This window comes from Diceros bicornis, chromosome 32, assembly GCF_020826845.1.
Source record: "Diceros bicornis minor isolate mBicDic1 chromosome 32, mDicBic1.mat.cur, whole genome shotgun sequence".
NCBI classification, from domain to species: Eukaryota; Metazoa; Chordata; class Mammalia; order Perissodactyla; family Rhinocerotidae; genus Diceros; species Diceros bicornis.
In genome coordinates this window covers 37,513,730-37,633,714 of record NC_080771.1, presented here as the reverse complement: position 1 = coordinate 37,633,714, position 119,985 = coordinate 37,513,730, and the positions used below count along the sequence as shown (strand labels likewise).

The 119,985-nt window shown below is 55.3% G+C and overlaps 2 protein-coding genes across 5 annotated transcripts; both read right to left on the bottom strand.

Moving 5' to 3' along the window:
* Nucleotides 1-11,557: 11,557 nt before the first annotated feature.
* On the bottom strand, nt 11,558-33,010 carry CDH15 (cadherin 15). The gene is made up of 14 exons (XM_058528486.1): nt 32,967-33,010; nt 24,975-25,133; nt 24,652-24,807; nt 23,193-23,337; nt 18,728-18,888; nt 17,614-17,742; nt 16,907-17,092; nt 15,665-15,918; nt 14,895-15,037; nt 14,486-14,722; nt 13,982-14,221; nt 13,726-13,862; nt 13,169-13,330; nt 11,558-12,178 (listed from the first exon to the last, which is right to left on the bottom strand). The coding sequence occupies exons 1-14, from the start codon at nt 33,006-33,008 to the stop codon at nt 11,978-11,980; spliced, it is 2,352 nt and encodes a 783-aa protein (XP_058384469.1). The 5' UTR covers nt 33,009-33,010; the 3' UTR covers nt 11,558-11,977.
* A 15,491-nt stretch (nt 33,011-48,501) lies between these two features.
* Nucleotides 48,502-119,561, bottom strand: ACSF3 (acyl-CoA synthetase family member 3). Of its 4 annotated transcripts, none has more exons than XM_058528484.1 (10): nt 119,382-119,460; nt 112,100-112,805; nt 110,698-110,853; nt 95,661-95,815; nt 93,707-93,852; nt 87,040-87,152; nt 71,804-71,930; nt 56,957-57,091; nt 55,577-55,688; nt 48,502-49,529 (listed from the first exon to the last, which is right to left on the bottom strand). In XM_058528484.1, the coding sequence occupies exons 2-10, from the start codon at nt 112,778-112,780 to the stop codon at nt 49,400-49,402; spliced, it is 1,755 nt and encodes a 584-aa protein (XP_058384467.1). In that variant the 5' UTR covers nt 112,781-112,805; nt 119,382-119,460; the 3' UTR covers nt 48,502-49,399. The 4 variants fall into 4 exon arrangements, with proteins under 4 accessions (XP_058384467.1, XP_058384466.1, XP_058384465.1 ...); XM_058528483.1 differs by lacking the exons at nt 48,502-49,529; nt 119,382-119,460 and adding exons at nt 49,536-50,789; nt 119,501-119,561; XM_058528482.1 differs by lacking the exon at nt 48,502-49,529 and adding an exon at nt 49,536-50,789 and having other exon boundaries at nt 119,382-119,459.
* Nucleotides 119,562-119,985: the final 424 nt, after the last annotated feature.

The following is a 119,985-nucleotide window of genomic DNA, read 5'->3' as shown; positions in this document are numbered from 1 at the left end:
GGGAGATATAGTTCTACACAAATAGTTAGAAACTTCAATTCTCTAGTTTCATAATGGATTGAACAACTAGAAAGGAAAAGGAAATAGAGGACTTGAACACTATAATCTAACTAGATCTAACAGACATACGTACATACACTTCACCCAACCATAGCAGAATAAACATTCTTCTCAAGTGCACCTCAAGGATAGACCGTTTGTTGGGCCTCAAAACAAGTCCCAATAAAGTTGAAAAGACTGAAACAATACAAAGAATCCTCTCTGACCACAATGGAATGAAGCTAGAAGTCAGCAACAGAAAGCAAAGTGGAAAATTCCAAACATGTGGAAATTAAAAGAACACACTCTTAAACAGCCAATGCATCAAAGAAGAAATCACAAGGGAAACTGTGAAAATACTTGGAGACTATAAAAAATGAAAAAACTTATAGGATGCAGTGAATGCAGTGCTCCGAGGGAAATTTATAGCTGTAAATGCCTGCTACATAAAAAAAATTCAAATCAACAACCTAACTTTCCACCTTCAGGAACAAGAAGAAGAGCACACTAAGCCCGAAGCCAGTCAATGTGAGGAAATAACAAAGATTAGAGTGCAGATAAATGAAATAAAGAACAGAAACACAACAGAATCAATACAACAAGCTGGTTCTTTGAAAAGATCAATAAAATAGACAATTCTTTAGGTAGACTAAGAAAAAGCAAGAGAAGACTCAAATTACTAAAATCAGAAGTAAACAAGGGGACATTACTACAGATTTCAGAGAAATATAAAAGGATTATAATACTATGAATAATTACATGCCAGCATATTAGAAAACCTAGATGAATTGGACAAATACTCAGAAAACAGATGAACTACCAAAACTGACCCAAGAAGAAATAGAAAATCTGAATAGACCTATAACAAGTAAAAAGATTGAGTCAGTAATCAAAAACATCCCAAGAAAGGAAAGCCCAGGACCAGATGGCTTCTAGTGAGTGAATTCTACCAAATGTTAAAGAATTAACACCAATCCATCCCAAACTCTTCCAAAAAACAGAAGAGGAGGGAACACCTCCTAACTCGCCCAATGAGGCCAGCACAACCCTGCTACCACAGTCAGACAAAGACATTGCAAGAAGGACTACAGACCCATATCCATGAACACAGATGCAATATGCTCCAGACAACACTAGCAAGCTGAATCCAGCAACATATTAAATGATTATGCACCATGATCATGTGGGGCTCGTCCCAGAAATACAAGAGTGGTTCAACACACAAAAATCAATCGATGTCATGCACCACATTAATAGAAGGAAGGGAAAAACCACATGATCATCTCAATTAATGCAGAAAAAGCACTTGACAAAATTCAACATCATTTCATGGTAAAAATAAAAGGAGAATACCTCAACATAATAAAGGGCATTTTGGAAAAACCCAAAGCTAGTATCATAACCAGTGGTGAAAGACCAAAAACTCTCCAAAGATCAGAAACAAGACAAGGATGCCCATTTTCACCACTTCTATTCAATAATATATGAGAAGTTCTAGCTAGAGCAATAAGGCAGAGAAAGAAAAAAAAGGAGGCATCCACATTAGATAGGAAGAAGTAAAACTGTCTCTATTCACAGATGACATGATCTTATATGTAGAAGACCCAACAGAAACCACACACACACAACATTCGAGCTAATGAGGTTCAGCAGAGTTGTAGAAGACAAGATCCCTGTATGTCTATACTCTAGCAATGAACAATCTGAAAAGAAAATTTATAAAATAATTCCTTAAACATTAAACCTTAAACCACACAACATTCCTGAAGAAATTACAGATGACCTAAATAAGTGGAAAGACACCTTATGTTCAAGGACTGGGAGACTTCACATTGTTAAGATGGCAATCCAAAGTGATCTACAGATTCAATGCAATCCTTACCAAAATCCCAATGGCTTTTTTGCAGAAATAGAAAAAGTGATCCTAAAATTCATGTGGAGTTGCTAGTGACCCCAACTAATCAAAACAATCTTGAAAAAGAACAGAGTTGGAGGACTCACATTTCCGAATTTCAAAATGCAGCACAAAGCTAGTTATCAAGACTGTGTGGCACTAGTGTAGGATGGACAAACAGACCAGTGGGACAAAACTGAGAGTCCATATAGTAGCCATACAATTGGTTTCATCAAGGGCGCCAACATGATGCAATGGGGAGAGGACAGGTCTTCCAACAAATGGTGCTGGGAAATCTGGACATTCACACGCAAAACAATGAAGTTGAACCCTTATCACGTACTATATACAAAAATTAACTCAAATTGGATCAAAGGACTAAATCTAAGAGCTGAAACTATAAAATGCTCAGAAGGAAACCCAGGTGTAAATCTTCTTGATGTGGGCTTTGGTAATGGTTTCTTACATTTGACACCAAAAGCAGGAGCATAAACGGAAAAATCAATTGAACCTCATCAACATTAGAAACTTCTGTGCATCAAAGGACACCATCAAGAAAGTGAAGGCGACGGCCCAGTGGCCTAGTGATTAAGTTCACCTGCTCTGCTTCAGTGGTCCAGGGTTCGCAGGTTTGGATCCCGGGTGCAGACCTACACACCACTCGTCAAGCCATGCTGTGGTGGCGTCCCACATACAAAATGGAGGAAGATGGGCACAGATGTTAGCTTAGGGTCAATCTTCCACACCAAAAAAAAAAAAAAAAAAAAAAAAAAGAAAGAAAGTGAAAAGACAACTACAGGATGGGAGAAAATATTTGCAAGTCATTTATCTGTTAAAGCCTACTATCCAGAATACGTAGGGAACTCTTACAACTGAACAACAAAAGCCATGCAACTCAAGTGAAAAATGGGCAAAGGATTTGAACAGTTATTTCTCCAAAGATATACACATGGCCAACGAGCATGTGAAAAGGCGCTCAACATCACCAGCTGTTAGGGAAACGCAAATCCACAAGGAGATAGGGGCTGGGCCGGCGGCGCAAGCGGTTGGGTGTGTGCGCTCCGCTGCAGCGGCCCGGGGTTGGCTGGTTCAGATCCCCGGCGTGCACTGAAGCACCGCTTGTCAAGCCATGCTGTGGCGTCGTCCCATATAAAGTGGAGGAAGACGGGCATGGATGTTAGCCTAGGACCAGTCTTCCTCAGCAAAAAGAGGAGGAATGGCAGATGTTAGCTCAGGGCCGATCTTCCTCACACACACACACACACACAAACCACAAGGAGATACTTCACCTCCACTAGGTGGGTATAGTTCTGTGGGTTTTTTTTTTGTGTATGTGTGAGGAAGATCAGCCCTGAGCTAATATCCATGCCAATCCTCCTCCTTTTTTTCCTCAAAGCCCCAGTAGATAGCTGTGTGTCATAGCTGCACATCCTTCTAGTTGCTGTATGTGGGACGCGGCCTCAGCACGGCTGGAGAAGTGATGCGTCGGTGCACGCCCGGGATCCAACCCGGGCTGCCAGCAGCAGAGTGCGTGCACTTAACCACTAAGCCACGGGGCCGGCCCAGTGTTTTTTTTTTAAAGAAGACAACAAGTGTTGGCAAAAAGGTGGAGAAACTGGAACCCTTATATTGCTAGTGGGGATGTAAAATAGGCAGCTGCTGTGGAAAATTGTTTGGTGGTTCCTCAAAAACTTAAACCTAGAGTCACCGTATAAGCTAGCAAGTCGACTCCTAGATAGAGCCCAAAACAACTGAAAATAGGGGCTCAAACAAATCCCTGTACACAAATGCTCACAGCAGCACATCACAACAGGCGAGAAGTGCAAACTACCCAAACGTCCATCCACAGAAGAATGGATGACACAACGGGACATCACCACACGATGGAACGTTGTGCAGCATACAAAAGGATGAAGTCCTGATACCAGCTGCAGTGTAGGTGAACCTTGAAAATGTTCTTCTAAGTGAAAGAACCAGCCCCCAAAGGCCACATACTGTGCTGTTGGTGATTACTAGGGGGCTGCAGGAGGAGGAAGAGGGAGTGTTACTTAATGGGGACCACGTTTTCTTTTGCTGTGATGAAAATATTTTGGAACTTGATAAAAGTGTTGTTCCACAAAATGGTTAGCTTTATGTTATGTGAATTTCACCTCAAAAATTTTTTAAAAGCCAGTAACATTCTTAAATGCAAAAAATCGCCAGTTGGGAAAGAAAATACAATGCAAATCCAGAGTCCCTTCACAAAGCAAAAAGAAAGTAAATTACTTAAGAACACTGTTCTTGAGGCGGTCGGCCCCGCAGCATAGCGGTTAAGTGTGCGCGCTCTGCTACTGGCGGCCCAGGTTTGGATCCCGGGCACGCACCGACGCACCGCTTCAGCGTCCCACATGCAGCAACTAGAAGGATGCGCAACGATGACATACAACTATCTACTGGGGCTTTGGGGAGAAAAAGGAGGATTGGCAATAGATGTTAGCTCAGAGCCGGTCTTCCTCAGCAAAAAGAGGAGGATTAGCACGGATGTTAGCTCAGGGCTGATCTTCCTCACAAAAGAAAAGAAAACTGTTCTTGATAGTGCAGTGGATTCTGACTCCTAGCACCCTGTGTAGGGGGCGGGGTCCCAGGTAAGAGCCGAGTCTTCCCACGCCAACCTCTAACCTTCCTGCCTCTATCAGACATGCTCCCTGCTATTAACGGGGTTTTGAGGACCAGTTTTTTTCCAGAAGTGGGTGGCCAGGTCCTCCGTCCTAGTCTGTCTTAGTTTGGAAGCTCCGTTGACACCTGTCCACCGGTGACCTGCTGGTATGTGGAATACTGAAGGCAGAGCTTTCAGTATCACAGCCACATGCAGCCACCACAGTGTGACAATGACAGATGGTGGTGTGGTCCCCTGATCCGGACAAGGACCCGGCCTGAATCCTGACCCCCAGCGCTAGACCCCCAGAGCTGACTCAGGAAAACCCAGTCATCATCTCCAGGACCTGCTGTAATTTCCTCCCTGCGAAGAATAAAAGTTGGAAACAAAGGCGACCCACCTTGTTCCCGGGGAGAGCCCGCAAGGTGGGGCGACGGGTCTCTCCTAACCACGGACGCGCGCCGCTCCGGACAGTCCCCTGCCGACTGGGGCGGGTCAGCATCCCTCGAGATCGACTCGAGACTAATCCACGACGACCCTCAGACCCCAGAGAACCAGACGCCGCCCGCACACTCCGCCCGGCTGTAGCGCGGGGGGACAAACGACGGTCCGAGCGGGACACCGGAGCTGGACACCCTGAGCTGGACGGTCCCAGCCGGACAGCCGAGCCGCTCCCTCCCACGGCTGCAGCGCCGCATCCTGCCGCCAGGGGCCAGTGGCGGACCGCGCTCGGCAGGCCCAGCCCAAGGCCGGCGCGGGATCCAGTGCTCTTCCGGCCCGCGACCCCCGCCCGCCCCCGGCCTGTGGGGCCCACGCCGAGACCCCGACGCCCCCGACCGCCTGAGGGACCGTATGCCCGGGGTCCGCGGGAAAACCCCCTGCGCAGCCAGCTGCCCTGACGCCACCGGACCACGCGCGCAGCTCTGCGCCCCGCGACCACGCCCCGACCACGACCCTCGTGAGCTCCAGGCCACAGCCCTGCCGGCCACGCCCCGCGGCCGAGGACCCAGTGACTTGCTCTGCCCTCTCGGGCTCCGCCCCCCCTAAGGCCCCGCCCTCCGGCCCCCGCCCCGACGCCCCTCCAAGCCCCGCCCCTCTAGGCCAGCCCGAGCGCAGAGCCCGCGGGTGGAGCCGGAGGCGTAGATGCTGCGCCGGGGCGGTTTCGTGCGGCCCGACGCTTGCTGACCGGCGCCGCGTGGCTGCCGTGCGTGGCGCTGGGGGTGGCGCGGGGCTCGGAGCCGCTGCTCGCCGCGCTCTGGCGCGCCACTGCCGGCCCGACCCCGCGCTGAGCGCCCCGAGCCCGGCCCGACGGCACGTGGGCACGTGGCCCTGCACGCGCGGCTGGCGCTACGCGCTGCCCCGTCACCCAGATGCGCGCGCCCAGCCAGCCCGAGGACGGCCTGGGGTGTTCTGCACCCTGCCTCTCTGCCCCCTCCTCTGCGCGGGACCTCCGCCCTCCTCTGTTCCCCCGTCCTCCCCTTTCTCCTTCCCCGTTACTCCGTCTTCCCCTTCCCTCTGTCCCCCATCTCCTCTATCCTCTCTCCTCCGTCCTGCCCACTTCCTCCGTCGCTTCCTTCTCCGTTCCCCCTCCTCTGTCCCCCTCATTCTTCTGCCCTTGGTCTACTGGGGCTTTCAGTACTGGGGCTCTCATCTGGGGGGTCAGCCCCCTCCTGTCGGATGGCGCAGCAGATGCACAAGTAGGCAGGGTGCCAGGCCTAATGGCAGAGTCTGAGGACCGAGGGCTGCCCAAGTAGGGGGGCAGCCTGGGGGTGCTGGGGGCGGGGGGAGTTAAGCTGAAGGTATGAGCAGGTAGGCACCAGGTGGTCAGCACAGCCTGGAGTCCACTTCAGTGCCACAGACATTTTGACCAACCTGTGGCTTTGGGCTGTGTGGGTATGGACATGGGTTCCCAGGACAGGAGGCTTTGAGTCAAGGGAGGAATCGGGTGGGCCTCCCACCTGTGAGGGATGTGCAGGCTGGACTAGAGACAGTGCGCGAAGGCCCACTCGAGAGTCTGCGTGGGAAGAGATGGGGAGGGGCAGCTGGGACCTGCCATCCCCGCCTCCCTCTGGACAGCCTCTGCCTCGCAGCCCCACCCCCACCCCCACCCCGGGAGGGTCGGCCCTAGCGTGGAAACTGGAACAGGGTTGCCACATGCCTGCCAGGCCTGGGTGGGGCCCTGGGACCTCTGGGCTTCTGTCCTCCACCACACCCATTCCTCCTCACATCCGCCCTCCTGTTTGGTGTATTGATGGATCAGCACCCCACCAGCTTCCACAAATGGTTGGATTTTTTTTAAATTTTATTATTATTTTTTTTTGCTGAGGGAGATTCACCCTGAGCTAACATCTGCTGCCAGTCTTCCTCTGTTTCTATGTGAGCCACCGCCACAGCATGGCCACCGACAAGTGAGTGGTGTAGATCTGCGCCCCAGAACCGAACCCTGGCCTCTGAAGCAGAGTGCACAGAACTACGCACTAGGCCCCCTGTGCCGGCCCTAACAAACCTTCGGATTTCAAAACAAAAACTCTGATATAGGGTGACCCCAAACGGTACATTCAGCTTGGAGAGAAGGCACAGAAACCTGGAAGAGGAGGTGGGGGGTCAAGGGCCCTTGACTGGGAACAGCGAGAGAGCACAGCCTGCAGCCTGTTCCGTTCCAGAGTCACTCCTCAGATGAGCAAGGAAGCAAGGGCGAGGCCCTTGGGTCGTGGGCACAGCAGGTGGAAACTAGGGGCAGCCAGGGGCCGGTGTGGCAGGAGAATGATAACCAGAGAGAGGCGGGTGACACCCAGTCCAGAGAAAAACAGAAACAGACGTGGGGCTCCGTGTGGGTATCCTGGGGACCCCGTCATTACCCCCTGGGGGGCTCAGACCAGGAATTGTTCTAGTTCCATGCGAAGACCACCAGAGTCAGTAGACCACACTTTGTGACCTTGAGCAAATCTGTCACCCTCTCTGTGCCTCAGTTTCCCCTTCTCTCCAGGAAGGAATTGGAGCAGGACACCTAGAGCCCCCTTCCAGCCTGACTTTCTGGGAACCCCAGCAAGGAGGAGGGGGAGGGCCCTCGCTGGCCGACAGGTGGCTGGTCTCCCCCAGGTGGAACCTTGTGTGTGAGGACAGCTGGATGGTGCCTCTGGAGCAGACCAGCCACCTCCTGGGCTGGCTGCTGAGCTGTGTCCCCTTGGGCACAGCCGTGGCCAGTGAGGCGCTGCCCCTTTCCTTCTGCCCCGGCAGGTCTCCCCTCAGGCCCCCTCAGGGTCCGCCTAGACCCCTGAGCTGTCCTGACCTGCCTCCACGTGTGTCCCCTGCTGCCCACCAAGTGTGGCCTCCCTGTTCTGTTCACGGGCCTGGGGCCAGCAGGGCCCTTGCTGCAAGCTTTCCTGCCCTGCCCTGCCCTGCGGCTGCTTCATGGGGGGCATCCCTCATCCTCTATATGGCTTGTGAGTACCGTGGGGGGCTGCTGGGGGGTGCCCACTCAGGCCAGGCCTCCTACCCCACTGGAGGGGGACATCGGGTGGCATGGGGGGGCCTCGCCAGCACCCCTGTTGGGGGGCCCTTCCCGAGAAGGCGGGAGGGACACTGCTCCTTGTGAGCTCTGCTGTCTGTGGGCAGACCCCCAAGGTGGAGCAGCCAGCGAGTTGGCCACAGATGTCCAGCCCTGGGGCAGGTCATTGACTGGTCCCCACAGGCCTCGACAGAGCGGGCCTCCTGAGAGGCCTTGGCCTCAGGCCATGTGTGTCAGCTCAGGCCTGGAGCTGTGCGACCCCCCGCAGCACCTGGCTTCTCCCCCGGGGCCAGCCTCTTGTCCATGGTGGGCACTCTGCTGCTCACGCGGGACTCGCACCTTCTGCAGGGGATTCCTGCTGCTCTTTGGGGGTAAATGTGGCGGGAGACTGGGCAGTGGCCACTGTGTTGGCCACATGTGTCACTTCCCTCTGCACCTCCATGCAGCACCAGGCACGTGGCATGGGACAGGGACACAAAGCCACACAGTGTCTTGCCACCCTGGGTCCAGGGAGGGGGCGTTGACCCCTGCCATCATGGCGGGGAGGACCCACGAGCATCCTCACCCCACCCCTACGGGTTCCCAGCTCTGTTCCCTGGTCTCCCTGCTGGCTGCTGGCCACGGGGCAACTAGCCAAGCCAGGAAGATCCTGTGGGACTTGGTGGAAGCCAGCGGCGTGGACCCTGGGGACAGTCGGAGGAGAGCTCCTGGGCCGTGGGTAACGCACGAGCCAGAGAGAAGGGCAACCTGGGCGCCGGAGGAGGGAGGAAAGGCGTCCCCTGGAGAAATGAACTCCTCCTGGGCTTCGGTGCGTGAGGAGGGGAGGGCGCAGGCGGGCTAGGGGGTCTGTGCCCTCCACCCAGGGGTGGGGGTTTGGTCGCTATTGTCCCTGGCTCAGGCTGCCCTCCCAGGCTGATCAGCAGGGGCCTCAGAGCCAGCTTCCTTGGCAGTCTGTCCCTGCGTGAGCCCGCCTTCTACCAGCCCTAATTCCTGGCTGCCGGCCTGGAGGCAGTGGCCACCGTCTTCCTGCTCCTGAGGTCTGATCACTGGGGGTGCCGCCTAGGCCTTGCTGCTGGGCACCTTGGTCAGGGGCCTGGGTCCCTGCTGCTCCTTGCTACGGTCCAGTGTGAGTGCGGGTGCTGCAGGCTATAGGGTTGTCGTTTTGGGCTGAGGGTCTGCCCGATGCAGGGGGTCCTGGGATCAGCGCCCTCCCAGGGCCGTGCGAGAGAGGCACAGGGCACTGGGTGTTGGCAGGAGGCTGCTGTTCTCTTCACCCTGTCCATCTCCCTGTTGTACACTCAGGGAAACTGAGGCCCAAAGAGTTAAGGGGCCAAAAGGACCCTGTGCTAAGGGGTTGAATGTAAGGGTCTGGTTTGGATGGGGGCAACGTGGAACACCTGACCCCCAGGCACAGAGGGCAGGCGCAGTGGGAATGAGTCGAGGAGGCCAGGCCCCGTGGAACCCTGAGACATGGATGACGGGAGGGAGGGGCCTGGGGCAGCCTGGCGTGGGCAGCCTGGGAGTCCTCTCTTTGTCCCCAGACCTGCAGGGCTGGACTGTGCTGTCCCTCTCTGTCCTGGGACTCCTGGCCTCCCGGGCTGTGTTTGCCCTCAGCAGCCTCTTTGCAGCCAAGGTTTCCCCACAATGACCGGGGGGCTCTGGGCTGTCCTGCCAGCCCAGCACCCAGACCCCCCCCAGCCCACTCAGGGGCGGACAGAAGGGAGGCCCAACCCCCCAGCCCACCCGGCCTTCCTGGCTCCATTCCATCTCTACCTGAGTTCAGATCATCTTCCTGGGGGGTGTGGGGGACATGGTCACAGAAGGGTCTGGACAACAACTCAGGAATGGGGGAAGGGGGAGGAGAGGAGATGGTGGCCTGGGGTGGGGGGGGTGGGGCGACGAGGCAGCCAGCCCCCGGTGAAGGCAGAATTCCAGCAGAAAAATTGTTTTCCAATTTTCTAATGAAAATAACAAAACTTGTTCCAGGGCAGGGAGGAGAAGCTTTTCCACAAAAATTACCAGTTTCGTTTTCCTGGACCCCCACACCTTTGGTTCTGTTAAGGGCCAGCCCCTTCCTGTGTGTCCATGTGTCCATCTGCAGGAGGCCGCCCCCCACCCACATGCATAGTCGGCACGGCTTCCTCCTGCCACACGTGGTGTTCACTGCCTCTGCCCTCCTCGCCTTGCCCCACTTACTCTCTGCTTCTCTGCTGCCACCCCCGCCAGGGCCACCTGCCCCCACCGCCCTGCCACCCCCGGCTGGCCAAACCCCCAGCAACATTGCTCCCTCCTAGTAGCGCCTGCGAGCCAGGATGGGGATGGCAGTCAGGGCCCAGGACACAGCTGGTCCAGGCGAGGTGACCACGCTGGACAGACACACTTCCCTTCAGATGGCCACGTCAGCACAGGCAGAGGCCTCTTGGGAGGAGCCATGGGGACAGCGTGGAGGGGTATCCCCGGCTGGGCCCCTCGGGGCCCCCCACCACGTGTGGAGGACAGAGGCGTCCGTGGAACTTAGTGTCCTTGCTGGGTCTTCCCTCAGGCTGCACCCTGGTGTGGCCACGGGCCCACTGGGACCAGTTCAGCTGACCCCGTCTTATCAACAGAGTAATTAAGAGCAGTTTTTCAGGAACTGAGAGTCCCCCCTCGTCCAGGTCAAGCCAGTTGAGACCACCGACCCATCAACTGGGCCTGCATGAATGCCCAATAGGTGACCTTTTGACATTAGGGGAATGCAAACACCACCCTCAGATCACGCTAGCGCAGGGCCGCCCCCATGGCTTAGCGGTTAAGTGCGCGCGCTCCGCTACTGGTGGCCCGGGTTCAGATCCCGGGCGCTCACCGATGCACCGCTTCTCCGGCCATGCTGAGGCCGCGTCCCACATGCAGCAACTAGAAGGATGTGCAACTATGACATACAACTATCTACTGGGGCTTTGGGGAAAAAAAAGAGGAGGATTGGCAATAGATGTTAGCTCAGAGCCGGTCTTCCTCAGCAAAAAGAGGAGGATTAGCATGGATGTGAGCTCAGGGCTGATCTTCCTCACACAAAAAAAAAGATCACGCTAGCGCCACCAGTTGGTGAACACGCATCCCGTGAAGAGCCATGAGGCTTGTCCAGGTAGGTCATCAGTGACCTCATCTCTCCTCACCTCCAGTCTTCCATACCCACACTTCAGGCCGCCTCGTCCTTCCTCCCATGAATTGTGCCCCAGGCCCTGGATCGGGGAGACAGAGCTGAGAGCTTTTGCCTCCTGTATCCTTGCAGGTCGACCTCGAAATAAAGCCTTTCCTTTTCTCGAGAGTGGTAATTGGCTTCTTATGCATATTGGGCAGAGACCCTCATCTTTGTGTAGTAACCCTGGGGCTGGAGGGGGCTCCTTCTGGTGCCCACCTCCACCCTGTGGGCCCACTACCCTGAGGTCGGGATCTGCAGCCCCCCCTACCCCTGCCCCCTCAGAGGCCCCGCACTGGAGACACAAGCACGTTTTTAATTCATGTTTGCCCAATGATGCTTCCTTTCACACACAGGTGAGGTCCACATGGGTGGGAGACGAGCTGGGCGTGGGCATCTGACCCCCGTGGAGGCGACTGAGAGCAGGCCTGTGGGCCCTCAGTCACCTCCTTCTGGTCACTCCACTGAGGCTCTGTTCCCCCGGACTCCATCTTCCCCTGGGAGAAGCAGGCTGCCCTCTGGCCACCTCTGCAAAGGTCAGCTGGGGCTCCTGGCCATACGGCCAGGTGTTGGTGTGTCTACTGGGGCCCCTGTGGTCAGGCTGCATCCTGGAGGACCCCACCCCCCATGTCCGGGTGGTTGCACCATCAGCAGGGCAGGTGCAGGTCCCAGCAGGAAGCCCCTCTCCTGGCCCACAGCCACCACGTCCCCCCCTCGCTCTGGCCCTCAGGGGGTGCCGTACAAGTCCGCCAGCCGAGCAAAGCGGGGGCCCCAGTCGCGGAGGCAGCTGTAGTCTTGGTCCTCATCACCCAGGCTGGACAGGATGGAGCTCAGTGTCCCTGCCACAGAGCCATCCCCCTCGTAGTCGTAGATGAGAGCCGTGTCATAGGGCGGGACGCTGGGGTCACTGTCCGCAGCCTCCAAGCCCTGCAGAGAGGCCGGGGCTCAGGATCCTGCACTCACCAGCCCGCATCACAGCAGGGCGAGGTCAGTGCAAGGCATGGCAGAAGGGGAGGCCCGAACGGGCAGGAGGGCTGAGAGGTGCCTGGGGGTCCTTGGAGCCCCAGGATGCGGCTTTGAGAAGAGAAGGTTCCCTCAGGGCAGCCCTCCTTCCTTGGGGTTAGAGCCCCCCAGCCACTCCCGCTGTGGGCACTGCTGGAGGCTTCCGACCCCCATCGACACCAGCAGGTCCTGCCTTCCCAAGGTTTTCTGAACAGTTCTGCAGCCTCCACCCTGTCCTGCCACCTTGTCCGTGCACATGTCACCTCCTGCAGGGTTGCACACCCTCTTAACCGAGACCTGCACCTGGGCCTGCCCCTCACTGGGCGTCGGTTGGGGGCTTTCTCTGAGCCAGGGCGCTATGTGTGCAGGCAGGCATGTCACCTGGCAGGCTAGTGAGAGATTACGCGTGTGCCCCTGATGCCACCCAGTGGTCCTGCCCGTGTCCCAGGCACCTCCTGTGTTGGCTGCAGGAAGTCACTGATGCTGGGTCCAGAGGAACTAGTATGGACTCCCGGGTTCAGCTGATGGCTGCACTCCCACCGCAGGGGACACTAAGTTTTCTCCTCCAGCGCCCCGTGGAAAGAGTTGCAGGGAAGACTCCAACCAACCCCAGCTCAACCAGGCCCACGTGACCCTGGGCAGGCAGTCGCCAGCCTCCTCTTCCCCAGATTTGTGCCTGTGGCCCCCTGTCCACCTCACTCAGCTCCCAGCTCCTCAGGGCTGTCCCAGGAGCTCGGCCAGGTCCCCAGCAGTGAGGCCTCTCCCCACGACGGTTCACATACAGGGAGAGGCACATGTATGGGGGCACGTGGGGGCACACAGGGCACATTGGGTACATGGGGTATAGGGGACGCACACGTATGTGGATGGGCACGCGTGCACGAGTGCATGTGCCTCCGCCCCCAGAGCACCTACATCATTGATGAAATTGGCGATGTCGGCAGGGCTGGTGGGCAGCACGCGGGGCAGCGGGGGACGCACTCGGCCGAATGGGGCATCGCGGCGCAGTGGCGGGCGTCCCAGAGGGACGCTCAGGGCCCCTGTCGGGTGACGCAGCTGGTTGATGTCGTAGGCATCCTGTGAGCGGAGCGTGTGGAATTCAGCCCTGGGTGATCATGGTGGGGTTTCCATCCCAGGCACCTTCCTGGAAGATCCAATGGGGCTCTCCTCGCGGAGCCCAGGGTGCTGGGACGAGGCCTGCACCCTGGGCTCCTCGGGACCCTTCCCACCAATCCGCACTTCTACACTGCCGTGCCCCCCACCACCTGGTCATCCTCCTTGTCCCCGTCACCTGGTCCTCCTCCCCCTCTTTCCCCCCTCATCTGGTCCTCCCCCACCCCCTTCCCCCCTCATCTGGTCCTCCCCCCTCACCTGGTCTTCCTCCTTGTCCCCCAGCCCCCCTCACCTGGTCCTCCTCCCTCTCTTCCCCCCCTCATCTGGTCCTCCCCTCACCTGGTCCTCACCCCCCTCACCTGGTCCTCCTCCCCACCCCCCTGCTCGTCGTAGTTGAGGATGTTGTCCCGGAGGTCGTCCTGCAGCCCCGGCAGAAGCCCCTTGTCCCACGACTGCTGCCGGGATCGTGCAACGAGGGCCACAGGCAGAGCGACCACTGGGCGGGTGGACGGGGCGAGGTCGGTGAGGGGCATGGGGTGTGGGGTGGGGGGGCTGCGAGGGGGGCATGGGGGGCAGGGTCTCTGAGGCCAGGGGTCCCAGGGCAGGGGCACTCACGCAGCAGGAGGATGACGCTGGCTAGCATGATGACCAGCGCGCCCAGGCTGAGGCCCGCACCCCCCGCCTGCAGCGCACTGGCCCCGGGCAGGCAGGCGCCGTCCTGGCTGCAGCGGCACACGGTCACATTCAAGGGCTGTTCGCGCTGCTGGGGTGGCTGCCCCGAGTCCCGGAGCAGCAGGCTGAGGCGGTGCAGTCCCTCCTGGACCTGGTGCCGCAGCCGCAGGCGGGTGTGGCTCACTGCGGAGGGCGCCAGCGGTCAGCAGGGCCCACAGCCTGTCCCACCTCCCATGTCCCTTTGTGCCCCCGTGCTGCGGGCAGAGCGGCCTGGTGGGTGGGGATCCCGAGATGCTGGGCCTCAGTCTCCCCATCTGCCCACTGGACATGATAATTAATGCCTGCCTTGCCTGAAGACGCACTGTGGTGGGAGCAGTGAGACCACGGTGTTGAGTGCGCCCCAGGTCCCAGGCTCTGGACTCCCGAGGTGGGGGTGGGGGGGCTCACCGTTAACCTGGCTGAGGCTCCAGTTCCGGGCCAGCTCTGGGACCCTGGGACTCAGCTGGAAGTGGAAGGGGGGCCCGTGGGGGGGCAGGTCCTCATCCACGGCACCCAAGAGAAGGCCAGAGCCCTGGTCTGGCTCGCTGCACAGGCTGCCAGATGGTGAGGACAGCTCAGGGGCGTGGTCGTTGACCTCCAGGATCTCAATGGACAGGGTCCCGGTGGCTGTGCAGGGTGGGGAGGCTGCAGGCAGGAGAGGCCTGGTGGGCTCCTTGCCCCGGCTGGAGACCACCACCCACCCTAAGAGTTCGCTCAGTGGAGTGCACACCGTCCGCTCGTGGGCAGCAGCAGGGACGCCCAGCCTGGGTTAGGGAGCCCGGGAGCCCAGGAGCCCAGGCGCGGGTTTGGTGCTCACCATCATCGTGGGCCAGGATGATGGCCCTGTACCAGCCGTCCTTGAGGAAGGGCGACGCTGGGCTGAGCACACGCTGGGTCTGGACGCGGCCCGTGGCTCCATCCACCTGCAGCCAGTCCTCAGGGTCATAGTCCTTGGAGTAGCTGTTGGCCGAGGAGAGGAGGGGACAGGGTGACCCTGAGCCTACGCAGGACCCCCAGAGTGTGTGGTCACATGTAGACATAGACGTGCACACACATGCACACACATATATGTACACCATGCATTCACACGGCCTGCTATACCACACACACACTCACACACTCGCCCTAGGCCCAGTTGACAGATGAGAAACCTGAGGCTCAGGGACAGCAGGTGACCTGCCCGGGTCCCCGGGCCACTGAGTGACACAGTCAGGATCCAGCCCACGGGCACCGTGGCGACAGGGCCAGCGCCAGGGGTAAAACCCAAGATCTTGGCAGCCGGTCCAGGGGAGCAACAGGTACCCTGAATCAACGGGCCAGACACTCAGGCTGGCCGGACAGCCCTGCCCCATGGGACAAGGTCACACCAACACACACACACGTGTGCCTGGGACTTAAGACCCCTTGGACCCTTGGTGACACATACAGACAGATGAGCCCTCCACCCTCTGACCAGGGCCCTGATGGGAACCCTCAGGGTGCAGCGGCCGGGGTACCCTCAGCTGTCTTCTGGCCCTGCTGGGAAACGGTGGAATGGGGCCCTTAGCCCCCTCTGCCTCACCCCCCAGGACCCTCAGGGGCCCCCACCTGAGCGTCTGCAGCTGCTGAGTGTCGGGGTCTTGGGCAGCAAAGGTGGCCACGGGGGTTCCTGGGGCCGCCCCCTCAGCCAGGCTGGTCCGCAGTGGGTTCTCCAGGAACACGGGTGCCTCATTGACATCCCGCACTTGCACGCTGACCCTGGCCTGGCCCCACTCGGCTCGGGGGGCGGCCGCCTGCAGGGGGGCCTCGTTCTGCACCGCCACTTTGAGGTCATACTGCTCACAAATCTCGTAGTCCAGGGGCTGTAGGGGGAGGCAGAGCAGGTGGCCCGCTCAGGACTCCGGGCCCAGCTCACATTTGGGGCGCCCAGAGGTGGCTATGGGGCGGGGAGAGGCCTCCCACGGTGGTACTGTCACCCTTTGGGTCTGTTCTGAGAGCCCCCACTTTCCTTTTTCTCCTTTTTAGCCTTGGGAAAAAAAAATTACGCAGCACAAAAAAGCACCAAGAACAATGTAAAAATGATAAAATAAATACTCGTCACTCAAGGTGACCTTGTTGGCTGCAGTTTGGTCACTTCTGTGTGTCCCTTGGTGGGTGGCCCCCCCCAGCGACTGACACACATACACATCTGGGTGATGCTGAGAAGGTGTTTGGTAGATGTGGTTAAATTAACCCCTATGGTCAGCTGACTTTAAATAAAGACGGTTGTCCTGGATAATCTGGGTGGGCCTCATCCACAGCTGAGAGTCTTGAATAGCAAAATGGAGATTTCCTGAGGAGGGGGGAACTCTGTTCAAGACAGCAGCATCCACGCTTGGGTTTCCTGCCCGTCCTACAGACCACAGACCCGCCCAGCCAGCCCCGAAGTGGCCTGAGCCAATTTCTTGCAATACAGCACTTCGTATATCAATATACAAATCCATCTATATCTGTGTGTGTGTATATGCACGTGTGCGTGTGTGCACGTGTATGTGAGTGTGTGTACTGTTTCTCTGGTTTCACATCTGGCTGGCACAGGTGCAGGCCGCATTTGTACCCACTGGTTACACTCGAAAGTGGGAGAATGCTGTAAATAACACACAGGCCCCTTCCGGCCCTGTTGCCCAGTGGTCAGTGTGGCCCGAGCCTGCAGCCCCAGCCTTCCACGTCCTCTCGGCTCCATCCCTTCCCTCTGCTCTCTCCAGGGGATGCATAGAGGGCTCAAGCAGGGTCCCAAGGGGTGAGATGTGCCCTCCTTGGCATGGTGCCAGCAGCAAGACCTCGGCTGGGGGAGCTGAGCGCCCCGCTCACCTTCACCACGGACAGCACGCCCTCGTTGGTCTTGGGGTCTGTGCGGATAGCGAACTGCCCATCGGGGTCGCCCTCCAGGATGGTGAACCTGGCCGCCCAGTTTAGGGAGCCTGGCAGGTCCAGGTCCTCCACCTGCAGCCGCCCCACGTCCGCTCTGTCGACGGCCTCTGTGGCCTCCAGGAAGAACTGCGGGAGTCCAGCCTCCGTCACCCGCCAGGGTTGTCGGGGGTGGGGAGACGGCGTGGGTGGAGCTCCTGGGTCCACAGGGACCCCAAGGCCCAACCCTCCCCACCTCCCTGGGGGGACACCCCTCGTGCTCCCTCCCGGCTAACTCTGCTGCTCACCCCCGGCCCTCCTCCAGGTTTGTCTGCCTCCTGAGTTGCTGCCTGGCAGGGGCCCCCGGGAGCCCCTCTTAGAGGCTCAGCTGCATGTTGGGCACCCTGTGCCACCTTCTCCTGCTCCCGCCCACACAGCGAGGGCTGGGGAAGACTCACCCCACCGCCCGAGGGCCGCAGAGGGGTCTCCCGGGCCTGCTTCCCCCACAGCCTCTCCCAGCTCCTTCTGACGCGAGTGCCCGCCTCTGCTGACCCCTAACTTGAGTTTCTGCGCCACTCATGCAGGACGCCCAGCCCCCCACCCTCCACGAAGCCCCTTGTCCCCACCAGGAGCCCAGGCAGGGGCCGGTGGGGTGTGGACAGTGGCAGCACCTCATCCCTGGTGAACTCGGGGGCGTTGTCATTGACATCCTCCAGGGTGATGATGGCCGAGGCAGTGGCAGTGAGCCCGTCTCCGGACATGTCCGCCACCTGCAGGGTCAGATTGTACACGGCGACCACCTGTGGGTGGAGTCAGGAGACTCAGCGGGGCTCAGGACCAGGGCTGCTCGGCCACCTCAGGCCTGGGGACGGGGCAGGAAGCAGACCACCCACAGGCTCCGCCCTCACAGGAGAGCCCTGTGGGTGTCAGAGGCCCCGAGGGGTTCCAAGCACCCTGCCCTGCTCCCAAGCTCTGGGGCGGACATGCGGCCTGGCCTCTTAGGTCTGCCGGCCCCATTGTCAACCCAGATTCTGCCCCAGCCTGTCCTGTGTGGACAGCAGGGCAGTGACCACATTGGATCAGCATTTAGGGAGCACTGACTACATGCCAGACGCCGAGGGGCACCAGTGTGTGGGCTCCCTGTCCCAGGGAGCCATGTTCAGGGGCACAGAGCAGGAGAGACAGACGAAGACCGTCTAACGCAGCACGTGACCAGATAGAGCCATGCAGGTGGCCATGGGGAAACCAAGGAGGGCTTCCTGGAGGTGCCACCACCACACAGAAGCCCGACTGCGAGGGGCAGCAGGGGTCCCAACAGAGGAAGAGCGTGAAAAGGATGGACTGGGTGGCTGTTACTCCAGAGCCCAAACGGTCGCTGTGGCCAGAGAGGGGAGGGCCACGCCTGGGCCAGGGAGCCGGCTGCTTTGTAGGCACTGGGCAGGGGAGGTTTTGAGCAGAAAACATGCTGAGGACTCGTCAGGGCCAGGTGCTGCGCTGAGGGCTTTTCACGCCCTCCCTGGACCGAACCCCACACCCACCCACAAGGCAGGTGCGTCCCATGCCGGGTCTGTGCCGGAGCCGGAGCCCCGTGAGCGTCTGCGGTGACCGGGGCTCCTCTGAATGTGGGGGAGGGAGCATCGGGGGTGGGCAAGGCTGGGGCAGAGGGCCCAACGCGAAATAGGCCGTCCCATCTGGCCGAGAGTGCCCACTCGGTGGGCAAAGACGAGCAGACGCGCCCCTGGCCGCCCTGACCCAGGCTTCGCGGCGGAGCAGGGATGACCTCACCTCGCGGTCCAGGCCCACTTGCACCGTGCGAATCTCCCCCGTGTGCTCGTGGATGCTGAAGAGCTGGGGGCTGCCCTGCTCCAGGATGGAGTACCGCAGGGCCGCGTTGTCTGTTTCCGGGTCGTCGGCGTCCGTGGCCTCGGCCCTGGTCACGTAGGTGCCTGGGAAGGACAGGGATGTGTGGGGGCGACGCCCATGAGGGCCAGACCCTAACTCCAGGGTGCGCTCACTGCTCCCCTGCAGCACACCGTGCACTGAGCCAGGGCCAGGCGCCCCCTTGGCCTGTGCAAACTGGAATGTCCAAGCCTTCTGCCTGTCGTTTAGGGGAAGAAGCGGGAATGTCCGGTACACACGTTCCATCAAGAGCTGACACCTGTGTCTCCCACCAGACACCGAGACAGCTGGCAGGGGCACCGGGTCAGACTGGGCGAGCTGGCTGGAGAACTGGGGCTGGCCCTGAGCCCGGGCCCCCAGGAGACAGAGGGTGCGCCGGCATGCTGAGCAGGCGCCATCCTCAGCCCCACCCACAGAGAGAAGCGGCCAGGGCCAGACCTGTGTTCTGGGTCCAACAAGGAGATGGAGGCCAAGTGGGGGGCCTGGCCCCACACTGGACCCCAGACTAAAGCCAAAAAGAAGGCTCTTCGCAGACACCCTTCCACCGGGGTGCGAGCGAGCTCTTCCGGAAGCGCCTGCTGTGCAGTCTGGGGCGAGCAGGTGAGCAACGCAGCAGGGGTGGAGCCAGGGTCCTCACCAACAGAGAAGGGGCCAGAAAGGGCCCTGCGGGGCTGGAGGGGAAGTGGAGATGCCAGTGGGAACTCATGACGTGTAATGATGGCAGAGAGACACAACCATAGGTGTGAATGAATACACACCACACACATACAAGCCTGTGCACATGCACGCTCACACACACACACATCTGTACGTACACAGGCACAACCCAGCTCTGTTGCTAAAAGGGCCTAGACAGCAGCCAGTTTGATGAGCCCCCCATTGGCCAAATCTGGAACAATCTGAGCATCAAAATAATGATTGTAAAGAATTATAACCACCTGAATGAAGTAAGACACTGTGAGTCCACACTAATATAAACAAACAAGATACAGACGTGCGGGGAGAGGTGAACATTCTACCATATAGCAGGAGGCCAACTGATGATGGAGAAGGACGACGCGATTAGAAAACTGCCATTTCACAAGCATCAGAATAATAACTGACTCAGGCAGGAACCATCAGCGGATGCTATAACTGGTGGGTGTAAGCTTGAGGAGTAACAGGATATTTGCACAGCATCAAAGCATCTTCCACAAGATGCCTGTTAATTACAAAGGGAAAAATTAGAAAATCACAGTGGAGAAGGCTGGCAGATACCCCCTCAAGCAGGTGGATCAAAGTCAACATCTCCAGGAACAGGACACATCTGCCTCCTGACATGATGCACCGAGGAGAACACTGCATCATTTCTGTGGACTTCCCACCAAAAGTGCAAAACCCAAATCCAACCACACAAACCCACATTCACAGACAGACGATCTTCAGAATCACTGCTTGAATGTCATTCTGAATGTCAGTGTCAAGACCAAGGAGGTGAAAGACTTGTACAATGAAAACTATAAAGCATTGCTGAGGGCCGGCCCCGTGGCTTAGGGGTTAAGTGCGCATGCTCCGCTAATGGCGGCCCGGGTTCGGATCCCGGGTGCGCACCGACGCACGACTTCTCCCACCATGCTGAGGCCGCGTCCCACATACAGCAACTAGAAGGATGTGCAACTATGACATACAACTATCAGCTGAGGCTTTGGGGAAAAAAAAGGAGGAGGATTGGCAATAGATATTAGCTCAGAGCTGGTCTTCCTCAGCAAAAAAAGAGGAGGATTAGCATAGATGTTAGCTCAGGGCTGATCTTCCTCAAAAATAATATATATAAAGCATTGCTGAAAGACACTGGAGAAGACATAAGTAAATGGAAACACATCCCATGTCCACAGATTGGAAGTCTTAATACATTAGGATGTCAGTACTCCCCAAAGTGATCTACAGATTCAATGCTATCCCCATCAAAATCCCAAGGACATTTTTTTGCCTAAATAGAAAATCCACTCTAAAATTCATATGGAATGTCAAGGGACCCTGAAAAGTCAACCAATTTTGAAAAAGAACAAAGCTGGAGGACTCACATTTCCTGATTTCAAAACTCACTCCGAAGGTACAATAATCAAAACAGTGTGGTACCGCCATAAAGACAGACACACAGACCAATGGAACCGAATAGAGAGCCCAGGAATAAACCCTCCCATATACGGTCAAATGATTTTTGACAAGGGCGCCAAGACCATTCAATGGGGAAAGAACAGTGTTTTCAACAAACGGTGCTGGGAAAGCTAGATCTCCACATGTAAAAGAATGAAGTTGGACCCTTACCTCACACCATCTTCAAAAATTAACTCAAAGTAGATCAAAGACCTAAAACTGTGAAGCTCGTAGAAGAAAACAGAAGGCAAAAGCTTCATGACACTGGATTTGGCAATGATTTCCTGGATATGCACCAAAGGCACAGGCAACAAAAGAAAAAATAGACAAATTGGACTTCATGAACATTTTTAAATGTTGTGCATCAAAAGACATTATCAACAGAGTAAAAAGGGAACCCACAGAGTGGGACAAAGTATTTGCAAATCATGTATCCGATAAGGGATTAATATCCAGGTTATACAGAGAACCCCTGAAACTCAACAACAAAAAAACAAACAACCTGATTCCAAGATGGGCAAAGCACTTGAAGAGACATTTCTCCAAAGAAGACATATGAACGACCAATAAGCACATGAAAAGATGCTCAACATCACTAATTATTAAGGGAATGCAAATCAAAACTATAGGATACAACCTCACACCCATTAGGATCGCTATCAAAAAAACAGAAAATAATAAGTGTCGGCACAGATGTGGAGAACTTGGGACCCTTTGTGCACTGTTGGTGGGAATGTAAAATGGCACAGCTGCGTGGAAAACAGGCTGGCAGTTCCTCAAAAAATTAAAACAAAACCACCACATGATCCAGCAATCCCACTTCTGAGTATATACCAAGAGAACCGAAAACAGGGTCTCAAATAGATATCTGTACACCCATGTTCACAGCAGCATTATTCACAATAGCTAAAACATGGAAGCTTCAACCCAAGTCTCCATTGACAGATGAATGGATAAACAAAAATGTGTTTATTCAGCCTTAAATGAAGTATTATTCAGCTTTGAAAAGGAAGGAAGTCCTGACCCGTGCTACAACATGAGTGAACTTTGAGGGCACTATGCTACGTGAAATAAGCCAGTCATGAAAAGGCAAATAGTGTATTACTCCACTTATATGAGGTCCCTAGGGGAGTCACATCCATAGAAACAGAAAGTAGGATGGTGGTGCCAGGGGCTGGGGGAGGGGGACGGGGACTGAGTATTTAATGGGGACAGAGATTCAGTTTGGGAAGATGACAAAGTTCTGGATATGGATGTGGAAATGGTTGTACAACATTATGAATATGTTTTAATACCACTGAATTGCACACTTTAAAATGGTTAGGATGATAAATTTTATATAATGTGTATTTTACCACTATAAAAAAATTTGGAAAAAAAAACCAGTCACTTCTCTGTGACGGGTGTACAGGAATTCTTTGCAATTTTGCCGTTAAGTCTGAAATTATGTCAAAATAAAAAGTTAAAAGTAAAAAATAAGATTATCATTTTAAGTTTTGAAAAACAAAAACTGGGATGAAATAAAATAAACACGAGTGGCCAAGGAGGGGCACGCCATGAATCGGCGCTCTCCCAGCTCTGAAGTGCAGGCTCGCCTGGGATCTGACCAAAAGCCCTGGGACAGGGTGGGAGGGAGCCGGAGGCCATCGCCAGCGGGAAAGAGTTCCGCCTGCGCTGGGACAGAACGCAGGCGCGTCCACCCTGTAGAGACCCACAGAGGACAGAGGGCTGTGTTTTCTTTGCTCAGAATGTGGAATGAATAAGCAATGAGAGGGAGTGACTGCTCATGGGTTTGGGGTTTCCTCCCGGGGGGATGAAAATGTTCTGGACCTAGAAAGAGGTGTTGGTTGCACAGCATGTGAATGCACTAAATGCTACTGGTGTGGTCATATTAAAATGGTTAATCTTATGTTTTGTGAATTTCATCCCAATTTAGAAGAAGAGGAAGCAGCAGCAGCTGCTGCCACCAGCACTCTGCCATCACAAATCCTCCCGTTGCATTCCGGAAGATACTGAGGTTTGCGATTTATATTGAAATGGGAAGTGGCTGGAGTTGATTTGTGGAAATTCTCAGTCCTGAAGGCTCTTATTTTCAGACTCTTAGATGGACCTCTGAAATTCCTGCTGCAGGGAAATCCTGGACTTCTGACCTACCCGGAGCCCCTCCGCCAGAGCTCCCCTCCCCCCCCGGGGACCCGTGCGGCTCCTGCCTCACCTGGGACTGCACCCTCCAGCACATGGCCAGTGAACACCTCCTGCCGGAAGACGGGCCGGTTGTCGTTCTGATCCACAACCACAATCTCCAGGTCGGTGGGCTCCTCCAAGGTGGATCCTCCCAGGTCCAGAGCAAAGGCCCTTAGCTAGTCAAGCCAAGAGCAAGGGCTGGCACTGTGGTCCCCAAATTTCAGTGGCTCCCATGAGGGCCATGCAAAAGGGACAGCAAGGGCAGACTTTGTGTCCCTCTGGAAACACCAACTTGAACAGTGAGAAACAGCACAGGTGGGGTGTGTGCTGCAGCAGATGGGACCTCCCCAGGAGAGGAGCCTGCTTTCCTTTTTTTTTTTTTTGTGAGGAAGATCAGCCCTGAGCTAACATCCATGCTAATCCTCCTCTTTTTGCTGAGGAAGACCGGCTCTGAGCTAACATCTATTGCCAATCTTCCTCCTTTTTTTCCCCAAAGCCCCAGTAGATAGCTGTGTGTCATAGTTGCACATCCGTCTAGTTGCTGTATGTGGGAGGTGGCCTCAGCATGGCCGGAGAAGCGGTGCGTCGGTGCCCGCCCGGGATATGAACCCGGGCCGCCAGTAGCGGAGCACGCACTTAACCGCTAAGCCAGGGGCCCGGCCCGTGGAGCCTGCTTTCTTGTAGCAGGCAGGGCAGCCACCATTCTTCCCCTCTTGCCTTGGCCACCAGGAAGCTTGCAGCTATGTTTCAGAGTGACTGAAGTAATGGTCTCACTAGTGTTCCTGGTCTCTCTCCCTTTATCTATATGGTTTTGGCTCCTCTTGAAATTTAATTCCTCTGTGCACATGTAAACTTAAATTAAACTGCCTCCTATCCTTTTGGAGAATGGGCACGATATAACTTCCAGGTAAAAACACGCTCTCTAATAACTTTGTGTGTAAAGGAACCACAGGCTGAGGGGCAGATTACTCTGTTTGCAGGGAACTCAGATGAGGGTCTGGCTCTGCTCCTTGGTCTCTGGCTCTTAATCTCCCTCCACTGCCCTCTCTCAGACCTCACAACCCCAAGCCCTCCAAGGGACAGGTCCTGTGGTCCCACCATGAGAATCAAGGGGCAGCGGCTGTGGGATTTGCCAATGCTGGGATTCTTCACAACAGCCTGTCCCCACCCATGCCGCCGGGCTTGGGGAGAACTGGCCACACCAGTGTCCGGTGGTGCTGTCCTGCCGCAGCCTGCCCAGTCCTCCCCGTAGGACCACGCCCCTCCTCCCCCGGCCTCCATTTGCTCCAGCTCCTCTGTTCAATGGGAACGTAACCCTGACCACCTGCCTCCTTGGGTTGCAGGTCCCAGTCCCAAATCCCTGCCCCCCAAGCCCCCCATTAAGGACGCCCGATCTTGCTGGAGAAGCAGTCTGGCCAAATGCCCCCCCACTGGGACGGGAGCCCGGTGGGCGGAGGGGCCCGGCCTCCCCCAGCACCCCCAGGCCCCACCCTGAAGCGGTCTGTCTTCTCTCGGTCCAGCAGGGCGTTCAGGAACACCTTCCCCGTGAACTTGTCGATGGAGAAGACGCCCCGGGGCTCCTCATCCACGCCTGGCCCCTGGATGCTGTAGATGATGCCGCCTAGCTGCTGCTTGTCCGACTTGATCTGCGGAGGAGACGGGCTGGGAGGGTGGCCCAGGGCAGGGCTCCCACCGTCTCCGCAGCCGCGGCCCCTCCCCCAGCCATGGCCCCAGCGTTGTCCAGTCCTAAAGCAAACTCAGCCCCTCCTCTGCCCGGGCCTTCCCTGACCACTCCAGCCCCTCGGCCCCTCACCTGCACCAGGGGATATGGGAGGCGCTTGTGGTTCTCCGAGACACTGATGGGGGGGATGACCCAGGCTCTCCGTGCACGGCCCAGTGCAGGTGCCCGGCGCCAGGGGTACAGAGTGCTGGGCCTCCTCAGTCCGGGGCTCCCCAAAGACAGGCCCAGGCTCTGCAACAAAGACACAAACAGCCATCCCACAGCACGTACCCCAAGGAGCCTGGGAGCCCGGCGGCCTTGGGGGGCGAACCATCCCCTCCCTGGAGGGCCTGGAGGGCACCGTGCCCCCATCAGGGCCTCAGCAGCCCCGCCCCCCAAGCCTGGAGCCCCTAGAGCCTGGCATCTGTCTCCTGCCCTTGCCTGGGAGCCCCGGAGCCCAGGGACCCAGAGTTGTTGCCAGCCCTGGTGAACGTTTGTTGACTGGCTGGCTTGGAACTGAGAATGCTGTGCCCGCATCTATCTCATCTCCCCCCTTATGGCCCAGGGGAGGCTCAGATGCCAGGGATCGGGGGACATGGATGCTCAGGGGGCAGAGGGCAGCTCTTGCTCTCCAGAACCTGGGGCTGGGAGAGGAGGCACGGAGGAGGCGGGGCGATGAGTAAGTGCAGCTGCTGGGAACAAGAGCCAGGCTGGGCAGGGCCCCTCCCCAAGGACCCTTGTGGGTGAAGAGTGTGGATGGGGGTGGGGGTGAGCAGTCCTCGCCCTCCACGTGGCTGATCTGTGTGGGGGCAGCGGGGGGCTCCGGGCTGGGAACGGTTGAGGGAGGGTGATGCACACTCCCTCACAGCTTGAGTTCTCCAGAGTTCCTAGAGGTCGGCCTGGACAACGCTTTTGTCCGCGGAGGCCCAGAAAGGGGAAGGGGCTGCCTCAGGTGTCCGACGCCACCCAGGGCAGGCTTCCCTGTGGACCGGGCTGGGCTGTAGGAGGGTCTACAGGAAGTGTCCGCAGGGGTGGCCCCACGCCGCTTCTCCAGGCTGCTTTGTGGGATGAAGGCCCAGGCCCCCAGACGCCCAGGATGTTAGGAGTGACTGAGAACACCTCAATTCCCCAATTCCCTCTGAATTTGCCACGCAGGCTGACCAAGCTGTGGATCAGTTTGCAAGGTCCCTGGGGGTGAGATGGGATAGCCGGAGCCACGGGCCGCTGAGAAGACACGGCTGGCACGAAGGGGCAGTGTGCAGTCTTCTGGACCCTCCGCAGCAGCCCCGGGAGTGGAAACCATGCCCACCCCCCGGGCCTGTGCTGTTTTTCTCCCAGAACTGTGGAACCAGGTGGGACTGTCACACCAACCTAGTTCCTGGAGCCTGGGGACACTCGCAGGCTCCGCCCTCTCTCTCTGAACACCCAGGGGATGGGGGTGTCCCGGGTGCGACATCCCCCCGAAGTCACAGTGCCCCAAGCCTGTGGGGCTGCAGACAGAGGATGGGGAGCACGTGGCAGCTGGGGTCCCCCCAACTCTACCCTAGGGGCAGGGGGCATGCAGACACACCCAAGGCCCTGCCCTGGGGCCAGGCCGTCACCACCCAGCTGAGCTCTGTGAGGAGCAGGGTGGGAGGGAGGGCACTTGCCAGCTAAAACTCTCCCCAGACCACAGTCATCTCCCCATGTGACAACAGAGAGCCCCTCACCACTCAGAGGGGGAAACTGAGGCCCAGAGAAGGGACTCACCCAGCAAGTCAAGGGCAGAGCTGGCAGCGCCCTGCCAAAAGTCCTGAATCTCCTGGGACAGCCCTGGTTTGAATACGCGGTTTCTGTACTGGCTTCTCGACTGGGTGCTGGCTGGCCTGAGAGTGGGCTCGGGCACTGGGGCCGGCTGGGCACGGAGGTATTGGGGGCCCCCACATTCCCCGAGTCACGAGTGAGGCCGACACTGGTGCATCTCTTGGGGGCACACAGCCTGGGTGGACTTGGACAAGGGCTGTCAGGGCCCAGGGATGGGTGGGCTCGGTCACCTGCTGGGACCCAGCTGGGTTTGGCTGCAGAAGAATGTGAGCAATGACCCCGCCCCCTGCATTCACAGCTGCCCCCTGCCCTGCCCTCCTCCAAGCTCAAGGCAGGGCAGGCTGGCGGGGGCAGGCAGAGGGGACACCTCCTCCCCGTCCCCTTCCAGCTCCGCAGACGGCCCTGGGAGCTGTCTGCCCCCACCCCGGTCTCCAGGCCCCTGGTCCCTCTGGAGGGGGCTCCCTTCCAGCCCAGGTGGATCGGGTGGCTCCCAGGGCCCCTCTGGGTGGGTGGTGCACGCTCCCTGGCTGCCCCTCTCCTCATCACCCCTTCAGCCCCCAAAGTCCTGGTTGCCTAGTCCTTCCCCTATGCTTTCTCTCCCTCTTGGCCATGCAGCCCAGGGAGGACCCCGCACAGGCTGGGATGGGCTGGTGGCCTCAGGTGGGGAGGGAGCCGTGGTGGCGAGTGGGGGTGCTTGGGAGGGGCAGGAGCAGGAAGGAGATGCCAACTCAGCCAGGAGGCTGCTGTCCTACCTGATCCTCTTGCCCTCTCTCACCTCCACCGCCTCCCCCGTTCCGCCGGGGTTCACTCTCTGTGTCCAAGGGGTGCACAGTGGGTCCCCAGGCCCGTGCACAGTGGGTCTTCACACACTTTGTTGACAGAACAGCAGTAAATGACCAAACTAAAGCCAACATCCCTGGCGGTCCCAGTTCTGGAGTCCTCTTCCCGCCACCTCCCCTGAAAGGCCAGGGGCATGTTCCACCGCAGGGCCCGGAGTCCAGGGGGTAGCAATCGTGTTTACAGAAAGGACCAAGTGGCTGGCCAGGCCCCCACGCTCCCCACAGCCCGACAGATGGTAGCGCTGGCCTCCGAGCAGCCTGGGCCACTGGGGCTTCTCCCCAAAAGCACTTGAGCACAAGCCACTTCCAGGTCAGTGTGGTGTTACTGCCAAGTGCAGACCTGCCAGCCTTTGTCACAGTGCCAGGGGACAGCTCTGTTCCTGAGCATGGGGGAGGGAGGGGTGCAGCATGGAGCTCGGCATCCTCCATGGCCCTCCTTCTCTTCCTCCAGCCCCTCTCTCAGCCCTTGCAGCCCCTAGGAATGGGTGGTAATTGCCTCATTTCACAGCTCCTCAGAGTGAGGCTCAGAGAGGCTGAGCATTTATTTGCTCAAGGTCGCATAGCCAGAGAGCGGCAGAGCAGGGAGCCACAGAGAAGCAGGGTCTGAACCTCTGTCTCTGCGAGAAGCCCAGAGACACAGCAGCGCTGCCCTGACCTCAGCGTGGGGGTGGGGGTGGGGTGGAGTGGGCTGGGCGTGGGGTGAGGGACAGTTCCATGGTACTCCTTGTCCTCAGGCTCTTGGACGGACATACTCTGCCTTGTCCAGCTGCTGCCACGCCTGGGCTGGCCCCTACACCCCCCAGCCTGCCACAGAGCCTCTGGCTGCCCCCTCCCTGCCAGTGGCCTGGCCTGGCTGACACTCAGGACGCCCACCAGCCTGGCGCAGGTTGAGGCAGTGTGATTGAGGCAGAGCCTGGGCGTCCCGGGCCCCATCCGTCCACGGTCCAAGTTCACAAATTCAGCAGAAGCCACAGAACCTTGGCAGGGGCCCCTCGCCCAGATCAGAGGCTGCGATGGGCGGGGTGGCCGGGCTGGGCTGCAGCCAACCTCCGGTCTCCAGGGCCCTTCTCAGTTTGTCCTTTGTCCCCCATCACCCCCTTCCCAGAGGACGTGGCCGGGTGGAGGAAGGCCTGGGAGTCGCCTGGGGATCGCAGGACATCTGGTACCCAGACAAAGCCACGTGGGCAAAGCCAGCACAAACGGACCACAGCACACGGGCAGAGGAAAAAGGCACCCTCGAGTGGATGTGTGCTCACATACGCCATTTACCCTTGCTGCCCCCACGCCGAGCCAGAACCAATGGGCATCATGGACCGACTTCCTCCAAGTGGGCGCCCAGCGACAGCCCCACGCTCCTCCTTGGCCCTGTCTGGAGGCCCTGGAGACACCAGGGCCACTGCCCCTCACGGGGGTCCGCCCCAGGCCTGGTGCCCAGCGCCAGGCTTCCCAATAGTAAAGGTCCTCACTGCGGACAGAGCACTGGCTGCGGGCCAGCTGAGTGGTGAGTGCATTACACACACCAGTGCAGAGGCGGGTACGGCGTCGCCCACCGTGAGACCCAGGCGCAAGCATGGGTGGGAGAGTGCGTCCAGCTGCAGGCCACCGCGGCTAGGCCCTGAGTTTGCGAGCAGCTGGCTACCTGCGGCGACGCTTCTCTGGCCTCAGGAAGTTCCCAGCCCCCTGGCTTGGGGATCTGCCTCCTCTCGGGTCAGACCTAACCCGGCAAAGGTCCCACCAGCTGTGCAGGCGACTCCGTGGGGCAGAGGTGCTTCAGTGCTGGCTAGGTGTTCCAAACCTTGACTGATCCCATCACCACGGGAGGGGTTAAAGACAGGGATTCCATGAGTCTACCCCAGACCCACTGAATTAGAATGCCCAGGGGGTTCTGGAGCCCCGATTCTTATCACGAGCCCCCAGGTGACTCTTGGAAGCCACTGGGAAATGGGCAGGCACCGGGCGGAGAGCCGGGACTTCATGGGTCAAACAGCCCTGACTGGGCTCCTGCCCCATAAGAAGTCATTCCACGACTTGGGGCTCTGCCTGTGGGGTGACACCAGGGCCTGCAGGGAGCGCTTGATAAATGCAGCAGCACAGTTTCTGTTCAGAAACAATGGAGAGAAATTGACTGGCCCCTGGAGGGGGCCTGCCAGCGGCCCTTGGCTCCCTCACCCCCTGCAGACATCTGTCCTGCCCGAGGGCCTGAGGGTGGCTGCAGAGCTCTCTGCTTCTCTCCACCAGCCACGGTGGGTTCAGAACAAGGAATTATAAGGCAAGGCTCCATCTCCCAGGAGCCTGGGAAAAAAGCTGGGCACATGACTAGACGCTCACCAACTCTGGGTAGAGCTGCTGGTGACCGGCAGGCCGGGTGGAAAGTGGAGGCCCCATTTCCCCTCCTGGCACTGCCCGCCTCTGGTGGCTCCCTGGTGAGTGGCGGGCAGGGGGCCTGGGTTTGGGCTGGAGGTTTACTGACTGGGGCTCAGCTCGCCCGCTGGAGCCCCGTCCACAGTGTGTGTGTCTTGGTTGAATAAAGGCGAAGCGAGCATTCTCTATTAGCCTGCCTGGTGTTGTCAGGCAAACCTTACAAGACGCAGACACAGCAACGGGCCTGGGGGAGCGGTTCTTGGGCTGACCCTACGTTTGTGTGTAGGGATGTCCCTCCAACATTGCTTCTGGCTCTGGGCTTCTCAGAGTCTAGGAACCAGGCGGAGGGCCTGTCGCCTGGTGGGACGTGGGTGGGGTTTGCTTGGGCAGGGGGAGAGGTCCCTGGTCTGGACACCCCACAATCTTCCCCAGGCCTGAGCCCCTTCCCCTCAGGCTGGAATCCAGGCTGCCCCATTCCTGGATGGCCTGGCAGGCATCAGACACGCCAAGAATGGGCCCAGCTGTCAGCCTGGCCCAGAGCGGCTCCTGTGCTCCCCTCCAGCTGCTGCAGGCTTCAGGGGAGGGACGAGGATGACTGGCAAAGGGAGGTGGAGAGGGGCAGCTGTTTCCTCCGACCTGTCCCTCCTGCTGGGACACCCCTCTGCCTCACCCAAACCACCCTGGGCAGTCCTGCCCAGTCCTGCCCACTTTGGAGAGGACAGTAGTCCAGACTTCCCTGTTCTGCCTCAGTCACTGTCACACTGAGGGGTCTAAGAACCCAGCCCATGCTGGAGGAGGTGGTGTGCGGCTGTGGCGGGTGCTGTCCTGCTCCTGGTACTTTCCCGCATTGCCCCCGGGGGTCTTCACACTTTGCAAAGCCCCCAGGAATGCAGCTGAGGCCCCACTTCCTCCCAGAGACCCTGTGGTTTACCATAGCTGACAGAGGCTTGGGGCCCCTCCCAGCAGGGTGTGGGCCTGCCCTGAAGCATCCCTGCTCTCCATGCCTCCAAGGCTGGGTGGAGTCCCAGGGGCAGGCCAAGCTACTGGGGATGCCATGGGCACAGGGTGAGGGGACAGACAGGGACTAGTTTTGAAGACACACACTCTGAGCCTCCTGGCTGATCTGAGGGGACACAGGCGGGGAGGGGTGCGTGGATCCGTGCAGAGTCCCGTCTCCGGGACCCTCCCCGGGGCTCACCCCAGACAGCCCTGCTGGATCCCAGCGGTCTGCTTTGGGGGCTCACGGGGCTGGAGGAACGAGTGTCCAGAAGGCGGCCACAGGACCCAGGTGGCTGGACAGGAGAGGACGAAAGTCTGAAAGCTGAGCCGGGTGGGGGTGGGCGGGCGGGGTCCTGACACAGACATGCTTTACTTTGGCGGGTCCAGGAGACGCTCCCCTCACACCGGAGCTAATCTGAGCCACACTGAGTGCAGGAACTTGAGCGGCCAGGCCCCGTTGGCTGGTCCACACCACCCCACCCCGCTCCCCCTGCCACCGGACTCCCTGCAGCCTCCAGCTGTCTGGGGGGGGGGTGCATTCTGCAGTAGCCCTGGGGATGGGGAGAGGAATCTGAGAGGATCTACTCCCCTCTCCTGCAGTAGAGTCCCCCTGGGCCCCAGTGAAGGCAGACGTCCCCAGACCCAAACGCGGATCTCCAGGCATGTGCCCGCCTGGTCGGGGTGCCGAGGGAGAAATGTTGTTCCCAGGGCAAGTGGGAGGGGGCATCAAAGGCACGGAGCCTCTGGAGTGGACCCCACGTTGGGGCATCCGGGCCCTGCATGGGGGCCGCCAGCGGAGCCTGGGGGTGTGCAGGGCATGGGCAGCCAGGCTGTGCTGGGCCAAGGGTGACTGCAGGCATGTGGAGCCAGCTGGACTTGGGCAGCTGAGGCCCAGGTGGTGGGGTGCTGTCTCCGAGGGGGGCAGTGGGAGGGCCCAAAGGCAGGGGTGGAGGTGGCTGGAGCCGAGGGGCGGGGTGCCCCCATGGGCCAGCTGCTGGAGGTCTGGCTGGTGGGCACCTGGTCAGCTGCCAGGGGCTGAGACCTGAGCTGGCCAGCCAGAGCTGGGAGGTCTGTGTGAATGAGGGGCGACTCAGAAAGCCCCTGTGGTGGGTGCTGGGAAGCTCAACTCCTCTCACCAGTGTCCAGCGCTGTCTGATTGGCCCGGAACGTAACAGCAACCACCAATTTGGGGTCGTGCTAAGCCCTTCTGCTCATTGCCTGTCAAGTCTAAGAGCCCTGAGGCCATCCATTATGCACAATGTCCCCAGACTGCCCAGCCTTGGCCCTCGCCTCTGGCCTATGACCCTCGCTCAGTTCAGTCCCCTGAAAGCAGGAGCCCGCTGAGGCCACACACTCCACTCCTAGGCCCAGCCTGGCACCTGCCCAGCAGCCTAGAGCATGAGGGAGGAGACGTGGCCTTACCCAGGGGGTGCCCACAGTGGGGAGTGGGGGTGGCCAGAGGCCTGTGCTTCCTTCCACCCATCCTGCTCCGACCGTGGGAGACTGGGTCCAGGGGGCTGGGGACCCACAGGGAGTGTGGAGGGTGGCCGGCTGCATGTGCAGGGACCTGGTTTCCCTGGGCACAGGGCCCTCCCCAGGGAGAGGGGTTCCTGGAGGGCAGAGCCCGTGGCTGCCCCTGCTGGCAGGCCACATGGGAGGGCTCAGACTCCACCCAAGACTGCCAACTTGTCCCTACTCCTGGCTCCTCCTGGGGCTGGGGGTGCTCCTGCTGCTCCCCCTCTGTCCCTGTCCCCCTCAAGGCTCACAACACTCAGACTCTGGCAGGCTGAGGGGCGCACCTCCAGAGGGAGGGGCCGGCCTGCCAGGTGGTCTCCTGGCGGTCCCCAGGCTTGGCTCCATGTCCTGTCCAGGTGGAGACGGTTACACTCGTCTCTGGACATCCGCCCACCGGGCACAGAGCGCCCTGGACAGTGCTGCCCACCCAGGATCCTCCTGGGCCCCTCAGCTCTTGGGCCCCCCCAAGGTGGCGGGGGCCAGTGGTCCCAGGGAGGCCGGGGCGTCCCCGTCTCGGAGCCGTCGCGGCGGTGCAGGGGGCAGGGACCACGCGCAGCGCCGATGTTACCTGGGCCAGCAGCCCGAAGGCGAGCAGGAGCGCGGCGTCCATGGGCCGGCGGCGGGAGGTGGGTGAGTGTCCGGCTCAGGCAGAGCGGCGCCTCCTGCTCCGACAGGACCCGGGATGAGCGACAGCGCAAGTGCTCGGGCAGGCGGGGGCCAGTGAGTGACAGCACGTGTGCGGGGGCGGGTCTGGGGCGGGGCCCGGGGGCTGAGTGACAGCACGTGTGAGCCGAGCCAGGAGCAGGCCAGTGACAACACGTGGGAAAACGAGAGCTGTGGAGCGGGCGGGGTCAGGCAGCTGTCCTGAGATACCGGCTCCCAGGGTCAGGCAGCGGAGCAACATGGAAGTTGGTCAGAAAAGGCAGGGGGGGTTGGGCTGGACTGGGACCAGAGCGGACTCATTCATTCATTCATTCATTCTTCGTTTGGCGGGTCCCTGAGCTCACCAGGCGCCTCTGCCTCTGGGCCTTTGCACTGGCTACTCCCTCTGCCCGCTGTCCTGAGGTTTGTGCTTATCTGAGGTCACCTCCTCGCCCTCCTCGGATATGCCACTCGCCCGGCACAGCGCCGCACAGCTCGGACCACGTTTCTGTGTTTGTTCCCTGTCTGTGCGCTGGGTGGAGCTCCCTGGCTGGGTTGTTCCCCAGGGCTAGTCCCCGGGGCTAGCGGAGGAAGGGCTGTGCCAGTCGTCCCCACCCCAGCCAGAAGCCCTTCCTTTGTCCTCTGGTCCCCTGGTGGCCTCAGTTGTTTGGTTAGCGTGGTACCGCTCTCTGCCTGGAGACCCCGCACTCCCGGTGTGTGTATGCATGCATGTTTGTGCACATAGGTGTGTACGTGTGTGCGCACGTGTATGTGTGTCCCTCACCACCCTCCCAGGGTCAGCGCGCAGTAAGGGGGGTGGAGAGGGAAGGAGGGGAGGCAGGACTCTCTGGCCTGACGTGCTTTCTTCTGAACAGGAGGTGTGGGCAATGGGGCTGCTGACCAACCCCCACCCTGTCCCCGGAGCCCTGGGCCTCTGCTCTTCCCTCCAGATTGCGGGCTGCTGAGCAGGTGCGGCACCATCTGTGCCCTTGGCCTGCCTGGAAGGAGGCCGGGCTGCCTGTGGGAGGCTCGGCAGTGACTGCGCCCTGGCACTCACTGCCCCAAGGTGGGGGGCGGGGAGCCCCTTCCATCTCCAGAATCCGAGGCCCTGGGGCTGGGGAGCAGTCCTTGGGGGCCACCGTCCTGCCTCTGAGGTTAGGGACCCCAAATACGGGTGGGGAGCCCTCTGAATGTGTCAGGTTTCTACCTCTTGGTGCTAGTTTAGGGGTGAGTGCCTGCCTCCCCGCCTCAGAAAGTGGTCTCCCGGTTAACCTCAGGCACCCCAACGGGGCCAGGGGGATGGCCTCTGAGCCCCTCTCCTCCCGCTGCTTTTCCATCCTTCCTCCGCGGTGCTCTTGGCCGCCAGCCTCCCACCCAATGACCGCCCCGGGGTGTACGTCTCCAGGGGGAGGGTAAGCGGGGTCTGGTCATGGGTGAGCCCCAAGTGCAGGGAGGGCCATCGGGGAAGGGGTGTGGTCCCCAGGCTGGTGCAGATGTCCCTGGTGAGCAGTGAGCCCCCATCCTGGGCCGGGGCAGCCCTGGAGGCGGGCCCGCAGGAGTCTGGGGTCCAGTCCCAGCGCTGGGCCCTAGGCAGGTCCTTCTCTCCACTGGCCTCAGTTTCCTCTTGTGTCCAGGGGAGGGGGCTTGGGTTCCATGATCCCGGAGGTGCCATCCAGCACCAGTCCAGCCCAGCCACAAAGGGCCACTTCGCTTTCCTTGTTAACGAGGGACGTGGGGCACCAGATCCTCTATGCCGCCCCCTCCCTTCCCCAACTCCGCAGCCTCCCTCACTGGTTCCAGGCCGTCAACCCGTGGCTCACACGTTACAGTCCCGCCCCATCCCTCCCTCGGGTACCCAGCGGGGAGGGCGCCGCAGACGCGGGGGGCTGCCTGGGAGAAAAGGAGGGACGTGGGCTGGCGCGGAGCTGGCCCGTGGGCGGGGCGCACGAGCGGGCGGGGCTCGAGGAGCCGGGTCACCCCACTCCGCCCCGCGGGGAGACCTGCGCCCTCCTCATCTGTGATCTGCGACCCAGATCCAAGAGGCTGAGCCTTGGGCGGCGCTGGGGGCTCGCGCGGAGCCCAGCCGGGGTCAAGCTGGTGTGGCGAAGCCATCAGTCACCAGAGCTCTCGTGAAGGTCAGGGCCGCTCCCATCCCCCGCTCCCCTGGGTGACCCCTCTTGCTAGTGCCTCCTCTGTCTTGGGCACTGGGTCACCGATTGGGCAGGACCGACCCCGCCGCCCACCAGGGCCTGAGTCTGGCCAGCGCTGACACAGATGGGGTGCAGTGGGTGCCTGCCAGCTCGTCTAGGGGGGTGCACCTGTGAACCAGGAGAAGCAGGGGGCCTGAGGGTGTGCAGAACCTGGAGAGGCCCAGAGGGCAGCCAGCTGGTCCACTGGCCATGGGCAGGGGTCCAGGTGGCCAGGGACCAACCCTGGGGGCTCATCCTCTGTGTTTAGGGATTTCAGCTTTCTCATGATAAAAGGGGGGCACTGAGGGCTCTCAGCATAAAAGTGATGCTATTATAACTTTAGAATAATAATGTACTTATTTACATTAGAATAATATTGTGATTATGCAGTGAAATAAGAATTATTATTGTGTATAAAAGTATGCAGGTTTATATAAAATTGCACACAAATATACACACAGCCCCACCCCAACCCCAACCCAGGGCCAGACGTTTAGTTCCCAGGGGCCTCTCCTGTGAGGCAGGGGCCTCTCTTCATGTGCAGGTAAGGACACTGCAGCTTAGCAGGTGCTGGACAGATGGCCAAAGATGTCCGTGCCCTGAAGCCAGAAGCTGTGAAAAGGTCACCATCCATGGCAAAGGAACCCTGAGGAGGGAGATGATCCTGGATTGTCTGGGCGGCTCTTTCGTATTCACAGGAGCCCTTACAATCAGAGAGCCATCAGCTAGGGTAGAGAGAGGCTGCAAGAGAGAGCCGAGGCGCACGAGGGACCGACCATGTTCTGAGGTGCAGGGGCCACAGGCAGGGGGGCCTCTGGGAGCTAAGGACAGGCCCTGACTGACAGCCAGTGGAAATGGAGACCTCAGTCCTACAGCTGCCATGATCTGGATTCTGCCGAGGACCTGAGTGAGCGTGAAGCAGATTCTCCCCGGAACTCCAGGTGAGAGCGGCGCAGCGGACACTGTGCCTTCGGCCTCGTGTGACCAGGAGCAGAAATCGCGGCCGAGCCCATGCAGACGGCGGGCCTGAGGAAATGGGGAGATAATAAATGTGTGTCTTTTCAGCTGTTGAGTACGCGGGACCTTGTTCTAGCAGCGTTGACTACTTGGCAGTACCAGCTGTGCTGAGTGTCCGCTTTGCTCTGAGCATGGAGACAATCACGTGTCCACACTCCCCAGCCCACTGGGGCTCCTGGGGCCCAGGACCCATTTTTCGATCAAGGGTCAGTTAGGGTCACACGGTAAGGGGACAGCCGGTGTGAACGCAGCTCCTCGGGCTGCACTGAGGGCCCCCGCCCACTGGGGTTCAGGCTGGCGTGTGGGTGATGGGGCCTCGGCATGAGGCTGGACGCAGAGGGGAGAGAGGGAATGCCGGGCGTTCAGGAGGTGCTGGACAGGAAGAAGGTGACCCGGAGGGTAGCCTGGGCGGAGGACAGGTTCCCTGTGACATGAGGTGCCCACGCTCAGGTGGAGGTGCCTGGTGTGCAGTTGTGTGTAACAACAGTAAACGGAGCTCCCGGAGACCCACGCACTTCTCACCACACGTGGCCAGTCCCTCTGGGGCCCTGTTTTAGAGGCAAGGACCTAGTGGCTGGAGGAGGCCAAGGGGATACCGCCAATACAGGTGAGGCCAGGAGCCCAGGCCAACCCACTGCAGGGCCCATGCCCTTTCTATGTCTGAGGCTGGGCTGGAGGTCGGGAGGGAGGCTGGGGGGAGACAGACACACCCTCTCTCTCTCTCCCATCTCCTTCCTTCCCCCTTCCCTTCTCCCCGCCCCCCATTCCCTGGGGCCAGGCCCCTTGCAGGGTCTGGGGCTCCAGCTGAGGAACGTCCTCGTGGGGCTGCCCTCCTTGAGAAGTCAAAGCGCAAGCACCGTCATGTGGTGAAGGGCACCCGGGTCCCCAGGGGCCAGGCACACGTTGAGCAGGTGGGCGCAGAGTGCATGGGGGTGAGGGGGTGGAAGGGTCCTGAACCCCTGCCTGGTCCCTGAGGCCTCGACGGTGCAGTGGGGCCCTGCAGAAGGCTTCCTGAGCCTTAAATGAGTCCCAGGGTCAGAGCGGGCGGGGAGGCCAGGATGGGGGTCTTGGGCCAGCACCCAGCCTAGGAGCGTAGGGAAGTGTCTGCCCGGGCCAGGCAGCGCCTTCCCTCTGGTGGCCACGGGGCGCAGCGCAGGTGGAGGCCTCCTGGGACCGCAAAGGTCCAGGGGCACCCACCAGGTTTGGGGGGCCTTGTCTTTCTTCAGAAGCCCAATGACGCCCCCCCCAACACACGGAGAACAGCTATTCTCAGACTACGTTTTTAAAGTCTTGGGTTCCCAAAAAATATGGATGGACAGATGGACAGACAGACACAGATGGCAGCTAGAAGAGAAACTGAAGGTGCAGGTGGCCCCAAGGGCCTGGGAGCAAGGAGCCTGGAGCTGCGGATGCCGTGCGGTCTTGGTCCTTGTCCCACAGGGGCTGGCCTGGACCATCCGGGGCACAGCTCTGTCCCAGCCTCCCTCCGGGCTGTCCCCGAGCTCCAGGCCCCCGGCTGCTGGCCCTGCCACAGGGAGAGAGAATCACTGGGCCCTGAGTGAGGACTCAGCCAGGGGGCAGGGCTGGTCCGAGGGGCTCCCGCCATGCCCGCCAGCCCCAGCAGAGGGCAGTGTGGCTCCAGGGAGGCCAGTGGGCGGTGGGGGGGAGGCGGCAGCCTGGCTCCCACTTGCTGGCCCCAGGGTCGTCCCTGGCTCTCTGCACAGGGTTCAGCTGGGCTGTGCGGTGGGCCCTTCCCACCCCACCCTGGACACACCTGCCCCCATGATCCTCTGGAATGGGAGTCCCCACCATGACCCAGCACGCCCTCACCCCTCCCAGGCATGGACTCTGGTTCTCCTCCCCCTTCCTGCTCTCCCAGGAGAGATGGTAGGGCTGCCGGCGACAGGGTCAGCACTGACTCCTGCCCACGTGCACCTCTGAGACATCCTCGACCCCAGGCGGGGCGGGGCAGCTCTGCTGAGGTCTTGCCCTGGCCTTGGCCCTGCAGTCAGCCCAGCAAGGTCTCTGGGGGGCATGGCCTCTGCCAAGTGGCACTGTGGTCAGCCGAGCCAGGTCACCCAGAGCCCTGTGTTCCTGTGTTCCTGAGGTCAGCTCAGGACCCTGGCCATGGCGAGGGGTGCTTGAGGGCCCTTGAGGTTCAGGGGAGCAGGCCTGGCCACAGTGACCGGGGGACACGCAGACAGGGCTAGGTGGAGGGCAGGCCAGAGAATAGAGGTCGCTGGGTTCAGAGGGTCAAGTTTTAAAGCAATTTGTAAGTCATAACAGCCATACCCAGAGGTTCGGTTTTGATGGAAAAACCCACTCCAGTAAAAACTCTTGCCAAGACCACAGGGTGGCGTGCAGGTGCCCCCGGCCACCTCACTCAGAGTCTGGGGGTGCCGAGGACCCAGGAGAGGGGACAGTGTGGGCAGCTGCCCTCTGAGCTAGGTAGGAATGGAGGGCAGGGAGGGAGGCACAGACGTTTGGGGGACAAAGGCGGGGTGACCCCTGCAGGGTGTGCACACCAGGCTGGGCCTCCACCACGTCTTCACTCCTGCCGCCTGGCTGGTGGCCTGTGCCAGTGGGCCTGGCAGCGACTGGCCCAGCCTGGCTTCCACATGTGGAACAGCGTGTGGAGGGACCAGGAGGGCGCCTGGACCGGCAGCCTCTGTTCTGATTGAGGGGCTCCTGGAGCCTTAGGACGAGGCCCTTTCCTTGGAGTGGCCTCAGTGCATCTGTTTCCTGCATTGTCACAACACATCTCACAGGCCCTGCGCGCCGGGTCACATATGCACCCTCAGTGTACGGCCCAGGCTGGGGGGGGGGGTCCCTGTCTGGAAGAAGGTCGTGGGACAGGCTCAGGCAAGTGAAGTAGGTCCTTCCTGGCTCGCGGGGAGGGGAGGGGAGGCCGGGGCTGTCCCCTCAACTGCCTCACTGCCTTCCACGCAGCCTGGAGAAGCTGCTAGCACAGCTGTGCGCTGGCACCTTCTCAATCCCAGCGGGTCTGAGTGAGGGCCAGGGAGGGCTGGAGCGGGTGCTGTCAGGGAGGGAGGCGTGTGGGGCTGGGGGTCCCGGAGTCAGCCCAGCGGCTCTGCCCACCCCCAGCCCGCTCCACTCAGCACCAATCCATTGTCTTTCAATCAATATCAAGTGGACTGGTGACAAATTTGGGAGCAAAAAATCCCAAACAGCCGCATAAACCACATTAATGACCATTCAGATGCTGGATCTAACGAGATCAGTTGCTGGAATAGAAGCCCTCTAGGCTGACGACATCGGGGCTGGACTTAACCTCGCTCTCCATCCTCGAGCCGCTGGGGGTGGGGGCTCGTTCACTCGGCAGGACCAGAGGCTCTGCCCAGGGCCCAGAAGGAAGATGCGGGTGGACGGGTCTCAGGGCCAGGGGCAAGGGAGAGGCCTGCACCCAGGTGAGTGCGGAAGCTGGTGGATGATGCAGAAGCAACGCCTGGCCACTCAGCCGCTGGGCAAGAGCGTGGCCTCGCGGGGGCCCAGGCCACAATGGGCAGCGCCCGGCTATCAGCCTCCTGGCCTCTGTGGAGAGAATCGGCTCGTTTCAGCCATTCTCCTTGGTCCTGGCGCCCCTGCTGTCTCCGGATGTGGGAGCCTGTGTGCACACCCGTCTGGGGGCCGGCACCCCTGGCCCCATCTCCTCTCGTCACAAGTCTCTGGTGGACGTCAGGCTGTGCCCAGTGCGTGCAAGCCAAGCCCACCTTCCACTCCTCTCCGCCCCAACGCCCCCGCTGTGTTCTCCATCCAGGCCACGGAGCTGAACCCCGAACCTTCCAGATTCCTCCTCTTCCACCCTCCCTGTTTACTCTGCCTCTCAGAGCTGGTGCCAACCTCCTGGCTCCTCCCTCCTGCCAGTCAGCCATCCTCACGAGTCCTGAGATCTTTCCAGAACCTGCTCTGATCCTGCCCCTGCCCTAGGCCCTCAAGGCTCTGCCTAGGGCACCCTCCCCATTCCAGAGAGGACCCAGATTGCATCGCAGGGCCTCACATCTCCGCCTGCTGGCATGGACCTCCCCAGCCAAGGGGGCATGTGCCCATGGGATCCTGCAGGTGTCCCCACTGAGCCTTGTCCCCCAGAGTGAGGCTCCCCAGGGCAGGACCGTGTATTATCTAGTTAATCCTGGATTGAATGAGTAACTGCATCCAAGAGACATGCACCAGCTCCTGGTGGGTTTGGGCGGGTCTTTCTGCAGACATACAATTAGGACTTTGGCGAAGCACCTGCCCGAGCCCCAGTGACGTTTTCAGTTTCAGAGCGATAGTATAAATGGGGGCTGAACAGCCAGCCCACCACAGCCCCACCCAAGAGCTGCTTCACCTGGAGGAAAGGAGCTGGTGGGACCCACACTGTCCTCGCCTTGCCCCGTCAGCAATCCCATCACTGCCTGGAATGGTGTCTCAGGAGGAGGCCTGAGGCTCTGTGGTTGCAACAGAACCAAGACTCCAAACTCTGTAGAGAGCCTCTCACACGAGCCCGTCCAGCAAGATGAAACCGAACCAACAGAGCAGATCAACACTGACTGTGTCAGATCTGCACACAGCTGATGGGATGCTGAGGGTCCCGTGCACTGTGCGCCCAGAGCGTCCGGCTGCAGGAAGGAGGGATTTTCTTTGGCTGCATTCAGAGGGTGGCACAGCCAAGACTATTATGAAGACGGACTCTGGAGTGAGTGCTTGGCCAAAAACGTAGAGACCAAGGAAGTAAGACGGGACAGCCGAGGACAGAGGTGTGGAGCAGAGCACACCTGGACAGTGGCAGGAGCGCAGGTGCATGAGGTCGGTGGGGAGAGATGGCAGGCCCTGTAAACCATGCTGGGAACATCAGTGATTCCACGAGGGAGAAATCAGGGCTCTTCACACCACACGAGAAAATAAATTTCCAAGGAATTAAGGGCTTAAATGAGAAAAGCTAAGCTCTGTAGCTTTTAGAAGAGAATACAGGAAAATTGCGTTCAAGACCTTAAAGTAGGAAAGGACTTTTGAGACAAGAAAAACTCAAACCATAAAAAGATTCATGCATTTGACACATTAAAATTTTAAAATTCTGCACATCAATAAATATTATTAAAAGGCAAGCCACATAATCAACGCATGATCAAGAAAATCACCAACAACCACACAGAAAATGGGCAAAGGACAGGAACAGGCAATTCACAGAACAAGAAACTTAAACGGCCAGTAAATATATTCAAACCATTCTACCTAACCAGTAATCACGGGAATGCAAATGAAAATAGAGATTCCGTTTCACACCCGGCACAGGGGCAGGAACTGGAAGTCCATCCTCAGTGTCGCCCACAGGTGAGATATGGCGTCTCAAGTCTGTGGGAGGGAGTCTCCATGGGCTGGGCCTCTTTGGAAAGAAAGGGCCACATCTAGTCAGTCGAAGGACCCGCGCCTACCACTCTATAGTTCCACCCAGGGATGTTTCCTGGAGGAATTCTTGCATATGTGCCAAAGGAGGCGGCATGCACAGAGTGCAGCTGTGCGCACAAAGGTGACAGGTGGGAACGGCCTGAATGCCCAGCTGTGGGAAACGGTGGACTTCTCCGCGCGAATCGGAGACCAGGGCTACGTCAGTAACACGCGCCAAAAATCAAGCTGCAGAATAGTGTGACGCCTGTGATAAACTGACGTCAGCTCTGAATCATAAAGCAACACGACCACTCGCGCACCCACACATGGCCAAGCACACTCAGTTCCTGACCGTGGTCACCTCCAGGGAGGGAAGGGTGGGGGACTGAACTCCAGCTGTGTGTTACTTTCTGAAAAAGATCAGAGGCAGATCCGACATGAGGCTGAGACTGTTGGCGCGACACAGTGTTGGTCAGTCTTCTCTTCTGTCCTCAATGTTTAAAATGATTTTAAAAAAGTTCTTACTCCATCGTTAAAAGATTTCACTGTTCTGGGGATGGGAGAAGCTGGGGGTCCACACGCAGGCTCCGTGCAGCGGGAGGTGCTCTGTGGACCTCCCTGATGACCAGGGAGTACAGGGTCCCAGGCTGCAGCCCAGACTTGTGTGGCTGCCGCCGGCTCCCAGCATGTCCCTGAGTGCTCCTCGATCCCGCTCTGGCCGTCACTGGCCACGGGGGCCCAGGGGCAGCTGAGAACTGGTGGGTGGCTTCAGAGCTGACATCTGTGCTGTTTATGGACATTTATGTGCCCATGCATGTGCACGTGCATAGTGTGTGTGGTTATACATGTGTACGTGTGTGCCCACGTGTGCATGTGGCCATGTACATGTACACATATGTGCACGCGTGTATGCGTGCACGCATGCATGTCCATCTCTGTGTGTCATGTGTCTGTGCGCATCTCTGTGTAAATGTGTCTGTATGTCCATGCGCATATGCATGTATCTGTGTGTATGCATGTAGTATGTATACACAGACGTGTATGCCCATGTGTCTGTACGTACCTGTCCGTGTGTGTATACCCGTGATTGTGTCTTTGTCTGTACGTCTGTGTCTGTATGTATGCATGTGCATGTGCATGATGCAGGAGGCAGCCAATTGGGCTGCTGCACGGTGTCGTGGTCTTTCTGACTAAGAAGTGGCTCTTCGCCATCACAGCAGGTGCTAAGGGGATGTCGCTGATGCATTAAGGATGCGGCTGCTTGTTGTTGCTGCTGTTTTAATGGTTTTATTGCGCAGTGGTGGGGAAAGGGCTATAGGCTGGAATGAAGTAGATTGATGACTTAATGGCCGGCAGTCATTACAGAGTAATTGAATGGCTGTGTAGATATGATCAGACTGTCAACGGGCGACGTGCGCTGCAAGCCGATGACGAGGGCCTCCCAGTGGGCACAGCTCAAAAGCTTGGGAGGGGACCCCAGGGTGGGGCAAGACGGGCCGGGTTGTGTGCTGCCACCCTACACACACGACCCTGCAGAGGGAGGTCACGCCCAGAAGCCTGCATGCAAACCCACAGTCGCCTGTACACATGTGTGTGCACACATGCCTGGCCCCACGTGCATCTGTCACTCCTCTTACATGCACAGGTGCAGTGCACCCTACATGTCCACACACTTTACACAACCATGTGAAGCCCCTCACACCAGCAGACGCAGAGGGATGGTGCCTTTGGAAAGGCCCAGGGGAGATGGTCTGGGCTGAGGGTGGAGTGTGCCTGGAGTCAGAGGTCAGAGGCTGGCAGTTCCCCAGCCCATGGAGGTCACAGGTCAGGCAGAGGCCTAGTGGCCACCTGCCCAGTTCCACACTGAGGGGGCTGCACGGCCCCAGAGGAGACGACGGGGAGGCGGCTGGCGTTTAGGGCGGTCAGTCCGGCGGGAGCTGCCCTCCTGGTATCTGCTCTGTGCTCTGAAGCAGCCTCACACTCGGTCCAGGCCTGGCTCCCCAGCCTCTGGGGCCCTGTCCCAGCCCATGCTCCTGTGCTCCCCATTCTGGGGTGGGCCCTGCGGGCCCCGGTCCCCAGGCTCCACGCCTTCCTGCATAGAGAGGACCCTGAAACCCCACCAGTTAGGGTTGAGGACCGAGAAGGAAACCCCCCTATACTGAGCCTGTGGCCTGCACCAGGAGCCAGGGAGGAACCTTCCGGAATGTGATTTCCACTGAATTCTTCTCCTGCCTTCGGGCATGGGCACCCTGTCCCTGTCTTCACAGGAGAGGAAACAGGCTCCTGGAGTGCGGCTGCCAGGGTCCTCGGGCCCTGGCCGCCCACCTCGAGGAACTGTCCCCAAGTTGGGACACTAAAGAAGGAAGCTAAGGTACAGTGGTTGGGAGGAGCTAGCAAGGGGGAGCACAAGGACGGAAGCGGGGCCCCTGCCCTGGCTGAGCGATATGCCCTCAAGGGCATGCAGCCTCCGATGAGCCAGGCTCCCCCGCCTGCCTGGGACCCCTTCCCCAAACCCTCCATTCCTCCCCCCAGACACCTCAGTCTGCTCCTCAGGGCAGAGGTCACGGCGACGGAGGGGCCCTGAGACCCCAGGACACTGGTTGGGAGAGGCCGCCTGGACCGGGTTCAGAGAGAATCCTTCAGTATCCCCTTTTATCTTCCTCTTAGAATGCCAGCCTACAGGAGATTGGTGTCTGGACATAGGGGACAGGAGGATGCTGGGACGATCGCCACACCTGGAGGACAAAACAGTACGCGTGCGTCCTCTCACAGTCGGGGGCGGAAGTCCAGCGCCGTCTCTCGGACCAAAATCAGGTGTCGCAGGGCTGATTCCTCCTGAAGGCTCCAGGGAAGAATCCGTTTCCTCGTCTTTTCGGGCTTCTTGACTCGTGGTCCCTCCCTTCCTCCCTCGTCCAGGCCAGCAATGGCCGGTTGCGTGTCACCCTCATCACTCTGACTCTGACCCTCCCACCTCCCTCCCACTGTTAGGACCCTGTGATGATGTGGGCACCCAGGGATCCAGGATCAGCTCCTGTTTTAAGACCCCTTTGCCTCATGAAGTAACATATTCACAGGCCGGGTCCCAGAGACCAGGACATGGACAACATGGGGGCGCTCACGGTGGTCCTAGCATCCGAAGGCAGCTGGGGGACCTGCAGGGACCCGGCAGAGGCAGGCACAGCTCCCTCTGGGATTGCCCTGCTGTGGTAGCTTCCACAGCCCTTGACCAGCTCTGGGAGGAGCTCCCTGTCCGCTGAGACTGAACCAGACCACCCCAGAGATGGTGCCATTGCCAGCCAGGCTGGGGCCAACTCCCTTCTCCATGACACACCCTGCGCCAGGCTGCTCCCTGCCCACAAAGCACTGCCTCCAGCTTGCGGTCCCCAGGGTTACCCTCCCTGCTCCTGAACTCCTGTTCAGCCTCTTCTCCCAGGTTCCAATACGTGGGATAATCCCAGGGGCTCCTCCAGCTTCATCTGGGCCTGGGCCTGTGCCCTGGGCCGCCAACCTGCCAAGACCAGCGCAAACGCCACTCACTCAGGAGTGCTCCCAAGAGATCCACAAGTGCTCCCACAGGAGAGCCTGCAGCCCCCTCCTGCACCCACGCACTTTGTCATATGATCGTCAGTGGCCCTCGTGTGTGTCTGACCTCACCCCTCAGACCGAGCTGCTGAAGGTGGAAGGCCCAGGGCTTTGAGCCCCGCAGTGCAGAGTCCACCCCAGCCTGCTTCTTCCTGTGACTGTGGGGCAGTCGCTCACTTGCCCGACCCTCAGTTTCCTGGCTGTGTAATGTGCCGGGACACTCCCTGGAGCGCCCATTCCGGCATGGCCCCTGCGGCCAGCATAGCGGCTGGTCCAGCCAGGTCTGCCCTCCTCTCTCTCATTCAGGCAAGGTACAAGGCCCTTCCACCTCTGGGGGAGCTGGGCGCAGGCTCCCCTGGATGAGGCTGGTAGCCCGGCCCCTCCCAGTGGGCATCCATCTCTCAGCTTTATTAATGGCCGCATCAGCGCCACGTGGGATGCCCGTGGCTGTCTGCCGGGATGGATTGCGCAGTGCCTCTGCAGCTATTTATTCTCAGCGACCTTGTCCACCCCATTGCTGCGCGTAAGAGTTATTAATGCGGGACATGATAATTTGATATTGATCTATTTGGCCAGCTGAGGATTTACTGCATCCTCCATGTTTTAACAAAGGTGCACTTTACTCCTGAGCGTAGGATAAAGAAAGGGCTGCTCTGACCTCCGCTCACAGCCTGGTGGGAGGGGGAAGCCAGCCCCAGAGGGCCCGCCAATGCAGGGCACAGGGCGTTCCGGTGGAGTGCAGGCTGCTCTCACTCTGACTCAGGAAGGTTCTAGAAGGGCTACCAAGCAACCATGACACTGCACACAGGACCACAATGACAAAGGTGACCATGAGCAAGTGACCAGAGACACAGAGTCCATAAAGAGAAAGACAGGCCCCACTGTTGCCACGGAGACTGGGGACACGGGCGGGTGGGAACGTGCAAGATGAGGAGGCGGGGATTGCAGAGGGAGGAGACTATGGGGTGATGGGGAGGGAGCTGGGGATGATGGGGGAGGGAACTGTGGGGTGATGGGGGAGGACTGGGGGTGATGGGTGAGGAGACTGTGGGGTGACGGGTGAGGGGACTGGGGATGATGGGGAGGGGACTGTGGGGTGATGGGGAGGGGACTGGGGGTGATGGGGGAGGGGACTGTGGGGTGATGGGTTAGGGGACTGGGGATGATGGGGAGGGGACTGTGGGGTGATGGGGAGGGGACTGGGGGTGATGGGTGAGGAGACTGTGGGGTGACGGGTGAGGGGACTGGGGATGATGGGGAGGGGACTGTGGGGTGATGGGGAGGGGACTGGGGGTGATGGGGGAGGGGACTGTGGGGTGATGGGTTAGGGGACTGGGGATGATGGGGAGGGGACTGGGGGTGATGGGGAGAGGACTGGGGATGATGGGGGAGGGGACTGGGGGTGATGGGGAGGGGACTGTGGGGTGATGGGGAGGGGGCTGGGGGTGATGGGGGAGGGGACTGTGGGGTGATGGGGGAGGGGACTAGAGCTGTAGTTTTCAAATTGACTGTTTAGTGCTGGAAACCTTCAAAAAATTTTTTATGTAGAAACTCAACATAAAACAGCAAGAGCTGGGATTTCAGAGCTTAAGGTGATTCCAGGGCTTTTTGGAAAACTATTTTATAATCCTGGTCCCACTTAGCCCAAGGACTTGGGGAGTGTCACAGGGCACATGTGTGTGCACACGAGCACACGTATGTACACAGGTTGCATGAGCATGTGCGAGCACACGTGTGTATGCAGGTATGTGGACACGTATGTGTGCGTGTGCATATGAGCACACATATGTACACAAGTGCATGTGAGATATATGCACCTGCAGGCACGTGTCTCCTATTTATCGATTGCTGACAGTCACCCAGGTGCTGTACTGTTTTTACGAGGTCATCTCATCTAAAGTGGGCATCATGCTGCAGTTTCCCACGTTTCCCCCAGGACCGTTTCATTTTGTCCTCCCCAAAGATGGCAGCAGGGACTGTCTCCAGTCAGTCAGGGAGCCCAGGCTTGGCGCCCACGACACGGCTCTCGGGCAGCCCTGCCTCGCCGAGCACTGACACCTTTCCTCCTGCAGGGGCTTGGCTGGCCCCTCTTTCTCTGAGCAGGCAGACATGGGTTCCTGCTCCTGGGGCGCTTGGCCTCCCTGCCCTGGGCTGCAGGGCGTCCCAGCCCCACCTGTGTTAGCTGGGGGCCAGGGCAGCAGGCGGTGCTGCTCATGGACACACCTGGAGTCTGATTCCTGGGCCCTCGGGGTGGGGGTGGTCACGACTCACCCAGGACACGAAGGGTGTTTGTGCCGGTCCTGTGGGCCAGCACTGAGGGTTCTGCTCTCGGCCAGGTGTCCGTGCCCACGACATTTCCCAATGCTGCACCCATCTGGAAGGCGCTTGGGAGGGAGGTTCCAGGGAAGCCAGGCCCAGGAGTGGATGTTCTCAGGTCCCAAGTGTGAAGGCGGCAGGGGGAGGGTCCGGGGCACGGAGGGACCACCAGAGGCCTTGGGCTCACTGTGGGTGACCCCTGACCATTGGGAACCTGGTGCTGTTAGTGTGGCAGCAGGGCTGGTGTGGGGATTAGACATAAAGATTCCAGCGGTGGCTGCCACTGGGTGGACATAGAAGTGCCCGGTCAGTGGGTGCTGGTGGCCTGGCCTGTGCTGACCCCCGGCTGCTGGGACTGTACATGCAGCCCACAGAGGAGCCAGGAGGGGTGGGGAGCTCCTGAGTGGGAGGCTGTGCTGGGGTTGCCAGCCCCCACAGATGGCTTCCGAGGGAGCAAAGCCCTCAGTCCTTGGTCAGAGCCAGAAGAGCCCTGAGGAAGCACCAGCCTCAAATCACAGATTAGGGAAACTGAGGCAGAGAGGGTGTGGGCCTTCAGGTGTTGGGGAGGGGCTGGGCAGTTTTGGCCCCGTTTCTGTGTTTGTTTCAAGTCTGCCCCCCCTCAGGGGTCTCTCACCTTGGCCAGCTCTCTGTGTCTGCACAAGCACAATGCTGAACTCCACCTGCATCTGCTGAATAAATGGATGAGGAAACAGAACCCATTTCTCGGACGGGGGCCTCACCCCAGCCACCAATGAGTTTACATCCAAAGGGAGGGATGTGGCAAGACCCAGGGACAGGACGAGCCAGGCATATCCCCTCCACTCTGGGGCCTGAGGGACCCTGGAGGCACAGCCGGCCTTCCCTCTGCTCTGAGGACGTGGCCTGTCTGAGGAGCAGCCCCCCACCAGGCACCCTGGACCCTCCTGGCTGCCTCTCAGTAAGTTCAGACTCCACATGGCCGACGCCTCTCCAGGAGCACTGGCAGAGTGAGGCCACAAGCACGAACGTGTTAACGGAGCTGCAGCAGCCTGCTCCCAGCTTTCACCACACGGGGCTGCCCGATGGTCGTGCCTTCAGGGAGCAGGCGTGCGTGTGTGTGCACATTTCCAGGCAAGGGGGAACTTTCTGGAAGCCTCGCGAACCTCCATCACCTTGACTTAGCCAGGAGGGGTGCAGTGTTCTGACTGTCCTCAGAGGGACGTGTTCTGAGGACAAAGTGCAGTCTTGCTGTTAGTTGAGGACAACCATTATTTTTTGGAAAATATTTCGTATAGATAATAGCATAAAGCAAATAATTATGTAAACATTTTTAGGAATCAAAATTCTCAGTACTGATACAGACACTGTGTCAAATCAGTGAGATTAAGTAAAGATCCTGCAACAGTAAGTCTGCTTTTTCTCAGTAGCACGTGGCTCCCTACTCACCACAGGGCCAGATGTAAGGACAGCCGGGAGCTGGGGCTCGGGGTGTCTGGCCACGGTGTTGTGTGCCATCAAGAGGAGCCGGGCTGTGGGTGCAGCGGCTGAGCCCCTCAGTGGCCCGGCCTGCTTGGTAGGCGGGTGACTGGTGTGCGTGTCGAGGCCTTAGGCAGGAGGGAGGATGGGGGAGACGTTCCTCGGAGCAAATGCCACGTCCAGGGTCAGGCGTTGGGGGAGTCAGAGGCCACATGCAGCTCTGGGGTGGGGAGTGATCTCGGGCCCCCTGCATGCTGCCCTCCCCTCACAGGACTACAGCCTCTCAAGGCCTATTTGTCCCCAAGGCACTGCACCGCCACTGGGGCTGGGGTGGCCCCTCCAGCCTCCAGCTCCCACATTTTGCTGCTCTTTCAGACACAAATTTTGGGAACAGAATGTTCTGGAAAAGTCGAGGTCAGACTCCTGCTGTGCTGTGAGTGCCACTTCCCAGCAGTCTTGGGCAAAGGAGTGGCCCTGGTCTCCAGTAAATGATCCAGAAGCTTCTGGATTCTCCACTTGGTATGTACACACGGGCATCCATGCATCTGAATCAACACAACCAAGAACAGGGAAGAGGGGATGTGGACATGCGTGGTCACTCTCTGCAGGTTAGTGCGCCCCATAGCCCATGGTTGGGGGGCAGAGGACCTGGGGCCGCCTAGAGGGGAGCCCGCGTCAGGGTAGATGTGAATCGGGTGGGAGGGTGGTCTGGGAAGGGGACGTTCAGACAAAGACTAAGAGCAGAGAGCTACTGTGGAGGAAGAAGCATGGGGTGGACGTCAAGGGTCACGGCAGAGCAGCTGTAGGCCATTCACAGTCAGCCTATGGCTACCATGACGAGTCTGGACTCTGTACAGAGTACAGCAGGATTCACGCTACGATGGTGGAGGTAAGTGGCTGCGACATGGACTGCACGCCCACAGAGCCCAAGATACCGACCACCTGGCCCATCCCCAAGTTTGCCAGGTCCTGGTCTGGAAGGTTCCCTTCGCGAGGGCCGAGGGGCTGCTCGCAGCCCCCCAGCAGAGGGTCCAGGCATTCTGCTCCTCGTCTCTGGTCGCTGAGCCACATCCCCATGGCCATCAGCTTGCCCCTGAAGAGGCTGGCCAAGAGCCGCCCAGGGAAATGCCAGGGAAGGACAGAGGAGATGCCCAGGCCTGTCCTCAGGGTCGGCTCCTCAGAGCAGGTGGGTGTCCACCCAGGAGGCTCAGGAGAGGTCGCAGGTCACCTGGGACGGCCACACAGGCATCCCTGATGGCCGGAGATGCCCTGGTCTGTGAGGTGCACAGGTGTGCACTCTTGTGCCTGCAATGACCCACACCAGGCCCCGGGCAGACACACAGCACAGGCGTCTGACTTCTCCATGGAGCCTTTATTGAATTCCCTTTGGAGACCTGCTTCTCTGTGACACGTCTGGACCCTCCCGGGACCTGCCCGGCAGCCTCAGGACACCTGGGGATGGGGGGCCTGCGCATGTGGGGCCACGCACCACGCACAGATGCAGGCATGTCCTGAGGACAGGGCAGAGGTGACACAGGGTCGTCTGGTGATTTGAAATCAGCCTGGGGCTGAGGAGGCCTCGCACTGTGACCTCACTCCAGTCAGACCTCACTGTTCTGCCTGAGTTAGGAGCTGTTGGTCTGAAGGGGACGTTGGCTCACTGGCGCCTGGCCTCGGGGGCGCCCTGGTCGTGTGGGTAGAACTGCCTGATGAGGTCCCTCTTGTTCACCTTCCCCATCTGGTTCCGCGGGATCTCCTCCACCAGCAGGAGCTCTGAGGGCACCGCGTACGGGGCCATGATGCCTCTGCAGAGACAAGCACCGCCTGAGCAGCAGAACTCCAGCATCCTCCCCAGATGGCAGGACAGGGAGCCTGGCCACAGCCTGCACCAGCCCAGGGAGGGCATCCCTGCCGCAGGACACTCAACACGGAGATGCCACAGCGCGTGGTCCAGGTCCTGCTGACTCTCTGCCTCCCGCCCCCCAGGGGAGAGGATGAGACCCTGGCCCGGAGCTGGAAAGGTCCCCCTCTGCGGCCCATTCTCTCCAGCAGGCCTTGGCCAGATGGGCGGAGGAGGCGGGTGGGCAGGGCTGAGGGGCCTGTGGGCACCTCACAGACCCCTAGGTGCTGTGGCCACGTGGGCTGGCGCTGCCCCCCCAACCACAGCCCGGCGCTTAAGCAGTGGGAGGGGCTTGTCTGTCAGTCCTGGAGCTGCCCTGCACCAGGGCAGCACTCCTACGGGGCACCCCGTTAGACGATGTCTTCCCCTGTGAGCGGCCACACAGTGGGGTCCCACCACCCCCAGGCTCCACTCTGGAAAACTACTCCTTAAAAAACTATGCTGGCACTGGTTCTGAGCAGACAAGAGATGCCTGCTCCTCGCTCTCCAACAGCCACACGCGGGGCCACATGCCCTGTTGCAAAGAAATGGCAGAGACCCAGGATGCCGCCTGGAGCGCTGGAGAAGGGGAAACAGACCCACGGCCGTTTCCTGCACCGGGCACACCAGCTCCTGGCCTCCTGGGCCTTGAAGGGTCCGCTCTCTGGGGCTCTGACAAGGAGCTTCAAGTTGGGCCAGAGGGACAGGACATACGGTACCCCAATGTCTGCCCAGGGCCAGCAAGTGTGCGTGGCCCTCCGGTCTGTGAGCTGTGGCAGCAGTCTCAGCCACGGAACATGCAGCACGGTCAGGAGCCAGTGATGGGCGGTGGCAGAGAAACCCCCAATCTCGGCCTTAGCAGCCGGGTGCTTATGAAGAAATATGAGCCTTACTGCCTTTGGGTGCAGTGTCATTGGGGGCGGGTCCTGCCACAAACAGCCTGCTGCCAAAGTTTACCGGAGGCTCCCACACCGGGGGAGCTCAGGGTGCAGGCTGCTGGCTTCTGAGAGGAGAGGGTGCCACTGTCTGTGGCCCTGGCAGCTGCAGGAGATGGCTGGCTGCCCACTAGGGCCAGGAGGACATGTGGGGCCGGGTGGGACTTCGCTAGAACAAAGCACCCAAACTGGCCTGTGACCCTGACAGTGTGCAGGAGTGAACCCCTATGGCCTGACACCCCCACCTGCTCCTGGAACAAAGCCGCCCACGGCCCCCCAGCCCTGCTGCCAAAACTCTGTCTCCAGCGGGGTTCGGCTGGTGCATTGGTGCTGTGTGGCTTTCCCCACGCCCACAGCTTCACCTCCCAGGCGGCCATCCCGCTTCCCCTTTGCTGTGCCAGTGTTGAGCTGGTGGCAGGGCCTGGAGAGAAGAGGGCAGAGGCAGTCTGGGGGTGTGGCCCGAGACGGTGGCAGATCCCTGTGAAACAGTGCAGAGCAGAGGTAGTGGAGGACCGTTTTTCACCAATTAAAGGAAAAATCTGTCAATCTAGAATCCGACATCCAGAGAAAGCATCTTTCAAGAATGAAGGTGAGGGGCCGGCCCGGGGGTGTAGTGGTTGGGTTCGCACGCTCCACTTTGGTGGCCCAGGGTTCGCAGGTTTGGATCCCGGGTGCGGACGTACGCACCGCTTACCAAGCCATGCTGTGGCGGCATCCCACATAAAGTGGAGGAAGATGGGCACAGATGTCAGCTCAGGGTCAATCTCCCTCAGGAAAAACAGGAGGACTGGCAACAGATGTTAGCTCAGGGCTAATCTTCCTCACCAAAAAAAAAAAAAAAAAAAAGAATGAAGTTGAAATTTAAAAAGACCCTTTCAAACACACAGACACTGACAGAGTTCCTCCCCAGCCGACCTGAACCAGAGATGTGAGGGTGTCTGCTGCTGATGGACTCCAGGTCCCAGCCAGGCAGGAAGAGCAGCACGTGGGAAGTGGACGTCATTTCCCTTATTACTGAATTCTCTTTAAGAGATAACTATTGGAACAAAAATATCAAGGACGCAGGGTGGGGTTTACAACAAATAAAAAAGTGTAGCAACAACAGCAGGCGGGTGGGCAGGGCAAGGCAAGGCACACCGTCTGTGTGGAAAGGCGCGACGTCACGGGAAGTTAAAGATGCGCCTTATAAACCCAATTTAGCAACCACTAGAAGAGGAACAGAAGCTGTAACCATGAAAAAGTGATCTAAAAGCGTCACGAAGGACGTGGGTTTAAAGTCTGTGGACCCTGCCATTCCGAGAACACGGGTCTTTTTGGGAAGGAGACCGTCCACCGTGGGAACCAAGGAGTTTGCCCGCGAGTCTGTGCAGAGGACACTAGGTCCTATGTTTAGCAACTGGTCTCATGTGAAACTTTTAGAATAGCTTTGAGGCAAAGCACGGCATTGGCCAGGAATCCAGCAAAGCCAAGCGGTTTGTCAGAGCAAGTTCCCTGTGGACAGGGGGCCTGCTCCAGCTGCTTCCTCTGCTCATCCCCTCGGGAAGGACAGTGGGCACAAAGGTAGGACAGGACTTCCAGCCAACTACTCATCCACGGTCTGATCAGACGTCAAGGCTGTAGGTGATTTTAAGACTGTGGATTCCTGAATTCTTCCCAGTGTGTAAGTCCCACGTGGCCCATTTCAACTGGGCAGTTTGGTGGATGGAAGGGTGGTGGGTCGACCATGTCCCGGACCCTGAAAACGTGGTGTTGTTACCCAGCTTCTGGGCCACACTCAACCCCTGGAGGATATGTACTGCCTGATCCGGGGGGCGGCCAGCTTCCCCCCGACTCCCGCGAAGAGTGCAGCACAGGAAAAGGACAGCCCTGCACTTGGGGACAGAGAGACTGTGAGGCAGCAAGTATCTTCAGAAATGAAAAAAACGGCAGCAAAAGGGAAAACATTATTATTAAGAAAAGCTTTAAAAAACACCCCCAAATGGTAGCGAAGATGGCACAGAAAGAAACCACAGCTTCACTAAGAAGCCAGTGTCCAAAAGAATTGGAGTGAGGTGCCTCTCTCTGGTCCCCCACATGATCTGGGGACATGGACAGTCCCTCATATGCGGAGTTGGCCCTGCCCTTTGAAGGGAAAACCCCTCCTCTCCCTCCATGGGGTGGGCAGCTTTGGTGTCGCCGCCCAGTGACTGCCCAAGGCAAGGACACAAAGGCTCGGACGCCGACCTCAACCTGCGACAGTCCTCGTGGAGACCACGCACGGACTGACCGCCTGCCCTCCTGGGAGCACCACTCCAGGGCACCCCAACCCCTCCGCACACAGTGCCCGTCTCAGGGCCTTCTCACACCCACAGTCAAGCCACAGCGACCGGTGCAGGCCCCTGCGGGTGCCGGGCGAGGAGCCACCTGAACTCAGAGGGACGGACAGACGATGCAGCACCAGGCGCGAAGGGGCGGAGCAGCTGGCACTGGGTGCTAGGGGCCTCCGGCCTGAGGACGGCCAAGGGCTAACGTGAGGCCAGAGCTCTGGACCCTGAAACACTCTGGCAGAGCTCTCAGCGCAAGTTACGTGTTTTTTTTTTTGACAAACTAATTGTTTAATCAAAGCAGCAACCAGCAGACTAGACTCCCCCCTCCACCTTTGTTACACTGCAGTGTTCCAGCTGTGATTCTGCAGATCCAGGGGAATCTAACAGCCTAGCTGTGCGGCCCCTGATGAAACAAGGACTCCTACTGTTTGTGAATTCATGTTGAACAAGACAAAATCTCTTTAGCGCTAAGGAGAAGGAGGCAAGTCACGATGGAAGGGGGGGTGGGGGGAGGGGAGAAGGGGGAGAGAATTCTTGGATTTAAAACAAACAATTTGGGGATATTACTAACAGCTTCCTTTCTGAGCTCGCCGGGACAATGCTCCAGGGTTCCAGCAGATGCTTCTCCCTGTCCTGTTCTCTCTGGCCTCTGACAAAGACGGGGGTTCAGGCTCGGCCTGGGACTGATCACTGGGCACCAGAGGCACAAAGAAGGGAGCCTGTAAGCTTGGGGACGCAGAGAAACCACCGGGGCCGCGATGGGGGACAGAAAGGCTCTGGGGGGAAGGTTTTGGTGAGATGAGGGCAAACTGATGAAGACGCCGGGGAGGGAGGGATAGGGGCTCCTCGCGTAGGGAGGGGGAGCTCCGGCTTCAGCCGGGCAGTGAGCTCCCAGAGGGCACGTGCAAACAGCCAGTGCCCGCGCCGTGGTTTGGGGCACAGCTGCAGGACAGCGCTGTGTCTGCCCGGGAGAGATGGGAAGGCTGCAGCTCGCTCAGCCCAGCGCCCTGGCCATGTCCACTGCTCTGGATCGTGGCTCCAGGGCCACCCGTGAGTTTCCTTGACAAGAGTCCTCTTGAACGTGGGAGGACGTACTTGCTCACCGTAGGAGATCCTGTCCCTGGAGTATGTGTTCCTGCCATCTCAGAACCTGCCTGAATCTTGGGTCTGAATCCTGTAGCTGGGAGGGCAGGGGCCTCCTATTTCCCTTCACGTACTCATGGCTGTTGGGTGACGGCATGAACAGGATCATATCGGCTCCTGCTGTCATCACAGCACTTCCTGGGCCCTTTGTGTGCAGGGGGGCAGCCTCGTGTATGTACCACCATGTCTGACCTTCCAGGTTGCCCCCACCTCATGATGGAGGTCAGCAAGCCCCAGGACCCCACCCGTCCCTCCCCCAACACAGGACAGTCCTGGCCCCATCTGTCCTGTCCCTCCAACCCTACGAGTTCTACCCGCCCGACCCTTACCTTGCCCACTCTTTGAGTTCCTTGTGGGACAGCGAGTGTCCCCCTCGAAGAGTCACCACTGCAGTGACCCGCTGGCCCCACGTCATGTCTGGAACTCCGATCACAGCCACATCTGGGGATGGAAGAACAGAGTGGGGCACCTTGGAAACACCATGATGACCACTGCAGGCTCAAGAGTAGCCAAGAATGTGCAGAGATGCCCAGGACGTGGAGTGCTAGAGCAAGTCCTGGGAAGCCCTGCCCAGCAGCCAGGGGAGCATGAGGGTCCTGCTGGGGATAGGTGAGGACACGCTCCCCATGGCGTCTCTTGGGGAGCCCAGAGCAGGTTGCCTTTCCACCACTCCTGCCCTCCCCCTGCACTGCCCCGGCACAGTCCCGGATATGAGGGCTGGGGACGATAAAAGTCCAGAATGTTCTGCCTCTCAGGCCTGTGGGCCCCCATGGACAGGCCACGCAGAACAGCCCTGGTGAAATGGCTGGACTTGGGTTTGCAGGAGCCACTTCTGCTGTAACCAGGGTGCTCACACACCATGACCTGAGGTCAGGAGAAGGTCTAGGTGAGGCCCATGCTTCCTGGACCAGCACCCACATGCCTCCTGCCTCCCCGCAGGAGCTGTGGTGGGGTGCAGTGCCAGGATGGCCACTCCCTCTGGTCTTGCCCAGGACATTTGGCCCATGGCTGGTCCTGATCACACCACCATTACTGAGCATGGGAGAGGGGAGGGCTGCTGTTGCTCTCCTGCACGCTGGCTACGTGGACCAGGCAGCATCCTGATCAGGCCTAGAACCCAACTGTGGTGGGCGGTGGGCAGACCCTACTGTGGTGGGCGGTGGGAAGACCCTAACTATGGGGTGTGGTGGGCAGACCCTACTGTGAAGTGAGATGGTCAGACCCCACTGTGGTAGGCAGTGGGCAGACCCTAACTGTAGGGTGAGATGGGCAGACCCTATTGTGGTGGGCGGTGGGCAGACACTACTGTGGTGGGCGGTGGGCAGACCCTAACTGTGGTGGCAGGGGGCAGGCCCTACTGTGGTGGGCGGTGGGCAGACCCTACTGTGGTGGGCGATGTGCAGACCCTAAATGTGGGGTGAGGTGGGCAGACCCTACTGTGGTAGGCAGACCCTACTGTGGCGGGCGGTTGGCAGACCCTAACTGTGGGGCGAGGTGGGCAGACCCCACTGTGGTGGGCAGTGGGCAGACCCAAACTGTGTGGCATGCATGGTTGGATTACCTGGTCCAGTTTTGTCTATAGTCAAGCACAGGAAGACATATCCAGAGCGTGTCCACCCCGAGCGTGTCCCGGACAGCCTGGGTCTGGACCAAGTGCAGTTAAGATGAACCAATAGGCTCAAGGTCACGGGGGTGCCACAGCCACTCACCCGTGATGCTGGGGTGGGCGAGCAGCAGCCGCTCCACCTCCAGGGCGCTGATCTTGTAGCCGCCACTTTTGATGATGTCCACCGACGTGCGGCCCCGGATCCAGTACCTGCCATCCTTGAACACGGCTGTGTCACCTGGGAAAGGGGCTCTGGTCACTGGGAGGCGTGCCTGGGTTCTGGTGGGGCCATGGCTCTGCATGCTTTGGTGTGCACACGCATGGCGAACCCTGGCTGCCTATGTCTGGGAGTGTCAATACCATGGGTACAGTGGCTGTGTGGGGGGCATTTTGGGACAAGGCAGCGAGCACAAAGTTCGATAGCTGTGACCTCAATCTGTGATGCCAACACCAGAACAGCCCCTCTGGCTGTGTCCCTACACAGGTGGCAGCATCCCACGAGGACGGACGTGGACCGCCCATGGAAACCAGGGCTTGGAGGCGTGAAGGCTGGCGCTGTCACTGCCACCCCAATGCTGCCTGCTGTTTCTCAGGCCATGAAAACAGAGAAAACTTAAGAGAACTGGCCACCCGCTGCTGTCCCACCGTGGGGTTCTGGCCACGGCAGGGCCCTGTGGGGCTGGCACCACTGTGGCCCTTTCCTGATGTGGCCTCCTGGGCTGCACGTGGTGCCACGTGGGGAGCCTCTGATAGGACAGGGACTTGCTGCCCCTCCATGCTGACCACCTGCACTTTCCCGCCTGGCTTCTCCAACAGCCCTGCATCAGCCCTCCCAGCTGAGGACGCAGCTGTCCCTTCTCAGGCAATGCCCAACCACATGTCACTCAGCATGAGCACATGAGCAGAGGATGAGGGACGCGGGGTCTGTGCTCCAGCCTGGGTATCGAGGGCGCGGGTGAGGTGGGCCTGAGTGTGTGTGTACATGCGTGTGCATGTGTGCGTATCTCACGCGTGCATGTGCGCGTGAGTGTGTGCACGTGGGGGCCCCCACCCACGCTCTGAGGGCAGCGCTGACATTCACCCGCCTGCTCTCACACCAGCCACACTTCACGCCAGGTCATCAGCTGGAATGAATCATAAAGACTTCACTATACATCACGCCGTCTGACCAGGAAGGCGCCATCCATCACTTCACTACTCCTTGCGACCTGCCACAGTGCGGGGCGCTCCCCAGTCTATTAAACAAGACAGATGAGTGTGCCTGGATGGGCTGAGCTTATTTATGGTGCAGCGGGAAGGCCAGGCTCTGAGAGCGCAGGGCTATGATCACGGCGGGTTCGCACTACTGTGTTACAGGAAGCAGAAGAAACAGGAGGGCCTAACTCAGCGGGACAGCCTGACTCAGCAGGCAGCTGGCCGGCAGGAAAGGGCACAGGCGTGGAGTGACAGGAGTGGGCTGCGGGGATCGGGGTGGACGCAGCCTGTCCTAAGTCTTGTGAGGCCCACCGCAGCCCTCTCCTGCTTCCGCTGTGCAGCCTGGCTCCGGCTGTCTCCTCTGCACTGGACGGCCATGAGGTCTCCCAATGGTTTCTCAACCATCATCCATCCATCCCTGAAACACATTGAATGGCCCCAGTCCAGGCCGTCACAAATGCCCACTGCCCAGAGTGAGGCCATGCTGGTGTTCAGGTCCCTCCAGTGGCTTCCTGACCCTGCTCCCACCCGCTGGCCTCCACCCACCCAGACCCAGCGGAGCGAGGCGTCACTGCCCTGCCCTGGGCTCTGCCTCCCGTCCCTGGGCCTCCAAAGACGCCCCCACTGCCCACGGCAAGGCCGACACAGCTTTGGGGCCTCTGTTGATACCACCTGCACCTCCTGCTCTGTGTTACTGCCTCTTAAGCCAGGGCGAGAGGCCCCCACAGCTACACCCACACCAGTCCCTCCAGCAGGCCCCCAGCCGTGCCCCCTTGCCCACGGGGCTCTCACGTCGGCTACCCGGTCTGCGGTCTTCCAGCTCTCCATCTGCTGCCCCTCCTCGCTTCAGCTCTGTTCAGACATCACTTCTGTGGCATCTCCAGGTGTCCCCCCCACCGCATACCAGCTCACAGTGGACGACAGCTTCCTTCGGCATCTGTCTCCTGTCACCAGCTGTCCACACACATGGACCCTGCCCCAGCCAGATGAAGAGTAGCGAGAACCAGACCTCATCCGAGAAAAGTCAGGCCCCTAAACAGTAGGGCTGGTGCTGGAGACACGTGGAAATTACGTCAGGGAGAGATGTGGGGATTTATATGCCAAGTTGGGAAGGATGCACACTGGTCACTTATTTGGGTCCTCATCACGTATGAGGACAGGTGGGGAGGTCATCCTGGGTTACCTGGTGGGCACCAGGTGTCATCACATGTGTCCTTATAAGAGGGAGGTGGAAGGAAATCTCAGACATGGGAGAGGCCGTGTGACGACAGGGACAGAGATGGAGCGACGCGGCCATAAGCCAGGGATGCCTGGGGAGCCCAGAGCTGGCAGAGGAAGGACCCTCCCCTGGACCCTCTGGAGGGAGCACGGCCCTGCAACACCTGGATTCAGACTCCTGGTCTCGGGAACTGAGAGGATACACATCTGTTGTTTTAAGCCCCCAGTTACTGATGAGTGGTCATCGCAGCCCCAGGACACTCTCACACCAGTAGAAGAGCTGTGTTCTGTGTCCTGGCCAGCAGGATGCAGAAGCAGGTCAGCCAGGCCTCGGGGAATGTGGTCTGGAGGGGAAGTGAGGGCTGTGAGAGGAGCCGGGGGCAGGTTGGTGGATGACGCAGGGCTGTGCCCTGACACTGTGTCTTTACTGAGAGCCACTGAAGCCACGGGAAGGCTGGCCTGGGGGTCTTTGGACAAGCTCCTTGCAGCTGCATTATAGGGACCATGTTGGGCAGCGCCGATGACCAGGGGCCTATCAGTGGCTGCAGCCACGTTCAGGCTGGAAGAGACAGGGGTGGTGGCACAAGCAGAGGGAGCGGAGGGGAATTGGGGAGGCAGTAGGACAGCACCAGATCAGGACTGACAGGTGAGAGAGAAAGGAGTCTGGAGGCTCCTCGGCTGGCCTCACGGGGTGGGGTGCGAGGGCATTGGGGGGGCAGTGCTGGGCTGGGGACATGTGTAGATGGCTTCACAAGGACAGACACGGGACCTGGGAAGCCAAAGGTGGTCACCCAAGGGAAAAACACAGAGTGAGACGAGGAAGAGCGGAAAACTGAGCCCTGAGAAGCCCTATCATGTACGGACCCTTCTGGAACAGGTGCTTGGTCTCCCAGCCGCCAGGAAGGCTTCCACAGACAGTCTTGCTGTCAGCGTCTTCAGGAAGAGCCTGCGTGGATGCCCACAAGCCCGAGGTCCTTCGGGGTGGCCGGTGGCCAAGTGACAGACATGGGTGTGAGCCCACCCTGGCCCAAATTGGGCACCACTGAGGCCACCCAAGTCCAGTGCTCCTGCGGGGCCTCAAGCTCCTGCATAGCCATCCCTGCTGACCGCTCACAGGGAAAAAGGAGCAGAGGTTTGTAGTGAAAAGGCAAAGAACTTCGGGAGGTGAGGTAGCCGACACAGAAACACTCAGAAGGGACAAGAAGACGAGGACGGCCACTGCTGGAGCTACTCCTGCAGGATGGGGGGTGGCGGGGGAGGGCGGGGCGAGCCGAGGAAGGAGATGAGAGGGAACCATAGACTCTTGAGGAACTCTGGCTTTGAAGGTGCCCTGGAGGGAGGAGAGGCATGGCCGGGCTCCAGGAAGGCAGAAGCAGGCTGGATAGGGGCTTCTGCCTCCTCTGGGGTGAAGGAGATTGGAGAGGGTTGGGGGCCAAGGGTGAGAACAGAGGGTCTGTGCAGCGCAGGGCCCACCCAACGCCAGTGTAGAATTGCTCTGCTCTCCAGGGGACCCTCCCTGCATGGCCTGGAGACTCTGAGGCCCTGGCTACCTCACTTCCAAACATAGGTCTGGGGAGTCAACACACAGGACACACACACATACCTCCCTGCCCCCACACCCCCCCCCACACGACACGCTTGGAATCGGGAGGTATGGCCCGCGTGGCTGCTTGACGCCCCGAAAAACGGGGATCCTGAACTCCCCCTCAAGACCTTCTGCTCTGTTTCCTTGGACCTCGGCTGAGACAGATGCTAAATCCCAGCCAAGAGACGTCGGCCCGGAGGAGAGCCTGTCCCGGAACCCACGAGCTCTAACACACGTAGCCTGCCTCTGCAGAGTGGCCGACTGTGCTCAGTGGAGCCGACGGGGAGCTTTCAGAAAGAGGGGGTCCCAGCCTGCACGGGTACAGGGGTACGACGTGGCACAGAAGCCTGGACAGATGCTCCAGGCAGGGGTCCGCCTGCCGCACATTGTACTGGACACCGCACTGGGCACCACGAGGCCCTGCACGTTCACACGGGGACTCAGCCTCACCCAGAGCTATCCCTTGGTGGCTGCCACCCGCCTATGTGAGACACCTCAGGCCCAGAGAGCTGAGATGGCCTGGGCCTCGGGGAGGGGCACTCACCATTGCCGGCCTTGCCCACCTCACGTTGGGGACCAGCCGGCAGCTCTGCGGCCGATGTTCAGCCCTGCCTCTGGGGAAATGTAGGTCAAGCCCGGTCGGGCACGAACAAGGGCCCTGTTTTCAGGTGGTGCACCCAGTACGGGACGGCTCATGCCTGCTCCGCACCACGGCTGCACCTCCGTCCGACAAGATGCCCCCGAGCTTCTACTGAGCAGCTGCCTCACCACAGGGTCTGACTGTGGAGCATGGAAGCCAGCCCCAGGGACGTGGATCTCCAGAGAATTATGCTGAGGAAAAAAGCCAGTCCCCAAAGGTTCCATCTACACGATTCCATTTCTACAACACGCCCTAAACGACAAGGAATGGTGGTGCCAGGGGTTAGGGATGGTGGGCGGAGGTGACGTGAAGCCACGAAGCAGCAGCACGTGGGAGCCTGTGGTGACAGAAACATTCTCACCACGGTGGCAGCTACGTGGATCCACACGTGTGATAAGAGGGCAGAGCACGTACACACACACAGGTGCATGCAGAGCCAGTGGGACCTGAACAAGCTCCCAGGGACTGGCTCTGGCGTTGTGCCAGGGACGCAGGACGCCGGCCCCTGGGGAAACTGGGCGACCCGGCACTTTACTTGTGATTTCTTGTGATCTGTAAGTATTTCAGAAGAAGAAGCTTTAAGAAATTGCTGTTGGGTTTAAGGAGAAGTTTCCTTCCCCAAACTCCAGGAAAGCGGCCTCCCCAGTGGGCCCACACCCACACTGGCACTCGCAGCATCTGCAACATGTTATAATTAAGCAATAATTTTTTAAAGGAAGAATTTGTATTAACCAAATTTATGACTGAGAAACAAGTATCGCAAACAAATGTGAGAAATTGCCTATCAGGATGCTAATGAGATGCCCCTCGGGTGTCAGCGCTCGGCTCCGCCTGCCCCTGCTGGGAACACCTGCCCTGCTTCCCTGGGGGTGGGGTCGGAGGGCGGGCTGCAGGGCTGGGTGAGCTCCAGCCCTCGGCTCCATGCTCTGGCCTGTTTCACGCACTGTCAGGCTCCGCGACCCTGCGTGGGCTGTTCACAGGTGTCACCCGGAGCCAGTGTTCCAGAAAGGCTGTGGGAGCGGCTCTTGGGTCATCTCTGCCCTCGGTCCTCTGCCCCCTCCTCTCAGTGAAGTCTGGATGCTCCACAGCCTCCCCACCCGGGAGGTGGGTGCACCTGTGCACGTAGACCAGCCAGGGGTCACCACTTGACCCAGCTACTGCACTTGAGCTGCACACGGGGCTTCCACTTAGACACGCTGAGGGCAGACCCCGACGGCCACGTGTGGCTGACCGGGAGGGACGTCAGTGCTGGCTCGTGTCCTTCTTGAAGCACCGGGCTCCTGTGTCAGAGAACGTGGCAGCCGCCCATCAGGAAGAGGCTGCCTTGGATTCCTTGGCAGCAGGATCGAGAAACTTGTCTTCCCATGAAAGACTTCAGGACTTCCGTGCCCACTTCAGGAAGGTTCCACGGATGCCCAGGACGCGCCTGGCCTGGGGGTGGGCAGCGAGTCTGCACCTGGAATGTGTCACACACGTAGGGCCCTGGCGGAAGGTCAGGAAGCCGCATGCCAGCTCTCACCTTGGCCACCACCACACAGCTCCTGCTGTCCTACGTCAGAATTCTTGTCCCCCTGGCTGCCTCGGAATTCCTTTCCAGCCGTAGAGGGGAAGGTTTCCTGAGGCCCACAGAAGAAACACCAAGTCCCCTGATGTGCCCATGGGGCCCTGTGGGCTCTAGTCTTCCAGGAAGCTGAGGGGAGACCCCAGGGTGGAAATCTCCAGAGTGCAAATCTCCAGAGTGCCGTCTTCATCCAGCTCTGCAAACGCAGGTCTCTTCCTGCTTTGCAAACACGATTCCCTCCAGAGACCCCTGCCCCTGCCTCCCCTGGGCTGGAGCCTCCTCAGAGAGGCCTCCCTGCTAGTTCCATCCTTGGGATCTCTGCGTGGTTTGTGATTTCCGACTTCCCAGTGTGGAGTCGCTGGACAAGCGTCGAGGAAGCGAAGACCCTCCTGCTCCTTCCCTGCTCCCTACGTCCTTCCGGCCTCCAGTCCCATCACAAGGGCCCAGCACATGGAGCCAAAGGTCTCAGTGAGGTCTCAAGAGAGCAACAAATGCCAGCCCCACGGAGGGTCCGCGGCAGCATCACGGGCCATGCCGTCGAGTGGGAGCTTCGCAGACACAAGGTACCAAACAAGTCATAACTTTTACTTTCTGTAACAACATATTTATCCAAATGCACTGATTTGGAATCAGAGTCCTGCCCATGAGCGTCCTACCTTCTCAGCTCTGATGTCCACATTAATGGAGTTAACAGAGTTTTGTTCTGACAGACTCAATAGAGCAATCAATAAAATCTTACTACTTGGAGCCTAGGTCCACGGATCTGCAGCAGAATTTATGCTCTGCTCGCAAATCCAGTGCAATTCCGTGTCTCTGCCTTAAACTGTAATTGAAAATAAATCTTCTGATACTCAAGAGGCTAATTTTCCGGATGTGTGGGCGATATGTGGGCAGCAGACCTGGCCCCTGCATGCCTGCGGTCCTCAGAGGTCTTGACCCTGGTGTGACACAGGAACAGTGCTGTCCCTGTCCCGTAAGGATCCTGAGCCGTTGATGTGGAGTGATGCCAGGCACCCCACACACCCTGGCCTGGCTGTGCAGAAAGCTGGGAGGGTGGGGGGTCAGTGAGGAAGCCAGGTGGATGAGGCCCAGACTGGCTCTCACAGCGGCCACAGAACGCCTCAGACTCGGGTTCCCAGTACTCGAGGACACCCAGGGAGCTGAGAGCACTGCTGCCAGCGTCTCCCACTGCTCTGGCCTGAGGCCCCTCGGGTGTCCACTCAGAGTTTTAACTCCGTCTACAGCCCAGGGGGCTGAGGCCGGGTGGGGGAAGCACAGAATCCAGCCCCTCTCCCAGGTGCTCGGTGAAGGTCATCCACCAGGTAGGCAGTGGTGTAGCCATCCCATGGGCCACAGAGAGACGGTGCCCACGTGCGAGACAGGAGCCACTGCCGCCCATCAGCCACATGGAGGCTCCATGGCCCACTGCCCCAACTCCTCCCTCCATGCGGCTACTCTGGGACCCAATCCTGTGGGGCAGAGGCCAAAAAAGATACCAGAAGGAAGATGAAGACACGACAACTTCCAGGAGCATAAACCTCACCTGAAAACCGCCAGGAGAAATGGCCAGCGAACACACACAGCTAGGGTCTCTCCCTCCTGAAACCAAGTCAACAGTCACTTGTTTTAAGGCATAAACCTTAAATGGGGGGACAGGAAAGGAGATTATGTGAAGAAAAACTAGAAGCTGCAAAGCAGATGGACTAGTGGTCAAGACCCAGAAGAGCTGACCCTGCACGGGGTGGAGAGGCAACGGGATACGGATTCATCCCAGAGGCTGTGGCAGACGCTGGGCAGGAGGTGGTGGAGGACGGACTCAAGTCAGACACAGGGGGAGCCTAGCCCCTCAACACGGCCATGGCTCGTTCTCTGGGGGACGGAGGGTGGAGGGCCAGGCTGGGGAGCTCATGGTCCCTGGACATGGGGGCTCGGCCTCCCCACCCACTCTTCCTGCTCCCAGTCCCCCAGTGCTGGCCAGGCCCTGGACGGGAGAAAACCAGTCAACAATTCCCAGAATTACTGGACATGGTTTCCAGAGTGCCAGCACAACGAGGAAAATCAGGGCACCCCAGGCGCATGGCTTGTGGAACTTCAGGACTCTGGGGACAAAAAGAAGATTCTCTAGGACTCCAAAGAGGGGAAAGGTCATGAAGTGCCAGGAATCACATGCTGCAGCCAGCAAGAAAAATGGATGCTAGAAACCAATGAAGAGATGATTTCTAACCCAGAATTCTGTACTCAGCCCAGCCAGACCAAAGACACTGTCAGACACGTGAGTTCTCGAAAAGTGCACATCCAAGGGCCGGTCCAGTGGCACAAGCAGTTAAGTGCACATGCTCTGCTGCGGCGACCCGGGGTTTGCAGGTTCGGATCCCGGGCGTGCACCGACACACTGCTTGTCGAGCCATGCTGTGGCGGCATCCCATATAAAGTAGAGGAAGATGGGCACGGATGTTAGCTCAGGGCCAGTCCTCCTTGGAAAAAAGAGGAGGATTGGCATCAGATGTTAGCTCAGGGCTGATCTTCCTCACACACACACACACACACACACACACAAAAATGAAAAGTGCACATCCATTCTCAGGAGGTGCTGGGGAATGTGGTCCCCAAACTACGGAAAGGAAGAGGAAGGAGGAAGCTGTGATGCAGGAACACGAGGTCTATGTGGAAGGAGGAGGGACTGTGGACGACAGAGGCGGTGGCCCAGGTGGGAGCTGTGCACTGATAAGGAGACGACCAGCCTGGGGGTGGGGGCGTGGAGGTGGGGGGGCCCTGGGGGTCTTGCCCCGAGGAAGAGGTCAGCACTGGTGTGCCTCCACTGTGGAGCTGGGCAGGGCCTGGGATATAGGAGACGAGAGCAAAGCAGCCCTTCCCGACTTGAGGACACAAGAGAAGGCAAGGAAGCCACGGATCCCACATGGGTCAGCACTGAATGGCGTGGACGTGGCACAGAACCGCTGACTACAGGTTGCGTGGGGAGGACAGGCCAGGTGAGAGCAGGTTAGAGCCTCATCTTCCGCAGCAGGGTTGGCAGAGCCACAGAGTCCCCAGGTAGCACTCAGCAGTCACTGAGGACACACAGATCAATATCCAAGACACAGCTAACAAGTCTGGGGCGGGTGGTTATTGTGCCCCAAATGGTGAAACCACTGGAGTCTTTAAGCCAGGAACAAACAATTTTGATAAAAAACAAAAACTTAAAAACATTCCCCCTCTGCCCAGGGTTCTGGGACCAGCCAGCGCCAACAGCAGAACATAGGAGCTGTACAGGCCCAGACGCCACCACCTGCAGCAGGAGCTCTGGCATGAAGGGGACAATGTGCCATGACGTCACTCCACACAAAAGCCAGTTCCAGGTGGAGCCAAGACTTAACCTGGTGAAAGCAGAGCCAACAGGTTTCAGAAGAAAATACGGGAGAACACCTTCCTGACCACTGGGGAACAAATGATTTTTAAGTGATATGAAAAATTAAGCGCACACAGGAGACGACTGCCAGTTGGGACCATACAACACAACCCAAACCCTCTGCACACAGAAGGCGCCACTGACAAAGGCACCATGCCATGGCGGGGAGACGCCTGTGTGGAGCCACGCCACCCAGGCTCCGCTTCCTGCAGTTGGGGAAACACCCCAGACAGCTGCAGACTGAACAGCCCAACACCACCAAGTGTCCTTCAAGGGCCCTGTCACCTGACACAACCTTCACAGCACCCTTGCCTTGTTGGGGAGGAACAAGGCTCACTCAGGAGCCAGTTGTCTCAGTCCGTTGGATGCAGAGGTCGTCGACAGCCTGTGAGCCGTGCTATCACACTCACTGACATGAGACATGGGTCCCTGCATCTCAACACTCTGCCGACCTCCCGACTATGATTTACAGGTCACAGGAGAGCTCTCGTTGGAGAGAGATGAGAACTCAGGGCAGCGATGCGAAGGGCGTGGAGCCAATAGTACATCTGAGGGCCGCTCTGAGGCCTCCTCCACGTGAGGAGGTCTAAACTTCAGCATTAAACTTAAAAACAGTTTATACTCATCTGTGTTTATAAGACTAACAAAGCTTACTGCGGAAATACTGGGAGAGAAAACAAAGGAAGAAACAGAATTCACGACAACAGGCAGCGTTGTGTGCTCGGCACACACAGACTCAACACGCACCCAGACACAACATGCATGCACACACGTGTGACACACACTGGCAGGGGTTCCCTCGTGTCGTCACTCTTCAAAACCTGGTTTCTAAAGGCCTCACATATTCTGTTGTTTGGATGCATCATCGTATATCCCCCACCCCCGTCACTGGACAAGTGATTCCAGGGTCTCGTTTCATAAAGTACTGTGACAGACATCACCATGCATCCGTCTGGACCACCTCTGATGACTGTCCTTGCATAGATCCCTGGAGACTAGACATAAAGCTCCACCTGACATGGGACAGACCCGCTCACAGCACCAAGGGCCAGCTTTTGAAGGGTCTCTGCCAACCAGGTGATGAGGAGTCAGTCTCTGTTTCCATAATTCTCTCTTTCATGACAAGGAAGTGACATATGGTCCGTATTTTTGTGGCCAGTTGCATTTCTCTTGCTCGTTTTTCCTTCTGGGTTGACCAGGCTCAGTGAATAGTGTATGGCCAGCCCTTGTGTCATGGACACTGTGACTCCTCAGCATCTCCATGCTCCCCCAGGCTGCAGACCTCGGGCTGCCGGCCTTGAGGAGGACACCTCTCCATGCCTGTCCACATCAGGGCTCGCTCCTGTTGTCCTGCTGTGACTTTTTTTTTTTTTTGTGAGGAAGATCAGCCCTGAGCTCACATCCGTGCTAATCCTCCTCTTTTTGCTGAGGAAGATGGGCTCTGAGCTAACATCTATTGTCAATCTTCCTCCTCCTTTTTTTCCCCAAAGCCCCAGTAGATAGTTGTATGTTATAGTTGCACGTCCTTCTAGTTGCTGTATGTGGGACGTGGCCTCAGCATGGCTGGAAAAGCGGTGCGTCGGTGCGCGCCCAGGATCCGAACCCAGGCCACCAGTAGCGGAGCGTGTGCACTTAACCGCTAAGCCATGGGGCCAGCCCAAGCTGTGACTTGTTTTCTTTTCTTAAATAAATGCCCTTGACTGTTTGTCTCTGATTATAATATTAGTGCTGATTGTAGAATGAAATGCCCCCAAGAGGCCCGGTGACGTCCTGGTGGATTTTCTTACTGCCCTTTCTCCAGGTTACCTAAATATCTCCTCCAATGTCTTTACTTGTAATTAGGTACCTACAGTTTACTACGCCACTTTTTAACATCAAACAGTGTGTGATGGAATAGGCTTTGAAGTAAGTCAGAAGACGTTTTTGTTTCCTCATGTTCCACTATCAGTCTCTTTACAATGACGAAACTGCTCAGGGTAAAGCATCGAGAGGGCAATTTGCTCAGCTCTGTCCCCATGTCCTCATGCCCATCCTGCGTCCCCATGTCCGTCCCATGTCCTCAACTCCATGTCCTCATCTCCATCCTATGTTTTCATCACTGTGTCCTCATCTCTATCCCGTCCTCAGCTCTGTCCTGTGTCCTCAGCTCTGTCCCGTGTCCTCAGCTCTGTCCCATGTCCTCATGTCCATGTCCTCATCTCTGTGTCTTCATGTCCGTCCTGTGTCCTCCACTCCAACAGCAGGGTCAGTGTAAAGCCCCAAAGACACCCAGGTCTTGGATCGCTGTCTCCTTGCCCTGAGCTGGCACTGAGCCGGTGTGTGTGTTGAACAGCTTCTCTCTGGGTGTGGCAGTACTCAGGGGGAACTCAGAGAGTCTGGAGAGGTCAGTGTGGCTGTAGGCAGAGTGTGTGGGGGGAGACCTTTGACTTCCTCCCTGAGCGGGAGCCAGGACCCCTGGGGGCTTGCAAGAAGCTCCCTGCACATTGGGGAACCAGGCTGAGGGGCGCAAGGCGGGGAGGGCAGGATGGCTGAAATCCAAGTGCGACCTCTCTCCTTTCATCTAGATGAGGAGGAGGTCACCGAAGAGGAGCTGGCCAATGGCCCTTCCCATGTGGCAGTGGCTCTCCAGCTCCTCCCAGAATCCGCGTGGCAGGAGGGGCTGGCCAGGGAAAGGGTTAAGTTTAATTTATCCTGATTTCTACTTAATATCATGCTCTCCCCGTAGGAGCCAGCAGCTGTGAGCTGATTGCGCCCGCTCATTATGCAGTCTGTATCGCTAATGGCCTATGACAAAGGCACGCAGCTTCCAGGCCTTACCCCGGAGAGCCAATTAAACACACATACTCCCTTCCTGTTCGCAGCGTATTACAATGAAATTAAACTAAATTTCAGAACCATTTTCTCCTAAAGACATCTCTTTACAATAATTAATGCATGCTATTCCTTTTCAGCTGAAATATTCATCAGGAGCGGTGACTGAAACATTTTGCACGGCGCTGCCCGCGCCCAGTGAGCCCTGCCATCGAAAAGTCCACAGGGCTTTGGTTCCTGTGCTTTCAAAGAAAAAAAGTCTGCAGCTTTTCATCTGAGTTTAAAAATAAAAGATGGCGACAGAGCAAGCCAGGCTTCCAGGCTGGGGGCCGTTCAGGGGCTATGGGGGACGCACGAAAAAGAGATTAGTTCAGAAGTAACATTTCTTAAATATAGCATTTGAAAGACAGTGATAGAGAGAGGTTTGTTCCCACCAGCTTGGCTTGTATTAACGCAGATGCTTACAGAGAGTAAACAGGTGGGCATGTGTTAACATGGCAACCACATCACAGACAGAGACAGGAGGGCCCCAACCAGGTGATCTGGGCTCCTGAGTGCCCAACCTCTGGGCCCTCTGTGGACCGGTCCCTTGGATGAGCCTGCCAAGGTTCCTGGGGTGCTGGCCTCTGCCCTGGGGGCTGACACACGTCCACTCTGCAAACCCTTCAGAACCCTCCACACACCTGCTCTCTCTGTCCAGCGTGGAGGCACCAGGGGGACTGGATATTTCCAACCCCAGCTGCTGGGACATGCGTGTCTGAGGCTGCATGAGAGAAAGCCATGGATGGCTGTGGGACCAAAGGGTGGATGTGGGACCGGCTGGGACCAGCAGGCCCTAGTGCTGCCTGCTGGGGAAGAGGTAGACAGGGGGCCCCTCCACACCCCCCAGGAGGACCATCCATATGCCCCTTCACCCTCGAACCCCCCCTTGACGGGCCCACACAGCACCCCAAGACTGCCAGGTTCTCGACACGGCCCCCTGCTCTGTCACTCGGTGACCTCAGACCCATGATGGCGGCAGACTGGAGAGTGGACATGAGATCCTGCCCCTACATATCCACACTGACCTGAGCCTGGTGAGACGACATGCGTGTGAGCGTCAAGCAGCACACCACGGGGGTCATCAGCCTAAGGCCATGGCTGCCATCCACTCCTCTCCTAACACCCTATCTCCCTCTCAGAGGTGCACAGCAACTCCGACGGTCCTGTGCCATCTGCAAGCTGCCTCCTTCCTCCTTACCTCTGCTCCCCATAGAAGAACATGGAATAAGGTGCATTTCAGATTACAGGGCCACATTTGATGACGTGTGAAAACAGGACTTTCTTTTTGGAAAATATTGCCTTAAGATTATTACGAAACAATGCATGTTCAGCATAAAAGTGTTAGAAATATAGATAGGCAAAAAGAAAAGGAGAGGCCACCCAGAATCCCACCATCTAACGTCAGGCTCTGATGTTCTCGCAATGAACATGCACACCAATGAGTCAATGCAGCTGCAAACCTCAATATTCCCAACATCTGCTGTATCGCCCACTTCAGCAGGACCGCTAGACCATGGAGGTGGAGGGGATGGGGGCCAGAAGGGGACAGGGGGTCAGGGGGACAGGGTGAACAAGGGGGCTGGGGGATGGAGGACAAGGGGATGGGGGAACAGGGGGATGGGGAATGGGGGTCGGGGGGATGGGGGACAGGAAGAGGAGGGATAAGGGGATGGGGGAATGGGGGGTGGGGGTATGGGGATGAGGGGACAAGGGGGATGGAGGAGATGGGGGACAAGCACATGGGGGACAGGAGGACAGGGGAATAGGGAGTGGGAGGACAGAGGGATGGGGGATGGAGGGGATGTGGGACAGCGGGGATGAGGGGACAAGAGGGATGGAGGGAATGGGTGTCGGGGGGAAGAGGGATGGAGGGGATGGGTGTCAAGTGGGCGGGAGGAAGGGGAGTGGGGGCTCCTCAGAGCCAGCTCTGGGTGCATGTCCAGGTGAGAGGACAGCGACATGAGGGCCCCTCTGCCTGCCCACGCATGGGGCCCTGGGCTCTACTTTCACCACTCAGGCCTGCTCGGACAGGGGACACAAAGAAAGCAGACTTCAGCACAGGGAATAAGGTAAACGAGTGACCCAAACGGCAAATAAACCACATTCTATCTAAAAGACTTTGGTCCTAAGCAAAGGAGGGGAGAGTCTCTGATGCAGCGGTCACTTGAGGGGGGGGGTCCTGACATATGAGGGGCAGTGGGGCCACCAGGTGTGGGGCTGCTGGGCCAGGGGACAGGGTGGGAGCCTTGCCACAGGGCCTGGGGGCTGCTGGGGCTCCTGAGGGTTGTGGTCTCAGAAGCTTCCTTCTAGAGGTCGGCGGGGGCCGGGGCACTGGGTCGGGGAGGTGCAGCTGTGAAGATGTGAGACACCAACTGCACCACCACCCCTGGTCTCTGTCTTCAATGGAAGATTCTGGGGGGTCCACGCATGGTGACAACCTGGGGTAGCTGAGTCACGCTCCTTCCCCTCCTCCTTGGGGCTCCTCTCTCCTACCTGTTTTGAACCAGCCATCCGAGGTGAACGCATTTTTCGTTTCTTCTGGTTTGTCCCAGTATTCCCGGAACACGGAGGGCCCCCTGACCAAGAGCTCCCCTTCTTTCTCCTTGAACCCTGGGGTCACCTGTGGCGTGGGAGAGAAACACGCCTGTCAGAGCACACACCTCCTAGGATGGGGTCTCCACTTGCCTTCCTTGTGCCCCCACCCATCCTGAGGACCACACAGTCTTCTGAAATTAGACGCTTTGTTGGAAATGATTGAAAAATGCAGCTTTCAACACAGAACTCCACCATGCCAGCACTGTGCTGCTCCCTGTCCTGCCCACCCTGGGTGGGGGCTATGTGTCACCTTCATCCTAAAACACGCCTACCCTCTGGACTCGAAGATGTGAGTAACTGGCTGGGTCTCAGAGCTCAGCGCTGGGCTGGATTCAGGCTGTTGGCCCCTTCTAAACGCCGTGCTCCTGGTATCCCGTGAAACCCCATCTTCTGGGTGTTTTTTGGACAAATTGTGGAACATGAGAAGTGGGCAGCTTCCCACAACCCCCTGCGGCTACTGGAGGAGCTCCGAGTGGGCAGCACCTGCTGCAGGGCCTTCCGGAGTTGGTTACTTTGCTTGGTGAAAAGGAAGCTGACAGAGTAGCTGACTAAGAGAGGAGGGCTACACAGGAGAGACTCAAGTGCCCAGGAGGGAACGAGACCTGGGAATCTACGTGGTCGTGGGAAGCAGGGCATTTCTGTTTCTCTATCTGTGGCCAGCAGATCTGGTCTAAAAGAATGACTACAGAATGTTCTTCAGACAGAAGGGAAATGATAGCAGAAGGAAACCTGAAGACCAAAAATAAAGGAAAAGCAACAGAATTGGTAAATATCTGGGTGAATTAAACTGACTCGTCTTGTCCTCATGAGTTCTGTAAAATATTTTTGACTGTTGAAAGCAAACACATTACATCATCATCTAATGGAGTTTTCAATACATGCATATGTTACATATGACAACCACAACATAACAGGAAGAGGGCAAAGTGACCACTACGGTGGCGACAAAGATTCTTTGCTCAACCAGACTGTAGCCAGGTCCGAACCTTCTCTGAGGCCCATCTGTGCCCTTCCTTGTAAAAGCCAGTTTTAGCAAGAGCCCTGCTAAGTTGGTTTAGTGAGAGGCTCCCACCCTGATATCTGGTCACCTTCATATCTAATGGGGTTCCTCATCGCCCACCACCCCCAGGTGATGTCTGACAGCCTGGCTTGCCTTCAATAAGCACCGTGTTAGGTCGGTTCAGCCAGAATACCCCTGACCCCTGAGGTTTCCTCTTGGCAATTTTCCATCCATTGACCCCACTCTGCTCCTTGGCTATAAATCCCCACGTGCCCGTGTGCTGTATTTGGAGTTAAGCCCAACCTCTCTCCCCCACTGTAAAATCCCACTGCAGCAGTCCCTATACCTATCCCAGTGCTCCCGAATAAAGTTTGCTTCACCATCCTTAACAAGTGCCATTGATTATCTCTTTCTTTGGCAGTGGTAGGAATTACATGTTCTTCTGGAAGTGTTAAAATGTTGATTCTAAGTAAGTTTCAAAAATTGAAGTATGTACACTGTAGTCCCTAGAACAACTACTAAAAAACTATACAGAGACATATGGTCAAAAACTGAACAGATAAATTAAAATGGAATACTAAAAAAATACCCCAAAGAGGGCAGTAAAAGGGAAGCTGAGCAATGAGAAACTGAGGGACAAGCAGTAAACAAATAACAAATGCAGGCTTAAATTCAAGCACATCAATAATCACACTAAATGTAAATGGTCTAAACACACAAATTAAAAGACAGATTGTCAGACTGGATTAAAAAACATACATGCTCCAACTATATGCTGTCTATAACAAACTCCCTTCAAATACAATTACATAGGTAAGTTAGAAGCAAAGGAATGGAACAATACCAATAAAAACAGATTTAAATAGCTATATCAATACCAGACAATATAAACTTAAGAGCAAAGAACATTAGCAGCAGCATTACATGATGATAAAAAGGTCAATTCACCAAGAAGACATGACAATTATAAACATGTATTCAGCAAGCAAGAGACTTTCAAAATACATGAAGGAAAAAACTGAAAGCAGAAATAGACAATTATTGTTGGAGAGTTCAACACTCCTCCTAATAACAGAACTAGTAGCCAGAAAACCAGCCAGATATGGAAGAACTGAACACCACCGTCAACCATCTTCATCTAATTGACATTCACACTCCAACCCAAACCAGCAGAACACACATTCTGTTCAAGTGTACCAGAACATTCACCAAGCAAGACCACATTCTGGGCCATAAAACAAACCTCAGCAAATATAAAAGAACTGAAATCATATCAAGTATGTTTTCTGACTGTAATGAAATTAAACTAGAAATCAGTAACAGAAAGATAATAGAAAAATCTCCAAACACTTGGAAAATAAACAATACACTTCTAAATAATCCAATGAGTCAAAGAGGAAGTCTTAAGAGAAATCAGAAAATTAGAAAATATTTTCAACTGAGTGAAATGAAAATACAATGTATCAAAATTTGGGGAGTATAGCTAAACCAATGCTTAGAGGGAAATTTATCATTAAATGCATATATTAGAAAAGAGAAAAGGTCTCAAATCAATAACCTAAAATTTCATCTTGAGAAACTAGAAAAAGAGAAAAATAAGCCAAAAGTAAGCAGAAGGAAAGAAATAATAAAGAACAGAAATCAATTAAAATTGGAAAGAGAAAAGCAATAAAATTCAATGAGTCCAAAAGTGAGCTCTTTGAAAAACATCAATAAAATGGATAAACTTCTAGCAAGAATAACAAAGAAAAAAGAAATAGAAGACACAAATTATCAATATGAGGAATGAGGAGGATACCACTTCAAACTCTGCAGATATTAAAAGGTCAATAAGGGAATGCTGTGAAAAACTTAACACACATAAATTCAGCAACTTAAATGGACCAATTCTTCAAAAACCACAGTCTACCAAAACTCACCCAAGATGCAACAGATGACCTGAATAGTCCTATAACTATTAAAGAAATTGAATTCATAGCTAAAATCTTCCAAAAAAGAAACGTCTAGGCCCAAATGGTTTCACTGGTAAATTCTATCAAACATTAAAAAAAATACACAATAACAATTATATACAATCTCTTCCAGAAAAGAGAAGGGGTTAGAACACTTCCCAACTAATTTTATGATGCCAGCATTACCTCGATACTCAAACCAGACTAAAAAAGTACAAGAAAAGGAAACTACAGACCAAAATCCCTCATGAACACAGATGTAAAAATCCTCCACAAAATGTCAGCAAATCAAATCCAGCACTGTACAAAATAGATGACACACTATGACCAAGTGGGGTTTGTCCTCAGAATGCAAGGCTGGTTCAATACTAGGAACTCAATCAATGTAATCCACCGTATTAGCAGCCTAATGAAGAAAAATCAATTGATGTAGAAAAAGCATTTGAAAATATTCAAAATCTCTTCATGATAAAAACTCTCAGCATATCATGAATAGAATGGAATCTATAAAAAGCCTATAGCTAACATCATGCTTAACAGCAAAAGATAAATACTTTCCCCATAAGATCAGAAAGAAGACAAGGATATCCACTCTCACTATTCCTGTTCGACATCATACTAAAGTACTAGCCAGAGCAATAAGGCAATAACAAGAAATGAAAGGCATACAGATTGGAAAGGAAGAAATAAAACTGTTCCTATTTGCAGAAAACTTGATTGGATATGTAGAAAATCCCAAGGAATCTACAAAAACACTAATAAGTAAATTTAGAAAGGTTACTAAAGGATATGAAGCCCACACACACTAAAATCAATTGCATTTCTATATACTAGCAAGGAACAATTGCAAATAAACAAACAAAAAACTCTACACTTACAATAGTTGAAAAAGAGGAGGAATAGAAGGAAGAGAAAAGAAAAGAGGAAACACTTAGGTATAAATCTAACAGAACACATACAGGATCTGCATGCTGAAAACCACACACACAGCAAAGCAGACCTAAGTAAATGAAGAGACATACCGTGTTCACGGATTGGAATACTCATCACAGTAACCATGTCAGTTCTCCCCAAATTGATCTAAAGACTTAATTTTGATCAAGATCCCAAAAGGATTTTTTTTGTAGATATAGACATGCTACTTCAAAAATTGGTATGAGCAGGCAAAAGAACTAGAAAAGCCCAAACAACTTTGAACAAGAAGAATAAAGTTGGTGGAATAACACTACAATTTTGAGACTTACTATAAAGTTAGACTGTGGTAACGGCAGACGAACAGATACACAGATCAATGGAAGAGAACATACAACCTACACACAGACCTGCTCAAATATGTACAATTGATTTTTGACAAAGTTGCAAAGGCAATTCAATGAAGAAAAGGTAGTCTTTTCAACAAATAGTATTCAAACAACTGGCTATTGATCCACAAAAACAAGAATCTTCACCTAAACATCACATATTATCTAAAAATTCACTCAAAATGCATCATAGATATAAATTTAAACTATAAAGCTATAAAATTTTCAGGAGAAAACCTTTGTGACCTGAAGTTAGGCAAGGAGTTCTTAGAGAGAACACCAAAAGCATGATCCATAAAAGAAAAAAAACATAGATTAGACTGCAACAAAATAAAAAACTTTTGTTCTGTGAAATACAAGAGAATGAAAAGATGAACAACAAACTGGGAGAAAATATTGGTAAATCAGATATCCAACAAAGAACTCTCAAAACTTAACACTAGGAAAACAAACAACCTGAGTGGCAGCTGGCAGAGCAAGAAGCACAGGAATCTGTCTCCCCACCTGGACGACAACTGCACTGGCAGAAGCTATCTGATGGAACTATTTTATACCTGTTGAGTCTTGTTTAAGGCTTGCAACTTCCAGGGGAAGGCTTGGATGGAAAATTGTGGTTAATTTTGGCTATTTTTAGCTCTCAGTGCAGTAGCAGCCACCAATCTCCTACCCCCAGCTCCAGGGCAGGCAGCTGTGCACGTGTTCCTAGAGCAGCTTGCACACAGCTTGTGGGAACCAGGGTGGGCAAAAAGGACCCAGTCCCCCAACTATCGGGGATCTGTGCTCTGACGGCTACTTCTGGTCACAGAGGTGCAGACAAAAAGGCAGGCAGCCACTGTTGTTGCAAGACCCTCCCCCACCAGCTGAAGTGACTTCCAGGGGACTTAACGGGCTGGTGCTCTTCCCTTCCTTCATCTTTTGCTTTTCCCATTTTAGGAGCCAGACAATAATACTAGAACATTCAAAAACAACTGCATATATGGGGAAAATTAGAAAGTGACTGCACATGCCCAAGGAAAGCCTCAGAAAAGACATAAGAAGACATTAGGTTTACACCTCAGGTTGATCCTTAACACAGAGACACCCTATAACAATCAATAAAACAAAAATAATAAGCAGAAACAATGAAAAAAAACAGCAAACCCTGGGCAAGGGGAGAATCTGATTCCAGAGTTACCACTGGAATTATTATATTATCAGATTCAAATGTCCATGTTCAACAAAAACTCACAAGGCATACAAAGAAACAGGAGAGCATGGCCCATTCAAAGGAAAAAAATAAACCAATAGAAACTATCCCTGAAAAACACTTAATTGCAGATCTGCTAGACAGAGACTTTAAAACAACTGTCCTAAAGATGCTCAAAGAACTAAAGGAAGATGTGGAGAAAGTCAAGAAAATGGTGTATGAACAAAATGGGAACATCAATAAAGAGAGAGAAAACCGAAAAAGAAATTCTGGAGCTGAAAAGTACAACTGAAATGAAAAACTCACTAGACAGATTCAAAGGCAGATGTGAACAGGCAGAAGGAAGCAGCAGCAAACTTGAAGATAAGACAATGAAGATTATTGAGTTTGAGGAACAGAAACAGAAAAGATTGGAAAAAAAGTGAACAGAGCCTAAGGGACCCAGGGGACACCATCAAGCAACCAACGTACATACCTTGGAGGAGAGAGAGAGAGAATATTTGAGGAAATAGTGGCTGAAAACTTCCCACATTTGATGAAATACATGAATATAAACATCCAAGCTCAATGAACTCCAAGTAAGATAAACTCAAAGAGACCCACACCAAAACACATTATGATCGAACTTTCAAAAGACACAGACAAAGAGAGAGTCTTGGAAACAGCAAGAGAGAAGCAACTCATCACATACAAGGGATCCTTAAGATTATCAGCAGATTTCTCATCAGAAACTTTGGAGGCCACAAGGCAGTGTGCTGATCTATTCCAAGTGCTAACAGAAAAAAACTTCAACAAAGAATCCTATCCAGTAAAACTGTCCCTCAAAAGTCAAGGAGGAATTAAGACATTCCCTGATAACAAAAGCTGAGGGAGTTGGTGACCACTAGGCCTGCCCTGGAAGAAATGCTCAAGGGAGTCCTGCACGTTGAAATGAAAGGACGTGGGCCAATAAGTCGAAACCATGTGGAGAAATAAGGATCTCAGGCAAGGTAAATAAATGGGCAAGTATAAAAGCTAGTATTATTGTAACAATGGTTTGTAAGCACACTTCTTATTTTCTACATGATTTAAGAGACGAACACATTTAAAAAAAAAAACCAATTAGTGCAAAAATTAGTATCACAAACTTTGGTTTGTGACTCCAAATCTTGTTATCTACATAATTTAGGAGATTAATGAACTTAAAAGAATTTTTAATCTATGTTTGGGGGAACACAATGTATAAAGACATAATTTTGTGACATCAACAACTAGGGGTGGGGACAGAGCTGTAAAGGAGTAGTTTTGTGTGTTATTGAAGTTAAGCTGGTACAAATTCAAATTAGTGTTATAACATTAGGATGTTAAGTGTAATACCCATGGTAACTACGAAGAAAACAGCTATAGAGTATACACAAAAGGAAAATAGAGAATAATTAAAACATTTAGCTACAAAAAAATCAACTAAACACATAAGAAGACAGTAATGCAGGAAATGAGGGACAAAAAGGTATTGGGCATTCAGAACACAAATGGCACACTGATGGAAGTCAGTCCCTGCTTACAGAAATTACTTCACATGTAAATGGGTTAAATACTCCAGTCAAAAGACAGAGATTGGCAGAATGGATAAAAACACACGATCCAACTATATGCTGCCTACGAGAGACTCACTTGAGATCCAAAGACACAGATGGACTGAAAGTGACAGGATGGAAAGCAATACTCTGTGCAAACAGTAATCCAAACAGAGCAGGTGGCTATACTAATATCAGACAGAATAGTCTTTAAATCAAAAAGGGCTACAAGAGACAAAGAAGGACATTATATATCAATACAGGGTTCAATACAGCAGGAAGATATAACCATCATAAACATCTACACACCTAAAGACAGAGCATCAACATATATGAAGCAAAACCTGAGACAAGTGCAGGGAGAAACAGACAGTTCTAACTCGGTTCCGTCTGAGTGAGAATCAACAGAAGAAGAAAGTCCGCCCCAGCCCCGGGGCCCTACAGAGGCCTCCTACTCCGCACAGCCACCCTTCCATCACAGTTCAGGCATTCCTGGTACTAAACGTCACCTGTTCACATCACTGTGTTTGTCTCCTGATTGGACCTAGATGATACCTGCAGTATATGTATCGTCTAGGTCAGACAGAATTTACAGACAGAATTGCCCCACTCCGCTGTGGCCACTCCAGCTCCTGCAGTCGGTGGGCCCTCTTTATTCCTCCGTCTGTGCTGGACCTCACGGTCCAGACACAGCAAAAGCCAGGCCCTGCTCTTCTCTCCGTGGCCAGGCGCACGCTGACCGCATGCACGCTGGTCTGTGCGGTGGGCAGTAAGCAGGGACCAGAGCTCACTAAGTCAGACAGGGCTGCCTGCCCCGCCCCCAGCGCGTGTCCTCACTTTCTGATTTCATACAATTAGAAAAAATACTTACAATCTTATTCCAGGCAAGTTGCATGAAATGAAGAGATACTAACTTTATTAATTCTGAGGAGAATTTTTTCACAATTGGCACCTCCAAAATTGGGCTGTGTCTCACCACAGATGGTGACTTGGACTTGGTGAATAAGAAGGGTGCCCACCGCCCACAGATGTCACACTGCCCCTTCCCACACCACACTGACCAGCGCCCGAGCACAGCAGCTGCTAGCACACAGGGTCTGCGGCCACAGACTCAGAGCAGAGAGCCGGGGTCTTCTGGAACTGAAGCCAACTCTCTTTCAACTAGATTCCCTCAAGACTCCTTACCTACAGCCCAGCCCCATTCAACACTCGATCTGAGCCTCTTCTTAGGTTCACCTAATCTACCCATGATGGGCTTATCCCATAAAGACAGACACATCCACGAATCCTAACGTTTGTACAGATTTGCCGAAGTCTCTGGTTTATTGACAGCAAGTATCAAGTAGCTAAGACATGTCGTCATTTTCTTTATGCCAAAAAAAAAAGACATGGCATTTTTCATTCCTTCATGGAGAGGGGAAAAGTGAACCCTGTTCCACATTTGTTTCTGTAACACTAACCCTCAGACAGGCCTTGGGACAATAAGGTCAATTTAATTTTGGAGACATCTGTAAATTTTAGAGACAAGGGAATGAGGGGATGTCAAGAGTGAAGATAAACCAGGAGGAGAGGAACAGTCGGAGGACAATACCACCACAGACAGAGTCTGAAATAGGTAACGATAAACATTGCCTTCGACTAAAATCTAACACCAGGACGGCCACATCACGTGCAGAACCAGAGCCCTCAGGGGTGTCTGCTGATTCCTCAGAAGCACTCAGTCAACAACCCACATCTGCTGGGGACGAGAAGCAGGGCTGGGTGGGTGGGCAGTGAGGCCCACTCCTCGTGCTTGGGGGACCCGGTTGTTCCCAAGGACGCTCCGGGTGCAGGTGGGACACGGCACCAGCCAGACCCTGGGCACCTGGCAATCACATGTGACCTCACGCCACAGCTGCTATCCACGCTGCAGTGAAGAGTCTGGGCTGTCTTCACAGGGGACTCCCACCTGTGGGCATGTGGGACGTGGTGTGACTGAGGACACACGCACCTGTACACGAGTGCCACCCCATTTTACTATGACCAGGGCCAGGCTTGAGAGTGGCCAACAGAACGAGCACTTCCTCATCTGAAAGCAGCCTGAATCCCTTCACAGACCAGGGTGGTGGCCCCAACTCTGAGCCGCCCCCACGGGCCTAACAACCTGCTGGCAGCAGCACTGTCCTTCTTCTTTCCGTCAGCGGCAGGTGCTGATAGAAAGCCCTCAGGTGGGACCCCTCACACCTGCCCGATTCTCTGACACAAGTTCATGCTAAGCGGAAGGTTCTACTCCTCTGTGGAGGAGGGCGTGCTTGAAGAAGGTGCTAGAATCCAGGCAGGTCGGCCATGGGCGAGGAGGAAGCGGGTGAGAAGGGCGGACGCATGCAGAGCCCCTGTCCCTGAAGGCCCCCTGAAGCCCTCCTTGGCTGTGGGCTCCCACTCCTGCTGTGTCCTGATGAAGGGCTGCCGAGCTCAGCACAGCCTGCTGCTTGGGCCTCAGGACACAAGTCAGGCCAGAAGGATCTGGTCATCCACGTAGAGATGAAGCCAAGGGGAGGAAGGTGGGCAGCTCCTGGCCTTGCATTTCCCGAGTGTGGCTTTAAAGGGCATTTACGGGGCAGGCTCTGGTTGACAGTCAGAAAGAGAGGCACAGGGCAGTTATGTACTCGCAGACATTCACCTGGCACGTCAGGGTGCCCCCTGGACTTGCTTTTCGGTGTGAAGATTCCTCACTTATGGTCGTGCGGCCTCCTACCTGGCCCTTCATAAAGAGGTGCGAATCCACCACACCAAGAGGAAAGGAACAGACGGCAGAGGACGGTCTGCTGTCTGTCTGAAGTGAATGCCTCTGTGGGGACAGCACCCCCAGCGAGAGCGGAGTGTGTCCAGCCCTGCGGCGCCCCTGCCCCAGTCCCTGCCCCACTGTGGGTTGCGTGCAGCAGTTGGCGGCACACAGCAGCAGCAACAACAGATGGCAGTGACGAGGGAGAGGGCGGGAGGGGAGCCTAGGAGATGCTGGTGGCCGCGGGGGGAGAGGCAGTGGAGCAGGCTGCTGTCCGGTGACAGCTTGCATATGGATAAATAACGAGATAATTAATTTTTAAGGAGGAAATAAAGGAAAGTAGAGCTGGCAGCCGCCACCCTCCAGCTCCAGCCCGTGTGCACATCCCACACGGGTCTCTGCACCCTCAGCAAGAGAAGATTCTGTCAAGGCCTGGTTACCCTGTGTGCTACATACAGCTGTGAAGCCATTTATCTATTGATGGACCCTATTGTTGCTGGCTGGTGTCTGCTCTCACGTAAGTGAGCAATTTGAAAAAAACAGGAATAAATAAATAAAGAGACAGCGTGCGACGTGCTCGCAGTTTCCAGGCGGGAGCCAGCTGGGCAGCTGTGGCACATCAAAGATGCATCGCAGTAAGCAAAAGCCTCCGATCTGCAGGGTGGGCGGCGTGACGTCCCGGCCCCGTAGGGGGACAGCAGCCAGAGGAAACCGTCAAGGTGGAGCCATCTCAGATGGAGCCAGAGAACGGCCCCCTGTGGGGGACAGGGAGGGTGCCTGCTCTTCCAGCAACTGAAGTCCTGCCAGACCAAGTTGCAAGACTCGGCACTGGCAGCAGAGCTGAAGACGGCTGGGATAACTGAGTGCCCCGGGGCCACTGGCCACGTTACCAACTGGCCATGGCCGGGGCCACCACACACTAGGGGACACCGCGTAAGGACCAGACTGTGCTCCACCTGTGCCCCGGACATGGGAACCGCCCTCCTGAGCTGTAACAGCTCGTCCCAGACTCGGGCATCACCCTGCTCCACAGCCACGTGGTGATGTGGGCATGCAAGAGCCCATACCGTCAGCTAGAGCCCCTCTCTCTCCCTTGCGCTGGGCCTGTGGGAGCCAACAGGTACTCTCCCTGCTGTCTGGGAAGGACTGCTTGGCCCACAGGGCTCCGGTCCCCCCTGCAGACTCCCCTTTGTGGGGCAGACAGAGGCCTGGGAGCCCCCCACCGCCACTCACTCCTGGTTCTTGGTGGTAGGTTCCGGCCAGAGAAGCCCCAGGAGCTGTCAGGCTACAGAGGCCCGAGGGACATGTCCCTCGCCCTGCACTCCATTTGCCGCCATGGGCACCATCACTGCTGATGCCCGTCTCCCAATCCTGCTGGCTCCATGGGGCACGGTGCCCAGCCCAGAGGGGGGCTTGCTACATGCCAGGTGGATGAAAGAAGGAAGGAACGGATGAAGAAGCTGAGGCCACGGTGCCCATTGCAGGCAGCCCTGGGGAGGTTCTCAGTGAAGGGTCCCTCCCCGCACCTCTGTGTCCCATGCTTGCTGTCAGCATGTGGTGCACTCCTGCTCAGCCGGCCCCTCCTCTCTTTGATAAATACTCCTGTGTGGACATCACACCTGTCGCTCAGGTCTAAGGGCCTGGTGACCATCTGGCTAAGGAGGCATTTCCAAGTTCAAGACTTGTCCTCACCATGACAAGAAAGGCGACACCTGTCCCCAGACTGAGGCTGCAATAGAGGGAAGATGCCACATGTGATATCACGGAGTCAGCAGACAGGAGGAACACCATGGTGGCGGGCAAGGTAAGCTTGCAAGGGTGTCACATGAGTGAACCCTGATCCTGTGCTGTGGTCATGTGGGGGAGCACTGGCGCTGTGGGGTGTGACGGGTGAAGGGCCATGAGGCATGGCGCAGAGGAAATCTGTGTGTAGAAAAGAGCAGGGCCAGGTTAACAGGTGCTTCTGGGAAGGGAGATGGGTAGGAAGGCATTCTTTGTACTGTTATTTCTGTAACTTTTCTGTAAGTTTAAAATTATTTCCAATTAAAAGTCAAAAAAAAAAAAAAAACAAAAACCTTGAAACAAATTGTCTTCAGCTATCCCAACTTCTAAACATTACAAACATCAGTCCTTCCTAGCTTGGACTGTGCTGAGAATTTCTAACGGACCAGGCAGGAGCTGGAAGGACTGTGATGGGCAGATCCCTTTTTCAGAGACAGCATCAATACTTGTCAGCAACATGTTCAAAGCCCATGTAAGGACACCGCAGACCGCGGTCTCCTGCAACACCCCAGAAGCCGTCCCTCCACCGACAGTCCCATGGACGCCGCAGCACCGCCTTCGTTCAGTCACATCAAGGTCACCACCGGAGCGATGCATCAGTTCCTGTTTCCACTGCGACACGTCACTGAAATGGACAGAAACGTGTTTCCTTCAAGACGGCCCAGGCCCCGCAGTTTTCACGACTTCAAGCCTAACCCAGCCTTGGGGACCATCCTACGCACTGAGGCGCTGATGGGCTTTCGGAAAGCAGAGGCATGGAAGCCCAAGTTGGGATCTGCTCTGAGAAACAGCCCTGCTCACAGAGCAGCAGCCCAGATGGGATGTCCCACACAGGTCACTGCTGACTCTTGCTCCATTCTCACGCTACAAAGTCCTGGGCCTGGAGGGAAAATATCTCTGAGGCCCCACTTTAAAGGACAGAGAAATTTTGACAAGTGCCACCGAGATGCAGGAGGGAGGCACTGCCCTGTTGCTGGGCTGCAGGCCTTACAGGTAACATGCCCAAGACCTTGAGTCCTCCTGCCTAGAGGCTCCTTCATGCAGAACCACGGGGAGAGAGGAACAGGTCCCTGCGGCCAGGACTTCACGGGGGATTCCCTCCCGTGGCCGGTGGTCCCAGCCAACTCAGGGGCCTCTGACAAGCACGGCCTCACACGCAGGATCAAACACAAGGCCCAGGTGCACCATAGCCCCCGTGTGGCCAACAGGCCCGGCGGCTGTGCTGTTCCCATAGAGCCGTCTTCAGCCTCTGCGCAGCCATGGAGGCAGCTCTATTCTGGACTGTCTGCCGCACTGACCCCTTGAGTGAGTTGGAAATGTTCTAGAACACAGTGTCACAGCACTAGATCCCTCACTTACTTACTTATTTATTTATTTATTTAGCGAGGAGGACCAGCCCTGAGCTAACATCCAACACCAATCCTCCCCTTTTTTGCTGAGGAAGACCGGCCCTGGGCTAACATCCGTGCCCATCCTCCTCTACTTTATATGGGACGCCGCCACAGCATGGCTTAACAAATAGTGCATCGGTGCGTGCCCAGGATCCGAAGTGGCGAACCCCGGGCTGCCACAGTGAAGTGCGTGCACTTAACCGCTTGCGCCACTGGGCAGACCTGTCACTTTCATATTTAGACGGTCAGGGTGCATCTGCACGGGGCTCACATTGCACAGAGGACAAAACTCCCTTATCTCCTCTCCCGTCTACACGGCCCCTAGGCCCTCAGCTGGCGGTACCTGCTTGCCCAGAGCCCCACCACCCCGTGGAACACGTGCTCCCTTCTCTCTGATTAAGGTGCTCTGGGGCTAGGCTGCCGGCTCCTTCCATCTGAAGTGTGTTTCAGTGTGGAGCTCTCTATAGACTAAAACAGGAACAGCCGGGGGTAGGGAGGTGCGGGGGGGGGGGGAGGGGAGACTGCTTGCCACCGCAGGTGCAAAGTAGTTACATTTTATTGTAATTTTAGAGGGAGACGCCCTCACCCCTCTTCTCTGGCAGTTCTAGCAGAACAGGTGCACAGGAGGCCGAGCCATCAGGTGACCGGCAGCTGGAGGAGGGCAGTGCAGTAGCCCACAAGGCCGTCTGTGCTGCTAGCGTCTGAAGGATCCACACACCCCCAACCGCTCCCCTCTCTGCTAGGAACCTCCTGACAGAGTGTGTCCCTGGAACCCACACTCCAGTCCATGCTCTCCACCAGCCATCCCTGACCCAGCACACAGGCTGGGAATCCAGTGGGGGAGGCAGCCCGTCACTGCAGGGAGGGCTGGACCTCCGGGCACTGGGGCAGTGACCTGGGTGTGAGCAGGAGTCCACAAGGAGGCAGAGGGGGCTGCAGAGCACAGGCAGAGGGCCAGAAAAGAACCGCAAGGTGTGGGTGTGGCTGACGGCCCTGGACCAGCTGGGCAGAGGCAAGAGCCCAGGCAGAGGGCGGTCAGGGAGTGAGGGTACAGCTCGGGACCTTGAGGCCGCCCTGAAGAGGGAGGGGATTCCACCTGAGGGCAGCATGGAAGTGGCCCATACACCGTGGAGGGGAGCAAGGGCAGGTCTGGAGGCCCATCACGTCCAGGAGGAGAGGCTGAGAGAGCAGCTCAGCGAGGCGCTGGGGGCAGATCCTCCACGTGGGCTGGGGTCTGGGTGCGGAGACCCAGGTGCGAAGTTTCCTTGGGTAAAGAGAACACCTACTTCTTGATATCACTCTAAAAATGTTCATAAAATTACATTAAAACCACCAAGTTCCACCTATTTGCTCGAATGAAAACGCTCAACAACCATCTCGCCGACCCTCCTGTCTCAGGTATGGACACAGAGGCCCCACAGGAGGTGCAGGGCTGGGAGAGACGGAGCAGGCCGACAGCGCTCATGAAGAAAACGCAAAAATGAGGACCCACTACTTTTTCAACCTTTAAAACTTTCTCGGGGTAAAAGAAATCAATTGCATACGATGTCTAGTATGGACATCAGCTGTAGGGGAAATAGCTTCCTTTTAGATCAAAATTCCATTTCCCACTAACCCCTAAACTTTTGTGACTCCCGTTCACTGACGATCAGCATATCTGCAGCTACTAAAACCCTCATGGAAGTAAGATAACACACCAGCTCCTTTCTTCCTCTCTACCTTCATCAATTTTAGAAGAATAGAAACTGAGAGCAAGCCACCAGTGGTTTCAGCACAAGTGGGTACCTTCATCTATAGGGCTCTGTGAACTGTCCGCAGGGCCTCAGCAAGGCTGCTGGAGCTGGACACATCTGCCCTGGGAGTCTGTGCCTGAGTGGGCGCCAGGGTCTGGCCAGTGCAGTATTTTTAACAAGATCCTGCTGACGACGACCTTGGTTTTCAATTGGGCTGTCCTTAGCCAAGGCTGTCATGACCCACCTCACGGCGTCCCCAGTGGACGGAGCCTGGTGAGAAGCCAGGCCAAGCGCTGGAGGTCCAGGCCCAGCTGGGCCTTGGCTCCCCTCTGTACACTGCCCAAAGGGCAGGCAATACCCTCAGTGAATGCCAGCCAGCAACTCCCTTGTCCAGGAGGGTGGTGGGGACTCCACCTTAACCTCTGTGACTTCTGTGACCCCCGTGCCGCCAGGTGACAACAGAGAGGCTCACCTTGGTCTCCTCCTCATTTCCTTCTGCGTGGAGGACGTAGGGGTAGCCCTCCTTCCGTGGGTTTTCCGAGACGATGCGCACCTCAACACCTGGCAACGGGGTCCCCACAGAACCTGCAAGGAGAGGAGAAACATGAGAGAAATGGAGACAGAGTCAAAGGGATTCCCAAGGTGAGGACTGCATGCCTGGGGTGCCTGGATCCCACCTGGACATCGCGCAGATGGGAGAAGACCCAAGAGCCAAGGGCACGGAGCCCACATGGTGCACACGGTGGCAGCACTGGCCGCAGCAGCAGCCAGTGCTCATGGCTACCAATGGCATGTGAAGCCTGGCTCTGAATGGTCCAGAGCCTTCAAATCGTCTCGGGGGCGCCTCTCAGCACCCAGGAGGGACACTGGGACAGCTTCCTTTTCCTCTAGTGCCCGCTGATCAGTACAGCATGGACACAAGGGCACTGAGATGCGCTGGGCAGAGAAGGTTCCGAGGAAGTGATGCTGGCAGGCGGCGGGGGGTGAGCAGGGACCCCATGGCAGGGGGACACTGCCAGAACACTGAGTCCGTTATTAGGGGCCGTGGTTGGTTCAGCGTGTTCACCCCAGCGTGGGGGGGCAGCTTACAATCCAACTCGGGACCTGCACAGGTGAGGGCAGGAGGCCCAGTCGTGTCCCACAGCCACTGTAACAAAGGAGCGAGGCGGGGCAGAGGTTCCAAGACCAGATGCTCAGCATCTGTGGGAATTCACTTCACGGTCTCAGACCCATTATTTCAACCACTGGAATGAGTGAGGATTTGTCAGGGATGAACACTCAGGAAGCTGACTCAGCAAACTCTCTACAATCAGCTCAGTATTTCAGGATCCGAACTCTTTGCAAGGTCTGTTACATCAGTCTTGTTCTGCTGGACCGGTGTTGTCCTGTCCTCCTCACCTGTCTTCTGCATCTGAGGTCCTGGGGCCCAGGCCTGGGCCCTATAATCTGGGGGAGCACCCTGCTGTCCCACATCCTGGAGCCCTCACACCTCAACTCTGGTCAGAAAGACGTGTCCCTGTCCTGGTGGGAAGCAGATGGACCAGCATCCTCCCATCCTCTCTTCTTTTTTCTATTTTTGTTTCCAAAGATTTTTAAAATTAAAGTGAAATCTAAGATACAATTAATCATCATAAAGTATACAGTTCAGTGACATCTAGTACATTCACAACACTGTGGAACTATCACCACCACCTAGTTCCAGAACATTCTCATCACTCAGAAGGAAACCCATGCCCGTCAGCAGCCACTCCCCATCCCCTGCCTCCAGCAACCACTAAACAGCTTTCTGTCTGTGGATTTGCCTGCTCTGGACATTCACACGAAAGGAATCACAGGACATGAGTCCTCCCATCTCTTCTTGGTGGTACATCCACTTGGAGCCAGCAGCAACACAGGCGCCAGGACACTCAAGACTCGAGACAGCCTGGAAGTGGGGGTGTCTCATCTCCAGTGTGCAGACAAGACTGCGGACCAGAGACAAGGACAAGCCTGTGAATGTGGAGTTGGCTCCAACCCCAGCCCTCTGACCTCAAAAGCCTGTCAGCAGGACCCTGGGCGCAGTGAAGACCAGCTGCTACTCTGCACACTCTAGATGTGGTTTCCAGTTGACCTCAAGGTTGTTATCTTTCCCTGATTCAATGCCCCTTGCCTTGTGGGCCTCTGTTCAGTGACAGGTTTACCTCCTGTTGTCTACACTGCTCCTCCTTGGACCTCACGGTCTGATGAGGACCGACAGACCCACCAACAGAGCAACTCGGCCAGGGCCCGAGGTCTTCAGGTGGCTCCCATTGCTCGTACATTACGGTCAGACTTCAACAGGCTACCTTGGTGTTAGCCCTTGGTGATCACAGTGTGTGGTCATAATTTATGATGTAAGTGTGGGTGTAAAAGCCACAGAACAAAAGGTTTAAGGGAGAAATTGGGCAGATAAAGTGCAGAAGAGAAAGAAGGCGTGAAAGGTGGGGCTGAGGCCACCCTGACCTGACACCACCCCAACCCCGGCCTCCTGGCTGCGTAGGCCCTGCTGGGCTGATAATGCCCTGTACCCATATCCAGAGGACGGTTTCTTCCGCTTGAAGGAAATGAGGCGGTGCTGGGCAGGCTGGTTAGTGTGAATAACAAGAAAACATCAGACACTGTAGACTGATTTATTACCTCCCAAGACTGGTCAGATAGGACTTCTTCAAGTACATGCCAGAGATAAAGAGCTCCACGAACACACCTTAAGCCACCAGGCAGAGTGTGACGATCCCATCAGGAGGCACTTCATCAACTCAAGCACAGAATCTTAAGCAGGACCGACTGCCTCACAGAAGTAAAGCCCACCCTTCTTTCCTTTCCTTCCGAGCTCCTGTCTCAGCAGCGATGTGACACCTGCTCAGCCCCGAGCCCTCTTTGAGAGTGACATCGCCTGAAGGGTGAACCCTGCACTCACCGTCCCAGAAGGAAGGAAGCAGAGGCTCCTTCCAGGCCCTGGACCCCATGGAGCTGTGTATGGACAAAGGGAGCCTCAGGGAATCTTCCCAGCTGGCCCCAAGGCAGGGGAGGCATGTGGTTGCTCCAGGCCTTCTGACCACCTGCAATGGCTGTTGGAGAGCGTGTGGAGAAGGTTCAGGGCTCAGTCCCATAAGGCTGCCAGCCCCCCTCAAGATGCCAGTCTCAAGTGGTGTGTCTCCAAGTCACCCACACTTCTGTCTGACTTGGCTACAAATCAGAGGTTCCCACGACCCCCTCCTAGGGGTCAATAATCCACTAGAGCGGCTCACAGAACCCAGAAAACAGTTGACTTCCTAGATCACCAGTTCACTACAAAGGACACGACTCAGGAGCAGCAGACGGAAGGGACGCCTAGGGCGAGGTATGGGGAAGGGTCTCTGAGCTTCCACACTCTCCAGTTACCACCCTCCTGGCACCTCCACATGTCCACCAGCATGTTTAGGGTTTTATGGAGGCTCTATTCCGTGGGCACGATTGAGTAAATCATTACCCATTGGTGATCAATTCGACTGCCACCCGTGTCCCCTCCCCAGAGGTGGGAAGGGTGGGGCTGAAAGTTCCAACCTCTAATCACTTGGCTGGTTCTCCTGGCAAGCAGCCCCGCTCCATAGGGGTTTTCCAAAGTCATCTCATTAACACAGACTCAGGTATGGTGGAAGGGGCTTGTCATCAATTAACAAAAGACATCTTGATCACCTAGGATAAGGGTTTTAGGAGCTCTATCCCAGGAACGGGGATGAAGACCAAATATATATTTCTTATCAGAAGAGGGACCAGCAGCCTCCCGCAACACCACCTGCTTTCCCACCTTTCAATCCACTGATTTCTCCTTTCCCTCCTGGCCTCCAGCCTCTCTCTGCCCTGCTCAGTAAGGCCTTTCCTCCCCTCTCGACAGTGCAAGTTATAAACCGTTAAGAAAATCTATAATGGAAGTGCTGACAGAATCTTAATTAATTATAGCATCACAAACACAATAGAGTTAAAATCTCCAGGCAGAGACAATGACTTGACCTGTCATCCATTAAAGTGAGGTCCATGTGAGGAGACTGCAGCCAGGGGAGGGGCAGCCACGGAGCTCTAAAACACCCCCACTCCACCCCCGAGCTGGCTGGGGCAGAGCATGGTCAACCGGGCAGCAGCCATCCTCCTATGGTCCATGTGGACAGTGCTCCCTCCTAGCACCCATGTGGACAGCACCACCTCCCGCACCCATGCGGGCAGTGCCCCGCCCCCCCGGCACCGACGTGGACAGCGTCCCCTCCTGCACCCATGTGGACAGTGCAGCACTCCTAGCCTCCACCTGGGTGACAGTCCTGGCCACAGTCAGAAGTGGCATGTCATTCTTCTGCCTCTCTTTAAAACAGTTGTCAGCTCTTCCCAGATAACTTTAACTGGCCTGCGGCTCCATCCAGTGTCTGGGGAGCCAGGATGTTCTGCAGCTGGTCCCAAGAGAATGGAAACAGGCCGATAAGGTCCTGGAGCTCCTGTCAACGCCCCAAGGAGTGCCGCTGCAGGAGCCATTAGTGCCTCTGATCTCAACCCCCAATTAGAGCATGATTAGGCCCAGCAGCGCTCGGCCATGAATTATTCATCTCCCTGCACAATAACCACGAGGGATGCAGGGAATGAAAGATCGGAGGATCCCACTCAGCTCAGCGCATGGCAACGTCCCTCCCTCACGCAGTGTGCCCTCCTCTGAGGACAACCTTGCCCTTCCACACCCCCACCACGTTTCGAGAAACTTTAAATGAATCCTGGTGGTCGTCTGGAGGATGGTAGGAGTAACGCTCAGAGGTTGTGCAGGCAGCAGGAGGAAGGGACTGCCAGAAACGACCTCCACACAGGGAGCAGGCATGGGATGGCCCAGGGAGGGCAGCATGGCTGTGTCCTGAGTGTGAAAGGGACACAGGCCGGGCTCCAACGTGAGTCCAGAGCCTCTGGCTGGAATGAGCCCCAGCCCAGGAGTCAAGGTGTACAGAGAAGACTTGAAGGCGCCCAGAGAAGCTCCTCAGGCTGATTTCTCCAGAACCGATGCTCAGAGATTGTACATGAGGGATTTTCATGTAGCCCTCCTGAATTTAATGTTGAGGGCTACTTTTTTCCACACCAAGGAACTGGCAGTGTGCTCGACTGTTAGAGGCCTGCTTCACAGACAAGAAAAAAACCACGGATGTCTGACTCTGGTATACAGGAGACCACACCCAGCCCGCATTCTGATGTTCCACACACTGTCTTTGAGGCCTGAATTATCAGCTGAAGCCATAATTTAAGATCCAAGAATTTCTGCACTTGAATTTCTCACCTAATAAACCTTGCGTTTCAGGGTCCTTGGGTCCTGCCTTCCTCAGAGGGAGCTGGAGGTGGCCGAGTCAGCCAGGGACCCTCTCGAGGTACCTCTGTCCAGGGCAGTTGCTTTCCTGGCTCACCTGGGGATTCTGCCTCCACCATCCGAGGGTGAGCCCCCAGCTGGGCCTCTGGGCCTCTGACTTGCACTTTAACACCTGCCTGCAGATGGTACCTGTGTCTCCTTCCCGTAGGCACAGACAGTCCCCATCTCAATCCCCCAGACAGTCAACACATCGCCCTTTGCTTGCTCTATCCTGTTCCGGCTCCTGGTCTTGGCTTCTCAGCCTTGTGTTTGCTATTGTAATTAAGACCCAGAAGGTTCCCTGTCCATCTTTTTGCCCCCTCTCTCTTCCTCCAAATTGGGCCATCTGCTGTGCTACTGTGCCCCTGGCAAAGTGGGTGTCCCCATCTAACGGTGCAAATGTCCGCTTCATCACTTACAGCCATGTGGCATTGGGCAGGTTATGTGGTTCCTCACAGCCTCAGCCTCATCTTCTGTCCATGGGATAAGACCATCCCTACACCAGGAACTCTTCTGGAGACAGTCTGGCAGCTTCTCAGCAAGTTAAGCACACACCCTCCTTCTGACCCAGCAATCCCACTCCTAGGTGTTTACTCACAAGAAATAAAGACACGTTCACACAAAAGCTTGCACATGAACATTTACGTCAGCTCTACTGGTGAACGTCCAAAACTAGATGCAACCCAATGTCCTTTGGCTGGCGAACAGGTTAACAAATGGTGGCTCGTCCACACCATAGAATCCTACTTACCAATGGAAAGGAACACGTGACGACACGGACGAGTCTCAGACACGTCCTGCTGAGTGAGAGCAGCCAGACCCAAAAGGCCACGTCCTGTAGGATTCATTTGTATGACATTCCAGAAGCACAACCATGGGAAGAGAAAGCAGGAAAGTGCTGGCCTGGCCCTGGGGTGGAGGAGGTGCTGACCACAAAAAGGGGGAAGTTTTGCAGCAATTAAGCCCTTCTATATCCTGATGTGATGGTGGCTACACGACCACACGTTTTTGAAAACTCACAGAACTGAACATGGGAAGAGTGAATTTTAGTGTTTGTGTAAGATAAATGGATGTACAGATATAATTACAGATACGGAATTATTTTACCTCTAACTGAGCTATCTCTTGTGCTTTGGACAAACTGGAGGGGACTCATTGTGAGGACCAGAGAAGGGCTGGGAACAACACAGAACACATTCCCATCTCAGGCCTCGGGCTCTGCTCTCAGATGCCCTGTTAAGGACCCAGGACGGGAAGTCTGTTTAAGTGGAAGTCAGAGTGGAACGTCCTGGAGAAGGCTGGACAGGAAGACCAAAGTTCAGGAACTCCTGTCTAGAGCAGCATCTAGATGCATGCAGGTCACTAAGCACAGGGGGAGGGTCCCCCCAACCCTTGCATCCATGCCCGCCATCTCTCCTGCTGCCACCAGCCTTGAGTGGCTCAGGGCGCCTGGATGGGAGGCTCTCGCCAATGGCCGCTGTGGTCTGGACGTGAGCAGCACTCAGCCCTAGGAGGCAGTCTGCTGAGCACACAGCTTCTGCTGGCTCCCACTCTTCCCACTCGTTCCCCCAGGTCACCAGGGAAGGACACAAGGACACAGTACGTGACCAGCCACTTGACAGCAAAGTGACTGCCCAGAGACGACAGGCTGTGGCTGCCTGGCCGGCATCCCAAGAAGGCTCCCCTGGTCCGCAGGGCAGCATCCTCCACAGACTGGCCCACCTGAGCGGCTCAGAGCAGAGGGACAGGACACAGCTGTGGGCACTGCTCGTACCTGGCAGGCGGGCTGCAGTCAGGGGGTTGGACAGGGCCATGCCGATCTCCGTCATCCCGTACCTCTCCAGCAGAGTGTGGCCTGTGATGTTCTTCCACTTCTCCAACACAGGCAGGGGCAGGGCGGCCGATCCCGAAACCATCAACCTACCCAGCACAACCAGAGGCAGCCTTAGCTTCTCAGACATGATACCATTTCTTCAGTACAATAAAGAACAGGCACTGTGGAGCATCCTTCATCCAACATCACTATTCTAACATTCACAACAAAAACTGTAGTTACGGCCAAAATTTAACTTTGTTCTTTGAGAAGAATTTGTTGGGCATATTTTAGAATATAAATAGGTCTTCAAAAGGAATGGGTAATCAAGGTAAAAGAAAAAAATAATTTTAAGGTCTTTGGTGGTACTATTTGCAAATAATTAATATGCTATTCACAAACAATGCTAAATAACAGCAATAATAATAATAAGATGACGACAGAATTTATTTTATGGATAAAATGATACCAGGTCTGAGGAGTAGGTGGGGCAGAGAAAGGAGGCAGTGCAGCTGAGGGACACACGTAGAGGTCTTCACACTGTCTTGTGCTAATGGGCTCACAATGGTGCGATGCCATTGTGTAACACTGCGAGCTCCTCTCTGCCTTGGTGTACACAGCGTCACTTCAGCATTACGTGTAGAAAGGAAGACGCTTCTGTTTCTGGTTGGAGCCGGAGAGTAACCACCACTGCCTTCCCCACAAGGGTGTACAGCTCACGGGGACCCTCCCCACCATGAGCCCGCACTGGTGAGTCTGAGGGCCTCTGTCACCCAGGAGTCACCTTGACTTCCTCTCTCTGATTTCAGTCTTGCCCCTGGTTCTTTACTTTGGGTAGAATGTGGTACTAATCCCACTCCTGCACACTGGACACCCCCATCAACAGTGGCCCAACCTCATGATGCCTCGAGAAGGGGGGCCAGGAAGGCATGAGCAGTAGGCTCCATCAGAAGAGGGTTCTGGTTCCAACGTAATGTCTTTACACCACAGGAGCACGAATGGTGGAGCAAAATCACAACAGCCACAAACATTTGTCTTGGATGATCCAGAACGTTTTCTGGGAAACCAGGGTGCCCTCATGTGCTCTTTGGAAGGACAAGGAATCAGAAGCAAGGAGCAGTGCAGAGGCCACAGATGCCCACACACAAACACACTGAGAAGCCTAAATGCACATTTTCTAGCAGCTCACTCACTGCGGTGTGAAAGGCTGCACTTGCCACAGACAACTTGTCATGTCTTTCTGGTACACTTGTTGTTGGGCCTGTGAAAACTCACCAAGCTACTCACTGGGGTGTGCACTCTCTGAGAGGATCACACTCCACTAATGAGCAGGGAGAGAACGTGCCATATCTACAGTTTACAAGAGAATGCAGAGCAACTTGCTGCCACAGAAGGACCCAAAATATTCAGCGCTTCTCTGTCAGGAAGAGTGTACGGGATTGAGGAGTGGTCAGGTCAGGGGTGATGGGGTCCAGGCACGGAGGGCTCTAGGAGCCACAGACCACGGTGGAGAGAAACGATACAGTGCAGGTCGGGGGGAAAGCTGTGGGGTCAGAAAGGACGGGAGCAAGAAGGTCAGTTCACTGTCCTAACCCTCGTCCTTCAGACTCAACCACATAACAGACAGACAGAGGCAGAGAGACAGACAGACAGAGAGACTGAATGTAGATAGAGAGATAGAATGCAGATATACACAGAGATAGAGAGAGGGATGGACCAGATACAGATATGGAAGACAGACAGATGTACAGGGAATACAAACACAGAACATCAACCGGTAGACATGATATGCAGACATAGATTTTAAAGGCAATGGAAAACACTCAAAACTCAGTACAACCGATTTATTAAAAATAAGTTATACTGGCTGATCTTTAAGACTTTCTGGATGGGAAGATGGACTGTTTTCATTTACCTAATTTTTTCTTCACAAACTGCACGCACGAAATCCTGGACATGAGGCTTGGTGAAATGTTTGTCATAATACTCCATCAGCTTGGTATATATTGTAGGCACTGCCATAAACACATTAATCCGTGGAGTTTCAGAACTTAAGAACTTTTCCCAAACCTAAAAAAAGAAAAGGAAGCATACAGCAAAAAGATTAGAACTAAACACACACGCAAATGTGTGTGACACCTCAGCTCCAGAAACAGTGTTCTTAACGGAAGCCTCTCCTTTCCTTAAGCATTAAAGCCTTTGTAAGCAGCTCCCACCTAAAAGGACGTCTCACTTTTACAGGGTGACACAAGCCTCTGGCCATTCCCATGGAAGTCACCCTGTGCCAGGGGACATTCATGCCCGGGCTCAGGGGTAAGCTGTGAGGAGGGAGGGGATTCAGGGAGAAGAGCAGGGACAAAGTTCTGGCCTCGGATTTGCCGTGGGGAGAGATGTGGTACCCTGGCTCTCCCACAGGGCCCCCTGTGAGCCTGAGAGTCAGCACACTGCCTGGCACAGACAGGCATGAATGATGGCAAATGGATGATATCTTCTATTTTATTACAAAAAGTCACAGGAATTTTATATTTTACACCATAAAAGATGATTCTTGTTTTAATATAAAGATGCTTCAAGTTTCTCACCAGTTAAAGTGCTTGTGTTACCCCTAATCTTCAAGAAAAGCTGGCCTGTTATGCTCACTCTGTGGCTCTCTTCACCACAGTGCCACGGTTCAAGCCCACAGCTGGATGCAGAGCAGAGCTCACAGCGCTGGGCATTCAGTACGTTGCACACAGACAGATCTCGCCCTGATGGCATCTGAGACCTGGGTGAACGGAAACAAACACTCCAGCCCAGCCCAGCCTGGCCCAGCTCCTAAGTGGATAGGAGTCACTAGCTCCTCACCTTAGCTACCAGACAGAGGAAAGGGCACCTCTCTGGGGGAAAATAATGTTATTCTTTTCAAGACAATGACTGGCACCCCCCCAAAAATTACAAAGCATGTAAGGAAACAGAAAAATGTGGCCCATAACTAAGAAAAAAAAGTCAACAGAAGCAGATCCTCAGAAGACCCAGATGTAGGAATTACCAGACAAGTAATTTAAAATAATTACAATAAACAGACTAAGGAATTTAGAAGAAAAGATGAACAAAATGAGGGAAAATGAAGGATTTCATCAGAGAAGTGGAATTGCAAAAAAGAACCATTATAAAACTGGAAAATATATTATTTGAAACAAACAGTTCATTGAACAGACTTCACAGACTAGACACAGCAGAAGAAAAGATAAAAGAAGTCAAACACGAGTCAACGGAAATGATCTAAACTGAAGTGGAGACACGAAAGAAGAGAAAAAGGAATAGAGTGTGCCACGTGTGGACAACAGGAAACAATCTGACATGTTCTGACTGTGGTCCTGGAAAAGGGAGAGAGCAGAGCTAAATTAATGGAGAGAGAGTCCATGCTCATATCAGAAGACTCAGTATTGCTAAGATGGCAACTCTCCCCAAACTGAGCTATAGCTTTAATGTATTCCTCCCCAAACTCCAGCAAGCTCTAGTTTGCAGAAATTGACAAACCGACCCTACAATTTACAAGGAAATGCAAGGAACTCAGAAGAGCTGAAATAAATGTGAAAAGGAAGAATAAAGGTGGAGGACTCACACCTCCCAACTCCAGAACTTACTCTAAAGCAACAGTGATCAACGCAGTGTGATCCTGGTGTAAGATCAGATACACGGATCAACAGAACAGATGAGGGTCCAGAAATAAACCAATACACTGAGGGCCAATTGATTTTTGACAAAGGAGCCAAGTAACCTCAATGCAAGAAAGGAACAACAAACAAACAGTGCTGAGACAACTGAATATCCACATGCAAAAGGCGATTTTTAGACCCTTACCTCACCATACAGGAAAATTAACCCAAAGTGGATCAGAAACCTGAATGTATGAGCTAAAACTATAAAACTTCTAGGAAAAAACATAGGAGAAAATCTTCATGACCTTTGGTTAAGCAAAGATTTCTCAGATATGAAACCAAAAGCATGATCTACGAAATCAAAAAATTGATAAAATGGATTTCATCGAAATTAAAAATGTGTGTTTCAAAAAAATACCATTAAGAAAATGAAAAGACAAGCCAGACAGGGAGAAAATATCTGCAAACCTTGTATCTGATCTAGAATATATAAAGAATGCTTACAACTCAATAAGAAGACAACACAATTTAAAAGATTGAATAGATCTGAATAGACAGTTCACCAAAGAAGATAAATGCATGCAAATAAGACCCTGTAAAACGCTCAACATCATTAGCGATCAAGGAAATGCAAATTGAAACCACAATGAGATACCACGTCATATCTACTAGAATGACTATAATAATACTTAAAAAACCAGTAAACAAGTGTTGGTGAAGACGTGGAGAAACTGGAACCCTCGTATACTGCTGGTGAGAATTCAAAAATTACAGCCACTTTGGAAAATGGCTTGGCAGTTTCTTAAAACATTAAATATAAACTTACATACAACCCAGCTATTCTATTCCTACACGTCTACATAAGGTAAACGAAAACACGTCCACGCAGGATTTGTGTGCAAATGTTCATGGCAGCATTATTCTTAACAGACAAACTGGGAATGAGCCAGTACCATCAAATGGTGAATGGGTGGACAAATGTGGTACCCGGTATGATGTGGCGCTATGAGGAACAAATGACTGGTACACAGGCCACAACATGGATGAAACTCAAAGACGTTTTGCAGAACAAAAGAAGCCAGACACAAAAGACTACATATTACACAATTCCATTCATATGCAATGTCTGGAAAAGGGAAATCTACAGAAACAGAGGCAGACAGTGGTTGCCAGAGCTGGGTGTGATAGAAGGGATTCAGATAATGGTTGAACACCTCTATAAATTTACTAAAAATTGCTGAATCATTTACAATAGGTGAATTTTATGGCATGTGAATTACATCTCAATAGAACTGTTTTTTAAAAAAGGAAGATGCAATAAAATTTTCAGTGAAACAAGCTGAGAGAATTTGTCATCAGCAGAGTGAATTTGTCACTACAAGAACTATGAGAAGTTCTTCAGGACAACGGAAGCACAGATCTGAGGAACATACAAAGAGTGCCAGAGAAGGAAACACGTAGGTAATTATATTAGAACTTAAGGACTCCTGATTGTTTAAAGCAACAGTAGTAATGATGCATCATGAAGATAAAGGAAGGAAATAATAAAGAACAGCAGTTAATGGAATAGAAAGCACAGATGCATTAGAGAAAATCAACATCAAAGTTGGTTTCTTTGAAAAGATGAATAAAATTGATAAACCTCTAAAACAAGAGTGATCAAGAAAAAAGAGTGAAAACATATACTAAACATAATCAGACAGTGAAAGGAGACATCACTACAGATCCTAGAGACAGTGAAAGAATAATGAGAAATTATAAACTACTTTATGCCAACTAATTTGACAAACTGACAAAATGGACCATTACCTTTAAAAACAAAAACTTACCAAAACCAACACAAGAAACAAAATAGAAAATATTAGAAGTCCTGCGTCTATTAAAGAAACTGAATCCTTAATTTAAAACCTTCCCAGAAAGGCCCAGCCTAGATGGCGTCAACGGTAAATTCTACTAAACGCTGCAGTAAAGACTAGTTCCAGCCTTACACAAACTCTCCCAGAGAAAGAGGAGCCGCAAACCCCTTTCAGGAGGTGAGCACAATGGGACCCCTGGTGGTCGGCCAGCCACTGACAGAGGCAGCCTGAGTAAATCTCAAAAATGCTGTGCTCAGTGAAAGAAGCAGATGAGCATGAGGACCCCGTCCATGCGAGGTTCAAGAACTAACTATAAACTGACCAGCAGGGTCATCAACTCAGAGGAGCTGGTGCCTCTAGTGGGTGACTGACTGGAGGGAGTCATGAAAGAACAGGAGGAGAGGAATGTTTATATCCCACCTGGTGCACATTACACAGGTGTACTCATGAGAACACACTAAACCACGTGCGTTCACTCCACGTACACGACACCCCAATAAAAGGAAATGAAAGCACACACACACACACAACACACCCACCGACAGGACTCAGATTAACGAGACTGACAACACTAAGTGTGGGTAAGGATGGAGAGAAATCAGCACTCTCATCCTGCTGGTGGGAGGATAAAACACGCAACTACTTTGGAGAACTCGGGCAGTTTCAACCAAAACTAAATACACATCCAGCCCAGTGGATGTCTAGCACCAGTAGGTACAGATCTAAGAGAAACGTCCACAGAAAGATCTTTATGAGAATGTTTATGGAGCTTTATGCATAATACAGGCACACCTTGGAGATATTATGGGTTGGGTTCCAGAACACCAGAATAAAGCAAATACCACGGGGCTGGCCCCATGGCGTAGCGGTTAAGTGCATGCGCTCCGCTGCTGGCGGCCCGGGTTCGGATCCCAGGCACACACCGACACACCACTTGTCGGGCCATGCTGTGGTGGCGTCCCATATACAGTGGAGGAAGATGGGCACGGATGTTAGCTCACGGCCAGTCTTGCTCAGCAAAAAAAACAGGAGGATTGGCATGGATGTTAGCTCAGGTGATCTTCCTCACACACACACACTAAATAAGTAAATAAATTAAAAAAAAAAAAAAAAAGCAAATACCACAATAAAGGGAGTCATGAATTTTTTAGTTCCCCAGTGCATATAAAAGTTATGTTTACACTATAGTCTATTAAGTATGCAATAGCATTATGTCTAAAAAAAACAATGTACATACCTTAATTAAAAATACTTTATTGCTTCCAAACCAAGACATGGAAGCAACCCAAATGCCCATCAACTGATGAATAGATAAAGAAGATGTGGTGTATATATATACAATGGAATACTACTCAGCCATAAAAAAAAGACAAAACCGTCCCATTTGCAACAACATGGATGGACCTTGAGAATATTATGGTAAGCAAAATAAGCCAGACAGAGAAAGACAAACACCATATCATTTGTCTCCTATGTGGAAGATAAACAAATACAGGGATAAAGAGAAGAGATTAGTGGTTTCCAAAGGGGCAGGAGGTTGTGGGGTGGGTGAAAGGGTAAAGGGGCACATACGTATGGTGACGGATAAAAACTAGACTATTGGTGGTGGGCATGATGCAATCTATACAGAAACTGATATATAATAATGTATACCTGAAATCACACAATGTTATAAACCATTATGACCTCAATAAAATAAAAAAATTAAAAAAATACTTTACTGCTAAAAAATGCTAACCATCATCTGAGCCTTCTACAAGTCATAATCCTTTTGCTGGTGGAGGGTCTTGTGAAAGACACAGTATGTGCAAAACACAATAAAGCAAGGTGTGCCTGTATCCCCCAACGGGAGACAACCCAGCATCCTTCATCAGCAGAACAGATAAACAAACCGTGACACTTTCATGCACTGAAATACAACATGCCATACAACAAGAACAAATGACAACTGATGCGATGCAAGAATAAACCTTAACATTGCATGATGAACTAAAAGCACCAATGGTACACCCTGTCGAGTCCACTTACATGAAGAACGTGCGAGAGTAACCGGTGGTGACAGAAGCCAGGCTAGTATGACCTCTGGAGGGTAGGGATGGGGCACTGATGTGAGAGGGCACGAGAGAGCACTGTGGATGATGACAACACTCTCTCTTCATCTGGGTGGTGCCTGTTACACAGATGCATACATAGATGTAATGTATGATGTTGCAGATTTAACTTACCTTAATGCATGTAAATCACGCCTCAGTTAAAACAGAAGCAGCCACAACAACAGTCCCCAATGAATAACAGCTCTGGGCGTGCTGCCTCAGTGACTGTTGACATCACAGAGCAAGGGACAGCGGGCGTCATGTGCCCCTGCTGGATGAACACACACACCACTTCTGAAGTCCACCCCCCCCACCCAACCAAAACCAAACCAAACCAAACCAAACCCCTGAATCTTACAGGCCTCTAGATCTAACTACCACTTTTCAACAAATACGAGGACAGAGGAACATGTTAAATGACACCACAGGGATGCATCCCACAAGACCAGAAAGTCTACAGGACACACAGCCCAATTTTTTTTTTTATTGATTTTTATAACATTGTAAAATTTTGGGTTGTACATTTTTGTTTGTCCATCACCATAAATGTCTCCCTTCACCCCTTGTGCCCACCCCCCACCCCCACTGCCCCTGTAACCACAATACAGTTTTCTCTGTCCATGTGTTGGTTTATATTCCACACATGAGTGAGATTATACAGTGCTTGTCTTTCTCTTTCTGGCTTACTTCACTTAACATAATACCCACCAGGCCCATCCATGTTGTTGCAAATGGGACAATTTTGTCTTTTTTTATGGCTGAGTAGTATTCCATTGTATATATATACCACATCTTCTCGATCCAGTCGTCAGTCGAGGGACACTTAGGTTGCTTCCACTTCTTGGCTATAGTGAATAATGCACAGCCCAATTTTTTTTGTGTGCCGAGGAAGATTCGCCCTGAGCTTACATCTGTCACCTATCTTCCCCTCTTTTTTTTTTCTGAGGAAGATTCGCCCTGAGCTAACATCTGTGCCAATCTTCCTTTACTTTGTATGTGGGAAGCCACCACAGCATGGCTGACAAGTGATGTAGGTCCATGCCTGGGATCTGAACCCGTGAACCTGAACCGCTGAAGCAGAGCACACTGAAATTTTAACTGCTATGCCACAGGGCCTTCCCCCAATTTCTTAAACAGAAAGTGCAAGGAAAGGGCTGAGAGGAAACTTCCCCGTGAAGCAACACAAGTGGCTGATCCCCCAAGCACAAGGTCAGGATGTGACTGAGATCCAGCTCAAACAAATTACAACAGTGAGGCGCCACCAACAGCGCGTGTATGGACGGAACGCGTGATGACACAAAGGGACTCTTGCTCACTGCCTCACTGTGACCGAGGTGCTCTCATCAACTCTAAGAAAAAGCGTCCCCACCTCTAGGAGATGCTGAAACCATATGAGGTCTGGGATTCATCTGAACAAACTCCTGAGATAGAAGATGTTTCTAGACGAGACAAGAACAGCTCTGAGTCAGTAACTGTGAAGCTGGGCAATGCATATGGGTATTCATTTCTCTTATAGACGTCTGGGACATTCCATCCCTCAACAGCTTTAAGATCTGATGAACAGAGGACTGAGACTGGGCTCTCTCTCTCGGAGCCCTTGAACTCTGATATTCTGTGGTTCTCTACAGGCTAAGAAGGGACCTAACATCACTTATTAGCAAGAAAAATGCAACTCAGGGTTAACCTGTCAGCATTTGGAAGTTCATTCAGATCAGCACCACTCCCATCTCCCCATTGCTGAGTTGACAGGAAATGAGTGTGTATGGAAATGAGAAGTGAGGATAAAAAATGTGCACACGGTGTGCCCCACCCCCCCCAACCCACACTTCTTTCTGCCACCGAGCAGGGGAAATAAACCCTAATGGCTCGAAATCAGTGGGTACTAAGCAGTGAGTCCAGCAATCGAGAACAAAGCATGGGAAGTCCAGGCCCACAGAAATCCAAGAGGACAAAGACCACGTGCAGGCCGCCCTCACCACCCCAGGGCGGCCGTGACCTTGACCAAGGCCTGCCCTGTCTTCTCACACGAAGATATTAATTTGGACTAATCCCTGAGGTTCCCTCCAAGCTCTGAAATGCAGATCACTGGAAATTCTGTATGGCATCCTACTTCCCACTGGCTTGTAAAGAAACGCAGCTCTGCCAAATTGGTGCTGACGTGGGTGGCAGCCTCACTGCCCCCATCACTAGGGAATGCATGGGTCCTGGGAGGAGCGCAGCCAAGCGGACACACTGGACACCACCGGACTTCCCCTGGGAGCGTCGATATCCTGATCTGGATGACTATGAGCAGCCTCGTGCTCCCGTGTCCTCGCCCAGGGCTTCAGTGCATTCAGTGTGGCTGACCTGTGAGCAGATTCCACCACCACCCAGCCTGATGAGTCCCGACGACACCTTCACCTTAGCCCAGTCCTCTTCTGCTCACCAGGGGCTCGATGTTACCACAAGCACTCAGTCAACACGCACAGAGGCATAGACTTCACTGTGACATGTGGCAGTGAGGCACCGCGCACTGGCACAAGGAGGAAGGACAGGCGGCACGAGTGAGGCATCCATCCACCTGGGGACCTGTGGTCCCGGTCAGGCCTCCTCCACTGGCCACACACGTGGTCCTCAGGCTTCCCACACAAAGCTGAAGGAAGGACGGGGCATGTGGTCAGCCAAATGAAACATGATGACCTGTCCTACGATCATCAATGTGGACATCTGACCTGGCACACAGCTGACATCTACCCCAGGAGCCGTCTCCTGACAACAGCCCACAGCTGGGAAGGCCTCGCCATTCTTGGAATTCTCCCACATCAGCAAAGGGGCAGCTGCTGTCCTGAAGCAGGATATTTAAGACAGCAGTGTTCCTCCTCCATTGTGTTCAACACACCCAAAAACTACAATCGCAGATCTGGGGGATCCCCCAAAAGAACAAGAAGCGTCCCTAGGCCTGCATTTTACTAGTGAAAACAGCTGTGGGGCAGCCAGACTGCAGCACCCTGCTTTGACACAAGCTGTCACGGCACAGACCAGACAGCATTCCCAAACCAGGCTGCATAGAGGGAACCCCTGGGAGTCGGGGTCCTGCCCCACATCTGACACAGTAGCGTGAGGGGTCCAGGCACCTCTTTTACTCACCATCTCCCCCGCCTGACCCCACTGTGCAGCCAGGACTGGAAACCCAGGGTCAGATCCCACTCCTACAAGACCGCCAGGCCAAGGAGACCAAAGATGGGGTTCCTGCAGGTGAGGAACTGCACCAACACTTACTCAGCTCAGACCAACTGCTCAAAGGACTCAATCACTGTTTTTTGGTAATCCTAAACAACACACAGGAAGCAGTTCTGCTTCTGCTTTTGAAGGTGCTCTGGCCAAGGTTGGGAGGTGAGAAAGAACACTTCATAACCAAAGGCCAGCAATGGGAGAACAGAGGCCTATCTGGCTCCTTAGGCCAGCGTCCTAGTGACCCCACACTGTGGATCAGAACTCTGAGTCCTGTGTGCACCCCCTGTCCTACTGACCCCACACTGTGGATCAGATCTCTGAGGTCCATGTGCACCCCCTGTCCTAGTGACCCACACTGTGGATCAGATCTCTGAGTCCTGTGTGCAACCCTGTCCTAGTGACCCCACACTGTGGATCAGATCTCCGAGGTCCATGTGCACCCCCTGTCCTAGTGACCCCACAGTGTGCATCAGATCTCTGAGGCCTGTGTGTGCACCCTCTGTCCTAGTGACCCCACATGGTGGATCAGATCTCTGAGGCCTGTGTGTGCACCCCCTGTCCTAGTGACCCCACACTGTGGATCAGATCTCTGAGGTCCGTGTGCACCCCCTGTCCTAGTGACCCCACACTGTGGATCAGATCTCTGAGGTCCGTGTGCACCCCCTGTCCTAGTGACCCCACACTGTGGATCTGATCTCTGAGTCCTGTGTGCACCTCGTCCTAGTGACCCCATAGTGTGGATCAGACTTCTGAGGCCTATGTGGGTATGATGTGCACTGCTTCCCTTCCCCAAACTCTGCCTGTACCTTGAAACACACACTGCTCAAAAAAGCCCCCCTCCCACTTCAACAGATGCTGACTCTTCAGATCCCAGAATGAACTTCATCTGGGGCCAGAGGTCTACCATGGCAACATGTTTAACCAAAGGAAGTGGTGTCCTGGGCAAGGGCACTTGCCTCGACATAAGTACTGGTGGTTAACCCAACAGCCTGCACGGCTGAGCCCTGAGAATAATCAGCTCAGTGTCCTGACCCCATGAGACCAGAGTTCTGGAGCATCCTCTTGCCTTGTCGGGCTCATCACACTCTGCTGGCCTAGCCTCTGCCCTGGGACAGGTTCCCCAGCAGGTCAATAGAGGAGTAAGGGCCAGCCCATGGTCCCGCCCTGATTCAGGTCCCGCTCTGCTGCTGGAAGTTGCCCCCACCGTGAGCGGCAGTGATTGGGAGGAATTCAGCTAGGGTGAAGTTATCTGAGACAAGGAATTGATCGAGACTCTCGACAGCCTCATCAACACCCAGAGTTCGTTCTTCAGGGGTGACGTTGGACAGTTCGCCCATCCGTCTTCCCGTCTGTCCTCCGAGTCACTGTCACCTCATCAGTCAGCCTCACGGGTTGCTGAGAGCCTGTCACCCAACGGTTAGCATGCGTTTTGTTCAGTGGGATGACCTGAAGACCCTGGGATCTAAGGCCATTTAAACACCACCGCACATTTCTGGTCACCCCGCACCACTGCTCTACACATATTTCTTAAATATAAGCTTAGACAAAACTCCAAATTTTAATAATGCTGAAAGCAAGACTTTACTAATATAATAAGTGTAACATAGATGTCTAAATTCACAAACCCCTGAAACTCACGGTTGCAATCTTTTATCAACCCCCACATCAAATTTCTTTCACAACTCAGTTCTGCTGTTTTGAGAAATCCCAAGCCAGTGCCAAGAGCCAGGAAGGCGGCCCTCCTATGAGCCACTCATGTGGCCTCCCACCGCCGGCACCTTGACAGGACAAAGGCAGCACCTAAAGGCAGACAAGGGCCCTTGCTGCTCAGAGTGGTGTGGGGGCTGGGAGCCGGTGGGAATGCAGAGCCCAGGGCCCCACCGCCTGCTGCAGCAGAACCGCTAAGCAGGGCTCTGCAGTCAAGACAGCCCATTCGCTTCCAGGCACTGGGTGGCAGCCACAGAAGGCCAAAGAATTCAATACACGAAACCCGATGCCCCGGGGGCAGGACTGAAACCCCCGCAGGTGTTTCCCTGTTGAGTGCTCACCTGTGCAAAATCCACTCTCATTTTCAGAATATCTAAGCTACAACAGGTATATATTCAGCAAAGTTAATTCTGTCAAGCTTTAAAACCAGCAAGATCTCTTTGGAGCGTGGAACGTCAAGGATGGGATTCTCTGTTTCCACACAAAATCTCCCATGGCCCAGAGACACCGATGAGCCCGTCCACGCAACATGCCATTGTGCACGGGCAATGGTGGACGGAGCTGGGCCGTGAGCACAGGAGGCCTGATTCTGCTGTCCTGCGTCTTCACAAATGTGCGCAAACCTAGAGCTTTGCAGAGAAGCTTATCCCTTGAAGGGAATGGCTCAGACCAAAACTGTTAAGTGGACAATTGTATTACATTGTATCTATTTAAGCTCTGATTCCTCAGAGGAGTTGATACAACTTTTATTCAACAAATAACCACTCCCTAAGTAATTTCAGGGGACTTTCCCCCATATGACCCTGGCACAAATCCAGATGGTCATAATGATATGAAAGTAACGCAAGACAGTCTGGAGAGAGGGTTTCCAACCTGCCACCTGCCAGCGTGCCCTCACGGTCCATACAGCACGTGGGGAAGCAAGAGAGGCCCCGGGCCTGGGCACCATGTTGAAACAAGGTGACAACCATTCACCAACAAAGGCTCCGACCCTGCTGCTCTAGGCCCTGGGGAGACATGGTGAACAGGAGGAAAACCGGTGCCCCCAGGGTGCCATTCTAGGGGAGAGAGAAGAAATGAGTGGGACACAAGGGCAGATTCCACGTGGCTCCAAGGGGAGAAGAGCTGCAGTAAACAACAGTGCCGGGGCAGGGCCAGGAACTGGGTTCCGGCTGCAGTACTGAGGGGAGTGGCTGGCGGCAAATGCTTACAGAGCCAAGAGCAAAGCCAGGCCGAGGCGGGCAGGGACAGGGTACTAGGGTGGGCGGGGGTGTGCGGAACAGTAGTGAGCCAGTGCAGCTGGAGTGTAGAAGGTGGGGGAGGGAGAGGCCAGGAGGGGCCAGAGTTCGCCTAGGGACAAGGCACGGGTTAGCCGTCTTCCTCTGCTGCGCCAGCCCTGCAATGCATCCCTGCTATCCCTACCAGGTGCACTCACGCCGTTCCCGAATCAGGAACTAGGAAATGGAGACTCTTGCAACGTCCACTTGAGAAGGCCATCAGCCCGTGGGGCCTGGCCTGTCTGGGTTCCTGATCCAGGCTTTCTGGGGCTCTGAGTCAGGATGGGGACCTGGAGACTCTTGAACTCTGAGCTCTGCCTTCCCTCTGTAATCAACCAGCGCGCTGGAGTGCGGAGGAGGAACCCACAGCAGCACAGGCCCAGCTCCTGAGAAAACCTCCCTGCAGCTGGCTGTGTTGGGGGATCAGCCAAGCACCCCTGGTACCAGGGAGGCCCTCCAAGTGGAGGAGAATTTGGAGCGGGGGGGGGGGGGGAGGGAAGAGGGCAATTTGCATTCTTCGGGTGTTGCTGCATTCTTGCCACACAAGCCACCCAGACAGTCACAAACGGCTCCCAGGGAAAGCCTCCCCTGTGAAGCACCCCTTGGCTGTCTCTGCTTGCCCTTAGTGGTCCCCTTAGCCCGACAGCCTCAGGTGCCCACCCTCCTCATGCAGCCCAGTCCTCAACATCAGCACAGCGATCCAAGGGTTGGGAAGAGCAGTGCTGAGAATCATGGACGCAGAAGGGCCCTCAGTCAGAACCCCCCCAGGATGGAGTGTGTGCAGACTGGGCCTGACCATCCTCTTCTGAGAGTCACCTCGGCCCAACCCCCAACCCTGAGGGAGCCACACGTGGGTCTTTAGGTCTAGAAGGTGAACAGGGCCTCAGCCTGCTGCCCTGAAAGGCATCTTTAAGCTGCAGACTGTTCATCTAAAATCATTAAGGGTCCTGCAGCTTAAAAATAAAACACAGAAAGATGTAGGCGGAGCTGTGGTGGCTAAAGGCAGAGGAGGCGGGAAGTGGGAACCTTGCCTGCTGGACCCATCCTGGAGCTGTGCCCGGGGCTCTTGGGACAGGGGCTGAAAGGGACTGCCTTGGCCCACGGGCTACCACCCCTGTTGTCACGTCAACCACTACCATGCTAGATTTCTAAATGTCCTTCTCTAAACCCCAATATCATCACCTGCCAGCAAACAGGCTCACCAGGTCACATGAAGCTTTCCTGCACACTGGATTCTTTCCAGACTTCACTCCAGTGGAAAAAAGAGAAAGGTCCCTTCTTTTCACTTCTCTGCCTCTCTGGGACTGGAAGGCGCCGACATTGGTCTTGGTGCCCCCACCATGCATGCGCCAGGCTCTAGGCCAGGCACTCCCACTCGTTCCCTGGGCTCACATGGCCAAGGGCAGGGATCACTGCTCCTCTTTCTCAGAGGACAAGACTGAGGGTCAGAGCAGCGGAAGGCTGGCCTAGGTTGCGCTGCTCTAATCAGCTGAGCTGGGACTTGGACCTGCCTCATCCTCTCCGCTCCCGACACCACATGAGAGTTACAGCTGAAGGCCATGAGGAGAGCACGAGGCCTGAGCCTCTCAAGCCCTGCCTCTTTGGTGGCCACAGACAGAAAGGTGGACTTTGGTGAACAATGAATTCCACAGACCAGGGACCCCTGGCTTTCAGAGACCCCTTTGTGAGGAAATTCACACTTGACTAAAACGCAAACTCTGAGCTGCTGGGCAGAGAGCCTGGGAGCTTTTCCAGGCAGACCCTCTGAGGGGCCAGAGGGACTTCAAACAGTAGGAGTGCTGGGTTAGCACCGTGGTAAGCCAGGCGGCCTGCTGAGCACTGGATCAACAAGGCCATGCTCCACTGGTTGAGGACGGTCCACCCCACGGGACAGCCCCTGCATGGCCACCAGCCCGCGAACCTGTGCACACCAGGCGCCCAGCCTTGGGTTTCTTGCGCTCTGCTGTTTCCACAGTCTGAGCATTCTGTGATTTGACAACTACCATGATGTGATCCAAATACTAAGGGTTTTTTCCACATTCACTTTTTCCACCTTTCTCCCCTTGGATAAAAGTTGTATTCATTATGTAAATTATTGTGTAAATCAATGGACATCTCAAGTCTCACTCAAGGCACTTCGCATCATGGCCCCTCTGCAGGGTTGAGTGCACTCCTGTTCCTGAGAGTTCAAGGTCCTCCTCTCATAACCTCCATAGACTAAGGAGTAGCTCTTGGGTGCAGTTGGCCCAAATGCACGGATGGAGTGGACAAGGATACATGGCCTGACAGTCCTCCACCGAGGGCGGCCCTGAGCGGAGCCCTGTCTCATCAGGCCTGGTGCTCAAAGCCACCTCATTCCCACCGACAAACAGAGAACTGAGGGTCCGCGGGAGTGCTGCACACCAGGCCACAAAGTGTCAGGTGACAGGGTCAGGGATCTCTCCCTCAAAGGAGGTGCCTTTCATCACTGTGCACTGGGGCTCCGCTCCCACCTCCCTCTCCACATGGCAGTAATCACAAGTCTCCCTCCCCTGCGACCTGACAGCAGTGTTGGGAAGAACACCATGCTGCAAAGAAGACAAGCAGGGAGAGTAAAAGGAGCCCCCAGCTGACTGCTGGAATGCTGGTGTGGTCAGCTAAAGGATCGCCCCAGAATAACCATGCCCTAATCCCCATGGATATGTGACCTCATGTGGCAAAAGGTACTTGCAGACATGATGAGGTAAGATCTTGAGATGGGGAGGTTACCCTAGATATCCAGGTGGGCCCCACAGTGATCACAGGGTCCTTCTGAGGGGAGGCAGAGGGAGACTTGACCACAGAAGCGGACATGAGATCACAGAAGCAGAGACTGAAGTGATGCAGCCACAAGGCAAGGAATGCAGGTGCCTCTAGAAGCTGGAAGAGGCAAGGAACAGACTTTCCCCCAGAGCCTGCAGACAGAACCAGCCCTGCTGACACCTTAATTTTAGCTCCACAAGACTCATTTCGCAATTCTGACTTCCAAAACTGTGAGAGAATAAACTTGTGCTGCATGAAGCCACCAAGTTTAGGATCATTTGTTACAGTGGTAACAGGAACCTCACACAGCTGGCAAAGTCCACCCACCAGAGGAAGGTGCCTGGTCCACGGGGCATCCAAGTCAAGAGCCAATCCCCGACTTACCAGCTGAGCACTGAAGTTGGGCAGCATCACACAGGCGGCTCCCACCCAGAGTGGACAGAGCAGCTTGTTGACCACACCATGGACGTGATGCAGTGGGAGGACGTGGAGGATCACATCGTCTTTAGTCCACGCCCACTTGCGGACCAGCCCCGTCACCTGTAGTATAAGAGCACAGCCTCAGCAGGCGGGAAGCCACGCAAGGATGAGGGAGTTCAGAGGGGGCAGCCAGGGCTCCCAGCTGAGTAGAGGAGAAGCAGGAAGCAGGCCCATTCTTTGCTGTCCCGCCCTTAACAGGAGATGGTAGCAAAACGACCGAGCGTCTGTGGCTCACACACTTACCCCCTGGTCACCCAACCTCTGCTGCCTGTCTGAGCTCCCTGCTGATTCCAGCACCATCCTCAACCCAACTTAGCTCTGACAGAACCAGAGCCAGGTTTTCCAGGCATATCCTCAGCTTTTACTGAGAAGCAACGTGAGACACGCCCACTGAATCCTCTGAAGTCACTACTGAGGATGTCGTCCTGCAGGCCTCCGTGACCGCTACGCGCAAACGCAGGCGAGATACTCACTCCCTTGGAAATCCAAGTCCAAGAGATGGTCTCTCTAGATAAAAGTCTGTCTTCCAGTAGAAAGAGATAACAGACCACTGGCATTGCTTACAGCCAGCCGGACTCAGTTTACCCCTGACTTACGAGACTGAGTGAGCCTGAGACTCAATGGCGCTGACTACCACCTTCCTCTTCGTAGTTCTGAGCATCTATTTCATTTTATTGCTCCTACTGTATAAGAGTCTTTATCGTACCTACACATACTTTTTGGAAGCAAGAAGGGTTTACATTACAGATAAATAAAGTGGCTAGGAGTTTTGCACAGACGTAACTGAGGCCACAGAACACAAAAACGAGGCTTCAGACAGGGGCATGCACGAATTTTTGCTTACAGGTTTCCCTAACAAGTCCCAATTCTAGGCGCTGATCGCACATCCTGAATACTCACTCTCTGGCTGGCCTCTTTGAAAACCACCTCAACATCATGTATAGTGAGTGGCCCATTCTGTCCTCTACATGCCACATGGCCCTGGGGGAGCCCTCCATGGCCCGTAAATCCCGCTACGCCTGAGGGTGGCATCCCCTCAGCCCTCTCCCAGGAGCGGTCCTATGCAGGTTAGTGGGACTGGGGGCCACGGGGCACCGTGACCCTTCATCGGTATTTCAGGTAGGGTTGAAAGGATGGTGACAGTTGTACACGGCCCTACAGAAAAGTAAAGGAACAAGAGACCACCCCAGAAGGCACTTCCAACCTCAGGCCCAGGTGCCACACTATAACTGCTGCCGTATGTAACCGGCCTGAAACGGACACAGCAGACCCCCCCCCCGACGGTGTGGTCCAAGTGAGCACTCACCACGGCCCTGATGTTGTGATGGGTGCTCAGGACGCCCTTGGGCCTCCCTGTGGTCCCGCTGGTGTAGATGATCATGGCACCCCGGTCTCGCCAGTCCCGCTCTGGCACCTCCCCACTGCCAAGCTCCTCAGCTGCCCCACTGTAGACCGTGGGCATGAGAGGCAGGAGGGGGACCCCCAGCTTGCTGACCACCGGGCTCAGAAGCTCCACGTACTCCTGGCCGGCAAGAACCACGGAGCTGCGGGAGTCCTGGATGAAATACTTCAGCTCGGCCTGGGGGTGCTTCCTGTAGAGAGGGACGGCGATGCCGCCGCTCATCCAAGAGGCCCACTGCGCAACCACGTAGGAGACGTCATTGGAGCACATGAAGGAGATTCTCTCCTCCTGGAGGTCCCCGCCGGCACACTCACGGAGACTGCAGATCTCCCGGGACAGGCGGAGGCTGCGGTAGTAAAGGTCCTTGTATGTGTGGTGGCCGTGCTGGTCAACGAGGGCAATTCTGTCCCCAAAGGCTAGGGCTCGGGTGAACACCGGGGCGCTTCTATCAGAGCGGGTTGCGGGGGCCACGTGCAGGGGGCGGCTTCCTCCGTGTCTCCAGGGAGCAGGCTGGTGGAAGGCTAGGGCACAGGCCAGGCGTTGGAAGGACACCACCACGTGGCGAGGCATGGCAGCAACAAACATGCCACTCGATTTCCCTGGGGTGGGGCTGGAAAAGAAGAGGTACCAGGTCACGGCACCTGATCCGTCCTAATTGCCCAAAGCAAGATTTAAATACCCAAGAGGGTGGAGTCTGCCTGACCACCAGTCATAAGGCACCATCCCGAACTAGAAAATGTGCACACTCGCCATACACCACCTCTGGAACTTCAATGTCCAACATCTTAGCTTTTTATTTAACCTCTTAGTTTAAGGATTTCAAAAACATACAAGATTCTAAACAATGAACTAAACTAAATAAAACCAAGGAGAAGCGAATAAAATTCAATGCACTTAAGGTAAATTCTGAATAATGGTTTTTAAAAATCTGAGCCTGGAAAAACACTAGCAAAGAAGAGTGAGTACAGGGGCTGCTACGCAAATATTCTCTCTCCATCAGCGGGCGAAGCCTGGAGACTCAGCGAGCCCAACACAGACCTGGCTCACTTCCGCTCTCGAATGCTTCCCCAAGGGTGGGCATTAGGGACCCTGGTGCCGTGCAGTCTTAAATAAAGCAAGTCCACGTGTCTGAGTGTCAGTCCTTTCTTTTTAAGCTGAAACATAACTCTTCTCTATCTCCCCAAAAACATAACTACTAAATAACAGCCACAATAGTCAGTGAGAAGCAAGAGCTTGCTGGGAGGGGCCGTGACCAGCTGACTCAACTGCAATTCATAGAAGGGCGGAGAGAAAGGAGACCTGGGAAGGAGGGGCCAGGCAGCCTCCTGCGGCCAGCCAGTCCAAAGCTCCAGCCTTCAAAGGCCAGTCTGACTCACCATCCTGCTCTAGGACCCTGCCTGGGGGAAAGTCACCAAGTGGGCACTTAACAAGAAAGGGTGTGCGCTTTCCAAACTGCTTCTGCATCGACAGTAGTTTATCACATAGGTTCAGCTCAGCCCAAGAGGTCAGGAGGCCACCTGCTGCCAGACTGTTTCTACCAGCAAACCGTAAATGGCTCCTTGCCAGTGCCAGTGCGGCCCACACGGCCAAGAATAACCACTGGCCTTGGTTTGAAAGCCCCGATTTCATAGCCCCTTCAGGAATCCCTGCTCCCCACCGCAGCCTCTGGAGCTAAGAAGGGTCACGGGCCTTCCTCCCCAGGAACACCCTCTGCCCCACCCTCCCACCGGCTCCAACTTATGGCTCTTGGTCAGAGCAGCATCCGTGACCGCGTGCTGAGGAGTGGACGAGCTATCTGAGTTGCTCCTGAAGGATTTTAACGAATATTGTTTTGACAGTGATAACACACTTAATACATTACGACGTAATTTCACCTTCAGCCACCCTGTTCAGTAAACAAGGCAATCCCTTTTAACTCTACTGGACACACGGGAAAGCTCAAAGCTGCCCAGCTCCTAAAGCAGAGGCAGGAGCCCAAGCAGAGCCTTCCCACCCCAGCCATCTTTTCCCACCACAGTCAACCACACCAGAAGCCCATGGCTGCTTTAGCCCACACGAGCACAAGGAAATGAGTCCTGGGTGGAAGGTGTCGCTACCTGTTCCCAGGGAGCGGAGGAGGCGGGCAGGCACAGGGGACCCCAGAGGGCGCTTCTGAATGCCAGAGGCTGACAGGATGCCCACCAATGGGCCTTCTGACAACCTTATAAAATAGAAGTTGTAAATCTCGTCCCCGCTCCCACAGGCCCAGCAAAACAAGGAAGGTCAGGAATAACCCGGCAGGTGACCCCCTGCCCACAGGAGGTGGCCCAGGCCCACGGTCTCTCTGCTTCTTCCACGACCCCCTCGCACTGTTCTGCTGGATCTGGTTAGCCTGTGTTCGGCACATTCTCCCTGACAAATCCTCGCTTCTCTCTCTCTTTCATTAACTTGCGCTAGGGGAAAACCAATGTGTTATTGTTTGTTATATGAACTAAACAGTTTTGTTCTCTGTTCTTAATTTAAAAAACAGACTATACACAACACTTTATAATTACCTAACAAAACAAACAAACCCTACTACATTAATAATGGCCAGAACCGAGTTACGCTTTGGCCCTGAGACCCTCAGCTTGCTGGCACTGGTATGTGCCTGTCAGCTTTGGTGGGCTGCTTTCTCCTGCAGCCACCGGCTCCTGATAGAAAGTCTCCCAGCCCAGCCCCCAGGGGAACCGCTCCAGCCTCCAGCCAGTGGGAGGAAATCCGACACCTCAGAGACAGCTCACCCCAGGGGTTTCTGCGTGGACCCCCCTCCCAGCTCTATCGGGCTGCTCCAAGGTCCTGTGCGAATATTCCTTAAGGCTTCGTGGCCTCTACCAAATGGTCGGTTCTCAAATACACTTGACCCACACTATTTCCAGATGAAAGAGGCAGTCTATCAAAAGCAGGAGAGTGTCCTGCAATTTCTCCGTGTTCTGCCCTCCACACGTGGTTCAGCGGCGGATTCACGGCTGCTTTTACACCCCTGCATTTCTGTTACTATAAAGAAACCTGGCAAATTGTAAGAAAACAGCTGGGCTCAACCAGAGAAAACAAGAAATGTGATAAACATGTGAGATGTGCCAGTTTCAGGAAGAAAGTCAGCTAGTGAGAAGCAACCCAGGGTGGCTTTAACGTGTTTCCTTTTCTCACTTCCAGCAAATTCTTCTCTATTTGCTTTACAGGCCGGAGGTGGAGGGGTGGCAGACACAAAAACAAAGAGAATGTGCAAACAGCCAACAGAAACCCGACTACACAGTATCTCTAGATTATGGCCTGAGGCCAGACTCTCGCTGGTAAGAGCACAAGAGAGATGTTCCAGGGGTGCCAGCTGGAAGTGACAGCATTTTCTGGGGTGCTCAGGAGCACTCAGGCAGCCAGGTGCTGCTCACACAGACAGACACATGGAAGACAGACAGACGAACCAGGCATGGCTGCTCCCTCCACCCCTCTCCCCAGGAGGCCTCAAGGCTAGTCACTGGCAACGCCACAGCTGCAATCACCAAAGTCCACATGACTCTGCTTTCCTCAACACCTCCGCCCAGGTCACGGCTGAGGGTCCTCCCCTCCGGGGTCTGAGAGAGCAGGCACCTCCCCCTCTCACAGGGAGGCACAAGCGCTCTGCCTGCTTTCCCGTGGGCCCCAGGAGCTGCGCCACACTGGGGTGGGGGCAGTCACAAGAAGCTGGAGTCTGAGGACTTGAAGTGGAAAACTGGACAACAGGGCTGAGCCCCAGCTTCCTTCCCTTGCCCAGGGCCTCCGCTAACGGTGGGAGGCTAGCTGCCAGGGCTGGGGATGGACAGTGAGCAGGCAGTCTCAGCAACAACTCCAAAGGGGGACTGGGAGGAGAAGCAACCTGCCGGAGGCCACAAAACCACAGGAGAGGCACAATCCAAACCAGGCCTGGCTGGCCCCACACATGCACACTCTGCCTCGCTCTGTGACACTGCACAACAGTGAGGAGTATCAGCCATGCGGAGCCGCCACCACACACTAACTCAACAGCATTTCACGGGCCACCTGCAGGGCTGCTCCAGGACGCAGGCGAGAGGGTGAGGCCCGGCCATCACTCGGCCATCCGAAAGGATACTCCACAGTCACTCCAAAACGAGACATGAAAATACGAAGTGCAAGCCCTTTGTCCCCCAATGTATTATAAGAATGTATCCAGGGGGACCATCAGAGATGTAGGTAAAGATGCACATATGGGGGCCACTGCAGTTCCTTATAACACACACACGCTGGAACGAAACCAAATTGTCAAGAAGAGGTCTGAGAAAACCAGGCACACACGTGGCGTGTTGGGGCCACAGCCCAACTGTGGGAGGCACATGCTGACGGGGAGAGGCTCCCACAACACCGCCAAGGGAAGGATGGTCACAGTTAAAAAGAAGACATGAAGGTCAACGTCCAAATGTTCACAAGGTTACAGGGCTGCAGGTGATTTCTGTTTTCTTCTTAGTGCTTCTCAGTTTTCTCCAATTTTTCTGCAATGACCACGTATGACTTTTGTAATCACATAAAAAAGTCTAATAAATGTCATTTATTTTCTAAATGGAGATGCTTCAACTTCAGCATTAATATTTTCTTTTACACAAAAAAGTACATAAAAATATACAGAAAACATATAAAAATATTTGTTCTGGCTGGTGGATCTACAGAGTGTTATAACTGTCCATAGCTCTTTAATCTCAAAATGATAGAAGCAAATAAAAATCAGATGATGGCATTCCTCTTTTAATTAAGGCTACTGGTTTATAAAAGGTTTATGCAGACAACGAAACAGTAAGTTCTGACAAAAGCCATTCCAACGTGTACTGTGCTAACACCGAGCGCAGAGTGCATAGTCAGGCCACATGCGTGTCTTCGGCACGGAGACTGGGTTCCCCCTCAGCATGTGCTGCCCAGTCTGAGCGGGAGGTGGCGAGACGGTGATGGGCTCCGTGTGGGGGCTCTGCATGGGGACGGCATGAGCCAGGCAGATGCAGTCCCGGCTCCCGAGAGCAGAGCGCTCCTGCAGGCAAGGCCCTCCTGGGAGGGGCAGAACAGCTGGAGCTCAGGGCAACAAGGAGCCAGCCAAGCAAAGGAGCAAGGAAAGAGACGCGGCACATAGGACTGTGCTCACAGGAGGGTGTTTGTGGAGAGGCTGCACTAATTTATTCTCCCTCCAAACATGTGGGAACATGAGACCACCCCTTCAAAACAGCTTTTATGTCCCTCAGGTATGTGACCCTGAAACCATTCTGTCATAACTTTTCAATACAGAGCTAAAACTTCAAGGTCATGGGGATCAGGGCCCTGACGTGACAGGGCAAACCAAAAACCTGTCCAGTGCAGATGACCGTGTTCCGAACACCTCCAGGTCCAGAAAGATCAACAGCTCCCTCAGGAAGAGCCCCACCTTCCCACCACAGGCCCCCTTTGGTCATGGGGCTCCCCATCACCCCCAGTGCACAGCCTGGAGTGACGCTGCCACCAAATAAATGCACTTCGGCCATGGGTTGTCCCTGTCTCAATTAACCAACTTCCTAAAACTGCTCTGGGCACTCTGACCAACCTGAGATAACCGGTGTCACCCGAGCGGCAATGAAAGAATACCAGCCAAGAGCACGGAAACAGGTTTCCCTGCCCTCTGGGGAGCCAGGACAGCCCCCGCCCCCCCCCCTCAGATTCCTCCAGGGGCAGGAGCCCAGTCAGAGAGCCCGCAGACACCACTCAGTGTTCTAACCATCCAGATTCTCGGGTCAGACCACCTGGCACATGGACCTCTCAGACACAAGCCCAGCACCAGGAAGATCACATGTTTAGTGTCTTAACAAGAATACTGGTTAAGTGCCCAGATTTCAGAGTCAACAAGGACCCAGCCTGGAACACCCGCTCCTTCCTTCCTAGCTTTCTTCACCTGTCTAAGCCTTCATCTCCAGCTATAACAAGACCGGCAGCAGGGCGTTCGTGAGAACAACCTGGCACACACGGAGGGGAAGGCAAACAGCCACGCCATCCTTAGCATGGTGCTCCCCATGGAGCTGCTCGACAGAAATTACTTGATAAGAATGATACTTGCATTCAAATGAAGGTGGCTGGTTTCGAAATGAATAAAATGGCACCTGACCCATCAACACCACCCCAACCCCCCAGACTGAGTTTAAAGCGGACCCCAGCACTTCCTGTTGTCTGCTGCTGTGGTGAAGGTGTGGGGTGGGAGAAATGGACTGCACTCTCCCTGCAGAGGACACTCGTTTCAACACAATGCCTGTGGTTTTGGGGGTTGTTTTCAAAGTAACATTTTGAAGTCACAGACACTCACGTTGCATTCATAAGCACTACATTCAAATCAAAAAACCAAAAGGGAAAAACACACGCTTAAACCCATATCCATATTAGGAACTAAAATACTATTTTAAAAATGCCATCTGGAGGGACAAAGCTTACACTCCCAGGCCCAGTTTAATCCACGTATTCAGGCTGCCTTGAAGGGGTTTCTGGGACATGGTGTGAACCCAAGGAAGTCTCCTCTTACAATGCTCACGGCATGGACGTGGAAACATCACTAGATTGAGCCACACTTCACATCACAACCTCCCAGGGCCCCCTGAAGCCCACTGGTAACGTCTGTGCCCCTGGGCCCAGGACAGGCGCCCCCTGACCGCCGTCCCCACCCCAGGCCCCCACCACAAACATCTCCCCTCCTGGGCCTGGGAATCGACAGCTCCCCAAATGAGTGATTCCTGTTCCCACCTCTAAGCTCTCATCCTTTCCCTTTTTGGCAAACTCCTAGTCATCCTTCAAAGCCCGGCTCAATATCACCTCCTCTTTAAAGCCTCCCCTCTCTCCGGCAAGCTGGCTGCTCGTGATGTCCTCCAAAACCCTGGCACGTACGCAGGGTCCCTGTGTGTACAGATAAACCAGCCCGCGGGTGCCAGGCCGGCTCGGAGCCGGCGCCGCGCGCCGACGGACAGGGAAATACAACGGAGGGGGAGGGGAGGGGTGCTCCAGCGTGGTCCTGCGGGCCGGCGAGAACGGAAATGGATTTACTGGGGACACACAGACCAAGTCCCCTCCAACGACGGCTGAGGGCGGACTCGACGAACCCAAGACCCTCCCAGGGCCCCGGTCCGGTCCCCGGGTGCCAGCACCGCCCGCCGGGCACCCCCACGGCGGGACCCCCCACCTGACTAGGCCCCCGGGGGGAGGAAGGCGACGCCCGCTCAGGCGACGGGAGGAAGAGTCCGCAACCCTACGAGCGGAGGGGCGGGCGGAGGAGGCCGGGGGGCGGGCAGCAGGCTCTACCTCAGGGACCAGGCTCCGCTCCTCCTCTTCCTGCTTCCCTCCTCCTCCCCGCGCCGGCCCGGAACCGGAACCGGAACCGCGGCTGCGCGCGCACGCCGCGTCCTTCGCCCAAGCCCGTCCCCCGGCGGTGCGGCGGCCGGCGGCGGGTTCCGGGCCTGGACGTTACCCGGCGCCCGAGTGAGGCCGGTGAAGCCGTGTTTTGATTTTAATCTAATTTAATTTAACAGCCACACGGCCGTCTGGCTCTCTAGGCGCTGGGCGGTCCTGGCACCGGGACACGGACACCGCACGAGGCTGAGGGCTGTCAGCCCCGGGCAGCGAAGGAGGCGTTTACAGCCGGACGCACTCCATCCAGTTGGCCGAAGGGTGTGACTTCTTCTCTAAAAAAGATAAAAAGAGCGGCAGGCGGCGCGTCCAGCCGTAGGCACGAATTATGTAGTACAGCACTTTCCGAGCCTCTCCCATCCTGGCGATGATCGGGCCGC

Excerpts from the sequence above, each read along its gene's own strand:
- CDH15 (XM_058528486.1), bottom strand. The coding sequence starts at position 33,008 with ATGGACGCCGCGCTCCTGCTCGCCTTCGGGCTGCTGGCCCAG. Across the intron at positions 23,338-24,651 it reads AGAAGACAGACCGCTTCAGG|CTAAGGGCCTTTGCTCTGGA; the intron begins GTGGGGCCTGGG and ends TGGCTTGACTAG. Across the intron at positions 13,331-13,725 it reads GGGGTGGGGAGGAGGACCAG|GATGCCTACGACATCAACCA; the intron begins GTGAGGGGGGTG and ends CTCCGCTCACAG.
- ACSF3 (XM_058528483.1), bottom strand. The coding sequence starts at position 112,780 with ATGTTTGTTGCTGCCATGCCTCGCCACGTGGTGGTGTCCTTCCAACGC. Across the intron at positions 95,816-110,697 it reads CCAACTTCAGTGCTCAGCTG|GTTTGGGAAAAGTTCTTAAG; the intron begins GTAAGTCGGGGA and ends TTCTTTTTTTAG. Across the intron at positions 55,689-56,956 it reads CGCCCACCCCAGCATCACGG|ATGTGGCTGTGATCGGAGTT; the intron begins GTGAGTGGCTGT and ends TTCCATCCCCAG.